General features: G+C 36.6%; 5 protein-coding genes and 1 pseudogene across 6 annotated transcripts; 2 read left to right on the forward strand and 4 right to left on the reverse strand.

Annotated features, from left to right (window-relative positions):
• Window positions 1–19,672: 19,672 nt before the first annotated feature.
• On the reverse strand, window positions 19,673–23,714 carry LOC116252388 (amino acid transporter AVT1J-like). Its single transcript, XM_031626603.2, has 3 exons — window positions 23,577–23,714; window positions 21,219–21,829; window positions 19,673–20,563 (listed from the first exon to the last, which is right to left on the reverse strand). The coding sequence occupies exons 1-3, from the start codon at window positions 23,671–23,673 to the stop codon at window positions 20,048–20,050; spliced, it is 1,224 nt and encodes a 407-aa protein (XP_031482463.1). The 5' UTR covers window positions 23,674–23,714; the 3' UTR covers window positions 19,673–20,047.
• Window positions 23,715–34,770: 11,056 nt separating this feature from the next.
• Window positions 34,771–85,045, reverse strand: LOC116252872 (25S rRNA (cytosine-C(5))-methyltransferase NSUN5). 2 transcript variants are annotated; one of them, XM_031627478.2, is made up of 13 exons: window positions 84,734–85,043; window positions 83,845–83,903; window positions 83,600–83,650; window positions 82,629–82,767; window positions 75,605–75,690; window positions 72,808–72,906; window positions 63,476–63,529; window positions 53,907–54,051; window positions 49,137–49,198; window positions 45,937–46,024; window positions 45,496–45,579; window positions 35,392–35,553; window positions 34,771–35,247 (listed from the first exon to the last, which is right to left on the reverse strand). In XM_031627478.2, the coding sequence occupies exons 1-13, from the start codon at window positions 85,002–85,004 to the stop codon at window positions 34,904–34,906; spliced, it is 1,644 nt and encodes a 547-aa protein (XP_031483338.1). In that variant the 5' UTR covers window positions 85,005–85,043; the 3' UTR covers window positions 34,771–34,903. The 2 variants fall into 2 exon arrangements, with proteins under 2 accessions (XP_031483338.1, XP_031483339.1); XM_031627479.2 differs by lacking the exon at window positions 63,476–63,529 and having other exon boundaries at window positions 84,734–85,045.
• A 3,054-nt stretch (window positions 85,046–88,099) lies between these two features.
• LOC116253167 (zinc finger BED domain-containing protein RICESLEEPER 2-like) lies at window positions 88,100–91,270 on the forward strand. Its single transcript, XM_031627942.1, has 3 exons — window positions 88,100–88,261; window positions 89,963–90,101; window positions 90,639–91,270. The coding sequence occupies exons 1-3, from the start codon at window positions 88,100–88,102 to the stop codon at window positions 91,268–91,270; spliced, it is 933 nt and encodes a 310-aa protein (XP_031483802.1).
• Window positions 91,271–101,726: 10,456 nt separating this feature from the next.
• On the reverse strand, window positions 101,727–102,912 carry LOC116253026 (uncharacterized). The gene has a single exon (XM_031627736.2). It carries the CDS (start codon window positions 102,727–102,729, stop codon window positions 101,995–101,997), a length of 735 nt encoding a protein of 244 aa, XP_031483596.1. The 5' UTR covers window positions 102,730–102,912; the 3' UTR covers window positions 101,727–101,994.
• A 2,575-nt stretch (window positions 102,913–105,487) lies between these two features.
• LOC116253771 (U6 spliceosomal RNA) lies at window positions 105,488–105,626 on the reverse strand (annotated as a pseudogene).
• Window positions 105,627–131,158: 25,532 nt separating this feature from the next.
• LOC116252535 (dynamin-related protein 3A-like) lies at window positions 131,159–144,039 on the forward strand. Its single transcript, XM_031626872.2, has 20 exons — window positions 131,159–132,035; window positions 132,310–132,592; window positions 132,693–132,721; window positions 132,850–132,951; window positions 134,236–134,304; window positions 134,392–134,451; window positions 134,949–135,062; window positions 135,727–135,775; window positions 136,896–137,005; window positions 137,805–137,897; window positions 138,030–138,122; window positions 138,232–138,369; window positions 140,294–140,410; window positions 140,501–140,590; window positions 141,573–141,615; window positions 142,180–142,322; window positions 142,407–142,553; window positions 142,702–142,754; window positions 143,336–143,435; window positions 143,567–144,039. Exons 1-20 carry the CDS (start codon window positions 131,658–131,660, stop codon window positions 143,840–143,842), a joined length of 2,487 nt encoding a protein of 828 aa, XP_031482732.1. The 5' UTR covers window positions 131,159–131,657; the 3' UTR covers window positions 143,843–144,039.
• The last annotated feature ends 140 nt before the right edge of the window (window positions 144,040–144,179 follow it).

Raw genomic sequence — 144,179 nt, forward strand, 5'->3', positions numbered from 1 at the left:
AGGAGCCTGGGACGAGTGGTACCAAGGAGTTGAGCATCCAGTCAGGCATGAGACAGAGACAAATGGAGGACGCCCAACTCACCGAGATGCATGAGGAGAAGACCACCTTGGCTGAGACGGGGTGAAGGGGTTTGCACCCTAGCCGAGCTTTACGACGGACATCCTACCCAAGCAGTGGGCGTTGTTTTGACTTTGTTGACTGACCAGCTCGGTCAGGTTCATTATTTGTATATGTCATTCTTATGTGTATTTTGTTGGTATGTAGTGTACCGGTATGGGTTGGAACCATCCCGGGTCACTCAATTTTATAAGCTTGAGCTCCTGCACATGAACATCATCTATCGAACATGAATGTTATGAGAATCCCCTTTTCATTCTCTCTCTTTCACTCGTGAGGGTTTCTTCTTTCTCTTCTTCTTCTACTTCTTCTTCTTCTTCTTTTTAGTCTTCTTCTCTTCTTCTTTCTGGTGTCCCTTCCCTTGACGCCTTCCACTTCTCGTCCAAACGACATCCACGCAAGCCACAGCTGGAGGAGCTTGCCCTATTGCATACCCCATCCTGCCGCTCATACACCCCTGCTCTGCTCCACACTGCCCCAATCTGGGAAGCAATCTCAGTGGGTAGACACCACTGTCGAATTCCCCACTTCCTGGCGACACTCTGGACAAGATTAGAGGAGGAGCCAATAGTTGACGATCGAGAGAATCACCCCTGCCAAAATCTGGCGCATAGTGACGGTGTTTTCTGCTGAACCCACCAAACCGACGATAGTGAACCCAATCTTCGACTGGAAATTATAGAAAACCCTACCAACGGTGATCTAACTTTCCTTAATCTCTCCTTTACGTTGATTTTGATCTTTCCTAGCCGTTTGAACTGCTTCTACCCGTGCATTCTGCTGAAATCGCGAGGAGGAGCTCGGGCGGCCTTGCTCTGTTTGAGCTGCCTGCGGCTGGTGACAGTTCAGCCCCTTCCCTCTGCATCGAGTGGTACTTAGGTAGCTCTTTTGGATCCCATCTTTTGGGCATCCATTCCTGATCATCCCAGCCAGCTTCAGTCCAAATTTCAGCTCGATTCGAGCTCTGGATGATTTTTGGTGAATTTTTTAAGATTCAGACTCCCCTGTCTTGCGACAGAACCTGAAACTCACCCTGCGCCTATAACAGCTAGGCACCTTCACCAGAGCTTCGACTTTGATAGAAGACTCCTTAGAAGCTCAGATTTGGGGCATCTATTCATAACCATCTGGAGGAGCTGTACCCCGAATTTCAGCTCGTTCGGTGTCCTCATCGAATTTGTTAATTTTTAGAGTGCGGAGTGCTCCTGCGAACGCCTCTGAACCAAGGAGTTCAATTGCGAGGAGGGGAAGGAGAAGCTTGGAGCATTAGCTGCTCTGCAGCGTGCATTCATCAGTGTAAATCGGTGCTTGCCTCACCCCAAACACGTCCACGCTTGGGGTTAACTTGTTCATCCGGTGACGCTTCTCTACTTGAGAGATTTACATATTTTTCTCTCTACTTATTTGATAACTGTCCTGTTTATTGGTGTTGAGGAATCACCAAAGGCGCGTAAGGCGACGAGGTGGAGAAGCTTGGAGCATTAGCTGGCCAGCAGCGCGCGTGCACCGGCGTAAATCCGTGCTTGCCTCACCCCACCGACATCTGCTCCTGGGGTTATCATGATTCTCTTGTGATGCTTCTCCACTTGGGCGATTTATGTCGATTGCTCTTTGCTTTATCGGTGATTGCCCTGTTTATTTATGTTGAGGAATCATTGAAGGCACAATCAGCAACGAGGAGGAGATTGACACCTTCCCTTCACAACAGAAGTGCTGAATGCCGAGGACCTGGGTTTTCTGTCCTCGGTAGAGAGGGCTGGACTTGCTCCAGCCAGGTTCGCCTCGATACCCCCTATAGAACGTGGGGAGGATTTACTGCTTTTAGCCTTTGCCAGACCGGTTTGTGGCTGACGGGGTTCCCTCCCAGCACCTTGGCTGAGGACACGAACCTGAGCTGTGATCCATCCTATTGGTATGGGGGTTGGTTTGCACGACTCCTAGACATGTATGGCATTGTTTGCTGAGTGAGGCTTGAGGGTCAATTTGTACGCTGCGCTTATAAGGCCTGAAACCATCTTGTTGTAGTAGGTTCAGACTTAGTGTAGCTTGGGAAAAAAGCCCTTACTTGTACCACTTCCCTTAGGGATTTTGCTGGGTCTGTTTCCAGCAAGGTAGAGCTCTTTACTCAATACTTCCGAAACATCCTGGAGGAGATCTTGGGAGGTTGGGGCGGCAGTACATGCAGTGACTTCGGCAGCATATTGCAGCGCCTTAAGGACTGTCCTCCCAGGCCCTTTGCTCAGCAGAACGGCTTTATACACATGTCCCCCTTTTTCTTTTATTTGACACATTTTGTTCCTTTTTTTTAGTAATATGACCAGTCGAAAACAAGTAGGCCTTCTGCACAACAGAGGATTTTGTCATCTGCCTTATTTGTCTTGTTTGTTTCTTATTTTTCTTATTATTATTTATATTCACAATATAGTGGTGAGATATATATAAACAAAAAGAGATATTAACGTTTCAAAGTGCATTTAATCTCGATATAGTATATGCATAGAAACAAAACCACAACAAACAAATAAAAAAAACATATATTTTTCTTCTTAAAAAAACACTTTCATTTTATATGAAACAAGGGAGCACAAATGCTCACAGTATAAATGCTTACATGATATCTCAAGATTCTCAGGGATGTAAATCAAAGCTCGATTGGATTCTTGGTATTCAATATGTTTTTCAATCTTTCTTCAAATAAACAGAAAGCAATATTTTTAGTTATGCAATCTATAAGATGAGTGAAACATTTGACTGGAGAATTTGTAATGTAGTATTGAGCAAGACTTTTCAAGCTAATGGTGTCCGCAGATAATTTGTTTACTGTGGTTGATTCTATTTGTTACCTTTTGATACTATAGTTTTATAAGTATATGTTACCTTAATGTGTGAAATTAGTATGCGAAAAAAGGAAAAGTGCAAGCATAAGTTAGATTAAGATTCATCTTCACCTCCTCATATACCCAATATACTATCCAATTGATCAACAATTGATATGGGGAGACTTTCTTCCCTTCCGTTCTCATTTTTAGACATATTTTCACCATAGAAATGAATCATTTTTCAGCTTAACGTGCATTGTCTCACATGTCCATTGCATATAAAAAGTCTACCTCTCAGAGAATGCTGGAAGTGCAAACTTATCATGTAATATACTTATCAACTGTATGTGTATGGGTTACATTATAATACAAAAAAAAGAAAGAATGTGAGTACCTACACACATTCACATAGCATCCTTTTGGTTTTTGTTTAACACATCCTTCCAATGTTAAACAATAGACATAAAGCTGCTATCATGCACTAATGAGCCAATATATCTTGACACTTTGATGACATCTGGATTTATTGGTTGGCCATTGTTATTAGTTTGCCCTAAGATCTTCTAATCTATAGGCAACTTCACAACATCCAAAGGCTTATTTGGGCTTCGTTCAGCCCTTTTTTCTAGCACTAAATGACAAGATTTACAACATATATATATATAATACTTAATAAAATTAACTTTATTCACATGTGAAAGAAGAAGAAACCATTTCTCAAACCAAAAGCCTATAAATGTTTCTAGTTATTTACTATTATGATCATGTCATAAAAAAAAGTCAATCACCTAAATAAATGAAAATCACACAACAATCATATAATTATTTTAATTGCAAAAAATACAATGAGTCATACTTGAGACATTCAAAAAATGAATGTTATGCTAGAAAAAAGGTCTTAACATATGACAACTCAAAGAAAACAAGAATCTACATACAATCAGTCATCAACTTCCTCTCTTATTGTTTGCGTTGTAGTCCCACTCATATTTGATTTAATTCAATCCATGTCACTATTTTCATCAGTTGTACCATTGTCATCACATGGACTATTATCTTAGCTTCTTCAAAAATCATCAACTCATGCCACCACTTCTTCATGCATAAAACAATCTCTTAGTTTTTCCTTTATGACAACTTTTCAATACTTATTTGAAGGGTTTTCAACATAGAAAACTCATTGAACTTTTCATCTTGCATGCATCTATGATTATAATTAACATGTGTAAACAACATCCCTTTTCACACCTTATTGCCCAAAAACATCTATTAATTCATATTTGAACAACACAAAACTGAATTTTCCATGGTAGTACAAAGTAATAATGTCATATAACACCCTAGAAAGCGACATTTCCTCTTCTGGGTCAGATATCTCTTAGCAACAGTAGTAGGGAAATTAATAGAAAAAAATTTCTCTATTATTCAGGTACCATCAATGCACATATTAAGGCTAAAGAAGCGTCAGAGTATATTCTAATTCATTTTCCGCATTTTGACACTAATAGCACTTGTGATCATTGTGCATATACTGTGCTAACTTCTCATCATTGATATTGTTTAATGATGCAAAATCAACATAGAAAACCAATTTTTTCATAGTGTAAATAGCAATATGGTAAAGAAGTGATTATAGTGTCCATACACTCCACAACATAATAAATAGAAGAGAATAGACAGGGATTTTGTGGAAAGTGGTACAAGCGTCTTTCTTCCCTGTGTATTTGAACTTGAACTTTTGCATCACCATTTTAGAATTGTTATTGATCTCAAAATTTAGGTATTGTTCAAAAGAAGCCTGAGTGGAAGTAGCTTAAAGTTTTTTTGTAAAATTTCCAAATAGATCCCTTGAAATTTGATTCTAAACCACCATGCATATTTGTTAGATATGGTGTTGTTAAAAATGATTTTGTTACAAATCATATTTCAAGAAACACATGTTTCAAGGCATGATTTAATGAATAAGAAAAATTCATAGTAATTGAGTAGTGAAGTGGCTTTATAGCTTAAAAGAAGAGATGACTACAAAGGATCTTGACCATATGCTACAAGAATGACTTGTCTTCAATCTTCACTAACGCAAAAAGAGTAACGACAGTGAAGGTTCAATTGTAGTGGCGCTAGCTTAAAAGCATCACGACGAGGCTCATCTTTAACACTATCCCATCCTACATTAAAAATGGCCAAAGACTCTAGATCTTTGCTGATGCTATCCTGCACCATATCACTCATGTACATATGGTTATAGTCCAGACAATGACTGCATGGGGGTTAGGCCCCTATCCTTTTATTCCAACAAAATGGAGTAATATGTATAACAAAAATGGGTCCACATAGGACCTGAACTCATAGTATTACTTCCTATTAATGGATCCCACATGTTGTCATGGTGAATCCATTTCCTATACAATTCATTGGCTGAAATAATCGACAAAAGGTTAGTAGCTCCAACAACAGGCCATCCCTTGCAAATGGTAAGCCTATTAAGAAAGTTGTTGCTCATCAAAATGTTGTTCACGAATCCTATGCCACGTTCAATATTGCTGCGTAGGTGCTGCTTCTAATCTCCATCATTGAACAAAAGGTAAATGTGCCGATGCATTCCATTAGGATCTCTATCTCCCACCGTCCAATGCTTCTCAAAGCAGCAGGCCAAACCAAAACGAAACCATCCAGAGGCGTCTCTAAGGAAATCAACCACTCCTCTTCTGCCACCCTTACTCCATGAATTAATGCTAATTTCTACCCATCTATCACCATATCCGACTCCATTGCTCCATAGAATCTCAGAGCAAAGCCAGTTACAAATTTTAACCAGCTGAGTTCTTTTCCATTGGAAATTCCTCTAGTAATCACTACAGTGGGCCCAAAGCCGTTCCACCAAGTTGACAATTGATAGATCACCTTTATGCTTGATGCAATTACGAGTCTTCCAAATAAACCATATTGCCATATGAAAGCTGTCTTTCCAACATGTGTCAAGCAGTTTGTCTTTAAAGCCATTCTTATGCCACCAGATAAGCCCTTGCATCAGGTTCCGGGGACTCCTATGCCACTGCTTGGCCCTCCCAAAATTTTCAAAAATGGATGTCCATATAAAACGAGCTCCCTTGCAATTGAAAAAGAGGTGCGTCATGTCTTCAATCTCCTACTTGCAGACTAGTTACCTAGAGGCAAGTGACTAACCTTGCTTTTGCACAAACCCATCAGGAGGTAGGAAACCTAAAACACCTAAATAAACAGTCCATGTGGCCCTTGGAAGTCCTCTCCCTTTCTAGAAGAGCATGTTCTCATTGCTCTTGGAGCCTTTTTTTCGAATCCTTTGCCAAAATTCATGCCGATTGAATTCCCCTTGAATGAATTCAAGGAGTTTATAGCATTATGGTCTGTTAGAACTAAGATATTCCTGGCACTTATAATATGTCAATGACTTCTTAATTTCAAAAGTATATAATTATAAGCCTCGTATCAGTATGCCTACTGCATTTTTCTATTAAAAGATGGGGTAACTCTGTTTCCTTTTCTTCTACTGTTATGGCCTGCTTATGATGCTTGCATGTAGATTAATTTAGTCCTGCTTCTCTGTCTACTTTTGATGTTTGATCCACTCTCTTGCCAGTGAAGCCTCAGAAAGAGGATGCAGTATTCTTCATTTCCGTAACTGCTGTAAAAATATCAACATTTTGATGTTGATTTCTGAAATCCATAAGCTCATTTAGTGCATGCCCATCTTAGGACACCTATGCTCCAAGTTTCATGGTTTCCCTTTGGGTTTCCAGCAATTTGATGAAGATTAGTATTTATACAGTAAATGCCTCCATTTCCCATGTTTGTGTGAGAGTGTGCATATATATGGTGAATCTCCATAATTTTTTCTATCTTTATGTCCTCAGTTTCACTTGTGTCTGAACACTGTTTTCTGCCTCGTAAGTTAGTTTTAGTTTTTGAAATTCCATCATGAGTGATCAGCTATGACTGCATAAGGTTTTGCATCTTTAATGCACGTGCAATGGGATGTAACTTCAGTGGTTGTACACCTTGGAAACTTTCAGCTTGGAAGATTGAACCCTCTGTTGCCCTAGTGCCGTGAATCCTACCAATGCCACATGGATCCTGATCATTTTGGCCTTGGTAGTGCTGGTGAGTGAACCTATGACCAGTCTGATTTCATCTTTGTAATTGAATAGTCATGTAGCAAGATCATAGTTTCATTCAAGTCTCGCACATTTCGTTGTAAATAAACAAGGATTTTGGTTGGCAATCTCTATGTGAATGTGAGATATATTTCTGATAAACTGCTAACACATGTTCCAGATCTATTCATTTTACCAAGAATTCAAGTGAATAGTATGCTAGGTATCTTCTAGATCATTATTTATTTCTTCTGCGATGGAAAAGCCTTATATTTCTTCTTTTTCAGGTTTCAAACTACTCGATTGGAGTTTCATGTGCCTTCTGTCATGAGCCTACGCTAGTCAATAATTGGTGGTCAGTTTGAGCACAATTGTTAACAGGCGGGTCATTTCTCAAAGGATCAGGGTTCTCAGGCTTTTACATGTTCATATTTAACTACACCATTTGTATGCATTATGACTGTACCATATGCAGTAGTGGAATTAATTATGGAACTTGAAAGTATGACCTTTCTGTTAATTGATTTTTTTTTGTTGATGTTTCTTCTCAGTTCATTACATTTATTGCAAATTTGTGTATCTTATAGTATGAAGAGCTTTTGGAATTTAAGTATTCATTGCTATTTTCCTATGTAATGTGCTCTTTTTAGATTGAAACCATACCAATTTCTTTTTACCGGTTTTTTTGTCTTTCCAAATTTGGGATGTATGAACGTCCAACATGGCAACACATATTAAAAAATGGAAATAACATTCTTTAGCATGCAATTATTCTGTCACTGAAGGAGAAGGAGCTTTAGTGGTACATAGTAATACGTCAGCGAACACTTTCAAGCAGTTAATTTACTTGGAGATGACAACACTTTCTATGATGCAAAAATGGCCTCATTTCTGGGACTTTCAGTAACACATTATGTGCGTGTTACTGTTCCTCCAAACCATTACTAATGCTCCATTCGCCTCAGTAAAGATAACAATTGAATCACCACATAAGAGCTTCTGTGATGTTTTTCAAATAGTTTCTAATGCAGTTTTGGTGTCCATGATATTTTGTCTTCATTGACGCGTGCACATTTAGTCAGTAATTCTTCAGTTACGCTACTTTCATGGATACATTATATCATGCCGATTGACATGATTCTTTTTCACTTTACTAAAGAGGTCTTTTTTTGCACTAATAGTGCATTTCTGAACCAGATCTCAACATCTATCAAACGTGAATTTTCCTCACGAATTATACAACAACCAATGAATACAATCGACAAGCTCCAATCCAAGATGATTCAAACCCCATAACCAACCCAAGTTCAAACGAGTCATCATATCCAAACCTTCTGGTTGCCATTTCCATTCAATTTCCTCACGACTGACACCACAACTATCAAACTGAATTATTAAGCTTCGATTAGGAAAATCAAGCTCCTTAATCAATCCATGTTCATTTTCCGTTCGTGGACCCATTCCGTTGCCAATCAGCCAATATATGGAACTAAAAATTGAAAAAATTTTCAGCCATCACTTTCATATGAACAAACGCATAAAGGAAAGGCAAGGACATGTTTTAACGTAGTTCGGCTTAAACTCAGCCTGCATGCATCCACGAACTTAACACTTCTCTCGCACTTTCTTTATTGTTCTTTTCAATAATAGAACTAATGTAGGGTAATATCTTCGGAGACATTAATAAGGAAAGGATAGCCATTTTTTCTTCTTTTCAGTTATTTTTTTCCTACTTGAGAAATATTTGCTGATGATTTCTAAATATTTTGCTTATAGAATATTTCAATAGGCACTTGATTTCCTAATTTTGTTTTTATTATATTTTTTCTCAACGCATACCAAAATTGATTTCATCTTAACTAATGATGACCTATGCATATATATTGTGCTGCCTTGGCTTTTCCTACCATTTTGGGCATATATGTTTTGTGTTGTGGAGCTATGAGGCTAACAACATATGCATTACATTTGATGGCAGTGGCGGCACTTGAGGCATCAAAAAGTAGACCCTATACCATAGGAAAATGAGGGGTTGGGTGGGAGCTTCAGCCTTCAGCCGGACGGTGGGACACTCCTGCTCACTCAGAGCATGACAAAAGCTCTAGCTGAAGCTTGTGTTTGTTTCAATTAGATCCAAGTCATGATACAAGAAGTTAAAGCCTCTCTTAACAACAAAAAATTGGGACCTAGAAGTTAAATCCAATTTTTATCTGCTAATTTTGTTTCCTGTCCTAGAATCAACCATGTAAAAGAAAGCTACTTGTTGTCAAAGTTTTGTGCCAAGAGCAGAATTATTTCGCCTAAACACATGATCAAGTGACAAGTTCTAATGTTTAATGCTAGATCAGCCATGAAGATTGGCTGCAAGAATTTAAGAAGAGACTTAATTCAAGATACCAGTTTCGTATGAAGGATCTAGAGTCAATGCAAAATAGCAATAGTCCAAAGTTCTTCCCATTCTCAACCATTTATTAGTTAAATGAATGTGAGAAAAAAACCTCTTGATGTGAAGCTCATAAAATTGCTGACAGTCAAAATGTTATCACAAAAAGAGAATATTGTAGGCCAAGTACAGTCTAGCTATCTTCATTAATTTTGTGTCTGCCGTTTTATAGGAAAATTGAATGGTAACTCTGCATTGATTAGATGGTTGGGTGACTTTAAAACCACCATTCACTATATATATATATATATAGAAAGATCCATTAGTGGACATGGGGCTATATCAATTGAACGATATTAATTGAACGACCACTCTCATTTTTTAGTTTTTTTATTTTTATTTTTTATGTGTGACTATACCAACTTTATGCAGAGAGAGAGAGAGAGAGAGGGCATTGTCCATATCAGGATTAATGAACCTTGCACTCAAAATTTTTGAGATCCTATTGTGCGACTATCCCAACTTTACGTGTTCTAGTTGTCATCGTCAAGCATTAGAACAGTGTGCTGCATGACCTTTTTGAGAGTTTTGAGTTTTTGCCTTGTAATGTGCTACACTGCGTTATCATGCTTTGGGGAAAAGCTGTCTCACAATTCTGGTTGAGAAAAGTTGGCCTCTCATCCCTACGGTTGTCGCATTCACCTCTTTTATAGCCCGATTATCCTTGAGATCTCTACTTCTATAAATGTCGCCACAACTAATCTACTAGGTTTGCACCACCAAACACATCACATACGTTCCCAACGTCTTAAAAGTAGGCTTTTTATATATCAAATCAAACCCTTGAATGATAACTTAATGACTTGGATCCAAAATGTATTATTTCAGTGACATGATGAGATTCATTCAATTGTAATCTCTTAAACTATGAAGAGAAGGTTGGATTCTGCTTTAAAAGAAGCAACACCAGAATGAGATGGTTACGTCCACCAGAACAAGATGGTTACGCGCACCAGAACAAGATGGTTACGTGCACGGGTGTGCAATGTGCGCAGCCCTAGTGTACAACATGTGTTCCCTTGGCCCACTTTCATTGGGCTTTTAGTTCACTCCTAAGAATAGGAGTCATGCACACAGGCCTGTGCATATAACCAACTTGGCACCAAAATTAGTCCTCATATTAGGATAAGATGAGGCATGATAGATTTGTTAAGTATGATACAGTTTCCTGTTGTCTCCTAAATAAGCAGCCCTTACACTGTAAAAGGTGAAATGAATTAAGAATGGGGTTCAGACAATATTTGTAGGAATTTGTCAAATTAAGTCTATGTGTTTATTGCTTAAAGCATAAATATTGTAAGCTCTCATGCAATGTCCACCATTGATTATACAGACATTTCAACGATTCCCTAACAAAAAAAATTATTGATTATTGATCATTCGGATATGTATTGTTTGGACATGTACAAAAGTTCTCAAATTGTTGATTCCTAAAATATTATAGGGTTTTATGTTTTTATGTCTAGATCAAAGCATCATTTTTACGTGAATTTGACATCCATGTGGCATATTCTTCAAAAAAAATAATATGAGAACGAAGCTAGCACACAAATCAGTAATTAATTGATTGTATTAGATGATTAGCAGCATGACAAATCTAACTTAAAAAGTTATTTTGTTGAAACTTTTACAACATTAGATGAACTATATTATATGTCCAAGAATTAAAAAAAATCACGATGATTAATTTATAGGAGTTGAAAAACCAATCGTACGTCTCATCTTTGTGATTAGGTCGTCAAATCTTATCCATTGTAAAGTCGCAAAATCATATTTTTTTTTTATTTCTGTGCTTTTTGACATTTTAGACTCGGATTAGTTTGAATTTATCTAACATGAAGTCTAAAATGTCTAAAATACATGTCTAATGAGCACAAAAAAACCTTCTGTGCACTCATCAGTTGAGATTTATCTAAAATAAAGTTTACAATGTTCCGTTGTATATCTGTTAGTATGAGAGAGGCGAAGCCCCTTTCCCCTGCTCTCTAGGATCCACGATTGATTTGAGACCTATTTAGTTATACAGTACACTCTTCAACTTGAATGTTGCATATGCCACCATTTGTAGTGTAAATGAGTAACACCCACAGAAATCGAACCAAAGATGTGTACGACCAGCTGTACTATACCTCTTGGGGGAAGTCGGATAGTATATCTGTTAACCACAAAAAGTGCAAAATGTTTCATTGCACTCATTGTGCATGTGTATGTCTCTTTATGTTTTAAGGTATTTGGTTAAGGTCTTTTTTATTAATCAAATTGCATAAATACAAGATATGGGATGATTAAAAATAGTGGAACAAGAAACGATGTGATTGTCTAGATTAAATTTTATGACCTGATGAAGCTAAGTCTTTTTAAGTCTTTATAGAGTTGTTTGGCAATAGGAACATTAACAAACTGTTTAATGAATTGCTTTAAAGGTTGGGGCACATTCATGGAATACTATGTTATAGTTTTCAATTAATTTGCACCAATATACAGATTCATCAAACACAGTCTGTGACTGTTCCTGTTACTAAACAACCCCTATAAAATTAAATTGATGTATGTTTATAATTTTGAATATTTGTTTATGAATCCAACAAGTTTGTGGAAATAATACATTCCAAAGGTTCTTATTTGCTAAACAAATTATCCAAATCTCATTAAATTACAAAAACTTGCAGCTCATTAGTAAATCAGCTCTAGTTGTTTATAGACATCGATCACAAGGGGGAAACATCAAATCAGACCAACAAAAAAATAGATATAAGATCATCTGGAAGTCTTGAGTATATATTAATTCACTTTTTGGTGGACAATTTGGTAGACCTGCAATGACATCCTTTACTAGAGTGCCTCATTAAATTATGCTATGCTAACTGCATAAATAAATGTAGAATTTTAGGAAATGTAGGAAGTGAAAACTCATTTACGTATCCGATTATCGTCAAATTTTTGCTATCCTAATTTTAGATTGATTCATAGGTTTCCAATTTGGCCCCTGTAAAAAATTTAAAAAATATAGTTGTCTTCTGAAAGTTTTTAAAATCATTTTTTTTTTGTGATCAAGCTATTGCTAAATTGGGGCCTTGACCCCTTCAAGAAAAAAAAAATTCGTGCCTCCATCCTTGAACTTGACCTTTAGGCTTCAATTGAGGCTAGAACTTTGGATCTGACACATTCTTAGATGGTTCTTCAGAGATAGTTTATGGGCGAACAAGAGGTAACAGTTTTTAACTACATTCAGCATGCGTCGGTGAACAGAATCTATATTGACGCATGAAGCAGAAAAGCCAGTGACAGATTTCACCGACATTTTGTTCTCTCCAATGTCCAGAGGTCCTTTGGCCTTTACCGATGTTTTTCGGCCGTCGTCGATAAAACACTAATTTTTTGTAGTGATAGTTCCATTCTTCTGTGCATAACACGTATCTGTCAATTATGGCATCTCTAACTTTCTTGTATGTCGGTGTGCTCCTTCTCTTTCCATCCCTTTCCAATGGAAAAAGGACATTACAAAGGCCTTTACTATATCAGGGCACTACCTTTATCTAAAGTAGCAATACATCTCTTTCATCTTTAAGTCTGCTTTAGTTCAATCCATGTACCCCCTCATCCTCTTTTCTCTTTGGCTCTTCTTTTCCTGCTTTAAATCTTCTCAGGCATTTTTTCTTCCAGTCATCTGGCTTCGACATGAACCTTTTGTGTCCTCCTATTTTCTTCCTCTTTTTGCCTGCGTCTTCTTCTTGGACTCCTTGTTATGGTAGATGTTGAAGTTGATCACATCTGACCAAAAGATGTGGTGGATCATGGCTATATTTTCTCTTTTCGAAAGAACGGTGCTTTTCTTTTCTATAAAGAAGGTGTTGTATCTCTCGCATGCAATCGAACCAAATAGTGGCATCATTATCAAAAAGAAGGAATCAAGTCTTAATTTTTAAAGAGGCACATGATAGAGCTGCAAGTCCGAAAGAACTGATCAGTTTCACTATCTAAGCTGGTCTATTCATTGTTTGTCTGTTTCGTCCTACTAGATGGTGAGCTGTATCTATAATTGTTCTTTATTCCTTGGTCGATCCTGACAATATTACCTTTTCTTTTCCTGCATATAAATCAAATTCTCGATCGAAAATTTGACCTCCACAAGTTGGATGCCGATACTTTTCCAAAATCTTGAGCACCATAATAATTAGAAGACCATAATAATTAGAAGAGTAAAAGGGCACTGTTTTTAATGTTTACTTAAGGGAACCATCTTCACATAAAACCTCTATCGCCTTACCTTTATGGATCCAAGGTTCTAACTTCCATAGGTGGATTATAGCACATTTTTAACTTGAATGTTGCACACTTGCATTTGTTACCATTTGCAGTCTAGAAGGACAACACATCAAAACAAAACAACAGCCATGAAATTCGAACCTTGAACCCCTGGGATGTGACTACCCTGTTGCACTGCACCCCTTCAGGCAGAGTAAAAGGGAACTTAAGTGGAAGCATATATAAATGCCCAAGCACTTTCTTCTTTAAATTTGAAGGGGCATGTATTGTTGATACTTTCGGTCAAAACGTAGATCCCTGACCACGATACTTTTTCTGTGTCTGCCTCGTGGGCAACTTGCTAGCTGGTTGGAGTAATCATCCTGAATTATGCTGTTTAAAAGTCTGAATCCGATGCTGAATTTTAATGGGTACGCGTTTATACTGAAACATGGTTAACAAAAGTTTTTAATCAGAGGGGCGTGAATGCTCACGATGAGGAAGCATGTCTCTGTCTTTTGAAGATAAAAACCAAGGAAGCACTTCTCCTATTGAGAAACTCATTGCATCTTATTTTATTTTTTCTTTTTGAACTTGGCATGCGGTTGATGCGTTCTTTCTTTTCACTGTTTTTTCTGCTTTACTTTCCCACTTCCTTTCCGATGGTCTGATCTCATCTCACAACAGTATATGACTTTGTAATATGGCATGGCAAATGTCTTGTTTATTTCTTTGTTTGGTCCCAGTTCACATCCTTGTAAACATTTTTATGCTTTTTCATTTTTCCGACCGTTTTGGTTTTCTCACATATTTTGCTTACCAAATTAAACGTTTTATAAATGCAGGTTCGTTTCCTGATCCATTACATTTTCCAACATATGTTTCTGTTCTTTATCTTCATGTCACACTGGTTTTGTACAGAAATGCGTATAATTTGCATCAGTTAATTAATGAACTGAACTCAAGCAAATTACACTATAATATACCTGACCAGCATATTAATCACATGATCTCGTCCGGTCAGAACTTTACTTGCCGTAAGATCATAACTGCTCTATCGGAAGCGTCTTGCCCCACAACAAGAAAGACGAAAAATTAACCAGTTTCAGGAAGAGTAAGGTTGGCAGGTAGGCAGGTTTTGCCGGCACTGATTCCTCGAAGGAAAAAGGAGGAAATCAAAGCAGGCTTTAACGGCGGCCACTGTTGTAGCTGCAGATGTTACTTTTCTACTGCAGCTGCAACTGCTTCTATAGTTTTGACACCTCTGCAACTGCAACTGCTTTGGTTGCTGCTGCTGTGCTGCTAGTGTCGCCAAAGTCTGTCATGTATTCTGCACCACACCTCCACTTTCCGGTGTTAGATTTTTCTGTTGTTTCATGAAGATCATCACCAAGGATTGAAAAGCACCCTAATGTAGAATTCCACAAGAATACAACAAATTGAAGAGAGAAAAAAAAAATCAAAGGGAAGTCTGCACATTTAAAATTTAGTTTAAGGCTTTGTGTATAAACTTATACCAAAAAGAAATTCCTGAAAAATATCAGCCCCATTCTATTCATATGACTTACCCCACAATCATATTCACTAGGGATCACAAACAGCAGCTGACATACATAGGAGTTGGTAGGTGCCACTGCCCGCACCAACACGGCGCAACTAGTAGCTTTTTGTTGTAGAAAATTTAAAAAACAGAAATTAAAATTATACAAATTAAATTAAAATTTTTAAAATTTATATGTATTTTGTTTTCAAATCCTAGGAGAGCCCGTGCTGACCTCCCGTACCAGCCTATCAAAAGTTAAGAATAGAAGAATTAAAACTTACATTATAACTTAAAAGTTCCATGAAACGTCCACATCAGACCTGGACTGACTGGATTTTCTCAAATTCACGTGTTGTGTACTATGGCAACGTCACAGCTTCCAAAGACTAGTGATTTAGAAATAAAATAATATCATATGTTCCATCAGTTACGTGAGTGAGAAAAACAAGAAGTTGACGTTGAATATGTACCACAAATCAAACTGTTTTCGTTCATTAGGTTGTAGCAAAAAACGCCACATTAATTTTACACTGAGAATGATGACACAAGGACATTCTTATAGCTTTAAATTCATGGATGGGCAGATCTGCTTACGATACAGATAAGATCAGTCAAGATTTCCATCACTCATATACGCATTATAACAAAAAAAAAAAAAAAGCAGGCCCTTACTGACGCAAGGAAAGGTAAAGGTCCGCATTCCTGCCTGTTCTAGCCTTGCGGTACAATATTATCTTACCAAATGTCCAAGTTCCCTTGATGAAATATCTTAGGGGGTGTTTAATTCGCTCGGAATCAATGAAATTTTAAAATTATTATTCTCATTGTTTAAAAATTGGAATTGTATTACCAACAAAGAATTTTGATCACAAAATTATAGGCTCCATTTTTTTTCATTTTTGTTTGAGACACAAGGCATGAAGGTTTAAATTTATGACTTCCAGAATTTTAATTTCTTTTTTGTCAAGCAACTCATTTTTAATCTTGGAATCAAAATTTTATGTTATCAAATATAATGAAAAAATGTAATTCTCGAATTCTCGAACCAATTAATCCAGTTTGAGGTGGAATTTTGATTTTAGAATCAAAATTCTGGAACATCAAATGCCCCCATCAAAGAACAGAGTTTGGCACTACAGAGCTTGTTCACATAAGCTACAACAGTATTTAGCAGTTCTAATGTATGCTGCTTTTGGGCCGATGAATATATTTAGGAGACGTTTGGCACTCATAACAGATTGCCGTTGTCCAGTACTGGGTTTGCCCTAAAATTTGGGTTGCATTTATAGAACACTATGTTACAGGGTACGATACTTCTACCTCAATTTTTTGGGACAGTTTCATTGAACAGTAACAATTTGTTGCTGGTAAGAAACAACCTCTTAGTGTCTTTGCCTGAGTTCTTAAAGAAGATCGCATTACTGATTGGATGTTACTAATGAATCATTTATCGCCACTGAACAGTAGTAACAGGAAAGTTTGTGTCTGTGAAGTTTTTTATTGAACTAATTACCTCGGTCATCAATAAGCATTTTTGTTTGACATTTTTAATGTGTCACAGTTGTAATAAAAAATGCAGAGTATCACTAACCTTGAATGATTATTAGTGATATTTTTATATCCCTCATCTTATTAAAAGTAAAATAGCATAATTGAGCAGGGAAATGGAAATTGAGCAGCACCAGTTTGGCCAACGAATAATGTGAAATCATGAACAGAAACATAAGAACAACCCGTTGCCATTGACAATTACAGAGTTCATACTCAGCCTTTGTTACATATACCATTAATGCAACAAAATTACACAACTAATTTTTGTTTGATGCTATTTTAAGTGTACACTACAATAAAACGTCGATAAAAAAGATTACCGATGCATGGAAGTGCATGGATAAAGAATATTACCGACGTAGACGTAAAAATGAAAGTTGATCAAAGTATTATCGACGTTAAGGAAGACATCGGTATAGTTTTCACTGACGTCTGGAATGGTGTCGATAAAAATTTCTACCACAGTCAGCGATCGTCAGTTATAATTATCACCAACACTGGTCGGCTCCTTGTTAAAACCGTGTCAGTAATAGCTCATTTAACTATGTTTCCCACACATCGGTGACGATGTCTATACCAACGCATGCCGTAGAAATGTCGGTGATAATTTTCACCAACATTCCCGTCTTGACGTCCTGACTAAACGTCGATAAAATTATAGCTATCGGCAAAGTACCAATTTTTTGTAGTGTGTATCGCTTCACCAACATGTGTGATATGTGTCTCAAGCTGGGAACCGAATTCAATAACCAGATTCAATTCAGTCTCAGTAAAACGTTTTAAAATTATATTTTGCTCAGAATTATTTGATCACACATCTGAAACTCTCTTTATCAACTCTAGCTCGCTAGTATGTCTTGGGCACTAAGATACCAATCTTTTCAAATTTAGAGCCACATTAAAATCTCATAACAGTATTTTGAGTTTGTATATAATATAAGTGACCAAATTTGATTCGTTTGCACTTTGATTTAATATTGATATGGTATTTCTTACAATGTGTTTGGGTCGGATCTCCACTTAATCAAATTAATTAGCCATTATGTCATGGTCACATAAAAAAGTGATGAATAAATTTGATTCAGATATAGATCTAAATCGAATGAATCTATTGATACCATGAAGAGCTACACAAAGCTTATGTTCAGTGGCAGAGATAGAAATTTTAGTTAAGGGGTCACACGGCCACCAATATATATAAATTAATAAGTAAAAAATGTTGAAGCAACCATATGAAATAAAGAAAAAATTGTGAGGCTTGTGTGAGCAACGCCTCATGCCGGTCCATATGTAACTCTGCTACTGTGTATGTCAATAATAAGTTTACCATCCCGGTTACAGTCCAACTAGGGCCACCGGAAATTACTTATAGCGGCTAGTGGGATCAATACCCATCTTTTGATTAATTTGGTCTGAGTTAAATCGTTGAAAGGAATGAAGAAAGAACATTTTTTTGCTTTTACTAGTTGCTTTCCTTTAAAAAACACAGAAATCTTGTTGGTGGGACAAAGGTTGGAGATTCTTTTGGCACAGCCCATAACGGTGATAGAATAACACCGGTATAGATAATTACAGGCCACTAATTTCAACAAGCAGAAAAGTAACCATGGGCCTTAGCTGAACTGTACGTTTGAGCTCACATAAGCATCACGTGGGTTATGCTTAAAAAGCAATGAAAAGCAGGAGAAAGTTGTGGAGATTCCACATGAAAAGATAAAACAAGAAAGATAGGGCATTTTAAGGGAGAAAAGGTTACGTGCACTGTGCACCACCCCTGTGGCTTGAATGTGATCTCAGGCGCACTTTAAGGGAAAGTGTTATGTACACATGCCTGCACCTTTGTATTATGCACAGGCTTATGCATATAACTACCTTCTATTTTAAGGGTTATCCCCTACACAATCAGCAATGTGGCCCGAAAATGAACTGAAATATTATAATTGAAAGAAGCCATCGATAACTCATCAATGGGCTCATCTGATTTACTGCAAGAAAACTTTGGTTGGAAACAGTGAGGGAGCCACATGTGCTCGTGTGTGGGCAAACCACAAAGTACCTTTATTTTTACGTCCCTGACTTCAAACATTCGATTATTTATATTTATATATTAGTGTCCCTTCAAGCATGAAAGTTTTGCATTAGTGTCAGGCTCCGCCACTGGATGGAAACGGAAACTTGATACCAAACTCTTGGTGTGCAAATTTAATAAACAAAAGTAAAGGTCTGTACGTTAGTGTTCGAGAATTTCCCTTATGTACGCTACAATAATAAGCAAGATAAGGAGGAAACTATTGAGGGCTAGCCGATCTTCAGATCCTATAAAAAAGTCAGTGGGAGTCGTGTAAGAGGCACTTTATATCCATAAAACTTTTGCCAACAATCAGGCGATTAACATTATTATGTAAGATCATGTCAACCGGCTGGGACCGTATTTGTAAGCTCCAAATGTGCTATATATATATGTATATATATATATATATATGGTATACGTATTCCTTCAAGTTAGAAGGAATATCCGACAAATTAAAGGGGCTAGCTTGTTCAACTTTGAAGATTTCAGGTTTAGTTTATTGGAAAGTTTTACTGCTTTTTTGATATATTATTACAAGTTAAGCGACGTTGCTAAGTTCATATTTTATATTGTCCACCTATTGAAACAACAGAATGTTCTGCCTTCACTGATGGTAGGAAAAGGTGAGAGAGAGAAAATATATACAACTAAAAAGTTGCTAATTAGTACGTCCAATAGTGAAGAAATGAGCAAGAAGTGTGGAGAAAAGGCAGTCACCGAGTCCCATAGACAAAAACTTGAGCAGAATAATCAAATCATGACTCAGTTTCACTTTCTTGAACACATACGAGTAGAAGGCGTCCAAATGCATGAGAATCTTGAGCTTTCTTACTACCAAATTGCAGTTCTGTTGTCAATGTAAATGCAACTTCAAACATCACGAGGCCTGTAATTACAGCATACAACTACAGTGCTGCTTTTATCTGAGAACAATATTACATTCAATTTAGAGGCAGCTATGAACTAGCAAGTAACTTGTTCTGCAACATGTAAACATTGCATGGACAAGATTAAGTTGAAAGGGAGATTAATAGTTGTACATAAGAAATATAAACGAACTACTTTGCAAGGAAATTCCACTCCTGTTTGCAGAATTCAGCAGTAATACTGACACCATCACCCAATTACTGAATATGATCAATAATCTTTCGCAAAGATGAGTAGGTGCCGATAATGGCAATGAAGCAGCCCACCAAAACAACCGCCGTGATAATCATGAGCTCGTAGATGGATCTTCTTGATCCTTTGCAGATCTTCAGATAGAAAATGCATGGGAGCAAAACCGACAGTGCCATGCTGAACAGTGACCCGATTAAAGCCATCAGATACCCAAAGAAAGGGAAGGCCAGAGCTACCAAGACAGTGGTTGCCACCAGTATGGTTCTAGCGACGAAGCTGGTAATGTTCTGATTGCAGAAGAGCAGACTTTCTTCCATTGTGAGAGCTATTGGCGTGACAACTAATGCATACTTGGTCAAAGGGTTTATTAGAGTTACATATATTGCAACCTTTGAGCTCATTTTGTCCAGAGGAAGGTTCAGTGTCACCTGAGATCTTACTTGGCTCCCAAACATCAAGTACCCAATTGCTGCCATTGATGCATAATTGACAGCGCAGAGAGAAAAGCAAGCCAGCAGTACCTGAAACATAATGGCATAGTGAGGAAATTTCATGAAAACATATAAATATGCAATTAAGTGCAGAACTGAAGATTTACTAGTTTCTTTTACAAGAATACTTGCATGAGTATTTCTCTCTCTTTGTCCTTGAAAAAATTTCGGGCACCCCATTCATTCTTTACCACTCATTGTCACAAGAAACCCTTTCTTTTTTTTTTAAAAAAAAAGGTGTTAAGAACACTTAAAATAACTAAGCTGAATAAAACGGCAAAAGAACACAAACAAAAAACCGTTTAAAATGCATTCTGTTTGTAGTTTTTCACGTTTTCCCCTTTGTTTTCTCATTTTTAGGTTTTTTTTTTTTACGTTTTTAAATTGAAACTTGCTTGTTTCGATTTTTTTGATGTTGGCTTCAGAGTTTTCATTTATTTTAATATTTCCACTAAATTTTAGGAGTTTTTAATTTTTCATGCTCACCTTATTGTACTTGAGAAAAACCTTGTTGTTTAAAGAGTGAAAAAATATTTGTGACTATGCTACCACTATTTAAATATGGAGTATTGACAGAAAACTTTGGAAAAAATTGCCGTTTAAGACACGAAAACAATATTTATGACTATGCTACCACTATCTAAACATGGAATATTAACAGAAAACTTTAGAGATAGAGGCTTGCCTTGGTGAATTTAGTTCTATCTTTCATGGAAGAACATATGGTGGGGAACATAGAATGGCCACAATAGCAAAATGCATAGACGCTGACAGCAGTGGGCATCCCACTAAGGTCGAAAAGCTTTCCCTTTTGATGAACAAAACCGACGCCATCAACTGTGGCAGCCCAAACAACAGCAGCCAAAATAATAAAGGAGGCAGCAACCCCACCAGCAGAGACGTAAGCAAGCCACTTGAGGTTCTTCAGCCACACAGTGGGAAGAAGCACGAAGGCTGACAGGACAATGAACACTTGGTTCGCTACAAACGTGTGTGCTCCAACCCTGAAACTCATCGTGGGGAAGAGCTTTGCTAACCCATCGCCTTCCAGTATCAGGAACTCCACTGCTACCAAGTACAACTCACAGAAGAGGAGAACGACCACTATGGTTCTTCCCTTGGTGCCAAAAGCAAGGCCGCCGATGTCCTGGTATGTTCTAATACACGGGTCTGCGTCCATGCATCGTTTCAGAAGAATACCAGTGTAGCAACATAAGGCACCTATTATGAATATAAACGTAAAACTGAACCAACCCCCTTCTGAAAGTGCATATGGAATTGATAGTATACCGATTCCTGCAAGAAAAATCAAACAGCTGGTTAGAGATGATCAGTGTATCAGGTTGGTCTGCTCTCGCCAACGTGTCCACTATTTTCTGCATTTTCGAGACCTGTAGATCAGATGGTCTGTCAGCATTAATTGCGGAGCTGGTTACATGGGCACACTTTCTTGTACACAATTTTTTTTTAACTAAATTAGGAAAAGAGAACTTTTTATAAGGATAAAAAAATAAAAGAAATTAAAAATTGCATTTTTATTTAAATAATTTTCAAAGTACCCTAACTCCTACGTTTTTTTCTTTTTAAACTTACGTCTTACATTGCACTGGCGCACGCAACTAACTCTCCATTAATTGATGATAATGTACATGGCGACTTAGACAATTAGCTTGGTTTGTCCTGGCCAACGTGTTCGACTGATTTTTGCAAAAGAGGTCAAACCAGTATCCATGCACTAGTTGTGAAATTTCAACCCATTGATCAGTGGGCCAAGTTAATCAACAAGAGAATGAGCCAAATTAAAAAGGCTTGGCCAGCTAGTAAAGGTTGTGTGTGTGCTGGTTACATATGCAGTAAAAGAAGGGAGATGTTTTTGTAATTTAAAAAAAATGTTTTTTGTAGTTATTTCATTTTTTATTTTTCATTTTTATCTTATCAAAACTTATTTTTTTTTATGAACAAGAAGTACTTTTGTCATTAACCAGCGCACGAAACTTCGTGTACCAATATGATGTATATAACTAGCTTTGTTGGCCTGCATGAGTATCGATCAAGGTGAAAGTGAAAATGATTATGCAGATGTGTCCCACAGAACCTAGTTAAATTTAGTTTTTTGTTGCATGCGAAAATGAAGCTGTAGGAAGTGGAGCATACCATCTGAAGGCAGTAAATGAAGAAAGGGCTTTCGATTTATCAATGATGATGGGAAAGGAAGGGCGTTTATGGAGGTATATTTCTTTGTCCGAAGCCTTAGATCAAATCACAGTCCGCTAACAAGAGCAAAGTTTTTAATCGGTGGCCGAGATACATGGCAGCTGTTGTGGGCTACTGCCCACATCTTCCCATTAAGAATTTCATTAGAAGATTTAAAATTGCAATGTTATAACTCAAAAATTACATGGGGTGCCTAAACCGAACCTGGGCTGGTGAGTCAAGTTCCCCTCTGCTAGAAAATCTTGGCTGCGTCACAGATTTTAATGTACATAAACCCTAAACCCATGTGAGTAAGTAAAACATGTGATTCATGTGATACTAGGCCCTTCAGTACTTCTATGACGAGACTTGAAAGCTAACCAATCTCTTTTGCGATGAGAGAGAGAGAGAGAGATGGAAAAGTTCAACTCACACTCCACACGAGTAAAATTTTGAAAGTGGTGAAACAAAATGTCCGTGTGATTCAAAAGACATGATACGTCTCTCTAAAAAGAAAGCTAAGAGCGGAGCTAAAAAATTCTGGCTAAGAAGTAGTAGCTATAAAACTTTAAATTTTTAAGAGCATCAATATGTGGAGAAAAATTGCCTTAAAATATCAATATGAAAATAAACACTTTTTGTGGATTTGGGTGGACAGTTGCCCACCCATGCCCACACCTGCCTTCCCTCTGCTTGCCGTATGCCCTCAAATGGTCTAGAGGTCGCTTATGAATAACCTTCGATCTTAAAAGAGAGAGATAGATAGACTCAAATAAAGATAAAGTGTGTGTGTGTGTGTGAGAGAGAGAGAGAGAGAGAGAGAGAGAGAGAGAGAGAGAGAGAGTTGAACCTGACAATGCATTGAATCCATGAAAACATGTTTTGAGGAAGGAGGTGCCAGTTTTAGAATGGCAAGCCTCTGGACAGGCATGGCTCTCAACGTCCATCCTGCTAAAGCTTTGGTTCAGATCTCATGCATGCAATCACCAATAAATATACGCTCAAAAACGACTTGGTAATCAGTGCATGTCGATCAAAGGTGCACTACATGGAAGAATTTGCTTTTGGAATCTCGCTTCCGTGACGCAAGCGTACTCCTTAATACTCCAATTTGGAATTTGTGGCCGGGTATAGGCAAATGAGCCTCAATTCAAGAATTCACAGGTAGTCTTCTAATCGATCCATGATGAAGTGCGTGGGTCAAAGTTCAAAGCGTCCAATCAATCATCTCGTGGGATCTTCTAGAAAGGATTATCAATCTCCATGCACCATGTACGTCAATTAGCTTTTTGCAAAAGTGAAAGCTCAAAATGATCAAAAGGAATCTTGATCTTGTAACTTGAATAACTTTCTTCTATTGGAGGAGCCATTCTGAATTTTATGATATAGAAAGAAAGAAAATAGAAGTTTCATGTGTGTTGGTCCCATTGAAGATAACTCTCAAAATAGCTGACAAAGAAATCTGGCATCATTACTCTGGGATGCCTCTTAGATAGGCTACGAGCTAGATCTTTCATTGCAAGTGAAGTCTTAGTGATCCGAGAAAGAGATGTACCGCCACTACAATAGTCGTGAACTCTAGTGACAGGTCGGTGGTGAAAACCTTGGCCATATTGTCCAAGGTTTGGTTGGCTGAAGGTATATGCCTTTAGGAGCTGTTTGCCAATGAGAAAAAACACAAACTGTTTTATGAATCTGCCTAAAAAATTTGAGCAGTTGAGCAGATTCATGAAACATTATACTACGATATTTTATGAATCTGCCCCAAACTTTGAGGTACATTCATACAATAACTTGTTACTATTCTCATTGTCAATCAACCACTTAAAAGATTGTTTGGCAGCAAGAACATTTTGTCAATGTTTCATGAATCTGCTTCAAAGATTGAGGTAGATTCGTAGAGCACTAAAATAATTGTTCTCTGAATTTACGTTAACCTTTATGTCAGTTTTATGAAATGCTTAAAAGTTTTTCTGCTAGCGAATGACACCATAGGGATAAGACAGGATATTGAAGAATTTTTCTCATGATTGAAATTTGTAGAGAAAACAAGAACCCTGTACACTAGTGGACACTGAGAAATTGGCACTGGGGTTTGATGTTACTGAAACCAACCTATGGGTTTTTTCTAAGTTACATCCTTGTGGAGGAGCCGCTATAGTCCAAGGCTTCCACTGCATGCCTGAGCACTACAAGAAGAACCATATCTAGTGGTGCCACCTACATATCACTAAATGTTTTCAGTGACTAAAAGCATGTGTCACAGGCTTCATCATTAAAATACCGGTGAAAGTGTGTTCAAAATATGTGTGTCAGTGAACTATAATCTGGTATGCTACTGATAATTATCAGTGATAAAACAGCTTATGTCACCGGAACATTATTAGCGATGAAGGCCAACTGCCACAAACATTATTTGCAACGCATGGTTTCTGTCGTGAACTAATAACGGGGACCTAAATGTAGCTAGTCATCAGTGACGAAAAGGTGTGTTGTTGATAGCATTACACCAAAGAAGGATTATACATCATTATGTGACAGCCAAGATTTTTTAATTTAATTTGTTAAGTGTAGCTAGATTAGAATTATGATTAGGAAGCCGCTCTTGTAGCACTACTTTCCCACATTAAGACTGAAATAGCATCAAACTTTTTTTTAGGAAGGAGATAATGTAAGATCCTTGAGGAGGTTGGCACAATGGATGGGCAAGGGCTGATAGGTGGCCAATATTCATTTCAATCTCTTGTGACATCAACTCTCCGTGCTCCAAAAGGGTGGTGTCACCAATATGCAAGTTGAAGTATAGTAGGTGCATCACTCTGAAGCACCGAAAGCAGCTCTAGACCCTGAGGGGATTGGGGGTGGCGGAGAGGGAAAAGGCTTCAGCCTTCACTCAGATGGTGGGATTAGCCCTCCCACTCACTTGAAGGAGCCAACCTAAGGCCTACTAAATTTCTGACACCACAAATCACAATCTTCACCTATCAATGGTGGATCTACATGCTTAGCACTTAGGTTGTCCAAATCGTGTATGCAATAGGGATTTTCCACATTTTCCTTAGGTCAATTCAGATCCAATTTTTCCCTTGTACACTTGAAGACTTGTTGTCGCCTACCATGCATGACTTAATTGACCTAGAGTTTGGATACTATGTTCAAATTTGAAAAAAAATGTTCAACAAATTACAAGCAATAAAACATCCAAAAGTAAAGTATTGACAATTTGTCACCTACCATGTATATTTCTTCTGATCAATGCCATAATAACTGTAAGGACTATAGTAAGAAGGTTGCAAAAATTCACATGATTAATAGACAACGATGCAGAAAGGTTCAACTCATTCATGGTCGAGCAATGCTAATTAATATAGGATTTTTGGCAGACAATATTGGCATACTAAGAAATATTCATTCATAATTCTTTTCCTTTATGTTGATGATGTGTTTATTATTAAGACAAAATATGATTAAAATATCAATGAAGCATGTCTCCAATGTCTTATGATATGAAAACCTAGGACTAGCTAGCCAACGAACTTTTGAGAATGAAATTATGTATTTTGTTGAGATAGTGAAGTTAAAAGGCTTTCATTATTATGGCTGAGGTATCTTGAGAAAGTATGACTAGCAAAGTATATATAAAAGATAGATTGATCCATTCAGTTTGAGTTTTTTTTTTTTTATTGTAGGAAATGAAATGTTAGTTTCATTGGTTAGTTCTACAATTATTCATGGAAGCTGCTTTCTCGTGGCCATATCAAAAGAGGGTAGCTTCTTCTATTATCAAAAGGATAAAGAAAATATTATTTTATGCCAAGACAAAGTGATTCTTAAGTTTGAAGGCTCGAGATGGCACCTTGTGTTCATTTCCATATAGTAAATTTATTTATCATGACTCTTTGGTTTTTCCTCCTTTAATTTCTTAAGAAAGGGTCTTCGGCATAAATTAGGTGTTCTTTCTTTTGTTTGTTCTCTTTTATTATTTATATATCCATTCTGTTGTATGTGATGAAATCATGATGTGATCGTAGTAGTGGTTACTTGTGAATTGTTTCTCTGAGTGTTTTTATATGCGCATGCTTAGTATTAGTCAAACACTTCTAAGTGATTCATATGAAAGGGACATCTTATGGACTTTTTAGATCCTCTCTAATAAGATAGGCTATTGATTAAAATATAATGCTATAGAATTTAAATTAAACTGGAATAAAAATTCCTCATTAATTTATGTTTCTACCATAGGGCTTACTTTCGCTTTCAAACTTCTTTTCAATTATATCCCCAATGGAAATAACTCTCTTAAAGCAAGCGCTGATATTAAAGTAGCTCAATTGATAATACGAACATGATGGGTAGTAGTTACGAAATTGAAATAAGGGAATCAGAGAAACCATTATGTTGTAATCATTATATAGATTTAGAAGTTGAAGGCCCATCCTAGGTGCATGGAAGACAAGAAGAGAAAACTAAACCCACGCAATATTTATCTAGTTACTATTGGAAGGGCTAAATTCATGGTAAAGAGGGATCCTTCTACGACATTTTGTTGACAATCACTCCAATTTTACATGTGAAGTCCCTTGTATTGGCAACTATAATTGCTCCTTTCGTTTGTGCTCAAGTTTATCATGTTGTTATAGCACTATCTTTTCCTAATCCCATTCCTTTTTATAAATATAACAAGTGTGGGACCCTTCAGTATTTCATTAATATTGTTTTTACAGAAGTCTTTTCCTTAATATATTTTCTCTTTCATTATTTTAGGAACTTTTGTCAGACAAAGTGAACTTTAATGATATAGTGCAAGCATGCATTCATGGTTGAATTTGCCTGACGCAGACGTGCATACATACATTAAGGCTGTGTGTTAGAAGATGTTATTTTCTCAACAATTCATTAATTGGTCATCTATGCATTCATGGTTCAAAGCTTCATGCATGTAAACGTAGGCATACATGTCCTCTGAATGTCCCATTTTGGCCATGAGCCCTCAATATTCATTAGAAATGGCAATAGATTAGGGTTGTTGCTTTAATAGGATTTCCTTCTCACATAAAGTTGATAAGTTAAAAATGGTCCGTCTTCTTTCTTCGATACATTAAAATATCACATCACAATTTTTTGCCTATTTTGTGGGAATTCTTATCTATATTATTAGAACCTCTTCATATCTTTGGAAACTTATAAAGATTTATACAAGTTCTCTTGTATATTAAAAATTTTAGAAAAATGTATACATGAGATCACTACTGCAAAAAGTGTTCATCATCGCTACTGCAAAAACTGTTCATCATTAGTTGTCAAATGAATAAAACCATTCCCATGTCATGCCCATATATAAACTGGAGAGAGAGAGAGAGAGAGAGAGAGAGAGAGAGAGAGAGAGAGAGAGAGAGAGAGAGAATTAAGTTGTAAGCTCATTTTGAACGAAGTTACCTTTAAAGGGTGGAGCTAGAGAGCTCTAGATAAAAGGCACTAGTTATAAAATTTTAAATTTTTAAAAAGAACCAATACATAAATGAGAAAAATTACTCTGAAGTATCAGCATGAAAATAAACTTTTTTTGTTGGTCTGTTTGGGTTCGTGCCCACACAGTGGCCACCTGCCTCTGCCCCTGCCTTTACTTGATCATGGTTCTTGTTCCATGTTCAATACTAATGCAAAACTTCTTTAAGTTGTTGATCCACATGCTAAAAGTTGTGGTTCTCATTTAGTAATTTCAAATGTCATTTCAGGGCATAAGACACTTTTCAAAAAGAGTAGCTGGCTTGCACCCTAAAGCATAACTAAAGCTTTGCTGTGAAATTCATGTCTTCCTAGGAAATTGTGAAGGTGACTCGATTTCCAACACCTAGCTAGTTGTAGAGCATCATATTGGTGACATACATGTGGATAATTAACTTTTGGTAGTTGAGAAATTGGGACCCTAGCTCATTACCTTTATAGGGGTCAGGCTTATAATTTTTGTCGGAGCCCACTATATATGACCATTGCTTTGTCCTATACTTGAATTGCATGCACCATCCTTTTTGGATGATTGAGCTTCACATTATGACATAATAAGAACCAAATTAAACATATTAAAACACACAAATTTAACGTGGTTCTGTTCAAACTCAACTTACATTTATAATTAATGTGAAAGTCAATGTATTTTCCATGCGTCGGTGAAGGTAAATGTTTAACGACATTGTTTTCCAGACATTTGTAAAAAGCAACCAATGGCGTGTTTTCCATGCGTTGGTGAATCCATGTTTTTTTGTAGCGATACTTTTGATTGAGCTGGGGTATTTCATCGTACTATCTAGAGAAAAGCCAAATCTTCCCAACCCCCTTGTCCCCTTAGGATACAAGGCTTCCTTTCGATACCATTGGATGCCACCTCCTTCACGCTTGAACTTTTGTGTCAGTGACCCCTCGTTTACATGACAAGAAAGTTAACACCCCAAATATTTGAAACAAGAACTGACTGCCTAATAGTCTCCACTTCAATTTTGCACCAACCCCTGGAGAACCTAAGGTAGGTACTCTCTTTTCACGAGCTTCTTTAGTTTCCTTTCACATTTATTTAAACAATCGATAGGTTACTAGCAGGTAACTATATTCAATAACCTTAACTTGTTTGAAATGGTTGAAGTCGACGATCTTTCTTGTTGGTGAGTAAAACATAAAGAGCACTAGCAGGTAACTACTTCATTTAATAGCTTGAATGTGAACACTTTGTTAAGCGTGGAATTATGGAGATATGTCGTCGCATTGTTCACTCCAAGAACCAATTTGCCCCCTTGCATACTTTTTTCTCCTAGGAAAACTTAATGAATGCATAGCTTCCTAGTATGTTGAAGTGCCAAAAGAGAATGCATGATTGGTTCCTCAGAGATGATATAGCAAAAACAAGTCTTTCTGTGGCATTGGTTAATGGTATTGTTCTATGTGAAGTTGCACGAACGAGCATCCAAAAACTTGTCTCCATATTAAAAATCGTTGTTATTTGAATAAAATTGATGCTTTTCAATAGTTTGTCTTTAGTAAAAGAGACCATTTATGTCTTTTAAACCGATCCTAACTCCTAAGCCTCGACGCATGTAGAAGCGGTAGCGGAGCTACATGGAAGCTGGTACCGGCCCTCATAAAATTTTGTTGGGATTGACACAGGCCTGGTCACATTCAACGCCCACACCAAACTTGGCCCGGTGACTCCAGTGCCTTCCACCTAAAAAATCCTAGCTCTGCCAGTACTAGCAGGAAACACCTTATACAATAAATTGTTCCTAGTTAGTGCACCTCTTTTATACAAGATAGAGGTCACTTCTCAAACCTCTTATTCTACATTAGCTATTTTTCACTTGTTGCAAACAGCAAGAAAGTATCAAAGATGGGAATAAGATGGTTGATTTTCACCAAGTGGAGTAGCTTTGTCAAGCAAATTAATTCGAGAAAAGAGACTAACTATGTTGCTAATAAGGATGTCAATATATCCGGTTTGGATTGGATATCCGACCAAAAAAATCTAAAAAATCAGCATATGTAAAAAAATTGATATATGATTAAAAAATGAATTGGATTTATATTTAAAAATGACAGCTGACCAGATCATTTGAATTTGATACATAAATATCTGATCGGATTTGAATTCGGGTCAAAATTAGTTTAAATAAATATAATATATCCAATGCCCTTATATTTTGACAGTTGGTGAAATTCAATTTAAAATTCAGATTCACATTCGGATGTGAATACAAAATAAGATTCGAATTGTGAAATCGGATTTTGGATTTGGATTCAAATATACTTTTTTTCGTTCTTATTCAAATCGGAATATGTGAATATCCAAAAAAAAAAATGGATATGATTAGTTAAGAGTATGTTCGATTAGAATTTGATCCATTGACACCGCTATTTGCTAATCTCTACAAGGCTGTTTGGTGCTGATTGAGATGGTAGGAGTGTTCTCCTTAGACAAGTGATCCAGAATGTGGCTAATTTTAAGAATCTAAAGTCATTTACCCTTAGTTGACGAAGCATATGGTGAAGTGCATCTGATTTCTTTCCGCCTAGATTGAAAGGATCTTTGGGGGTCCTTTCACCATGTTTGTGGTCCGATTTGCTTTCGGCAGGACATAACTTTCTACCATATTCAACTAAGTGCATATAATTGCTTTATTAGACTCAGAGTCAAATTTAAATTCCAATACATGTGGTACAAGGCCAAATCCAAATTTTTACATGCATTTGGATGTAGGCATCCTGGATTTGTAGAAAGGTATACCAAATTTTAAGTTGATTAACAGTCCATTCTAAATTCGTTGTTCCGATCCAACTAATAGGACTCTTTTGAATTGAACAACAAATACATCCGAATCATTTGCATCCTCGGAAATGGCTTTGAAGTGAGTTGTGTTGGGATCTCAAACTTCATATGAGCAAACGTTACATGCAATTGCTCTACACCAAAGCATCCACTGTAAGGAACTTCTTTATGGCCCTTCACTGATCTTAGAACGGACCTCTCTCAGATAAATAGATAGGTAAAGATCAATCCACTCACTGTTCATAACTCGAGAACTGTAATCCTCTCCTTGTTCACCAACGGGTTTCAAAGGTGCATTATTAGTAGTGTCTCTTAGGCACTTCAAAAATAAAATTTTTGGTGAACATCTGGAGCAATGATATGATCAACTTCTTGTAAGTTGATGTAGCAGCCATGAAGAGTCTTGGGTTTTATTATTGGTAGAAAAGTTTAAGTCATTGAGTTGAATGTATCTAAGTAGACACAAGTTCGTATGAACATGAATGAGATTTAAGTTATTCATTTGATTGCTTATAGTTAATCTAATGTGTTGAACTTATTGTTATATTTATATTGAATGAATTAAATGATTGAAAACATAAGTTCGTATGAATACAAATGAGATTTAAGTTATTCATTTGATCCATTATAGTTAATCAAATGAGTTGGACTTGTTATTACATATATATTGAATGAAATCACAAGTTCATATGAATATGAATGAGATTTAAGTAATTCATTTGATTCATTATAGTTAATCAAATGAGTTTGACTTGTTGTTACATTGATATTAAATTATTTAAGGGATTAAAATCATAAGTTTATATGAATGTGATAGGATTTAAGCAAACTATATTGTTCAAAATTGTTACAAGGATCCTAAACTACATTTCAAAATTTTATAGGGGTTGAAAATTTTTACAAGAATATTATGAAGAGACCGAAACCCCTCCTTCTTTCCCCTTGCTTTTGGGTTGCTTGAAAACCTGAGCGGAGAGCAGACACGCCTACCGTCTGCACTGGAGGTGAGTAGCACCCACATGAATCAAATTGATAACCAGCCCCTCAATGCTCCACTAATCTGACAGACTACGATATGCCCCTTGGAGTTTCAAAATCCCAAAAGAGAGATCGATGGGCCGATAATGATGAGAAACCAAGATTCACTTTAATAATTTTTAATTGTTATTGTATATGCAAAGTTGGTTAGCTATATAGCTCCTCACTATGTTATGCCAATAGAAACATATGTGGTAATGATATTTAGTCCTTGATGCCATGAACCATTCAAGGCGAATGATCAATGCAAGTCGCTTACCAATTTAAAAGATGCCAGTCCCTTTCAATCATACAAAACACATGCCTGTAATTAACAATCCGTCCTATCTATTGTCCTTTGAGGAAGGTCTAAGCTTCCTCAATAAAGTAGGAAATAGGAGTGGCCTCATTAAAGTAACCCTTCCTGCCATGGGTACAAGCTCGCACACCATTTTGGCTGAAAATTATTGTTGTCACCATAATTATTGTCACCAGAAGCACCACACAATTGATTGCTGCTATAAAGAGTCATTTGGTAGCAGGGACACTATGTGTTCAAAAATTGGGCAAATTCATGGAATACTAGAACTAGAATTACATGAATCTGATTCAGTCTTTGTGTCCCTACTACCAAATGACCCCTCAATGATAATTGTATACCAAACCATTGCATGGTCGCCTTGACTAGCTAAGACCACATGCACCCTCTAACTTAGATATCAAGATAATATCTGCATAACTAGTCTGTCTAGAAATGTACTTTGTTGGCGAAAGAATAACTATGGGAAATGGTGCCATCTCTAACAATGTCCCAAGTTTGAAAAAGAGAACTTGGAAATCCATGACTCCAAGTAAACTAACTCATTTTCACCGGGCTTATATTTATCTGTTTAAGCTTCTTCGCAATGGGATGCAGCACCTAAGTTGAAGAGTGTACTATTGCCCTTGCTGACGCCAACACAACTCAGGACCCCGAAAACAGGAAGAATTGGAGTGCCATCAGTCCTCTTTTCCAGATGGTAGGTTGTTAACCTCTCATTCAGCCAGAAGCTTCTTTGCATAGCCTCATAATTTTGCTGACTTTTGGATGCTTACTCCCTTCAAGCTCCCCCTCCAAAAGTGCTGGTGGTTGGAAAGACAACAGATATCAGCAAGCCTATTGAATCTCTCGTCTTTTGCCACATGATTAGAGTCGGTGATGGAGGATTGGATGTTCGATGTTTATGGTGTTTTCCCCTTCCCGTTGGAGCCAACCAGGAAGGTTAAGCGCCAAAGTTTGCTAAACATAAGGTAATAGAGAATCTTTAGATGTGACGGAGGTCTCAATGTTCCAAAGCCATCTTTTCCCATGTCCCACATTCAGTTTCTGCAATTGTGACAGTTTATCAATTGAGTTTTGGAACATCCCTTTGCACCAACTCTAGCTTTGCAAGTAGGGCATCTTGGTCCGAGCTCATCCAGACAGCACACGAACTCATCCCAAATTTCACAGCACCAACACAATAGACGAGAAAACAATACCCACACAATTTTTATCAAGTTTGCTTTCACGTTGATTTATTAACATATTCTTTCTTGTACTATCAGCTATCAACGTTAACGTGTTTTTCTTATTAAATCTTGTTACCTATTACGAAAAGTGAAAGGGTGTCTTGGTTAGTTCTTATCACGAACATTCCGTTACAATCGTTTTCCAAGAATCAAGAACAAAGGAGGAACAATACTTGCTAATTTCACAATTTGGTATCGCTTGGAGCATGTATAACCTTACTTATTTGTAGTGTTTCTTTGCGCTCATCCACGCTTGCACATGGAAATCTCTAAGCCTGCAAATGTTAATGTCAGTCGTTGTTCTAGAAATCCTGCAATCTTTTAGGTTGTGTTTGATTGCCACAGATCTCAGATTGATGCAAATTCGAAATCCATGGTTTTCAAATCCAACACAACGCCCCCTCCCCCACCACACACACACACAAACATACCTTTCCCGATTTGAATTCCACATTTTTTACATTAAAGTGTGGATTTGAAATCCACGATGGGGGTAGAAGCTGAAATCGACAGTTTGCTACAACTATAGATTTCACCTATCAAAGATTTGAGACTGATATGAGATCAAGGAAAATCAAACGCACCCTTAGGCTTTTTTCAACAATCCTGGAATATAAAAAATAAGGCACAACTACTGTAAATGGAAAACTGCTTTGCTATGCCCAAACAAATATTTCAGAATTGTGTTTGTATGTAGTAGTGGTTAGACCTGGGGGCCGCACCAGTCCACCGGTGGGTACCTAGTACCCAGCCCAAAAAACTCTGCTAAGGTCAACCCGACGGGGACCCAAGCCCAAAAAACTCGGCTAAGGTCAACCCGACGGGGACCCAATCTGACTCGATAACTTTTAAATAATTTTTTTATTATTAATAATATATATTTTATTATTAAAAATATATTTGTATTAAAAATTATTTTATATTTTAAAAAATAATTTTTTATTATAACCAGACTGAGCCTAGCCAGGCCCAGGTTTCAGATATCGGACCCAACCGGGCCCAGGTTTCGGATATCAGACCCGAGCCCAGGCTCCAGTGTCGGACATCGGGTCAACCCAAACCCGGTTCTAACCAGGCGATGCCCAAGTCTAGCAGTGGTAACTATGGTCCGGCATACCCATCATATTCACATAAAATAGCTTCTTATGGAGCCAATGAGAATCTCTCTTCAACAAACTGCAGGATCCACCATGTTTCATGTTTAGATTAATATTATGTGTCAGAAACTGCAAAATTTGGCATCAACACCATATCCACATAGAATTTTAAGTTCACATACCTCATCTCCGTTCAATGATTTAGCAACTACAATGCATTTCACAGTGTTGTTTCCTCTTTAATTTTTTACGTTTGGTCATACATAAAAAGTACATAGCTCGAGGCACCTTGACATATGTATACATCCGGAAATTTTTTTTTGCCGTTGAATGTTTTATCTTTTCAGGAAGATTTCTAAACCCTGATTGCCTATTTGTTAAATTCAACACCTTGCTCTCACGCGCTTCTGAAATACAATCGACAGATGAAGTGTATTTCTCACATTTCAGCTCCTCCTGCTTATTCTGAGAATGCTTTCGAACAAATAATGCTATGAAAAATCCTTCCATGCCATCAGCTGGGTCTATCCTTAATAAATGCTCCGCTGAAACACAAAGGTCAAGAAATGCAGTCACAAAGCGACAAAGAGTTCACCAGCAACAACAATAATTACCACCATAAAAAACTGGACGACCATGTAAGTACACTCAAAACAACATAGAGTAGTAGCAGCAGTAGCAACACTCACCACCACCGAAAACAGGAAGACCACGGCGAGGCCACTGAGGGAAGGGTGCCTCCAAGTGAAAATTGAGGGACTCAGCAATTGGGAGAATTGTCTTGATAACATCTTCATTTTCCTCCTGATGGATGGAGCATGTACTATAGACCACCCTCTCAACAGAAGGAACTGAAAGAAGTGCAAAGTGGAAAAATGTCACTTCACCTATGGATATTTTCTAACATCATTCAGATTAGAAGACAACTATGCAGAAAAGGGTCATTTGTTAAGCATGACAGCCAAAAAAAAGTACATAGACAAATCCATCAAGAACGCACCATGTGAAAGTAAATTATAAGTTTGGGGGACAGCAAGCCCACAAAAACTTGAAAAGTAGTTAAAATTAGATTTTGATGATAAGAGCATGAAATAAGAAGAAACATGTCAGGAGAAAATCACAGAAAGAGGAAAAGTGAGAACACATAGCAGCTATCACGCAAATTCCCATGATCAGCAAGACATGGACATGGGCCTACGATGAACTAGCATGAGCCAGACATAAGAAGGTTATCCATTTCGCATATGCGACAATGGAAAAAGAATTACTCATTGAGCACATGCCCTAGGCTTAAGCCTGCCCTGCGAACATGCCAAGTACAAATTACCTAATGAACTTGAAAAGGTTTGATTAGGCTATTTTAAGCTTTAATTAAGTATACATGCTAATGTTCCCCCATCAAATATATTATCCCTTAATTAGGTTTAGATGCTCTAACAACCACCACCACCAGTGGACTCACAGTGACCACCTCAAACTTTACCTATTGCTAGTGCTGCTTACTTAGTTGTAGCATTTGGCATTTCTATCAGATCTCTTCTACACATTCAATGAAAATAAACTCGAGAACATGTGATTTTAGGTGCACCATTTTGAGTAGACAAACTACCCTATGAAAAGGTGTTCAATTTTGCAATATTAGGTGCATTTGGATCCTTCTCCAAAGGTTTTTGTGCTTATCTTTTTTCATCCCTGTGATTCATACTCATGCTTAATGGATTATTTTTGTCCTTAAAGGCCTTTGAGTTACTGTTTCCTATTGCCTGTATCATGGTCACAATATTAAGAAGAAATTTACTTGCATAGATCTTGTTTAGACGGTATAATATTTATCATGCTTATACGGTTGACCAACCTGCCATATTTAATGAGTATATTTTGCAATAGACACCATGATTAAACACAGAGCTACCTACTAACAAACCTCTAGTTGTTTCTTGGCAATATTTGTAACTCAGCTTCTTGTCCCTGTTACCAAGTTGCCATCCTTTTGGACATGTAAATATTACATGTTACATTACTCATGCTTGATGCTTCATGTCACAACTCACAACAATTGCCACTCTATTGAATCACATTAGAAAGCTTGCCTACAATTCTTTGCACTCTAAGCTAATGCTGTGGACAATATACTGCATTGATCACTAGATGACGCAAATCTTAGTCTCCAGACACTTTCAGCAGGCTAAAATCCTTGAAATATTTGACAAGCAATATTCGCAATTCTTTAATTTTAAAAAGGCAAGAAAACAATAGAAATAAATACAGTATATAACACAAACACAAATATAGCTGCAGTTAGGATATTTACATATTCAACACAGATTATCGTAATTTAACTTGAGCAAAATAATGTGCTTCACTTATTCAGTAAATTCCTTCTTATTGTAGCCTATTTCAAAGAGCATGAACTGTTGCTTCATATAGCAAAATATTAACTTCCAAAAAATGAAACCACTATCATGTTTATGAAGGAGAAAGGAATGTTTTATAGATAAAGTATTTAATGGAAACTAAAAATAAGTTTCAAAACAAATTTCTAAGCTCACGTTCACACTTCCTGCACATTTAGAATTTAATAGTACTAAACTGGCAGGACAATCATAAGCACCAAACAAGACATTAAGTATATTTAATTTCAAATTCAAGGGTCACATGCCTTCATACTTGCAGTAGATGAACTATTCTTTCAATAAGGAAACACTTTGTGGATGTTATCCTTCAATATAATTTGACAAATCCAATCCTAGAGCATGAATCAACATTTAAAGATGCATTTTCTAAATACAAGACACAACACACATGTTTTTCAGGAAATTAAAGAAGAAAAAAAAGAGATAAACCAAAGTTATTTGAAATTTTTTAGTAGCATTTTCATAAATATTCCACAACTTTTCTCAAGTCATTTGTACTTTGTACCAAGTCGCCAAATTATGCACCCCTCAGACTAGTAAGCAAGAGCTCACCTCCACTCAGTGCTATCAAAATCGGAGTGAATCAGTCAGAATCGGCCAAGTCGAATCAAATCGCCCCTCTTCTAATTTGATTCAATAGCTGATTCAAGGTTCGCCCAAATAACTGAAATCGGGTGAGAATCAAGTGACCCAAATTTCAATGTGAATCACCCAATTTTGCATCTGTGCTTTGATTGTGCCATTAATGTGCAACCTTGTTCCGCATAAATGAGGTAACATCATTACAGCAGCACCAGATTTCAGAATAGAGTTTTATTTTAAGAGTGAGGCCCATAAATTTCTTTCAAATTTAAAAAAGTGCATCAAGTTTTACCTTGATTTTGTTTTTTTCTTGTTTTCTTTTGCAAATAAACTAATTTATTCCAAAATTCTCAATCAGTTATAACTTACAACTTAGGAAGCTTATCCGAAGGGCACGGCATTTCCATCCTTTCACACATCACTAACCCCTAATTTGTCTGTAAATTTGGCATAGTGTTATCAGATTATTTATGTTTTCTTACATTTTATAATTTTTTGTTTTCTTAAACATTATTTTTAGTTTTTTTTATTTTTAGTTTTAATTAATTTTTTAACTTTAAAACACTTTTTTCTTCAACCTGATTCATAAAAGATTCTGATTCCAATTCAATTCATCGATTCGTTGAACCATTTAGCTTTCTGCTTCAAATTGAGAAACTGATTTTGATAACATTCCTTCCACTGGTTAGTCAGCTTCAGGATTTAAACAAGGCTAAGAGTTCAATACCAACATGTCTCTTGGCATAATCTAGTGGGAGCCTGCCAAAACTTTGTTTGCCTCTCTCTCTCTTCACATACACACACACAAAGGTGCAACAAGTTGTTAAGACAAATGTTGGGCCTGTCTCCAACGGCTAGAATTCTAGGTCATACTTGTAATTTTCCATTTTCTTTTATGTATTTTTCTATTTCTTTTACACCTTTTTTATTATTTAAGAGGGGAACTAGCTGTTGGGCCTGTCTCCAACGGCTAGAATTCTAGCCGTTGGAAATGGCCCAACAGCCATTTCCCCTCCTCCTCTCTTCTTCCCTTGTATTATAAATAAGGGACTGTTGTCCCCTATTAGGTCATGGCTTGTTAAGCCACATCTTGTAGTATTGTTGAAGATCAATATACGTTTTGTTTATCCTCTTGTTAGAGGACTCTTGTGCATTGCCTTGTTGAGTTAGTGGGACATTCAAGAGTGATATTCTTGAAGTATTTGCCTAGTTTGGGCCTAATTTACATGGTATCAGAGCCTCGTCTTTGGCTCGTTGTCTTGCTGCCGTTCAAGATTGAAGGTTCAGTTTTTACTCTTACGTTGGAGTTGTGAAGCACTCCAAGTGTTTAAGATATTGCTTGCTGCAGTTTTACACAAGAAGAAGAGTGTTTTTGTTGGCCTCTTTTTGGTGATCTCTTGACAGAATTTAGCTCCCTTGGTGGTGAACTCGTGGCTGTTGGAAGGGTGGCTGGTTTCTATTATTGCTGAGCTTTTATCCTTGCCGTGGACTTCTTTTCACGTGGCTGCCATCTTCTTCATAACTTGTGAGTGGATTTACCTTGTTGATTGTGCTCATGGATGACAAAGTCTCTTCTCTTCCATTTCCCAAACTCTCATAAACAAATTACATACAATGGGCTAGAACTATGGAACACTTTATTCGTAGTAAAAGCCTTTGGGGACTAGTTGATGGGACAAAACTTGAACCACAACTAGTCCTTACGAAAGTTATTGATGGAAGGGCTATGGAATTGGATGGAACCGAAAAAAAAAAGGTAGTGGCTGAATACAACAAGAAATGGGAAGAATGGAGTGTTGGTCATCATAAAATTATTACTTGGATCTTGACTTGTGTTGACAATGCTATTAGTGGGCAAATCTCTAAATTAAATTCTGCCCTAGAAGCTTGGGAATATCTAAAGAAAACTCATACCATGAGAGATATTGCTTATATGCATCATGTTCAACTCAAAATTCACAATCTTCAACAAGAAGATAGATCCATTAAAGATTATGTGGCTGAAATGGATCAATTGTATGATGAATTAAGTATTTTTGAACCACATTGGACACAAGATCTTATTCTTAGAGAAAAGCAAATACAACATGACAAGTTTTACAAGTTTATCATAGGTCTTAGACCTGAATTTGATGGTGTTAAAACCGCTTTACTTCATCGTTCTAAAACACCATCTATGAATGAAGCTATTGCGGAGCTTCAAATGGAGGAAAATTGTCTTTGTCTTGATAAAGAGAAAGTCAACAATGTGCTTGCCACATCTAGGCCGGGGGCCCATTTGAGACCTTATAGACCTCCTCACTTCAATCGTACAAATGAAGGAGCAAGAAGAAAAGTTATTTGCTATCATTGTCAAGAAGAATGACATACCAAGCCAAGATGTCCAAAACTTAGAACTTTTGACAAAAGAAGCAATGTTGCGGCTCCAATTCAAGAAGAAAGAAAAGAAGCAAGCTCATTCCAACTTGATCAACTCATAAGTGCTCTTCAACCTTTTCTAAAGGGAGGAGGCACACCTTCAACTTTGGGAGCTACCGTGGCATCTACTTCTTCAAGTAAGTATTCTTGGATTATTGATTCGGGTGCATCTTTTCATATGACTCCTTGTGGATCCCTTCTCACCGAATGCACTAAAAATGATTCCTATTCCTTTGTGAAAACGGCGGATGGTACTTCTCTTGAAATTGATTTTATTAGAAATCTTGACCTAGATTTTGGATCCAAAACTTTAAAAGTACCTCAAGTAAGACACATTCCTAAATTAAGCTTAAATTTATTGTCTGTTTCTCAAATAGCTGATCTTGGTTTTGATATACTCTTCTCACAATCCAAATGTTTGATACAGGACCGAGTATCCAAGAAGACGATTGAGGAAGGTTTTAGAACAAAAGATCTCTACTACATAGACTTTTTGGACCTTTCAAGACCATCTTGCAATATCTCCAAAGAATGTGACATTCAAACTTGGCATCAAAGACTTGGACACTCCAATATAGAAAAAATGTCTCATCTTCCCTTCATGGAGAATTTTTGTCAAAAGAACTTTTATTGTAATGATTGTATTAAGGCTAAAATGAAAGTCTTACCTTTTGATAATAGAAACTTTATTGCCCAAAAATCTTTTGATTTTAGTGCATTCGGATGTGTGGGGACCCGCTCCTATTATGTCGAAAGGAGGATTATTGTACTATGTGATCTTTATTGATGATTATTCTAGGCATACTTGGGTTTACTTTCTCAAACACAAATCGGAGGTATTCACAAACTTTAAGAATTTCTACAACATGATCTATACCCAATTTGGCTCAAATATCAAAGTCTTTAGAAGTGATTCGAGAGGAGAATTTATGTCAAATGAATTTCAACAATTTCTAAAAGAAAAAGGCATTGTTCATCAAAGATCTTGTCCTAACACTCCACAACAAAACGGAGTGGCCGAGCGTAAACATAGGCACATTATTGAAACTACTAGAGCCCTTCTTTTATCTAAAAATGTTCCCAAAAACTTTTGGGCTGAGACTGTTTTGACTTCAACCTATTTAATTAATAGAATGCCTACCAAACTTTTGAAACATATTTCTCATTTTAAAAAACTTCACCATGTTAAACCTAATTACAATAGACTTAAAGTCTTTGGTTGCAAATGTTTTGTGTTAAGTGACAAAGACAATAAGCTTTCTTCCAAAGCCATTTCTTGTGTTTTTATTGGGTATTTCGAAACTCAAAAGGGTTATAGATGTTATGATATTGAAAGAGATAAAGTTTATGTTTATAGAAATGTGATCTTTTCAAAAAATGAAGATGGTTTCAAAGATGAAGCCAAGAAACTAGAAGATTATACTTTTCTTTGGACTAATGATATTGATGATGATGAACCCGATAAAGTTGTAGAAGTGCCAGTTGAAGAAGTCAACAATGATAATTCTACTCATTTGATTCCTCCAAAAGAAATCTTAGTTTATAGAAGAATAGATCCCCAAAATCAAGAAACTAATCAATCTCTTCCTAGGAGATCCCAAAGGCACATTAGACCTCCTCAAGGATTTATCTTTTATGAGTCTTTTTCCCCAAAATTTCGAGTTTGTCTTATGGCACATCATTCTTTTTATGAGTCATCTTCTTACCTTGAAGCTAAGGAAGATCCCAATTGGATTGAAGCCATGAATCTTGAACTTAAAGCTCTTGAAAGCAATGAGACTTGGAAGATTGTGCCTCTACCAATGGGGAAAAAGACTATTGGTTGTAGATGGATCTATAAAATCAAAACTAGAAGTGATGGAACCTTAGAAAGACATAAGGCCAGACTTGTTGCCAAGGGATATGCTCAAGAATATGGGATGGATTATGAAGAAACCTTTGCTCCTGTTGCTCGCATGACTTCTGTTAGAACTCTTATTGCCATTGCTTCTGTTAAACATTGGATTATTTTTCAAATGGATGTTAAAAATGCTTTCTTAAATGGTCACCTGCAGGAAGAAGTTTTCATGACTGCTCCCCCTGGTTTTGATCTACCTCAAAACAAAGTTTTACATCTTAAGAAAGCCCTTTATGGTTTAAAACAAGCTACCAAGCCTGGTTTGACAAGTTTAGTAGTGTCATGCAATGTTATCCGTATCGTACGATACGGACGCGTATCGTACGATACGTATCGTATAGGTCAAGAAAACCTATACGATACGTGATTGAAACACGATACGGGAGAAAACACATATTTCTTTATTTTTTAAAAGTTTAAACACTCCTCCCCCTCTCTCTTCTTGTATTTAAAGACTCCAATAGACGTAGGAGGGAGAAATTTTGCCCATTTTCATCAAAAATAATCAAGGATTCATCAATTTGGAAGATATTATCATTGAATCAGGAAAAATGATAACTATATGTTTTGAACTTATAAAATTGTGATGTAATTTAAGTCCTAAAACTCCAAGTCCTAAGACTCTAAGTCCTAAGATTCTATAAAATTTTCAAGTTTAAAATCGTGATGGATGCTTATATGTTATTCTTGAAAATTTGATTTCTTATTTTTGAATGTATCATTAATACACATGAATGTTCCTTATGTATGATGATCTTTTTTATATTTGAATACATTTTTCTTAATTTCTGATTTTTTGTTCTTTTTTTTCAGATTTTTAATGATTTTTCTCTATTTTTTATGATTTTTAAATATTTTTTAAAATTAAAAAATTAATTTTACGATATGCTACGCTACGTTTGCGATACGTTACGATACGGCGTATAGGTCGGCCCGACCGATACGCGATACGCTACACCTTTTATAACATTGGTGTCATGTTTAATCAAGGTTTTCAATCTTGCTATTCTGATACTGCCATGTTTGTAAAAACCACCTCCGTAGGTGTAATTGTTTTATTATTGTATGTTGATGATATGATTATTACTGGGAGTGATGATGAAAGGAATATAGAGGTAAAACATTTTCTTAACAAATGCTTTCAGATGACTGATTTGGGAAGACTAACTTATTTTCTTGGAATTAAAGTTGCTTATAGCAAACATGGTTATCTTCTTTCTCGAATGAAGTTTGTCAGTGAATTAGTTGACAGAACAGGTATCTCAGATGACAAAGTTGTGGATACTCCAGAAGCACGGAGAGTAAAAATGAAAATTGATGATGGAGAGATATTGGAGAATCCCACTCCTTTTCGGCAAATAGTTGGCGCTCTCTCTTATCTCTCCATCACCAGACCTGACATTGCTCATGTCGTGCATGTGATAAGCCAATTTCAACAAAGACCCACCTCAGTGCACATGGGAGCGGCAATGCAAATTGTCCGTTATGTGAAAAACACTATCAACAAAGGACTATTTCTGTCTTCCTCTTCTATATTAGAATTAGTTGCTTATACAGATGCTAATTGGGGTGGAGATCAAAACAATAAGCACTCCACCACTGGTTTTTGTGTGTTTTTAGGTGATTCCTTAATCTCCTGGCGATGCAAGAAACAAAATAAGGTGTCACTATCATCAACAGAAGCTGAGTATCGTGCGATGGCAACTACAACAATGGAGATAGTATGGCTCAAAAGCTTATTGAAGGATATGAAAATTCATATCACGAATCCTATCAAGCTTTGTTGCGACAACAAAAGTGCAATCTATATTGCTAGCAATCACACATTTCATGAAAGAACAAAGCATATAGAGATGGACTGTCATTATATTCGTGAAGAGTTCCTTCAGAAAAACATAAATCTCTCCTATGTTCCCTCTGAATATCAACTAGGAGATTTCTTTACCAAGGCTCTTGCTGCTGCCAGGTTTCAATTTCTCCTTGGCAAACTTTCGATTATCACACCGTAAGTTTGAGGGGGATGTTAGAATGTATGTATTCCTATATATATATATATATATATATATATATATATATTAGTGTGCTAATATATGTCTTACATATATAGATATGTGTATATTTTAGGGTACCTAGGTCATACTTGTAATTTTTCATTTTCTTTTATGTATTTTTCTATTTCTTTTACACCTTTTTTATTATTTAAGAGGGGAACTAGCTGTTGGGCCTGTCTCCAACGGCTAGAATTCTAGCCGTTGGAAATGGCCCAACAGCCATTTCCCCTCCTCCTCTCTTCTTTCCTTGTATTATAAATAAGGGACTGTTGTCCCCTATTAGGTCATGGCTTGTTAAGCCACATCTTGTAGTATTGTTGAAGATCAATATACGTTTTGTTTATCCTCTTGTTAGAGGACTCTTGTGTATTGCCTTGTTGAGTTAGTGGGAGATTCAAGAGTGATATTCTTGAAGTATTTGCATAGTTTGGGCCTGATTTACACTTTACAGCATCCCTTTGTGTTCTGTCTTTCCTCCTTTTCACGGTGTTGAAAAATGGCAGCAACAGCAAAATCTTTTACGGTATCAAAGCCAGGTTAACAGATGGAGTTTTTCTAAAAGGTACTTCCAAGGCAATCTGCCATAGTGGGCAAAACGGGCAATTCAACTCTAGAAGTGCCCAATTAAACTCAGATCATCCTCGGACTAGGTCACAGTTCAAGGTTTGACCCATATACACTTGGCTATTTCCTTAGTATCAAATCCGAAAGATCCATCAAGGGACGGTAAAATTTTCTCCACTATGAGTGCAACTTACATGGAGCGGGCCTCCACGTGTAGTACACACATACATACACACATGTTAGAATTATATGCAAGTATACTACGTATTTAGTCATAAGTATATGTATACACATGTATATATGTAGTTATGAATAAATACATAATATATATAGGTTTATTTTGTACACATTCTATAACCTTCTTTTTCTTTATTTCAATGTTTTGCTGCAATCTTGTGCAGCAGGGAGGTAGTCGCTGGCTGAACCCAATGGCTAGTGATATAGTCAATGAAGCTTATCTAGCATCCAATGACTGACTGCACCGGATATGTTGTGTCAGAGCAGTACCAGCACCAGTGTGGACATGGGTGCGGCAGCTGTTTATGATACACACGCACACACACACACATTTGAACTCATGCTATGGAGAGGAGATGAGAAATGATAAGAATGACACTGAAAGCACAAGAACAATTAAAAGCATGAACAAGATGTCACAAGCACATCCTTTGAGGAACAACATCGATGCACCAAATATGGCACATATAGACCTCTAATGCAGTAGCACAATCTTTCAAGTACAGTTTAATCTGAAGGAAGTAAGAAAAACTGGCAGCAGTTGCAGCTCTAGAATTATGAAATCAATTAAGAAAAGGTCCAGCACTCATATTTGCAACCAAAAGAAGAACAAAGTGGCTTAAGACATACAGGACAAAGCATGGGCTAAGGCCTTCTTCTGGAATGCAGAAAGCTTTCGAGCACGTTCAGCATCTAGACCATTGTGAAAATGACCTGAAATGTTGTGAAGTGGAACTAATCAGAAACAAAGGAATGGAATACAGCTCAAAAAACTCAATAAACTACTTGACGTTACCTGGGTTACAGACAAAGTGACAAACAGATAAGATATTCAAGCAGGTTAGCAACAAGTACAGTAGCCCATATCTATCTCACGTTTTTATTTATAAAATTGATAAGAACAAACAAAAGTCTCTGGGGCATTAGAAATATGGATTCATTGGCACATATAAACAAACACATGGCACAAGAAGTTTTTGCATGGTATTACATTAAAGCAATTTTCATAAAGGATAACTAGAGCAACTAAGATGTCGGATTGAATCATTATGATTTCAGAACATTAACAACCTGTGTCATATGATGGAAGCAGATAATCTAAGCGATTGGTGGAGGTTCCAGACCCAGAGCATGAAGGGTCCAAAAGAATAGCCCGGACCTGCATAATCATATTTCAGAAAAAAAAAAATACAGAACATTGAGCATCTATCGCATTTAAACAGCCTAGAAATTACAAAAAAAAAAAAAAAAAACTGAAATTAGGTCTATCCTGGTTTTGTGAATTTTTTGTACACCTCAATCTTCCTTTGATGCATGAACAACTTATGCATGAGGTTTGGACTTGCTCGACATCACTTAACCAAAAAAAGTGACCATTTAACATTAGATGCTATTTAACTGATTCCAGAAAAGTCAAAGAAAATGTGCATATTAGCATTTTCCACCAACTTTTCACTAACAAATTCATCTTGTTTCTGCAACAAAATTTTCAGGAAGGTCTTCACCTCAGGGGACTGACTTACACTTGATACAGAGTAGCGGTAAAGGGGGATCCCTTTCCCCTCCTCTGTGACCCTACTCCCATACCCGGTCTCCAGCAAGTCAGTCCCATAGCTGTTATATATACAATCATCACATTGGGAAGACATAGTTTAAATGAAAGGCAAGGAAAACTTTAAAATGAATCAAAACGGAAAAAATAACCTAAAAAGTACATAAAGTTTTTAGTGGAAGGTAAATAAAAATGCAAGACCCTTGGCTAGGTGCTTTGCAAGTATTACTGATTAATTTTTGAGATCAGATAACATATTCCACATTTTCACAATGGGAAACCAGCCAATGGTTCACAAACTGAGGACAACACATGTACAATGCCAACCCATTTATAGAAAATAATATGGTCCAATTATAATCAAAACATAGTTAGCCTTTGTAAAAGTGCAGAATGTTAGAGTGATGCAATGGCATGAAGTACTTTCTAGTTAGACTGCTTTTTACAATTAAATTTCTAATCAGGCATCTAAAGGAAGCAGTCTTGGAAAATAAAATTTTTAAAAATGTTAAGTCATGTAAATACCTGAGATATTGAGTCATGCAATTTTCACCTGCCATTGTCAATTGGTTTTCGGATTTACACTAAAACCTAACAGTTTATTCTTTTAAAAGTTTCTACTTTTGATATTTTTTAATAGATTCAAAAAGGAGACATTGTCTCATCTATATGCATAATTGACAAAATTCGAACTAATCTGATTAGTTAGTTGAGTCCGTTACCAAGCAACCTTTGTTACCAACCAGCAACCAGTTGGTCAGACTAGTCAACTAGTTAGCTAACAAAATCTTACCTACACACACACACACACATATATATATATATATATTGTTTTTCATGTAAATATATGTATTATTTATAGTCAATCAACTTGGCCTGAGATGGACCGACTAGTCCTTTTAAGGTCTTGAACAGCCTGTGTGTGGCTTCCAATTTTAACAACCTATTACATATGTATTATGACATTATCTTAAGTGGAGAACAAAGATAAAAATATAACAGAAACACCAGCTTAGGTGATAATACACGTACATGAGTTCCAAGGATAAATCTATGATAATTAATAACTTAGGATAGCCACATGCAAAATGGTCCAGTGCCAAACAACCTAGGCACCACTCTAACAATCTGATGCGCTCTATAAGTAACAGTAATAGAGTAAATCAAGAGGGAAGGAGAAGAAGCAGAACTAAGGCATAAGGTGCAGCATAATTTATGTAGGAGGGCCAGTCATTAGAAGTAACTAAATTTCATTTACTATAGTTAGAATCATTGCAATAAATATCGTTCTCGGGAAAATATTGGCAAGGTTTTACTCGAATATTTTTTGGTAAAGTAGTTTTCTTGAGAAAACCTCAGCAAATTTTAAAAAAATTAATAATAATCATAAAAATTAGAGAAAAATAAAATAAATGAGAAACTAATAAGAAAACACTAAAACCTTCTTAAAAAAATTCAACATACTCTTAAAAATTTTTCTAATCACAACGATGCCCACAAACTCAGTGTAAGAAAAAATACATGAAAAAAAATGCAAAAATCATAAAAAAAATGTGAGATTTTGGTTTTGACTAGATTTTCAAAATACCATGACTTTTCCCCTTTTCTATTTTATCTGTTTTTCTCGAAAATATCACGATATTTTCAAAAATCCTGTGATATCTGTAACAGTGGTTAGAATCTTTGGAGTCAAAAACCTAGGCAGCAGGCACCTCCTAGTTTGCTAGACTCTTAAGATGCAAGTCTAGTGTCTTCAACTGTTGGGACCTTAGCTGATATCTCTGTGGGAAGAAGCATTTCTATTTCTTGTTTTAATGTTTTCATGTCTAGAAGACTAATACATATGGAGTCTTCAATTGGTTCAATGCTACGGTTTTTTTTTTTTTCTTGATTTTGGCCCTTTAAACTAATTACATATAGCTACTAAGCAACCTTGTTGCACCTTGCATTAACTAGTTCTTTGAAGTCTTCCTTACCTAGGCATCAGCTAGCAGTGCCATAACCAGGGGGCCAGGTGGGGCCAAGGAACTCTCTGTCCCACCAACTGTAGATCTGGTCCCACTTCCACTCACCAGCACTTTTCCTTTTATATTAACATTAGATAGTTAGTCATGTACTTTTCTCTTTGGTTACCAGAGCTAGATAACTTATTCACAGTTATATAGGAGATGAAGTTCTTTAATGTTAGCTTCTTAACATTGTTATTTATGGGCTTTTGCTTATAAACGCAGGATTTGACAGAGCTTAGTTTCCCTTAAATGGCTAAATCAATATATAACAGGATGTTTGAAATCATTGCAATATATTATTTATATATATACAGATATATATGTGTGTATATATATATATATATATATATATATATATATATATACATATATATATATATATATATATATATATATATATATATATATATATATATATATATATATATATATATATATATATATAGAGAGAGAGAGAGAGAGAGAGAGAGACACCAAAACAAATGCTGTGGCATGTCAAGGAACTTGATGAGAGGAGAAAGGTTAGTTGCAATTGTTAAGACTTAAGAGAATGGAAAACTTACCGAGAAATGGTTCTTGAAAAGAAGTTTAAGAACACCTTTAGAAAATCAAGAGAATACAATATATAGCATTATAACTATAAAGCTATGCTACATTAGTTGAAGAAAGAAAATAATTAAAATTCAAGCATATGCTATGCTATGTCATACCTTTGAATACAAGGGACTTTTGCTATTAATCTTTAGAAAGTCAACATGAGAAACTTCAACATCTGAAAACTATGTTAAGATAAACGTGTAATCTACACAGTGAGAATTATAAAGTTCATAACTTCAAACTAAACAAAAATATGATGCCCTAGGAAATAAGATTAGTCAAAGAAGGAAGTCTCAGAACACTGTAGCAAAATTTGCAATACCTGAGAAACACTCTTGAAGAGAAGGTGACCTGGCTACACTAGCTTAATCAGCTGTACCTACGGCTGCTTCCCCAACAATGTAAAACTCCAAGCTGAAGGCCCCTTGAACCCAGGAAGCTTGATGTGAACAAGGTGTAGATTCGATGATGTTTGAACTTTCAAAATATAGAGCTAAATCAATCCCACACAGGTGATTACCCAGAACTTGACAGAAGACAAAATCCGCCTTGGAAGCGTTTCCAGCAACCATAAGAACAACCCAGTAGCAGGCAGGAGCAGCAGAAGCACTGAGATTTGCTTGTTCAGGGATGTGTCAAAGTATACCTAATTACCTATGAAAGTTGACCACAAGGGTCAGGTACCAATGTTGAATTCTATTGTTCTAGAATCACAGACAGCTTTTAGCTAATGGTTATGAAAAGAACATTTCTTTCCATAGATCGAAAGATGCTGTAGACTCGCCCACCGCTACTTTCTGGAGCTGTTCCAAAACGTTCTCTCCACTGCCCAACCTCTCTAAATGAGGAGGGGACTCTTTGCCCATAGGATCACAAGCAAGGGTGCAAGCAACTAGTGAAACCTGAGGTCTCAATTTATTCATCTCAGTCTCCTCTTTGTCAGCTCTTTCCTAACTATTTTCATAATACGTTGATCTAAACCCTCTGATCGAGTAGTAAACACAAAGGGAAAGGATTTCATGTCAATGGGAAACATGGAGCACCCAACAACGAACCTTCATAGACCAAGAACTACAAGATCACCCCACAATAAACATAAATTGTGTAGCGCTTTGGAGGCAGATTGATTTTGAGGTTAACCTCTCAACAAGAGTATTGGAGATATTCATCTATAAAATGCATAAGTGTTATTAAAAATTTAAAATGCATGTTCCATTTCCCATTAAGTTAAATAGCAATACTAAATTGGCATTTTATCTACGTTTGTTTCCTTTTCCATTTAAACACTCATGATAACCAGCCTCACAAGCGAATAAGTCCCTGTTTGGAGTCAACTATCTGAATCAGTAAAAAGAGAGCACACTATTTTACATTGTATGTCACACAGATTTCATAGGTCCGAAACCAATACAATGAACATTCAGAACCAGCTTCAGGGTGTGAATTCCTCTTCAAAGTAAGCCATTTTGATTATTGTGAAAGGCGCATATTACAGAATTTCTTGTGTTATACATAAGACTTTTACAGGTTCAAGACCTATAGTATGCATAGTCAGAACCAGCTTTGGGGTTGAGCACCTATCTGATACTGAGAATCATACAGTAGTGTATAATATATATATATATATATATATATATATATATATATATATATATATATAGTTGCTTTACATGATAAGATGTTTCAGAAGTGTATCTCTCTAGGTGTTTGTTTTGTTAAGTTACGTAACCCACTGTCTAGCAACCTCTGTCACATATCTTGATGGCGTGTTGGGTCACTTTTTGTGTTTTCCATATTTCATCACTATTGTCCAAGAGAGAAAGAAAGGGAGAAGATCAAAAGTTGCCGAGATTGGATATTTGATATCCACTATTTGCTAAAGTGTGTTTAGAGCATTGTCACGAATATCATTCTCGAGGTTTTGTCAGCAAGATTTTTCTCAAGTGTTAACTATTAAGCAAGAAGTTTATTTTTCTTAGGAAAATCTCGAGAATTCAAAAAACATATACATATATTAAAACAGTTTGAGTTATCTTCTATTGTTACAAACCATTGATCATAATAGTTAATAAAATATCAAAATAAATATTAAAAATTAATAAAAATTCTGAAAAAAATGTGAAAAGAGTCAAAAGACATGATGCGTACAATTTTATCCGAATTACCAATTTTTCCCAATTCTCTTTTAAAATTATTTTTTCTTTTCTTGCCATTTCTTTTAAAAAAAATGTCAATATTTGTCGCAAGGGCTGAGAGAAAATCATTGGCCCCTAAATGTCATAACCTCACTAGATAACCAAACCTATGATGGATGTATGTTGATGCATTTTAGAGGATCTCTCTCTCTCTCTCTCACAATACACACACACACACACACACACATATATATATATATATATATATATATATATATATATATATATATAATCGAGAGATTGTGCCACATAATAAGGATGAAGAAAGAAAAACCATATATTATGTACCATGTACAGAAAGTGCAGATTTGTGTACTATTTGATTTCATGTTGTAAGGCCAGTAATTTCAGGAAGATATTGTTCCTCTCTAGAGTGTTCCTTCAGAGAGTGTTTGGCAAGACAACACATCATTCCAAGAACACCCTGTTCTTGAAAACGGGTGATGCTTACCAATCGCTGGACATAAATTGTAGAGGACAGCATGTACTTGTGTCCTCAGAGAACGGAAAAAAGTGTTCTAAGCTGGAACAGGATTCACATACACCCTTCAGCAAAAATGCATGCCCTTGTCCAGGAGGACTATTTGGCTTACATACTCATGTGCCTTTGCTCTTTCAGGTATGGACCAACTCAGGGCCCAATTCATATTTAGCTGCTAGTTGGAGAAGACCCACTAACCATGATCTATTCCTGAGTTCAGTGTTTTGCAGAAAGGACTCAATGATATAAATCTCCTCCCACTAATTGCATCACATCATATACAGCAACAAGGCAATAATACCTCAAAAGAGATGCCTATACAATATCAAAACAAACATAAAATAGAAAAAGCTGCAGGGACATGTGAAGGTCCCCCTCTGGAGGCTAGTCCTTCCATTGATCCCAATCACTCTACATGAAGGCAAAATTGGTAGACTTGCAGTTGTAGATCATTCGACCTGTCAAGAACTTATTATTTCTTACATGTTAAGTGGTTATACAGCAAAGAAAGACAAAACTCACTCTTCATCATCTATTAATTTCAGAAAGATGGTTTTTTAACTTGAATCTATTGAGCCATATCATATGATGAGTATACTAGGTCAAAGTTTTTTTTTCCCTTTTATTTGTATAGAAATTCAGTTGTTGCTCACTTATGTATATTGATTTATTTTTTGCAATATGGCTATGTAGTTGTGTTTATTATGTGCTGCCATTGAGTGTGGATTGTGTATGAAGATCGGGTCCAATGACTATTATTACGGGTGGTTACAAAAAAGCTATAGTGGTGAAAGCAACAACCAGTATAGACTCACTCGCCAACATCTACACTTGTGAATAAACCACTAATATAAATTCTAGCGACGATGTTGACTGCATAACTGATGCCAGTGGCTGAAAAATCACCAATATAGTCTTATATTTGTTACTTTATATTATAGTCATAGAAAACACGTTTTTTCGAAAAAAACACGTTATAAATGCGTTTTTTTCGAAAAGAACACGTTTTAAATGCGTTTTTTCAGTTTTTTAAAGTCAAACAGTTTTTTTTTATTTGTTGCAAATCTACTTATCTTTTGATGTTTGTGTTATTAGTTTCTCACTTATTTTATTTTTCCCCCATTTTTAGTTTTTTAAAATTTTTAAAAATTTACCGTATTTTTCCCTTTTTTCTCTTTTTTTAAGTTCGCCGTATTATACCCAAGAAAAACCTCGCTGTTTAAAACTCCAAGACGTTATTTGTGACTATGCTTTTGTGCATGTTTCATTTGGTGTTTTAATTTATTGTACCTAGATCGGACATTATATATATATATATATATATATAGAGAGAGAGAGAGAGAGAGAATTAACGCTAGTTATTTAAACAAATGGTGAACAAGACAAGTTCAAAAATTTGTCCTTATAAGCAAACGCTGGACAAAATTACAACTTGTCCATATGGACAAGGACTCTTTGTTCTTAGGACACTTGTCCTTCGGACAGTTGTCCTTGTAACCAAACAGTATCTTAGCTTTTGCATGCCTTTTATGACTTTCGCCATGTGCTTTATAAATTGACTTCGTGTATTTGCTATGTGCCATCTTATTTTAAGTTTTATTTCCTCACTGGCAGATTGTCAGAGAACGACAAAAAGAAAAACTTGGCCAAATAGAAGAAACCAGCAACATCAATTTGTGTGCCGCTGAGAGGTTAAATTACAGGTTCTCGAATGGATCCCCAATAACATAATATCATGTCAAAAGAAGCGGACAAATGTAGATCATATTATGCTGAAAACTCCTCATTTCATGGTATAGATATAATACGCAAATCCTATCGGTAATGATTCTGAACCATATTGGTGATTGCTGTGTTGAAAATATTTATCCACTATAGCGAACCTTGCAACATATTCTATGCAACAAAAAGAATCATGGAATCTTCTCAATTTCTAAATAAGAATCAGTTACATATCATTCAGGAAGCATTACATCCTAAAGTTTCAAACTCATAATATAGCATGAACTTAACAGGTCAGAATTCTTGAGGGTCTTGAAGGTGCACATGAAGTGCTAAACAGACCTATGCAAGATTAAGTTCACCAGGCTACAAAGTAGGTCTAAGCAACAAAACATGAATGAAGGGAAAGAAATTCTCATTCTCAAACCATAAAATGATAAGAAAAAGCATAGTCAGATTAGGAATTTATCACTCTTCAAGGATACTAGGGGCTCCTGAACGTTTCACCGTCTCTTCTAGGAGCTTCACCCTTTCCTTGTTCAGTTCACATGCTACAATTCTTCCTGTCCCTCTCATAAGTGCCGCCATCTGAACAGCTTTGTTACCAGGTGCTGAACAAGCATCCAGGACCTTAAAGAAGACACATAATTGCTGTCAAATGAAGCAACTATAACTAACAAGAGTTGTAATATGCTACCTGAAGACCAAGAAAATGTGAAGATTAATCCACAAAATTGGTAACTACAAAATTTCAATTGAGAGAGTATTTGTAAAACATGGAAGAAATATTCTCACCAAAAAATCACTGACCAAAATCTATCATGGGTCCTCATTCTTATCACTATTACTAAGCATCGGATATAACTTTGGCAGTTCTATTGGACAAACCAACATAACAAAAACATGTGCATATTGTGCATTAGAGATAAAAGGCAATCAGACACAAGTATTTCTCTATTCTTTGAAATTAGCATCTACGACTTGCTTATTCTTAAAACTGAAAATTACTTCAAAGATGCTGATTAAAAAGTAAAAGTTTGTTTATCTAAAAATTTTGCCACTTATCAATAGATACATTATTTACATCATTGTCACAAATATCGTTCTTAAGAAAATATCACCAAGGTTTTTCTCGGGCATCTTTCGGCAAAATTGTTCTTGGGAAAATCTTGACAACTTTTAAAAAATATAAAAAAACATTAAAATTTCCAAAAATTATAAAATATTACAATCTCAGGAAAAGATATCATAAAATCGCAGAATTTTAAAAATCTTGCAATTTTTTCCTATTTTTTCATTTTGTTTTATTTGCTTGTAAATATCGCAAGATTCATGAAAATCTCACGATATCTATGACACTGATTTGCATTCACTCATGAGATCATTAAAATCATACTACCTATGAAGATGGTGTGCTTGCTTTTTTCTTGACACTCATTTCTTGCTGAAGGGATTCTAACATTTCAAGGGTAGACTCGTCAAATTCTAAAAGCGCTGTCAATTTAATGTTGTAGAAACAGTGAAAGCGAGAGAACAAAGAATAACACAGATGTAACGTGGAAAACCCCTCAACGAGAGGGAAAAAACCACGGGTGAGGACTGGTGCCCACTAGCAGCCAGGCACTCTCTCTCTTTTGATTTTCATTCACTCACCGAAATTAGGGCTTACACAGGTTAAGTAGGGCCATAACAGTAACACACTGGATCGGGTTCAGATCCAAACCCGAATAGGTGACCCAAATACAACATATGTCAACACTTCCCCTCAAGTTGGGCATACATATCAGACGTGCCCAACTTGGATACATTTCTCTCAAACTGAGTCACAGGTAAGGATTTAGTCAGAACATCAACAATTTGGTCTTCAGATTTCACATATGGTAGAATCAACTCTCTGGCATCAATTCTCTCCCGAATGAAGTGACGGTCAATCTCGACATGCTTTGTTCGGTCATGTAACACAGGGTTGTTGGCCAGATTGATTGCGGACTTGTTATCACAGTACATCTTCATAGGTCCTTCCGTCTCTATCCCAATATCAGTCAGTAATACTTTCAGCCACAGTAATTCTGACACTCCAGTAGCAACAGCCCTATATTCAGCCTCTGCACTTGAGCGGGAACAAACATTTTGTCTCTTGCTCCTCCAAACAACAAGATTTCCCCCCAAGTAGACGCACTACCCTAAAGTAGATCTTCTAGTATCAACACAGTCTGCCCAGTCTGCATCTGAATACCCTTCAATCTCAATCAGCCCTTGTTTCACATATAGAAGCCTTTTGCTAGGATTCCTCTTCAAGTAAAACAAGATTCTATCGACAGCCTTCAAGTGAGTATCTGTAGGCGCGTGCATGAACTGACTCATCACATTTACAGCAAAGGTGATATCAGGTCTAGTCAGAGTGAGATAGATCAATCTTCAAACCAGGCGTTGATACCTCCCCTTAGCTTCTTCACAGAGAGGTTCTCCATCTTTAGTACTGAGTTTGTGTGTCCCACATCCAGAGGAGTAGAAGCCGGTCTATGCCCTAGTTTTCTTGTCTCCTTCAGTAAATCCAGGGCATACTTCCTTTGATTTAGCACAAAGGTCGTACCTAATCTAGTAATTTCAATACCAAAGAAAATATCTTCGTTTGCCAAGGTCCTTGAGATCAAATTCAGCAGCTAGTAAACCCTTTAATATTGTTACCTCATCTTCATCATCACCTGTAACAATCATATCATCAACATAGACTAACAAGTGAGTAACCTTACCCTTCTTCCTCTTTACAAACAGAGTATGATCTCTGTTTCTTTGATTGTAGCCATGTTGTCTCATTACAAGTCTAAGACGTTCAAACCATGCTCGGGAAGACTGCTTGAGCTCATACAAAGCCTTCTTCAGTTTACAACATTTTCCCAGTTTCTCATATCCTGAGGGCATACACATATACACTTCTTCTTCAAGATTTTCATTGAGAAAGCATTCTTAACGTCAAGTTGGCACATCTTCCACTCCTTCAACACTGCTAAAGAAATAATAACTATAACAGTTTTCATCTTCACAACAGGAGCAAACGTCTCCAAGTAGTCAATCCCATATTTCTGACTAAACCCCTTGACAACCAGGCGAGCTTTGTACCTCTCAACATTCCCATCTTATTTGTACTTAATGGTATAGACCCACTTGGATCCAACCAGATGAGCCGCTTCAGGGATCTCTACCACTTTCCATGTCTGGTTTCTGCTCAAGGCTTCCATCTCTTCTTGCATAGCATGAGTCCACTTGGGATCACTCTGAGCCTCTGTAACAGTCCCGGGGATCATAGCCAAAGAAAGCGATGATACAAAACATTTGTAATTTGTACTCAGTCTAGAATATGACACAAAGTTATCAATAGGATGTTGGGTACAGGACTGATACCCTTTCTCAGGGCAATGGGAAGCTCCTCATTTTCAGTTTCTGTCTGAATGTCTTCCTCAACAGGTTTCTTCTGAGCACAACTTGGGTCATCCAGGAAAGAAGTATGATTGGGATTAAGAGTAGAATTCTCACCATCAGTCACCTTATCTGTACGAACTCTTCGCCTATAGTACACCTGCCCAAACAAGCGATTACATTTCTCTTCTGTCCCATTGAAACACCTTTCATTCCTCTCATGTTCAAGCACCTCAACAACCGGTGGACTTTCTTCCCGCTTGTACTCCAAGAAATCTGTAAATTAAATTTCCTGACTCGGAGAATACTCTTCCCCTGACATAGACTTCTCCCCCTGAAGAGGATTCTCACCGAAATAAGAGACATGTTCCAAGAATGTGACATCCTTGGTAACGTGAACACGACCAGTGGTAGGATCCACATAGGTACGGGTACGGGTGCGAGTATGGGTATTGATCATTTTCAAAAAACTTGGGTGCGGGGGTACGCCGTATATATATATAAACAATAAAAAATACTTAAAAAATATGTATCAAACTAAAGAATATACATCAACATAAACAAATAAATAACATAGAAAATATATATCAATGATTCTTGCAACAATGTGTTTAAGAAACCTATGAAAAGCTTTAGACATATGGACAACCAAGCAGCCCCCTAGTCAAATATGAACATCAATCGAATTTTTACATGCAAAGAATAAAATAAAAAGTAAGGTGGAAAAAATTAAATCAAAGTAAAATTAAGCACTTTGGATCTATAGGTACCCAAGTGTCAAAGTACTCATTTTGGGTACGGGTACGGGTACGGGTACGGCGACACAGGTACGTGGACCTTACTGAAGTACCCATGTGACTTAGTTTATACCCTTTTTGAGTAGGAGGATACCCAACAAATATTCCCTTGATTGACATTGGATCAAGTTTTTTAACATTAGGGTTGTGATCATGAATGAAGCAAACACACCCAAAGACACGAGGGGGGATGTGAAATGGTTGACGATTCCCTGGAAACATAGAGTAGGGAGTCTGCCCATTTAACACACGACTAGGCATACGGTTAATCAGTATGCACTAGTAAGAACAACATCTCCCCAATAATGTTTTGGAAGATTCCTTTGAAACAAGAGGGCTCTGGTGACATTAAGCAGTTGACGATTTTTCCTCTCAGCGACCCCATATTGAGGAGGGGTATAGCTGCAAGATGTCTCATGAACAATCCCCCTTTTTCGAAGGAAATCCTCAATAGCTTGACACACACACTCACGAGCATTATCAGACTGAAAGGTCTTAACAGAACCACCATATTGGTTCTCCACAAGAAGAACGAATGTCTCTATGACATGAGGCTCTTCACTACGATCTTTCAACAGGTAAACAAAGGTATTTCTTGAGTAATCATCTATAAATGTTATAAAATACTGAAAACCACAACAGGTATGAATTCCTAAAGGCCTCCACACATCAGAATGGATCAAGGAAAAAACTTCATTAGCACGACTGTTGGAAACAGGGTATGAAGCCCTAACATGTTTTAGCAAACTGACAAACATCACAAGATATCATAGATATGTCCAAACTAGAACATAACTCAGGAAATAACTGTTTCAAAACTCCAAAAGGGAGATGTTCAAGGCATTCATGCCAATACAAAAATAACTGAAGACAATCTTCTCCGTTCTTCTCGGTTCTACTAACTGCTGTCATAAGAGCATTGGCCACACGGATGGGAAATCGATATAAGCCTTCAGACACCAAACCAATCTCAATCCTCTTCCCTGTCACCAAGTCCTGCAAAACACAACGATTTGCGGAGAATACGAGTTCACAATTCAACTCCTTAGTAATCTTGCTGACAGATAAAAGATTCAAGGGAAGATGAGGAACATGTAAGGCACCATGCACTAAAAATTTGTTTAACAAACAAATACTCCCTTTTCCTGCCACAGAGGTAAAGGAACCATCGGCAAGAGAAACACGTTCCTTTCCAAAAGATAGCTTATACTCATGAAAGAGCTTAAGATTGCCAGTCATGTGATGGGTGGCACCACTGTCAACTATCCATTCGTCCATACAAGAATTACCTTTTTCACCAGAAATGGCCAGAGCATGGTTAACTTTCACATCATCTGACATTTCGGCCTGACCAACATCAAGCTGACTTAAATAAGCACGAAGCTCACGAATCTGTTCAACAGAGATAGAGGCTTTCCCTCCACTAGAGTTGGTAGCATCAGAAATAAATTTCTTTCCACTGAAAGGTTTCCCTCGACTATTCTTCTTTTCTGGATGGAGGTCCCAACAAAAATCCACTATATGACCAGTCTTTTTGCAGTGAGTGAACTTGCGAGGAGGTCAGGCAGCTCCTACAGGGCCACAGCTAACAAAGGCAGACCTCTCATTATACGAGATGTGATCCCCTTTTTTCCCAGTAATAACAAGGCGTCGTTGCTCTTCAGCCTCTACACGGAAGTAAACCTTCAATACTAGGTAGTCTGTCAGAATTAAGGATTTGACCCCTTATACCTTCAAAGTCATCATTCAACCCTACTAAAAATAGGAACACCCTATTCTCCCATTCTTTGGCTAAATAACGCACTTGATCTTGAAGACAATCCCAAGTGTCATCAGAGTAGTAGTCAAGTTCCTCCCACTTAGATTTCAAAGCAGCAGAGAAATCTGCTACAGAGTTTTCACCTTGCCGTAGAGAATAGACATCTTTCATCAACTGATACACCCGAACAACTTTCTTCTTTTGGCCATACATCTGCTCAAGTATAACCCACATATCCCTCGCAGTCCTTTTGCGAAGGGTTGAATCTCGGGGGACACAGAGTTGACAATCCAAGTCTTAACTTGGTTGTCCTCAAGAAACCATGTGTCCCAGGCAACACTCGTCTCAGCCGATTCAATCTTCCTCCCATTTATATAAGCAATTCGGCCATGAGTTGCGATCCCCATGGTGATAGCAGCGAACCATTGAAAGTAGTTTTCTTTGGTCAGACGAATAGTAGTAACTTGAACTGGAATATTTTCAGTTCTAGAGGCACCAACATCAGTCTGGTCCATATTCACCATAGAAGAAGAAGAATATGCCATAAACGGAATTCAGCACTGTAGCAAGAAACCAAGTATGCTTCAAACAAACAGCAGCAGAACAGGAGCGGAGCAGCAGTGGAGCAGGAAACAGCGGCAGATGGACAGTAAAGCGGCGGCGGAGCCGGGAGCAGCGGCTGAGCAGGGAGCAGCGGCTGAAGCAGGGAGCAGCTGCAGTCGTGGCTCAGGCAATGACAGAAAAAACAGGGAGAGGACAGTGGCAGAATGGGCCTCGAGCGGCAGCCGAGACTCAGGCGTCTCACTGTTCGAATTTGGAAGCTCGAGCAGGGAACGGCAGACAGAGCCCAGGCGACAGCAGCTCAGGTGCAGGCGGACGGGCACCACTGGCAGAGGGAGGCGACCAGCTGACACTGGCTACGCTGGGCGGAGGACAAAAGCAGGACGATGGCACCCCCACGCACGGCAGGAAAGGGCGACTAGTAGGCCACGGCAGCAGAGCAGAAGCGTCGGAGCTCCATGGCAGCTTCTCAATCGTTGAATGAAGGAGCGCAGAACCACGGCGACCCTTGGGCGACGCACACAACAGCGGACTCCGTCGGGCAGTGAAGACAAAAACCACGAATGACGATGGTGGATCTGGGCAGACCTCGCCGGAAGTCACGACAAAGTAAAGACAGCGTCGAGCGAGCGTGGAGAGCTTCGAGCGACAGCATCGGGCGAGAGTGGAGAGCGAGAGGCGATGCAGGGATAGATGCCAGAACTTCACGGCAACGGCAGAAAGGAGGCAACGGAAAATCCCCCATTCAAACAATGTCCACGGATTTTCTGTCCAAACTGAACAGTAATTTCAGAACCAGTCAGCTCTAATGCCATGTAGAAACAGTGAAAGCGAGAGAACAAAGAATAACACAGATGTAACGTGGAAAACCCCTCAACAAGAGGGAAAAAACCACAGGTGAGGAGAAATGGTGCCCACTAGCAGCCAGGCACTCTCTCTCTTTTGATTTTCATTCACTCACCGAAATTAGGGTTTACATAGGTTAAGTAGGGCCATAACAGTAACACACTGGATCGGGTTCAGATCCAAACCCGGATAGGTGACCCAAATACAACATATGTCAATAGATGTCACTAAATATCTAAAAACAAACAAAGTCAAAAATCTCATAAAATATTTAATTTAAAGCATCCTCAAAGCATGTGTGTGTGTGTGTGTGTGTGGATGTGTGACATAGAAACACCTGAAAGGCAGCACCACCATGCCTACACGCTGGACAAAGATGTGGGCGTGGGAGATTGCTTGACACAGCGTACTAATATTTTGCATTCTTTTTTGTCTATGTTGGTATTTTTTTATTGGAAATATATATATTATGAATATGAACAATGAATGCATATGTTTGCTTGCCTCATATCTTACACTTAGTACATACCTACAAAACACACATATATAAATCATTAAAACCACAATGACAAATGACATTTGGAAAAAAAAATGTTGTGAATGAAATACCTTAGAAAATAAAAATTTTTGTTTTTTGGGAAAATATCAAAACATGTTTCACTGATCGAAGTGAATTAGAAGCTTCTTAATCAGAAAATGAGGAAGCAGGCTCCACAGGATAAGAGCTCACTGTATAAGCTTAGAGTCCTAATAGATATACTAGATTTTCCTAACATGCTGGATAAACTACTACATCTTGATCATGCTCACTGGAATGAAGTGATTCCACTTGCAAAAAGGTTGCTGAAAGAAGAGGCTCACATAACAGAAACCTGATGTGCAATATTTTTTAGCAAACAATGCCCAAAAGTCATCATTCTTCAAGGATTAAAACGAGGCCCAGAAGAACCAAAAAAGGTGCAATACTCAAGAGAAACCTACATTAAAAAAAGGTTTAAAATTTACACCCCTTATATACAATCGGACTAACCATTGCCTAGTTGCCATTCGTTAGCTTTGGGCAGCATGACAACAGAGTGACGAGCTCAAATGGAAGATAATAAAATTACAAGATGAAAAAGTGTGTGCATGCACATATGTGTGTTTATACTTTATATACATGATATATATATATATATATATATATATATATATATATATATATATATATACACACACCCCTCAAACTAACAGTGCCACAACAAACTAGTGTCACAAAAAACGTGTTAATTTTCAAAAAAAAAACGCGAAAAAAATGTGTGACAATGAAACGCTGTAAAAAAACGTGTTTTTTCAAAAAAACAAAAAATACAAAAAAACACGAGAAAAAAACAATAAAATGCATTTTTTCGCATTTTTTTAAAGTGCGACTTTTTTGGGGCAGTGGCATGAATTGTAATTTTCAAAAAATTTTAAATGGTAAATTTGGAAAAACCCAACAAAACGTAAATTTAAAACACTTAGTCGACAAAAGGATAAAACAAGTCGACAAAAGTTTTAGGGTTTATGGGTTTTGAAATTGGCAAACTCAAAACCGACCAGATTTCTGACTTCCAGCGAGTTTTCAGACCTGCAAACTCACTTGCAACACCTTCAACATCGAGTGGCGACACAACAATCCTATATTCCTCTTCTGTCACCAGCGGAACCACCCTGAGCGACTTCCGGCAAGAAGCACAGCAATCCACTTCCAGAGAGCGACACGGCAGTCAACTTCCGGCGGCAACACAGCATTCCACCTCTGGCAGCGACACAGCAGTTCCCTGGGCGACTTTGGTTCCTTTGATTTTTTTATGTAGACATGTTTTGCTTTGGTTTTTCTTTTGTTTATCAATTGATTTGTTAATAGTTAGTATTTTTAGTACTTACTAACTTAATAGGTTCTGTTTATTTTTTATTTTTTACTATATTTCTGTTCCTGATTTTTTAGTTCGATTCTGCATAAGGAGTTAATATTTTGTGCATATATATACAGACGTGTGTATCTTTGGTTTTTTATTTTCAGTTTATCAATCAGTTTGTTAATATTTAATATTTAATAGTTAAATGCTTAATATGTCTGCTTATTTCTGATTCTTATAATGATCTGATTCACTGATTCTCATTTATTATATTTTCCCTAATTTCTGGGATTTTTTAAATTTTTTGAAATTTACCATTTTTCCCATTTTTCAGGCTCGCCGTATTATGCCCGAGTAAACTTCGCCGTCTAAAACTCCAAAACGTTATTTGTGACTATGCAACAAGCAGTCCATCATAGCAAAGACTAAATTCGGGGCTTGAAGGAGGTTTTAAAAAAACAGAAAAAAGGGGTGCAACACAGAATTCAAAAGAAACATAAGATAAAACCCACTATCTTCTTCAAGTATTTCTCACAAACATAATGCAACCCAGCCACTTTCAGTCAACATGCTTCCAAGCACCACACGAAGGTGGTTGAAAGGAGCTTAGGGCAATACTGAGTAGGCCAAAAGAAAAAGTCATACAAATGGATCTACAGAAAATATAGTGCATTATGCACTTGGTAGGATAAAACGAAAAAATTATACATGAAATGCAACAAAAGTTCAAACAGATAAAATGGTATATTCGAAAAACAATAGTTGCATATCACTTAATTTGGTCATATACTAACCTCCCATCCAGGCTGAGGACCAAGAGCAACTGCAGGCATACAACTAGCCTTACCCTATGAATTCAAAAACCACAGAAGTAAATGAAAGTAAATAAGAAACTGAACTTTCATACCATTCCAAATAATCATAAGTTGCATGATAACGTAACCATGGCAAATTGGCATATATCATTATTACTGTTACTGTCTCAGATAAAGAAGGATGGCTGGTTATGTGGAGGTTAAATTAATGGGGTAGTGAGATTATTATGTAATAGGATTATTATAATTACATTTATAAGAATTATTATTATTATTATTGATGTTATTATTATTGTAATGTCTGATGCTCTCCTGTGGTCGGGCAGCTGGATTACGATCTAGACCTGGACCCGCGTGAAGAATGGCCCGACGGCATGAGCTCTCCCGCCTTCTTGTTGCTTTCAGGTGTAACGAAGAAGAAGAAGAAGAACTTGAGGAGGCGGAAGAAGAAGAACAGTGAAGGAGGAATCGACAAAGCCTGGGAAGGGGAAGGAGAAGCTTAGTGGAAGAGGCAGGGAAGGCGCTGCAGAGAGGTGTTCTCTCTCTCTCTCCCCCAAATGCTCTCCCCCTCTCTGTCCCGTGTTCTCCCTCATCCTCTGCTCTCTCCCGTCAGTTTTCTCTCATCCGCCCTCACTGCTCTCTCTGATCAGCCAACCCTTTCAATGTCATTTCTTTGCCCTATCTCCCTTTCACTCCCTCGCTCCCAATCTCCCTCCCATGAACTCTATTTCTCTATGCACGCCCCTCACTCTTGAAGTCTCTCTACTCTCCCTCATGCACACACTCCCTCTATCAGGCGCGTTGTCACTCTCCCTTGTTGTCTCCCTCACGATCCCCTCGTATGTGCCTTCTCACCTGCATGCATCCTCACTGCTCACTCACTCTCTCACAGACCCTCAATGCTCAACCGACCACCTGCTATTACCCTTGTGTTCCATCTTTTTCCGTGTCTCACTTTCATTCCCTATTGGTGTCATTTGGGTTGGATTGCAGATTGAGGAAGACATTTTTTCCCCTTTTTCCAGAGATAGAGGGTGTTGGAGGCAGTGACAACGGACTGTCGTCAGCAGTTGGTGGCTGGCTGTGCGTTTGGGGTGGCTGCCAGGGATGCCTACAGCAGTTAGAACTTAGAACTCTATAAGAGGCATGAGTATGGCTAAACAAGCTTATTTTTGCTGGATTTTGCCCTAAAAGTATTGATAATTATCTTGTTGGCATCATGAATTTATATTTGAAGCATTTAGGGAGCATAGTCGAGATCTCATTGCATTAGGGAAGATTTGTGACTGCCCTAGAGGGACATTAGCTGCCTAGATTAGGTGTCTAATTAATCAATGATGCGTGTAGCGTTGCATTTGGGAAGATTCATGCTTAAAGTTCCCAATCGTGCGACCCCAAAGTCGTTGGGGGCTAACAAGTGAAAGATGTGAATTGAGGTCTATAATAATCTGAAAGTGTATTTGCAATCGAAGGATTGAGGAATATTATGCTCAATTAAGATTGGGGGAAAGCTCGTGCAAACGTGTGGAAAGTGAGTAAAGGCACTCCATGGAAAAACTTGAAGAAGGTTCTGCAGGCTGATTTAACCTATCGCTACTCGAGTCGACAACCTACGACTCGATGATTTCATTTCTTACTTAAATAAATTTTACAGCGAGATGGATAGAAAACTTATTGCTTTGAGTTTTTGCAAGTAGACCAGGCACATCGAGCATACCTTGAGCGACAGAATCCAAAGCTCGAGGTGATTTTGGTTTTTGGTGGAGGCATGCAACAAGTATGACGGCATTCCAAGCAAATGTCTGTCTGAGGCCAAACATGGATGGAATGTGTATTTCCCACTTGTGGGTTTTCAGGATCGTTGGATCCAACGAATGTGTTTTGTTTGAATAATGTATGATACAACGTGCTTCTTGACATATGAATGTATGTGTGAGATTGATTGATTGTTTTTCAAATATTACGTGATAGTATATGCATGCTAAAAGTTATAACTGCTTAAGACAGCTTAGGCAAGGTATCGCGTCGAGTACCTCATCGACCTCGATCATGCATTAGTGAGCATCATAGCATTATATTTGCTTAGGACAGCTACAAGCCAATCACAGATTGAGATTACTCTTTGTGGTTCAGCTAAGTTTTCATATGAAGCAATTGTTATGATTTAATTGTTGTGATCATTATGAAATTTTTGTCTGCATTGCCGTTGGACAATGATTTGATTGAATGGACTTAACAAGTATGAGTACCCATAGAGTGTGGTTTGGCTAACCAAGAGTATTGATTAAATCATTTATGAAGTTAGAGGATGTTGCTATCGTGAGTGAGTACTCTGATGTGTTTCCTAAAGAGCTATCGAGTTTGCCTCCAACACGAAAAGTGGAATTCAAGATAGAGTTATTACCAGGGACAGCTCCTATTTCTAAGACATCATACCATATCGCACCGGCAGAGTTAGAAGAACTGAAGAAGCAATTGTAGAATCTCTTAGATAAGGGCTTCATTCGACCCAGTGTGTCACCTTGGGGAACACCCATGTTGTTTGTTAAGAAGAATGATAGAACTATGCGCTTGTGTGTAGATTATCGTATGTTGAATCAAGTCACGATCAAGAATAAGTATTTGCTTCCTAAAGTTGAAGACTTGTTTGATCAGCTCAAGAATGCGAAGGTATTCTCCAAAATTTATTTGAGGACAGGTCATCATCAACTCTTGATACGAGAGGAAAATGTTTTTAAGACTGCCTTTCGAACTAGATATGGGCACTTTGAATTCAGGGTCATGCCTTTTGGATTGACCAATGCTCCCGCAAGGTTTATGGACCTTATGAATTGGGTCTTCCAAGATTACTTGGATCGGTTTGTTATTGTTTTTGTAGATGATATATTGGTGCACTCAGATAGTGAGGCAGAGCACAGAGATCACTTAAGGAGTGTCTTGGGTATTTTGCGCAAGCATAAGTTATATATCAAGGCAGTCTGTGACGGGAACAGAGCAACAATGACTACCTTGATATGATATCCTGTATTGGAGGAACTTATCTTGAAGCAAAAGGAAGATCCTGATTTTGCTAAAAATATGAAAGAAAGTAAGAAGACAAATTCTTTTTTGTATCATGATGAAGATGGTTCACTATGGTTTCGATAAAGATTGTGGGTCCCTAGAGATGATGGGGTGAAGCGTCAGTTGCTTGATGAAGCTCACAAATCCAAATTTTCGATACACCCTGGCAGTACAAAGATATTTCAAGATATGAAACGAAATTATTGGTGGCTTGGAATGAAGCATGAAATTGCAGAATATGTGGCAAAATGCTTAGCTTGCCAGCAGGTCAAAGGAGAGCATCAAAGGTCAGGAGGTTTGTTGTAGATAATAGATATTCCAGTGTGGAAATGGCGTTTACTTCACACCAGGAGACAACATGATGCCATATGGGTGATTGTTGATCGACTTACGAAGTCTGCTCATTTTCTACCAATCAGAATCAGTCAGTCATTGGAAAGTCTTGCAGAGTTATATTTTGGCAAGATTGTGAGATTGCATTGAGTGCCAAAGTCTATTATCGCGGATCAAGATCCATGTTTTACCTCTAGGTTTTGGGAGCAATTGCGAAAGGCATTGGATACGAAGCTTAAGATGAGCACAGCGTTCCACCCCCAAACTGATGGACAACCTGAGAGGACCATCCAAACCTTAGAGGACATGTTGTGTGCATGTGTCTTAAACTGGAAGGAGAATGAGATAAATATGTGAAATTGGCAGAGTTCGCTTATAATAACAGTTACCACTCTAGTATCGGGATGGCACCTTTTGAGGTCCTGTATGAAAGGCCATGTAGATCGCCAGGTTGTTGGAACGAATTGGGTGATGGCAAAATCGAAAACTCCTTGATATTGCAGCATTACACCGATCAAGTACAATTGATAAGGAAAAGGTTATTGACAGCTCAGAGTAGACAGAAGAGTTATGCCGATGTTCCACGCAGAAAGTTGGCTTTTGATGTTGGTGATCATGTGTTCTTAAGAATTTCACCTACTAAAGGTGTTTTTCGATTGGCATTAAAGGAAATTTGAGCTCGAGGTTCATTGGACCCTTTGAGATATTAGAAAAGGTCGGAGATGTGGCATACAGATGGATACTACCACCTAATTTGAGTCATGTTCATGACATTTTCCATGTTTCCATGCTTCGAAAATATATACCGAATCCTACACATGTGATTGACTTTCAAGGTAAGGTATTCAAGTGCAAGATGATTTGACAATGCAAGAAAAGCCTATTAGAATTGTGGATCAAAGAGAGCAAGTACTTCGCACTAAGAGAATTCCTCTAGTAAGAGTGAAATAGCAACACCATAGGTTGAAGGAGAGCAGATGGAAACTCGAGGCCGATATGCGAAAGAAGTATCCACACCTATTCTTGCATTGAAGTATGATCTAAATTTCAAAGACGAAATTTTTTATCTAAATTTCAAAGACGGATTTTTATTTAAGGAGGGTAGGATGTAACGTTTTTCGTTTTGGGCAGGTCGAACTGGATCGAGTCCAGACCTGGACCCGATCTCCACGTGCAAAGAGGAAACCCGACGCGGCTTCTTCATCCTTGTCTTCCTCTTCGTCTACTTCTTCGTCGCTCTCTCATCTCGCGGGTGTGAAGTAGAATGCACTGAAAAACAGAGGCGGAGGTGAAGGGTGGCGACGAAGGTGAACGGCAGAAGCGGTGTCGTGTAGGTAAGCCCGTTGGTCTCTCTCTCTCTCTCTCTCTTCTTTCTTCTTCTTCCCCATTTCGTTGTTCTCTATCGTTTCCCCCTCTGTCCCGAGCGTTCACTGGTCATTCCCTCTCTCTCCCGCAAACTCTCATTCCCTCGGTCGTTTTTCCTCACATCCTCAATGCTCATTTCCCCTCTCTCGCACTCTGTCCCTTCTGCGTCACCCTCTCGTTCCTCTCTGCCCGCACTTTCCCTCTACCGCCAGCTTCTTTCACTCGCAACCTCTTCTCATTCTCACTATCACTCTCGTTATTCCTCTGCATTCTCCCCCAACTGAGCACTCACTCTCTCAACACTCTCCCTCTCGCCTGTCTCTTTTTCCCCATGCTCGATTGTTGGCTCTCCCTAACCGTGCATGAGTGTCCCTCAACCGAACCTCATTCTCATAGCCGAATGCCTTCTTCTAACAGGAAACCCCTCTTTTTATCTATCTTTCACTAAACCTCACCCTATTCATTGTTGTTTGGTCGGTTTGCAGCTTGGGGAAGCATCTTTCCCGTCATACCAGGGAACTGAAGGCATTGGTGGCGACGGCATTTGTGATTTTAGCCGTTTGGAGATCAACCGAGCATTTGAGGTCGCTGTCGAGAGCATTACAGCAGTTTGGGCTCTAAGAGTGGGGTAAGCGAGGTTTAATCGAGCCTAAATTGTCCAATATTTTCTGCTAGTGCATGTATAATTATTATTTGAGTATGCTAAACTCAAGATTGGATGATTTAGAATGCATGTTAGCGACGTTGCTATTTTGGGGAAAGTCTAGGACTATTTTGGAGGGACGATCATCCATGTCTATAATTATCTTTCTAGCATGATGGGTTAATATTCGAAGCGATTAAGAAGCATAGTAGAGATTTGATGCGGTTGAAAAGGTTTAGAACCGCTGTTGCAAACATGTAGCGCATGATATTGTCGATGTGCGTATTGCGTTGTTAGTTTGGAAAGAGTACGTAAGTTGAGTGTAATTATTGGAAAGACGCCTCAACTAAGAAAGCAAATGAGAAACATATCAGTGATTGATTCAATCGAAAGCTCAGAGCTTAAGTTGTGGTCACAACCACAAAGAGTTGGGAAGAGATCTATTGGAGGGCTTTATAGGCCGATACACCCTTCGGCACCCATTTAAGGCGATGACCTACGTCTCAATGATTCTATTTCATACTTGTATAAATAGTAAAACCAAGCGAGTAGAGAACTTATCACTTGACTATGTTTGCAGGTATATCGGGCACGTCGAGTAGACCTTGAGCAACAAGATTTGAACTCGAGGCATTTTGAGTAATTTTGGCGACGCGCGACAGGTATGGCAGCATTCCAGGCCAATCCCTGCCTAGGGCCGACTTTAGAATGGTACCCTTCAGGATCGTTGGATCCTATGTTTGTGTTATGATTGAATGAATGTATGCATGTGATTGAATTGTTATGAAATTGATTTTGTTTTAAAAAAAAAAATTACTACGCAACTGCATGTGCATGCTAGCAACGATAACTGCTTAGGACAGATGAGGTGAGGTATCGAGTCGAGTATCTCATCAACCCTGATTGTGCATTAGAAAGCATCATAAAATGATAATTGCATAAGACAGCTATGAGTCAATCACGGATCGAGACTACTCTCTGTGGTTCGGCTAAGTTTTAAAAGATGTGATTGATGTGTTTGATTGTTGTGAATGTTGTAATATGTTTCGTATGCATTGCCGTGGGCATGACGCAAATGAATGAATTTGAAGGGTAGATGCACCCGTAAAGTTATGACGGCTAGTAAGAATGTTGACTATATGTGTTGTCCTCGTGTGGAGGCATTTGGAGGCATGAGTGCACTTGTGAAGTACACCAACCTCATGTGCTAGCCGGTCATTTTGTGAATGTGCTATCATAATGATAAGTAAGAAAGATTAAGAGACGTGAAGCCAGTGGGTTGTGGCAATGTGTTTGGGAGATGTCTCGCCTTCGCCACTGATCTCGCCTGCTCAAAGCACAAGAGGTGCAAGGCCCTAAGATATCGTTGTGTGATGTGCTTAGAGCATTGGGCTCCCGCCTTCCCAACCTGAGTGTCCTAGGAAAGGCTGAGCAACTCTCCTTGGAATTCACACATCCATCGGGAGTGTTCTACCGTTGCAGCGTGAACAGATCCGTATCGTTTCGGGTCACCACGGGGGTTCTCCCTACTGTAGGTCGTCTGTGGTGTGCACGTGCTTGTGTTTGCACTCACAGGAACTGTCAATTCACTAAAGCTAATGTAAATGTAAAGAATGTGAATGAAAGCTTGCACCCACAAGAACTGTCAATTCACTAAAGCTAATGTAAATGTAAAGAATGTGAATGAAGTGTATGTGAAAAAAATGAATATGCATGAAGTGAATGTGGTTACTGAGTGTGTAATTGTGGCCAATGAGTGGTCTCTACATGTCGTGGTATATGTGAGGGGCTTCCAAGACAAGTCATGTGATTGCATGCTCCTATCTCAACATGATAGTGTTTTGTTATTGTATTTATTATATCCCAGATTCGAGCCCTTATCGGGTTAGGGATTTATCTGGTTTGTTGCCATATTGCGAAGGCTAAACCTTCTGTTGTTTTCCTTTTTCAGATTTTGACGGACCCGAGGCAGCAAGTTGATCAGATGGCTCAACTCACATCCTACTGGGGAGGTTTTGGGTCTATTGTAGTGTCGTCGCGTCATGTGTAAGTCTCTTTGATGTCTTGTTTTGTTAGGCATCAATGTTATGGTTTTGGAGCATTTTTGTCATATGTGTTATTAAGAAATGTGAAGTGATTTTGTATGAACAGAATTTATTATATAATGGAAAGTTTGCCCCATTGTCATTGACTTGCATAGCTTATTTCCTTTTGAATCGTTGTGTCGTCGCACCTCAATGTTTTATGTTTTAACAAAAAAAAAAAGTTATTTGAGGGTCAAAGTATTGGGGTGTGACGTCTCTAGTAGGCAGATATTAATCACCTGAGCAAATCATTAATGAGGGAAAGAAGTTCACACATTCTCTTCTCGTTCATTGGTCAATTTCATCAAATATTTGCTGCACAGATGGAATTGGACGAAGCTAGTTTTAATCTTGGCAAAAATATCAAAAATATAACATCTTGACAATAATGTCAAGAACTCAGTGCAAGAGATCATGTATTTTTACTCACAATCAGCTTCAAAAGAAGCACCAAACAAATAGGGAATAAGATACTAACTGATAGGAGAAATAGATAACATAAGGAAGAAAGAAGAGAGGAGAGAGGTAACTGTTGGAGAGAAGACTAGCCATTGGATTTCCAATAGCTACAAGCCGTGCAAAAAGAAAAAATATTTACAAATGAATAAATATACAAAGGAAAGATAAGAAAAAGAAATAATCATATACATATATAAATGGTGACTCCACATTTAAGTGGACACTATGAGACATCGAATCTGAACCATCCAATTAGATCAGATGGTCCACATTTATTCCCTCCGATCCTTTATTTATAATATCCCCTCTCTTTCTCCGTCTCACTGCCAGCAGCTCCCCACTTCCCTCTACCCACGATGGGTGCCTCCACCCAATGTGGGTGGAGGGAAGGAGCCATTGGGGCTCTACTGTCCCCTCCAGCCACGATGATGGAGGGCACGCCGGTGGGCCCGCCGGGGCTCCACTGGACCAGCGATGGGATGGGGGAAGCCGGTGGAGTACCAACTGGTGGTCGGTGGTGGTCGGAGAGAAGCAACAAAGAACAAAAAGAAGGTTTAAAAATCACGACCATCTAGTTGGATGGTTCTGATTTGATGTATGATTTTGAACAGTGACTCCAAAGTCACCATTCAGTCTCTCTCTCTCTCTCTCTCTCTCTCTCTCTCTCTCTATATATATATATATATATATATATATATATATATATATAGAAAGTGGTAAAAACCAAATACCTAGGTTAGGGATAAAAACGGGACCCTTTGATTTTGATTTTTAAAATGGTTTTTTTTTTGCAATCTAACCTCTTATTGATATAATCTTAAAATGGCTTGATCCAAAACATATACTAAGTTGATCATTTGTTAGACTTTAATGGTGTTTTTATAATAAGAAAAAATGCCCCATGACATGATAATAGAAAATTCAACATTTTTCATTAAAACAACTTGAATCAAAGCAAGTTTTATATCAAAATAGTCCTTATAAACATATTAAGATGTTTATATTTTATTTAAAATAGATTTTAAATCAAAATCAAAGGATCTGATTTTTGTTTTTACCACATTCTCTCTCTCTCTCTTTTTTTATATATATATATATATATATATCTTAACAGCTATAACTGGCAACTTCAGTGCTGACACTAGCTAATCACTTCAGCAAAGTCTGGGTGTCATACTGTCGATTTTCCATGACATGACAAAGTTTGACCATACAATGCCTCAGAGTCAGATAGAAGCATTTGAAGCAAATTATTTAGCCAAAAACTTGTATAAAAAGGTCCGGAGTGTAACATGACAAAAACCCGAAATCTGAGAGAGTAAGAAGGGAAAACAAACAACTAAAAAAAAGTGTATTCAATTTACTTGCAAGAAGATGCTTCCACTAGTCACCAATGGATGATTGTGCAGATCTACTCCTGATGGAAGGGCCAATAGATCTGGAACCAAGACATCCTTAATCACCTAAGCAGAAACCAAGAAAAAACTTCAACATCAGGAAACTCTTTGCACATAAAATAGAAAAATGTAACCAAATTAGCAAAAAACAATGTAAAAAGTGGCCCCATGAAATAGCATTCACATGATCGTTCAGTCATGCAAGTTATTCAAGCAAGTTAAGCAATATTGCATGTAATTGATAAAACAGAGATAAACCTACTGGCCAAAAGGTTCATCTGTTTGAATAAAATAAAAAGTCAGTGCTGCATGAGTCAAATTATGCTTAGTTTGAGTATCATTTATCAGTTGACCAAGCATGACATCCTTTTTGTGCAGATGTAAATTAGAGACAAACTTCAAAAAGGCATAGAGTTCTACAAAAGATCTCAACAAAAATCAAGATCAAACACTCGAGACACTTAAGAAGAAAGACAAAATGTGCATACAGCACAGAAAGTATCAACTATCAACCAATAAAAATCTAAATTTAAATAAAATAAAAAGAAGATAAAAAAACTCAAAGTGGAGCTAAACATAAGCAGCGGAAGCTGTTTATCCCAAGTATCAATTAGCCATCAGGACTTGAAGCGGGCGCAAAAGATCAACTGTATGGAATTTTTACTCTTGTATTTATTACCATACCGAGGATCCACCAAAACTGAGTGGATGGTTAGGAACACTAAGGGTACACAAAAGATTAGTAATGGAGATAATGTAATGAGAGAAAGAGAGAAATTTGGGCTATTTTGCCGTTTGAAAATAGTCAAATAAAAAATAAATAAAAAAGAAAAATACTCAAAAAAAAAAGAAATACAAAAACACATATTTGGCTATGAGACCAATCTAAGAATGGAAGTTATATACGTTCAATGTTCTAAAAGGTGTATCATATCGTGTATTGGTATATGCTGTTCATAACATATCATAATGTAATTTTAAAATAATTCATAACAAATAAAATATCAAGAAAATAGAGAAAAAATCATGACAAATGGGTTCTATATAGAAAGCTGATCACACATAATGAACATTTATGATACATCATTCATAATCCATAACATGTTAACAACATATTAAGAAGTTATAAAGTGTTTTATATCACATCACAACATATAATTTTTCTCTGCCAAATGAGAATTGAAAATATATTTGCGATTAATATCATGAATCCATGATTATCATCAATAATATGTATCAATCTCCCACACACAAATCTTTCTCCAAACCGGCTGTGTTCTCTCTCAAATCAACAATCTATCACTCCAATCAGCTACTTTTCTCAAAAAAACGCAATAACTGCCCCTCCCAAAGCTCTAGAAGTGTTTGGAATTAGGGAAAGCAATGAGTTGTAAAGTGAAAAATGAAACAAAAAGGCATGAGGCTCTTTCAAAACGCCCTAGCTTTGTATCGTTAGATACGGGTAAGATACGGTCGATAGACTATCAATATACTTTTCACTTAAGAAAAGTGTGTCAGTGGTGTATCATATAGGTTTCTTTGACCGGTACGGAACCGTATTGTGTGATGCGGATAACACTGCATACATTAAGTCTTACATGTTGCTCTATCAACCACCAACTCATCTCCAAGAGCATCCCAATACTTGATGGCCCAAATTTATGTTCAGGTAGCTTTCTTGACAGCAATCTCAGAAGAGAATGTTCATATATTAAGGTAGTGTTTGGATGACATATTGAAATGATTTTTCAAAAAACTTGGTTTTGTAAAACGATTCTTTTAATGAGTTTTGAAGAATATCTTTTTCACGTTTTGGGTGAGCAGGCAAAAACTGGTTTTAGATTAACAACCTGAGGCCAGTAGCTTTTTTCACTCTCTTATGAAAACAGTGTTTTCAGAAACCCATTTTTCTGAAAACTCTGCTTTGAAGCCATCCAAACAAGCCAAAAAAAAAACACATTTTAAATGCAAAGCAGCATTTTTGCCTCCAAAACACCTTTTTGGGTGTGTATCCAAACACGCCCTAAGTCTTCTCCTGCTGCACATGTCATTTGTTCCTTTTGATGGAGCAAGTACAAGAAAAGGTACACCAACTTCTCTCACACCATGAAGATGATATCAAACATTTGTCCTAGCAACCAAGAAGCAAGCTTTTGTGGACAATAAGTACTACTACAATTACTTGCCCACCCTGCAATGGGATCTATGGTAATTATCTGCTTGAACTTCCCATCATCTAAAATCTCTAAGTTTAGTAGAAAACATGTCATATTCACTTACAGTTGTTTGCCTTTCAATTGGATTTTTAAACTTCTCAAAGTAGTTGTCCTTTTATATAAATTTTCCCCTACCTACATGTGAGGGCTCTTGTCTGTGCCTAGCCTAGAGGTCTTTCATGTAGCCCCTGTACAATACAATAATGACGATGAACACTATGAGCTATGCAATGAAGTGGAGTTTTACTTTTGATCCACCTATCAGTTAAACACCTCAAGCACTACATTATAAAAAGTCTGACTTATGCACCTTCAGGTCCTAGAGTATCGGAGCACAAGAAAGAACTTGATATCTTTCACAGTTTGACTTGAAAGTATAGAAGCTAAAATATTAGTCCTTTAGCTTCAAAACATCTAGTTTGTAATATGTTTAATACACTTCAAATTCTGATGTCCAACAGCATCAACTCAATTAAATAAGACCATGCATGCAGTTCATGATAGATGCTACAGTATGGCACTTGGAGATGAAAATGTGACATTACTACCTTATATTCTTTCTCAAGCTCACTAACAGCTGCATCTACATCCATTTTCAGTGTATTAACACGAACAAATCGAAGGTTTGGAAAATCTGAAACAATAAAGACAAATCATTTATTTGAACTGGTAGGCAAACTTATTAACATAGAAGAGTTAAAAAAAAAAAAAACAAACACTAGAATTGCTATTACTGGCATGATGAGAAGCCTAAAAGACAACTAGAAAATAAAGAAGATTAGATACTTTTAGAGGCATCTACATCCTAAAAAAAGTCGGCCTTATTTCTAGAATTCTATAGGCATGTAGGAATATGTCTCCATGTAGTTTTTGTCACCACCCATGCAAGCACAAAATTATCCATATCAGTAGCTCAGACAAAAATCTGATGCATCATTTCCTATTTACCTAGATCTCTAACATCCAAAATAAAGTTAAAAGAACCAATTTCTTTAATCCTACTAATACCAGGTGACGTTAAATTTTGATTATCACTTCGCACCCAGAGCACCACCGTATATGAAGCTTCCAATAGAAGACAGTGAAACAACAAAAACATGACAGGAATAACAGAAAAAAATTACTTCGGAGCAAAAAGGGCGAAAGCGGCTTTCAGTCAGGTTGTACAAGAAACCGCACCAATACAATAACAATATGTGATAGTTGTTTTAACAAGTAGCAAGTCAGGAAGCTGAAATGAAATTTCTACAGATGCATAGGTCGAGAACCTGACATATGCTGCAAAGTTTTATCTAGTGTACGCCACTCCATGCATTAGAAAGAGACCAAAAAAAATGAAAGCTACTAGTTAGATACGTTAGTATCAGAACTTTTTTTTGCTAAATAATATTAAAAAAATATCTATTCAGAAAGATGACAAAAGGATGAGAGAGATTGTTTTCTTTGAAGGCCCCAATGTGGGACACAGCCTTAAAGGCAGGTTTGTTCATGCAAGTTGTCAAGGAGATTTTACAGAAAATTCACTCCCAACTGGTTTTTGTGATAACGGTAACCCATCTCAATCAAAAGAAAGAGATAAACTACCCTTAGGAGTCCTTGACACATTCTCAGTAGACGTTCATGTCAGAACAAAAATGGATCCACCTCCTATTACTGATGGTCCTATTACTGATGAAATTAGCTAGTCACCCTTCAGTGAGAAAGTCAAAAAGAATTCAGCATCCTACTCAATGATGGGCCCATTATGATAAAGCAAAAACAAGAAGAATTCATCACTATTCGTCAAGCCATGGAGTCTTGAAAGCAGATAGAGGCAGCATGAGCACCAAACATGTGAAGTTTTCCCAAAACCAAAAGGAAAAATATTGTAGGTTCAAAATGGGTATTCAAAGTAAAAAATAAATTTGATAAGACCACAACCACATCCTTAGTGCTCTTTTATCTTGTGTGCCAATATCACCTGCCCTGGATTTACATTCTAAGCTTTTCCAGTATGAGATAAGTCTAAAGCAGCTTTTGACTGATGACAATGAACTCTCAAATGCATAGCATGTACTTGTAACGCTCGGCGTTTTGGGCAGAGCGGGTCGGGTCAGGGTCCAGACCCGGACCCTAGCCCCACGCGCGAGGAGCCCGACACCGTCTCTCCTCCCTTGCTTTCTCTTCTCCCCCGTTTTCCTCGTATCGTCTCTTCCTTACCCACGACCGGAACTCAGGGAAGAAGAAGGCGGCGACGGTGACGACGGCGGCGCTTGAGGTGAACCCTGTCGTCCCCTGCCTCTTCCTCTCTTCTCTCCTCTTCTTCTTCCCGTTTTCTTTTCCCTCCTCCCTCTCCCACTGTCTGTCGTCTCCCCTCTCAACCGAATGACTCTCTCTGGCCGTCTCCCTCTTTTCTCTCGTGCCCTCTTCTTCACACGATCCCTCTCCTCACTCACTCTCACTCCCCCACCTGCTCTCTCTCTTCTCTCACCCCCACCGCCGTTTTCCCCTTTTTGGTCTGAACCCCTCCTCTCTCTGTCTCCCCTTTTCTGTCAGCGCCTCTCCCAGCCCACACGGTCCCTTCGTGAGCACTCTCTCCCTATTTTCTATCCGATTTTCCCTTTTTCCCCAACTGAACACTCGTTTTCACTAATTTTATCGCTGTTGATCGATTTTCAGCTTGGGGGAAGTGTTCATTTTCCTCATTGCAGCGACTAGGGGTGTTGGTGGTGGAGGCTGGGCACGATTTTTGTTGGTTGGGGATCGATTGGACGCTTGAGGTGGCTGTCGAAGGCGTTGCAGCAGTTTGGACTTTTGATTTGGGGTGAGCTAGACCTAATCAAGCTCAAATTATTGAATGTTATCTTTAAAAGCATGTATAATTATTGTTTGAGCATGCTAGAGCTTAGAATTGATTATTTGGAACACATGTTAGTGATTTTGTTTTTGGGGAAAAGCTTAGGACTATGTTGGAAAGCGAAGACTCATACATTTGATGATTATTTAAGCATGATGGATTAATTTTCGAAGCATTAGGGAAGCATGGTAGAGATTGTGAGGTTGTGGGGAAGATTTAGAACAGTCTTAGGGTGCATGTAACACATGCTTTTGTGAACGGGTGTGTCATGAAGTTAATTGGGGAAATATACGTATTTGGATGTGACTTTGGGGTTGATGTCTTAATTAAAGAACGTTATTGAGGAAGGTGTTAGTGATGAATTGATTGATGGTTGTGGGTTTTGATATTTTGTGCCAACGTCAAGTTGTAAGGAGGAGGCCTAATGGAGAGCTTGTTGGTCGACACTACCCATCGACCCCCTCTTGAGGCGATGACACGTGCCTCAATGATTCTGTTTGTATTTGTTTGAATTGTTTAGGTATCTAGTAGGAATCTTACCTTTGGTTTATGTTTGCAGGTACACCGGGCACGTCCCGTCAACCTTGAGTTCAAAGCTCGAGGAGTTTTGAAGAATTTGGTGAGCGCGCCACAGGTATGGCGACATTCCAGGCAAATCCATGTCTGGGCAAATGTGTGACTTTGTGCTCCTAGGATCACGGGATCCTAGGATTGAGATGTGAATTGATTGATTGTTTCGTGAATGAGTATATGTATGCTTTGATATATAACATGAACTGTTTTGAAAGGCTATTATTAGTTTGTTTTGAAAATGACGCATTTACATGTGCATGCTAGAATTGATAACTGTTTAGGACAGATGAGGCGGGGTATCGAGTCGAGTGTCTCCTCGACCCAAATTGTGCATTAGAAAGCATCATAGAATGATAACTGCATAGGACAGCTACGAGCCAACCGCAGATCGAGACTACTCTCTGTGGTTTGGCTAAGTCTTCAAAAGATGTGATTGATGAGATGATCGTTATGAATGTGTATGTTGTTGCATATACATTGCCATGGGCAATGATGCAAATGGATGATTTGGAGGGTAGTTGTACCCGTATAGTATGACGGCTAGCAATGACTGTTACTGTATGTATAGACCTCATGTGGAGGTAATTGGAGGTATGGGTGCACTCGTAAAGTGTACTAACCTCATGTGCTAGCCAGTCATCTTGTGAATGTGTAACTATAATGATAAGAATGAATGAATAAGAGATGAGAGGCCAGTGGGATGTGGCTATGTGTTTGGGAGTTGTCCCGCTTTTGCCACTGGTCTCGCCTGTTCGAAGAGCAGGCGGTGCAAGGCCCCAGGGTTCTGTTGTGTGATGTGCTTGGAGCGTAGGCTCCCGCCTTCCCAACCTGGGTGTCCTAGGGAAGGCTGAGTGTCTCTCCTTGGAACTCACACATCCATGGATGAGTGCTCTACCGCTGCAGCGGATGGATGGATCTATACTGTTCTGGGCCACCACGGGGGTTGTCTCTCGGCTGTAGGCCGCCCGCGGTGTGCACGTGCCTGTATTTGCACCCACAGGAACTGTTAATACACTGAAGTTAATGAAAATGTGATGTATATGATAGAATGCATGTGACTGATGTGTATGTGAATGATCTGAATGCAAGTGTTATGTTTAAGCATGCTTCGTATGTGATTGACATTGTGTTAGTGTGGCCATCAAGTGGCCTTTACGTGTCGTATTCTGACACGACATGATGATAGATGGGTTGATATTTGTTCTCTTATTTGAGCCTTACTTGAGAAGGTTTGGCATTTTCCTGGCTTGTTGTCATACTACGAAGGCTGAGCCTTCAGTTGTTTTCTTTTTCAGGTTTTGGCGGACCCCGGGCAGCAGGTTGAGCAGATGGCTTCACTCACGTCCTACTGGGGAGGTTTTGGGTTTTGTTTGTATAGTGTCGGCGCGTCTTGCTTCGTTTGTATTGATGTCTTATTTTGTTAGGCATCAATGTTAGGATTTTGGGGCATTTTTGTCATGTATAGGGATGTGATTTTGTATGAAATGACATTGTTCTATAAATGAAAGTTCGCCCCATTGTTTTGAATTGTTTGGCTCATTTCTTTTGAACTGTTGTGTAGTCACACCTCGATGTTTGATGTTTAGAAAAAAAAATGGTTGTGTGTCAAAAGGTCGGGGTGTGACAGTACTAGTCATTGAAACAAATTGTGCTCATGCACATACATGAAATTTCTTTCATGGCCATGGAGAACAGGGTAGATTTGGACAAGTGGCAGGGCTTCTTACCTAGTCCCAATATGCTGCCCAATGCTAATCTGAAAAATCATGGAACTATTCCACTTGCTTTTTGTGTAATCAAGGAAGGCACATTAAAGCTGACTGTTAGTTCAAGCCTTCAAATAAAGGAAAGGTTACCACACCAAAGGTCAAAAAAGAAAGTTAATCAGGCAAAATCAACAATCATGTTCAATAATTTCTCAGCACTTTCACAAATGAGCATAAAGCAAAATGACCAATATGTTTGGTACATAGATTCTGAGGTAGCAACTCCTGTTACAAGAGATGCACGTAAGCTTTGTCTCCCTGTATTCTAAGAAAGGTACTATTGTCACAAGATATGGTATACACCATTCTACTTTTTACACTGGAAATGCCACTATTCTGTTGTCTAATTCCTTTATGACATTGTATAATGTGCTTCTTACTCTTAATCTTAAAGGAGTATCATCTTTGAATCTAATCTTATTATAATATACATTCTCTCATTGAATTTACTCCTATATGTGTTAAGGACCTTTGAACAGGGGAGACATTTGCATGAGGGAAGCTCCTGGAGGATATGTACAATTGTACATATTCAAGGAAGAGTCTTCAGCCTGTATTTGTTCAGCTTCATTTCATGTTCCTGTCACGAAATCATCACCATAAATTATAGTCTCCTCCATTTCCGATGAATGTTTTCAAAATGTCGAAGTATAATAAGCCAAAATTTTTGGCATGCGCATCTTGGTCCTTGTAGTTGTCCCTTATTGAAAGATTTGTTTGACAATTTGATTCCATTGTCAGGTGTAAGTCTAAAGTTTCATCATAAAAATTGTTCTAATTGTCCGTATGTAAGAATCATATCTTACATATGAAAGCAGTGAAAAAAAAATTCTCATATACTTGAGAGGGACAGTTGGGGATGGTCTTCATTGTAAGAGAAATTAGCATAGAAGCCCACATGATATCATCACTTACATTGACGCAGACTAGGCAGGAGATCCAAATGAAGGACATCAATTTTGGGTTATTGTATATTTGTGAATAAAAATCTTATATCCTGGAACAATAGAAAGTAGAAGGCTGTTGCAAGGTTGGGTACAGAAGTCAGATATAGGACTGTGGATGTTATGAGCACTATTGCAAGAGTTGCTGAAGATGTGGAGAGCAAAGGAAAACAAGTTCAGGATAAACATAAAATAATTTAGAGGAATCTAAACATGAAGCAAGGATGTGCAAGTGAACAAATAAGAAAAACTCTAGAGAAATATGACCAGAGCAATTTGAAATAGATGAGAAAACCTTCTAGTCTTGGCAGAGATGAATCTGCTTGGACATAACTTTTGGAAAAGAATGCAGCTTCACAAACCTGACTCGTTTATCATATCAGAATTTAAAACTATATATTTCACCACAGGATACATCAGAAAGATGAGGAAAGAATGAGTAAGATGTGTTCTTCATAGCTCTAACATGGAGCACAGAGCTACATTTTGTTGAAATTATATTAGGGTAAAGCTACACATGAGAAACAAATGCAATAATACCCCAGGCATAGAACATATTTTACTGAAGTAACATATATTGAGAGCCAAACCCAGAACGTCATGTCTTAACAATCATCTCATGATTCATTAGAAAAATCACATACAGCCGTTAGCTGTTAGTGCAAGAATCCCTGTCACTATATGAATATGTGTGTATCTATGTTCGTGTGGGCATTGTGTGTGCATGTACACATTACATTGGTGGTCTCCCTTGAAAATGACCTTCTTTGCATATCAAAGGAGAATGTCCATAGGGTTGTTGAAACAGAATCGTAGTTTTTCCTTTTCCACTGTTCTCTCAAACAAAAGAGTGGTCGTGGTTTGGAAAATGAGGACAACTTAAAAGTTCCCAAAATGTGGTATTGCCCTATCATTTTCAGAAAACTACCTACTGGGAAAAAAAAATTCTCATATGCATCCTCACTCTATAGGTTATATTCAGATTCAGTCCTTGCTTGGATCCAATGAGAAATTCATCTGCAAAATGCACACCTATTTTCCACTTGACCAGAACAAGCACTTCCAACTAAATATTGGTAGAAGGTCTTTTTTTCTTTTAATAAAGTAACATAAATGCCCCCAAAAACAAGAAAAAGAAAGTAGCTCACTGAAATAATACAAAAACAATGGTGAATAACACAGATTCATTTTGCTGAGAATGTGCCAACACAACATGGATGCTGGTAGATAGTATGCCACTACTCAGGATGTTCAGCATTAGCTGCGCAAAGGTAGATGCTTGCCTGATTTCCAAAACTCACCAAATGTACAGCTAACCTTTTTATGGCTTACTATTTACAAGAGAAAAAAAAAATGCAATGCTAATTAAAACAAGGAGTCACATAGATGGCAGTTTTTGCATTAGGGTTCAAAGAAGCAAAGCTAACAGGCTAGAAAAGTTTGAAATCAGTACCTGGATTTTTATGAACTGGAATTAACAAATCTTTATAGCATTTCACATTTTCCTGCTTGCAAATTTGTGCCAAAGCTGACAGTAGAACATCTTTCTTTGAAAGGACCGAATATTCTGCGACTCCTATTGAAGTCATAGCCTGCAAGAACCAATACAACTAAAAGCTCAGGTGACTTCTTACATTTTATAATGGCAAAAGAATCAAGAATATAAATTTTCTAGCAGCAGAAGATTAATTGATAGTTAGAGAACGCTAAAATTCTGAGAAAATAAACAGACTCTTCCAGCAAAAAGTATAGCCTCCTACTTCCACACTGGAACACAAAAATTTGCATGTCAAATTCAAGCAAAACAAATTCAAACTTGGACATGACTGCATGAAAATTATCAAAATGAAGGTTGACAACATACTGCACTTTCAATATAAAGACAAATTATTATTGAAGATAAACTAATTAATTCTTCTAAACTGTGTCAGTGGTGGTATAGCTAGAGAAACACAATACAGCTATGATGGAACATCAACCCCAATTAGTAATACTGCTATGAAAACAATCTGTAAAATTTCTATTGTATATTACAAAAAAATAAAAATAAAAAGAATCTTGTTTCTTAGAATTACAATAGAAATCAATTTTATGGCAAGCAATATTGACACAAACGATGATTATATTGAGAGTTATGTTTCCCCTTTTTAAATCATACGAGTAATTTTAGGTTGTTTGAGGATTTTAATTTTAGAAATTAGAATTAGAGAGTAATAGTTGGCAACTAGGAAATGTAATTAGAGAGAATGGAATTAGAGAATGGAATTAGAATTACAACTAGTTTCCTCCAAACACTTGTTGCTTCAACAATTGAAATGTTGTATCCTAGTTATATTAAGATATCTGCCCTCAGAGAGATCCTATTCCCAACATTACTGAAATTTAAACATGTTCCAACCGCATGACTGCTGGAAAGAATATCACCTGTCCAAAGAGAATATCATAGGCAATTATGTAGACAAGTTCCTCTTGCCGCTGGCAAAAAGTGAAAGTCAAAAATTAGTGACAGCACTCAAATAATCAAATCCAATGGCCTGCTTGCACATAACAACTTCAAAGCAAGGAAAAAGTTTTTAAGACAACTTGATTGAAGAAAGCACGAATAAGAAAACTCATGGCGCACTTCCTAGCATATTCTGGACAGCAACCAACTCTAAAAGCACTTATACCTTCAATTTTCCTGTCAAAATATCAGTAGCTGCCACAATTTTCTTTATGAGGGGAAGATCTGCACAAGAGGGTCACAAGAAAATCAGCACATTGTATACTCATGGACATCATGAAGAAAAAGAGAGACAGAGTGGATATAATGAAACACACAATTGGCGACCACTGTTCGCAAATGCAATTAGGCACCTTCTGCATTGTTGTTGCACTGAATGGCCCTCCTGATGCCTTTTTATATTAGATGTAGACCGGATTATGTGAAATGCGCGCTGAAGTTCCCCAAATTTCAATTTGCACATTTGCACGACTTCGTGATAACCACCACGATCCAACATTACTAAAAAATCTATATACAAGGTTTTGTCTCAATGCACTCTCCCGAAAACATGGAACCTAACTTGGAATGTCCCTTTCAATGTTGCATGCTTGAATTGCTTGGCCGTCTTTCTCCTTGCCTTGAATGGCCTAAAACTTCGCCATTCTTCGGCCCCACGATAGAGCAGCGCCAGTATAATGAGTTTCTACTTCACCTCTCAAAAAGTGAAGGAAATTACAGGATGTGACATAAAAAGTGTTCAGGTTCGTTCAAAAGCAATTCTAAAGGTAGCCATCATGTGACATCTCCATCCAGAATTGGACAATGCATCAAACCATGTATTTTACTATTCTGTGGACTTCAGAAATATGCAGGTGCACTGGGTCTCTGAACCTACGTCTTCCTATGCGATAATCAGTCGTGCATTAGGAAAAGCTTCCCCCACTTTCACCTTAAAACAATCAGCATTCGCTGAAAAATCGAACTTCTAATCCCCTTGAACTTGAAAAGCTTAGATTTCACCGCCGCTTCCCTAAGAAGAAGAGTGTGACAGAGAGGAAGAGTCTAGGGCATACGTTTGAGGGTCTGGCAGACGAGGGCGAAGGTGGCCTTCTTGTTGCGGACGGAAGGGCTGTAAACAAGGGTCTTGATGGAGGCGACAGCCTTCCTCTGGGCGTCCCCTCGGAGAACGCACCGCAGCACCCTAGCCGCCTCCCTTCGAGCGAAATAAGAAGAGCGCTCCTGCCCCTTTGCGTCCTGAATCCTCTTCACTCCGCTGCTCCCGCTCCCTCTTCTTCTTCTTCTTCTTCCATCTTCCGCTTCCATTCTCTCTCCCTCTCGGCGCATGTAACGTAAATCTGTCGTCGAATATACAGTTTAACCGATATCTTCTCATTTCCACGGACCGTCGATATTTCCGGCGCCGTTAAAGTCGCAAAACCCATTTAAGTTAATTTGCTTTCCGAAGTGACCGTCTACCGGAAGTACGAGATCCGTAATGGCATTCTTCTGATTTTTGTTATATTTTACGTTATTTAAATTCTTGTGCGGATCGCAATGGTTGGAAAATGTTCAAAGTATATTTATCGTGTTAAAGAGGTTAATTAGTTGCCGTCAAGTCCAAAGGTAAGAATGGTTCCATGTGCTTGCATCTAGGGATGTCAACGGATCGGATTCGGATCGGATATGGTTAGTAATTTGACATCCTATTGAGAAATCGGATCGGATTCGGATTTAAGATCCGATCGGATACGGATTCGGATTCGGTTTTAAGTAAATATCCGATCGGATATTGAACCATCTTAACAAGTATATCCGAATCCGAATTACAGCTTGATATCCGAATCCGAACCGTGATATATCGGACATCCCGTTTTGAAGTAGAGACCTGTGAATGGTTAGCCAAAAGGTCTAACCAAGCGCACCAACTTAAAGTTATGATGTAAATATAATATAAACTTTATATGAAGGTATAATCTGATTAATAGCTGATTGTTTTTATGAAGTTGCATATAATGATATAAACTATTTATACCATTTAACTTAAACAATTTAAAACTATATCATATAAAAATAATAAAATAATAATTAATATTATATTTAATTAAACGTTTTTCTGTAAACAAGCAAACTATTATAGTTAAGACATCAACTAAATAGGATATCTTAAATAATGTATTTATTTAATTATTAATAATAATAATAAAAACTTCTATAAGGAAATTTCAATAAAATTAGTAGTTTAAAAAATATGAAAATTAATCACAAATAGATATGTTTAATATGAAAAAAGTCTTGAACACATAAAAAAGTTTTAATTTATGAAATTAAAAATTATTTATTCAATTAATCAAGTAAATCATTTTGTATAATCATATAATATGTCCAAAAGTCTTATCATATATAACACATAATTCACAAATTTGAAAACAAAAGCCTTTAACTATTAAGAAAACAACACATTGTTCGATTTAATAAACTATCTTACATATCATTGGAGTAATTATAAAATTTTATGTAAAGAATAATTATAGTAATAAAGGTAAGAGGATTAATAAATTATTTTATATTATTAAACACTCTTTTTACGGGTGTAACACAAATTATTTTAATTAACTCAATAAAATGAGAAAAAAGAGAAGTTAAATAATATTTTTTAATGATAAATAATATGGGTGTCACGATTTAATAATTGACAATAAGTGATCAACTGATGATCATGAAATAATAGTTTACTCAATTTAAAATATGTTATTCGTTTCAAATAAACCAATTAATGTTCAATGTTCACAATTTTGATAACGAAAGTAGGAAAGCTTCTTCATCGTGTATTTTAGCAGGAAATCTTAAATAATATATTTAATTAATTAAAAATAATAAAAAAAACTTCAATCAAAAAATTCAAAAAAATGAGAATTTTTAAAATATGAAAAAGACATTTTTTAAAGCTATAAATTTTAATAGACTATTATGTCAAATTGGTTTCAAGTATAGCTATATTATATATTTAAGAAAGTAAAGGTGTCAAGAAAAACTATTGGCATGTATGTCACTTATGAAAAAAAAAGTTGATAGCAAACAAACTGCTAAACTGCTAAAGTCATAAAATAAAAAAAGTTGATAGAAAATCTTAAACGCATTATGATATTCATTTTAGTTGAAAGCTTCTCCACTTGCATAATCGCAAATAAATATATTTAATATAAAAAATCTGCTATACTCATAAAAAAATTATTTATCAAATAAATTCTTATCCAAAAGTCGTAGGTGTTTGATATATAATACATAATTCACAAATTCGAAAACAAAAACTTTAACTAGTAGCAAAATAACAAATTGTTCGATTTAATAAATTATCTGATATATCAAATAATAGCTTTTTTATATACTATATACTTAGAAGTTGTTATGTTGTCAGAGTCAAACTATAGTTTTAAAATTTAAAATGAAGCCAAAACATAATTTTTAAAAATTTTTTTAGCAGTGAGTCACCTGAACTCTTTTATTTTAATGTCGCACCCGCGTCGCATCAAGTCGGGTGCGCACCGAACATGGGTGCGGCTCCGACTTACACCCGAGTCCAGTTAGAATGTCATATTATTAAATTACTTATATAATATATGTTCTCAAGTTTTCAACTTTCTTTAGGTTGGACGAAATTAAAAAACCATAGTTTTTTAAATTACTTATATTACAATTTTCAACTATCTATAGGTTGGACGAAATTAAAAAACCATAGTTTTTCCTTGAAGTTCAATTTAAGTTGATCAAATTTAAAATGAAAATGAAGCTTCCCGCCCATTTTGTTTGCTTGTAAAAGCAATCGTTTTTATTGGTTGTTAAATGAACGTTATTGAAGATGATTGGTGGGTGCCGTTTCTTCTTTCCTACGGCTCAAAGGAAAAACAAAAAAGGAAACAAGAAAAGGAAACAAAAAAAAGAAAAGAATTGCTTGACGTTCTTGACGTTCTTCCTTCCCTGCACCGTTCCTCCCTGCACCAAAGATTCGAAGAATAACCCTTGCCATTCTTCTCCTCTTTTCTTCTCCCTCTCGCTCTCTCACGCTGCGTTCAGGGTCAAAACAAAAAAAGTTTGAGGTGAGTCAGGTGACTTGGTCGGCTTTCCTTCCCTCGGTGGCATTGTAGAAGCTGGTGAGGGAAACGTTGGCTTTCAGGGGCAGGGAGGCGAACGCGCGGCGTAGGTTGTGGTCGAAGTTGCTGTCCACAGTGTAATCGGTGCAGTACCAAAAGGGAGGAGACTCGACCTTTTCGTCCTGAAAGTGCTCGCCCTTATCATCCCCAACTCACTAAGGTAATGCTGCTCTCCCCTAAAGCTTTTTCTTGCCTCTGGTTTTGATGTGTTTGCTTGTGGCATTCTTTCTTCTAGTCGAGATGTTTGTTTAAAGTCGGAAGATGATGCACTTTGGTTTTATTTGATTACAAATGAACGACGTATTTGTTGTAACTGCACTGATTGATATGTATAGCAAATGTGGATGCTTGGACAATGCATACCAAGTGTCTGAGAAGATGCCGCAGAGGGATGTGGTTGCTTGGAACTCCATGGCTGGTGATGTTCTACCACTCGCTGGCGCTGATGATGAAGTAACATGTTTATTATCTTGTCAACAACGTTGAGAAGTTGAGATGACTGTCATGCTAGAAATATGAAAGTCTTATCTCTGTTTCGTAGGTCTTCTTGTCCTGCATTTGCTTTTCTTAGCTCATTTAACCTCTTGGCTGAATCCTGCTAATGTAAAGAGATCTGTTTGAGAAAAGTTGATATTGCTGGTAAAAAAAACCATATATACGATTAATACAGAATAATGTATCAGATTTGGTTCCCACTCTCTCTCTCTCTCGCCCCTCTCCCCCACCCCCACCCTCCGGAAGACATGAAAGAATAATGCCAAGAAGCTGGACATTTCTGGTTTGTGGGTTTTGTTCCTTTTCATGAATATATGATCTCATTTTCTTGAAAGACGCACGTTCAGTATAATGATTTTCATTTTCCCCGCCGATTACATCTCTCCTCTCCACCTCAATTTTTTTGTGATCCTCTGATACCCTTTTTTCCCTAAAATATCTTCATCGCATAATCTGCCTTTTTTGGTCATTCGTTATGTAGTCAATTTTCTGCTGTACTGCCAACAAAAGATTATTCACTATGATTTGAACCCTGGAAATGTTCTTTTTGATGAGGTCGGTATTGAAAAGTGACTGATTTTGGTCTAAGGTAGTGGATGATGATGTGGGATCCCAATGGATGGAACTTAGATCCCAATGGATGCAAACTTGCTTATGAGTTATGAGCCTGCATTATATCGTCTCAAATGAATTTATACCACATAGCTTTTCAAAATAGTTTAGTAACCGATGATAGATATAAAGTTAATAATACACGACAGTGAGGGCCTCTGAGTTGGAGCAGCAGAAAAGGGAGAGAGGAGAAGGGGACCATTGGTGCTGGCGTGCTTCCTTCCATTCACACTTTCATCTCATATGAAAGGGGAAAAGAGAAACAGAGGGAGGAAGAAAGAAATGGCGATGCAGAAACCCACGGGGATGGTGGCGTATCACATGCCAAAGCTGCTTCAGCCTCTCTCCAACCCACGGTCCTTCTCCTCTCTCTCTCTTTCTCTCTTCTTTTCTTTTTATTAATCTGTTGAACAGAGTGTGGTGGAGTGGTGATGGATTCTTACACACGGAGACTTTGGACCACGTGTATTTACCACATAGGTTGTGTTCATAGGGACGCGTTTCATTTATGCCTTGATAATTCCACACTTGTTTGCAGTGAAAACTAGTGAAAGGCGAGATGGAGCTAATTGAAAAGTGACTGATTTTGGTCTCAGCAAGGTAGTGGATGATGACGTGGGATCCCAATGGATGGAACTTACTTCCCAATTCCCAAGGAGCTAAATGATGTTTTATCATCGTTAGAAGTAAAGTGCAATCATATATGCAGTTTCCATAGTTCCACATTTTCTCCTATCTGCCATAGCAGGAGTCACTTATGCAGCATCTTCAGTTTCCAACTTAAATACTGACTTATATGACCGAGGGTTTATGAAAGGAAAACTTGCTGTTTATGAAATATGCAAAATATGACATGTCACTTTCTATTTTTATGCATGTGCCTGCTTTTGGTTGGCTGCACTTGTTGATATGGTTTTGTAGTTTCAAATAGTTGTTTTGGCATTTGCTTTTCTCTAGTACTTCTGTATCGTTTTGTGCCTCCTCCTTTTTCTTCCCATTTTTTGCTTTCGAATGGTTTAGTTAAAGTTTTCTATTTTTTATATGCAGATTATGGATTCTACAACATCAGGTGCCAATGCTTCTAGTTCCGTCTCTGCTAACAATATAGAAGTTGACATATCTACGAAAACCAAGTCACTAAGATCAGCGGTATGGAAAGAGTTCAGCAGGACAATAAACGAATCAGGTATTCAACGTGCTATTTGTCAACACTGTAAAGTATCTATGGATTGCAATAGTAAGATGGGCACCTCACGTTTGAAGAATCATTTAAAATCATGTCCTAAAAGGCCTAACTTAGAATCATGTCAACAACGTCTGGTTTTTTATGAAAAGGATGAAAAATGTACTGTTGGTACTTTCAAGTTTGATTCAGATAAAAGTCGACAAGATTTAGCCAATATGATTATTCTTCATGAATATCCATTTTGTATAGTTGGTCATTCTGGATTTCAGAAATTTGTTAAAGGATTACAACCACAGTTTAAGTTATTGTCACGTAACACTATTAGATCAGATTGCATACATATTTATGAAGATGAAATGACAAAATTACGTATTATTTTGGAGAAGACTAATGGGAGGATTAGTCTTACATCTGACATGTAGACTTCGTCTTGTCAAAAACGTGGTTATTTATGTTTGACTGCACATTATATTGATAATAGTTGGGAAATAAAAAAGAAAGTTCTCAACTTTGTTATGGTTGAAACACCTCATACAGGAGAAAGACTTGCATCAGTCATCAAAGATTGTTTACTAAAATGGAATATTGATCGCAAGTTATTTTCAATTACATTAGATAATTGTTCAACAAATGATATCATGGTTACAAAATTGATAGAGTGGCTTCTTGAAAAGGATGCACTTGTCTGTAATGGAAAATTTTTTCAAGTTAGATGTGCTGCTCATATTCTTAATTTGGTTGTGCAAGATGGTGTCAAAGAAATAAGTGATGTGATTGACAAGATCAGAGAAAGCATAAAATATATTAAGGCATCTCCAGCTCGCTGTGAAATTTTTGATCGAGCAGTGCGTCATGTCAAAGTTACTTGTGAAAAAAAGTTGTGCCTTGATGTTCCAACTAGATGGAACTCAACATTTCTTATGCTTGATGTAGCTTTACAATATAAAGAAGCTTTTGGTCGTTTTGAAGAACTTGATCGTCACTATCATTTCAGACCGACAAAGGATGAGTGGAAGAAGGCTACTATTATTCATAACAGTTTGAAGGTATTTTATGATGCTACTAATGTCATTTCTGCAGTCAAGTGTCCAACTTCCAATATCTTCTTTAAAGAGTTTTGTGAGATAAAGTTGGAAATTGAAAAAATGTGTTCAAGTTCAGATATTTGACTTTCAAATATGACAATGAGGATGAAAACAAAGTTTGACAAGTATTGGGATATATGCAATTTAATTTTAGCAGTTGCAGTGGTATTTGATCCTCATTATAAGATGAAAATAATTGAGTTTTATTATAGGCAATTTTATAAAGATGAAGCATATGAACTTGTTTCTGCAATTAAGAATTATCTTTGTGATCTTTATGATGAATATAAAGCTACTTATGCATTGAAGACACTTTCTGCTGGTACTGGTTACATTGTTGATGTTGAGAAGGATAATGAAGCATCTACTTTGACTTCTTTGATTGAGGTTTCTTTTAATAAGAAGCCTACAACAAGTGCATTAGATGACTTTCTTGAAGAATCATCACAAAGCCAACATAGAAAATCAGATTTGGAGTTGTATTTGGAAGAGCCCCTTTACCCAAAAAACAATCCAATTGACATTTTGACTTGGTGGAAAGTCAATGCACCTAAATACCCTGTGTTATCTAGAATGGTATGTGATATTTTGGCTCTTCCTATATCAACTGTTGCATCAGAGTCAACATTTAGTACAGGTGGACGTATTCTTGATTTATACAGAAGTAGATTAGGTTGCAAGACCGTGGAGGCTTTGATTTGTGCACAAGATTGGTTGCGAGATAAGGCTGAAGGTAATTTACTTATTATTAATGTTTTTAAATATATTTTTGTGTTGCTTATTTTATTCTTTTGTTAGATGATTCCGATTTGCCTACACCTTTACCTGAAGAGGAAGCACCATTTGCATCTGCATACATTGAAACTGAATCGTAAATTAGAGGTATATATTATTTTGTATTTATTTGTTTTCATTAAATCAATTAAAACCTAGAGTTATGTGTCAAGTGAGTCTAAGATGTTTATTTAATTAAAGTTTTCATTTGCATAATGCAGGTTAATTTGATATCATTATCTTCAGGACCTTAATATATCCAAACAGAAAGGTCATATCCTTTGTGGCAAATGAAGGCATTGAAAGAAAAATTTTGTAAGCTTGGACTATATGATGATTTTTTTTTATTATTATTGAAGATGTGAAGGATGGCTCGTCTAGTCTCTTGTTGCATCAACAAACAACAAAGTACAATTTTTAGAAATTTATATCAGAGAAGGTGGACTTTTGTTTCATATCATAGTTTTGTTTTGAGAATTAAGGTTTTTGTGCCTTTCTCACCAATTACTTTCATTTGTATGTTATAACAGTTCAAGTGTATATATTGAAAGCTTCAGACTGTATAGTTTTTTGCAGATGCCTAGATATTTAATGGAAACTTATTAGGCAGTCTGGCTCGTCGCCCTTTATGCTTTGGGCATTTTTTTGTTTTTTGTTTTGTTTTTAAAAGAACATTGGTAATTAACGTCCATGGAGGCACTTGGTAAAAAAATACATGATATTTTGCTAAGCAGGCAGAATGTGCAGCTATTGTAGTGATAATGTTTTAGATATTGCCTTGTGGGCCCTTTCTTGAGCTGTGAGAAACAAGAAGTGGTGGAATGAATTTTTTTAGCAATTTAAAAGTTAGTTTTGGATGTCAAATATGAAAGTCTTTATATCAGAATGAGATCTTTAAATATAAAATTTGGATTCAGATTGAAATCGGATAATGAAATAAAAAGTCGGATTCGGATTGAAATCGGATAATGAAATAAAAAGTCGGATTCGGATTGAAATCGGATAATGAAATAAAAAGTCAGATTCGGATTGAAATCGGATAGTGAAATAAAAAATCGGATTCGGATTGAAATCGGATATTGAAATAAAAAGTCGGATTCGGATTTTAATCGGATTTTGGATTTTAAAGTCGGATTCGGATTCGGAACCAGATTTTGATTTAAAAGTCGGATTCGGATCGGATTCGGATATGGTTTTAAAAATCGGATTCGGATATTTTTAAGATTTTATTTTATCCGAATTCGAATCCGAATTCGAATCCGAAAATATGTATATCCGAAAAGTCGGATATGATAAAGAGTATATCCGATCCGAATCCGATCCGTTGACATCCCTACTTGCATCCTCAAGCATTAACTTGACCTGTTTAGTTAGAAAATTATTATATTTTAATAGCATATATTTTTGAATTATATGTTTTAAAAAGGCCATTCTGTTGTTTAAAAGGTGTTATGCAATTCCGTTTAGCATTTGATTATCATATTTAGAAATAACATTCATCCTAGAACGAAGACATCGTGTTGTTGGAGCTTGTGTTTTTTTTTTAAATAAAATGTTTTGTTTGAGGGGCACGACCAAAGAATTTTTTTTTTTTTTCTTAGGAGCCACCATATTTAAAATCTTTATATGCATCGAACTATAATTTTTAAAACTTTTTGTAGCGGCTAAATTATGATTTTGAAAATTACGACCACTAATTTAAAAAAAAAACGAAAGAGCGGCTCTTACCTTGTTCTTTTTAGTAAATGACCTCATAGATTGTCATAACTAAATTGCTCAATAAAGATGCCTTCACTCGAAGGAAAGGCATTGGAGTGACTCGGTGGAAAATTGGCGAAGTCCTTTAACCAAAGTCTGTTGCTTATAAGTGAATGCGAATGGATTTCGCTTCACATAGCTGGTCAAGAAAATGACCTGAGGTAGGGATGGATTGGATATACCTTTAATGATATCTTTTTTTTCCGATGCTAACATATTTACATTCGAATTTGGAGTCGAATACTAATAAAAAAAAGTCATATTGAATCCGAATCTGAAATCCGATTTTACAAATCAAATCCGATCAGAATCTATTTTTTATATTCACATCTGAATCTGGATCCAGATTTTGCCAATTTTCAAAACGTAGTAGCATTTATCTCAATCCGATTCAAATCTGCATTTTCTAGTGTAATATTTATGTATATCTGAATCCAAATCCAATCAAATGCCATTTATTAAACCGATCTGATTTCTTAATAAGATATTAATTTTTTTTCTATATCTGATTCTTTCGGATTGGTATGGTCAAATATCTGATTCAAATCGAATATATTGACATCCCTACCTATAGATCCCTACGAGGGATTTGAACGAGATTAGGGCTGCCGGCCTAAGTGGTGATTGCCGGCGTCGTCAAAATTGGTAGGAGTCGGCACACTTACGTCGTTTAACCCCATCTTCTTCAAGTTGCAACGCTAACCACTTGAGGTCTGAGTTGGGGTTTACCTGTGCATTGCAAAGTCAGATGAAATTGCTTGCGTTTAGCAAGATTTCCAGAAAATGTGAAAGTTCAAAAACAGCCATGAGTCGTCTATTACAACTTGATCGACTTCTACTTCCTCTTCGTTTCGTATAAGCGGGAGGTCAACAGCCCAGCGCACCAAAACCCCACCTTCCCAATCAGTTCCACTTGCCTCCGAGACCCCAAGCTGCGTTTGAGTACTCTATGTGGGTGGCAGCTTCCTTTAGCTTCACAGAGCGCTCCTACCTTTTTGTGGCTTAGGAGAATAGCACTTATGAGAATCAAAGTTGGAATGTGTCATCTACATGACCCCCATCTCGACTATTTCCCCCCACTACCAATCAAAAGTCTTCTGCATGTTTTGCTACTAGTTCTATCTTACCTTCTCTTTGCCCATTTTTTTTTCTTGTTCTCGCAATCATTTGGAGCCACAGATAGATTGTCTGCCATCAACATTCTTCCTTACAAGACTGCATATCACACTAGGTGTTGCAAGAGACATCCAATGCCTTTACAATGAGGCAAATCCTCCAAGATTTCATCAAGATTGTGAAGCTGATAATATATCGTTGGATCTAAAGTTTGTTGCAGAGTTGCCGATTTAGGTGACTAGGAGGTGTATTTCATCCGAGCACCCAAGAAAAGAGTCAAGCCCCACCCAACCCCTTGTTCCCATAAGGTACAGGACCTACATTGGTGTTTTGCAGTGCTGCCTTCGTCGTGCTTCAACTTAAACATCATAGTTGATAATTTGGACTCTCAAGGCGACTTCCTATTCCTGAAATAGCGGGTAGTGAACCAGATTGTATGGCTACTGTAGTCAGAGATACTCATGTAGGAAAGGTCTACAAGATTTTTGTTTTCTTTTTAAATATGTTACATATTCATACTTTGTACTTGTTTGTTTGTGTTTTATACATTCTATACATTGTAATCTTGTAACCAAGCCACCCCCAGCCAGGCCCCCTCCCCCACTTTCTTGCTTTTAAGAGGGTTACTTTCATTAGCGTAGCCAAAAAACTTTGGTGGGGGTATTTATTCAATACCTTTAATTTCTTTGGGACATTTATATGTACAATACAACAATCAAATATATGAAAACATTAACATATATATTAAACTAATTTTGTGAGGTCGGTGTGGGCAACTGCCCACACCAACTACCATGTCACTGGTTACCTTGATCCTGAGTACTTCTTTACTAGTAAATTGAGAGACAAAAGTGATATATACAGCCTTGGAGTTGCGTTTCTTGAAGTATTTTCATGCATGCATCCCATTGTAATTGCTTCTAAATAGGACAAAAAAAAGTGTTGGTTTTAATTGACATCACATAGCATGTAGGGACTTGGATGTGAAGGTTAGTTACTCTGAGAGGACTTGAGGCTGAAGCTCAAGTCTCTATTGTGGTGGGAAAATTAGCAGCGACATCTCGGATCACACCCCTTTAACAATAACGTCATGCAACGAATTTCACATGGGTTTTAATAAAATGTTGAAGAGATAAAACATATCCAAATAAATTGCTCTCTTTAAAGGGTCTATTGTCTGTATAAATGTGTAAATTGCTCTACTTTGTGTGTTGTAGAGCATCTTTAGAGGAAATTGTGCCTTATGTTTGTATAGATTTGAGTGATGATGCTCCATAACTTCCTTTTATAAGATTTGCTTTGTATACTTTGCCTATATGTCCATGACATTGTTAATTTGTGTTTCTGCAGAATCTTTGCTTCTATTATTCATATTTTCCTGGTTGCCCTCCCCAAATGATGGTGTTGTTTCCTAGCAGCTCAAGTTATATAATACTTATTAATTATGCTCATAATCTTCTGGTTGCACAAATTTCGTAATCTACATTCAATTTGCCTTTTGTTTATCATTCTTTTGTTTATTAATGCTTTGTTAGGTCATAAAGATAAATGTATAAGCAATGCTATTTTTGTAGACAATGCAATATAGGTAAACATCTATAGCCAAACTTGTTGTAATGCTTATACTCTTATTCAAGCAGTGTGATTCTCTTGCCCTCACCCGAAAGAAAAATGCATGCGCATACTTTAACATAACGAAGTGCAAGTATCAATAAATTAATTAAAAAAAAAAACTTTAACGGAAAACAAGCATTAAAATCACAATTAAACATTTCTAACTATCCAATGGTTAACAAACTCAAGATGCATGTACATATGATATATCTAAAAGTAAAAGTCCAAAAGTAAAGAGCCCAATGCTCTAAAAATCAAAATGAGTCGATAACTATTCCTAAACTTAAACCTAATAAGCTTCAACATTTCATTTGTACTGTGCAGTGGGTTGACCTAATAGTTGGGGGTGGAGTTGAGCCAACTCAACTGAGTCAACAAGTTGACTTGGTGAGTTTTAAAACAAGGTGTGCAACTTATTCTCAGCATCAAGACATTTTGCGGACTACCTTTCTAAGTTGGACTGTCTCGCATGGATTGAAGCTCAAGTAATTTGCCGTTTTCCAAAGATAAACTTCCTTTCTTTGTGTAGGTCATTAACTTGGGGGTTTGATGGTACATATATCTGACACAGAGGCTTGCATTTGGTTTTTTTATGACTTGTTTTCATCTGGCATTTGGGTAAGCCTGGCATTGGGCCGGCCCCGCCCGATAACGAGTTGGGTGCAGGCCGACTCGACATCCAAAAATCAGGCCCAGGCCTGGCCCGACATAGAAAACCTTAGCCTGAGCGTGGTTGGGGCCCGATTAAATTTAAAAGTATTTTTAATAAAAAATAATATATAAATATAATTAATTATAATAAAATATGATATATATATATATATATAAACTTTGAAAATAAATTATCGAGCCCGAATCGGGTCCACCCAGGCCGGCCTGATAACGAGTCCGGCTGGCCCGGGTCCCTTTTTCCTAGGCCCAGTGCCCAGCCTTATATATGGGCATGTAAAAATGTGCAACAAGGGCGAACCTTTTAGCAGAAGATCTGCACCTTAAACGATATTGTAAACATAGTTGGGTGTAGTAGAATCGCTTCATTTTCGAGTAGATGATCGAAGCAGGTTGTTTGTTATGTCATGATAGTGAAACAGCTTAATCACTTGGTGGCACATGGCACAACTTATCACATGCCATCAGGTGATTGAGCGAACGTGGTTATATGCGCCATACTAGTGCACAAATTTTTGTGTGTCAGTATGGTTAATGACTAAAATACCCTTAATTCACATTGGAAAAAAACTTTTTGTAAAGACAAAAATAAAATGAAAAAAAAGTAAAAAACACTATAGAAGGCATTTCTTCTTAACAAATTACCAAAATATCCTTCCTTCATTTTACTACCCATGCCACACAACTTTCTCTCATGATTGAGTCCTTTGCAATGTATGTGCCCCTGTACACTATTATAACATGTCTAAGGTCAATGGTGGCCTTCCATGTGCAAAGAAATTGGCTCTACATTTATGTGACCTCTATGTCTATCTCTGTGTTTTCGTGTCTCAACAATCCATATAGATACTAAGAGATAATGTTTCTACATTGATGAATATTTCTACAACAAAAGTCTCATAGAAATCTTTTAGCACTCCTGTATGTGTTCATGAACGATCTCATATTCCATCGCCTTCAGTGGCCGCCCTGTTGCGATTGGCTAAAGAATGAATTAGTCACTTTGACAGAGATGTTACGTTTTCTTTTCAATAACATTCTAGCATGAGCTTCAACAACATCATTAAAGCAAAGGCTGTTGTGACCCTAAAGGGTGGAGCCACATGGTGAGTTGCTCACACCAGTTTCTTAAAAAAAAATTTATTTTTAAATAATATCTTTAAACATTTGTATATATATATATATGTATATATATAAGTGCCCCACCAAATATGAGTATTTTTAAATGAGTGCCTCTCCAGCGAGCTTCTAGACTTCTTCTCTGCACCTTTCGTTGTGTGTCAAGAGAGTCTTAGCTGAAGAACAAGTGAGACACTTCATTTGAAAAAGGCAGTGATGTTATGGTTACTATGTTCCGTTAGGCAGGAGATCCGCCGAATTTTCATTTGTGCAGAGATCGGGTCGGGTCTGCACGAGCCGGTCTTAGACCCGACTCGGGCATTAGATAGCCCTACATCGAATTCTTCAGCCCCCTTCGGGCTTTAATTGTTGGGTGATCTTGTTCCCCTGGGGCTTGACTAATCTGGACCAGACCCGTTGGACCTTCTTTTTGGATCCAACTTGACCCGGTTACCCTTAGGATATGTACAAAGCCTCAATTGGCAACTCAAATATTTTAGTATTCTAGTTTAACAAGATAACTATCGGAAACCTGTCTTCATTGGCAAGAAATGCTAGCACCGATGTCACGTTTGAAACGGCTGCCTGAAATTCAATCATTCAATCAAATTCTGTAGGGGTTGAAAAATCAGGAGTCAAGTTGTTTTGGGACATAAAATTCAAAATTGTACATCAGACTTTGACAATTTCTCTCAAATTAACCGGCTACAAAGATTCTTTCTCTCTCTTGATCTATATATATATATATATATATATATATATATATATATATATATATATATATATATATATATATATATATATATATATACACTAAAAGTGACTTCAAGCTTTAGGTGACATCACGGGATATCAAACCAGAATCATCCATGGTTCTGATTTTTTCCTCCATTTCTAAAGGAGGGGGGTCGCCGCCATGGAGAGGAGGGGTGAAGAATCTCCCCTTTCCCCTGCTGCATGGCAGTACAAGGAAAGGGGAATTCCTCTCCGAATCAAACGGCTGATGGGAAGGGGAGGAGGAACCCATCCCGTCCCCCAACCCGGCGGTGGTGCACATGCAGATAGCGTTCCTCCTCAGCTTAGCCATGCTAGGTGCAAATGTGCGCCTTACAGGCAACCATAACTGGAACAGAGTCAAGGTAGGGTCTACATTGGTCTTAGCTTCACCTTAATTTTTTTTTAAATTACATATAAATTAAAAAAATCATTTATTTTATATAAAATTTTTGAAAAATAATATTTTGACTGTAGTTAAAATTTAAAAACTTTATTTTGGTCTTAAGAAATTTTTTTAACTCCGCTGCTAGAAGCAACAAAAAAAAAAAGAATGACAATGCCGTTCAATCAAAATGATGGACAACCTTAATGTCCATAGATATATAAAAGTTGTAGACTCTAGATTATTTTTCTTCCTTTTTTTACTTCGTACGCTAAAAGCTGTCAAAAAATGCATTCTATGATTAAAAGTGATGGTCAAACAACTGTTTACAGTTTTTAACAATAAAACAATCATATGGCCATAATAGTAGCGGCTGATTTAATGTTTTTACACACATATATATATATTAAAAAAGAAATTGCTGGATTAGGATGCAAGAAATCTGGAGCTTGCCCTGACTTATGTTAGGTTTCTTGAAAAGAAAGATTTAAAAAAAAAAAAAAGTGGAAGGTTCGATGGAGATCTCATGTCCTGCGTACCGTGGGTTGCTTGGGCAACAAGAAAAAGAGGAACCGCTTGTCCAAATTGGGGTGAGGAGATGATAACTCACGGGCAGAGGAGGGCCCCTTGAAAGTTCCTGAAGAGATGATGGCATGATGTTCCCTTAAAATATATTATTTTGTAAACTGACCTCATATTTCCTAAAACAGCGCACATAAGTGGTTCGGTCCGTTCGGTCAAGATGTCACAACAAAACAAAATTAAAAGAAAAAGGACGCTCTTTGATAAAAGAAAGCCAGTACCACCCTTATCTCTTTCTATCTATAGCCCTTTTTAAATAAAAATTATAAGAATGAGACTCTTTTTCCTTTTAGTCTCAAAGGGTGTGGCACAACTGGGCTGGGCCTGCAGCGCATATAAAAAGGTTGATGGGCTGGTTCCGATGGTCACACTCTCTTGAGCTATATTGGTCCCCAAGCAAGTGTTGAATCCTAGTGGGCTTCATAAACTCCCAACTTACAGTTAATATATATATATATATATATATATATATATATATATATATATATATATATATATGCTTTTTCCTTTTTAACAAAAAGAAAAAGAAATGCCAATGTATTGAAACCGTTTGATTTCTCATCCCAATCAGATCTGTTTAATGCAATCCAGCAGGAAAAAAGAGGATCTAAATCCTAGTGAGACTTGGACTCCTTAAGATCCAAAGTTGAGCCTAAAAGCTTGGGGGCGGGCTCATTACATGTAAAACGCAGGCTTATCCATTGGATCTGGATTTTATTTTTAAAAGATCCAATATCAAGCTCGAGTCGAAATTCCAATCCAACTGCGTCAGATCTAAAAAAAACGGTGAGTCCGTACAGTCGAAACCGTTTTATAGTCAGTCGTAGCGGCCCCGGCAATTCGGCAGCCACACGTTGTAAAACGAGCATAAGAAATGTCGTCTCATACTCGCAGATCTTGTTACTGGAGATTTCTTTTGGCACGAGGGCTTCTTATTACTGATTTTGAAATCATATTTTTCTTAGGAGAATGTATATTTAACCTAAAATGCCTAAACACTAAAAAGTCTACCAAATACTAAACTTTTTAAAATCAAATTATTGCTAAAATAACAAGATCAGGATCATTGAAATGCCCTTGCACCATAGGGTGAGCAGTTAACAGCCATGCGAAAAGTCTAGTTGCTGTCAACACATGATTCATTATTTAAGGGGTAGTTTGGCAATCATAACAGTTTGTAACTCTTTCATTTGTTCTGAATTTGATTTCAAACTCATCTTGGCGTCATTAGTTTCGGGTGAGCAAGGGGTATTAATCACACCGCCCGAAAAAGGCCCGAAGGCCCCCCCATTCCCCCTGCCTCCGGGGTCCTGAGCTGCGTCGGTGTCAGCGATAGCAACGGTGCACCCTTCAGCTTAGATGCCGCGTCCTACCGCTTTAAGACACATGAACATAACGCCCACGGGAATCGAACTAGAGACCTGTCTTAGTACAAGCTCCTAACTCAACCAGCTACGCTATGCCCCTTGATTTCAAACTCATCTTCGCGTCATTAGTTATAGTGTAAGAATTAAACTCTTTTGGAGTATTTCTTAGAAAAACTGATGAAATTTGAAGTATCATAGATTTAAGGAGTGAAGTGCAGCTTGTCTGATTCAGTCATCGATGGTCGGTTTGACTCTTATCAGCTTCATTTGCATAAATGCTACTCTGGTTATAAAACTTTAGGGGTTCCCTAATTTTTTTTGTCTTCAATCATGAACCCGACATGTAGTTTGTGAAAAACAGTTTCAAGAATGGAAAAGCTCATAAACAATGTACTTCCTGTTTGTTTGATGCAAATATATACAGTTTATTTCATTCAACGATCGGTTTACAATCGTCCAAGAACAAACCAAAATTACTCTACAAGAGGAAAGAATTCAGAGAGAGAAAAAAAGGGGAGAAAAAGAAGAGCGAAAGGGATGAACATCGAAGCATCAAGAAGAACTCGATTTGTTAGTCCATCACTTCAAATCCGCCATTTCTGAATTGCGCGATCCTCCACCAACCGGCAACCACCACTCTTTCTTGGGGCTCATGAAACCTGATATCTCCTCCCTCTCTTCTTCCTGACGCGTCTCACCGTCTTTGCTTTGCTACCAGCGACGTCCAATTCCCTGAAGACGGCTCCGAGGTACCACCAGAAAACGGTGAAAAGCACCGCAAGGGTCTTCCCGGAGATTATCAAACACAAGAGCAGCAACACCACCAAAGTCAGAGGCTCGCTATTCGCCACATTTAGCCCGTAGCAAGCGCAAGCTATGATCCTCTTCCGATCCAACAACGATCCGTTCTCTGATCTCGCTTTCTCCTCGCTCCCTCCCTTCTTCTGTTGAGAAGGAAGCGAGGAGACGGAAGAGTGAGGCGGAGGAGAAGCGATCGCCAACTTGGCGGGAGGCTTGGGAGTCACGGCGCCGGCGGAAGGCTTATGGTTCTGTTGGCGACGGCAGTGTTTGGGATCCAATTGCTTTTCTTGTGGCTTGCTCTGCTTGATTATGACAGGCACCCAGCCGATGGAGTTGGAGTAGGCGAACCGGACGGTGACGTCGTCGGCCGGAGGGTCGCCAAGCTGAGCCATGATCTTCTGCCGGCGGGCCTGGAGCTCCTCCGAGAGAACGGCGAAGCGGTCGAGGCCTCTGGCGGAGAAGGGGTTGCGGTCCTTCTTTCTCTTCATTGGCAGCTTCTCTTTGGGGGGCGAGGGACAGGTGCCGCTTGCTAGTACCTCTTCCTCGTCCCCGTCCACAGCAGAGACTCTCACGCAGGAGAACATGGAGAACAGAACACAGAGAGCGAGGGAGGAAGGAAGGAAGATGAGTCGAAGAAGAAATGGGGGGAGAGGAAGAAATTTTATTGGCCTTCAAAACCTTCTCTTCTTTGACGCGTTCGCCATGGAATGGATGAAGGAGGAGTCAGCCTCTCTCTCTCTCTCTCTCTCTCTCGTGGTAGCTTCTTCAACCGCGGATCTTGGTATTGAAATAAACGTTTTACTTGAATGAATTTAAACCCCGTCTCCATTTTTTAATTTATTCGCAAGTTACCCATGAATTGGAGCATTATTTCTGATCAGTGAACCTATTTTTTTATATTTGCACTTTGAAGATCAGATTCCTTTTTTTGTTACTTTAACCGCATTTTTGTCATAACACTCAAGTCGCCTTTTCTTGTATAGAGCGATGACGTTGAATTCATATTCTGAAAATGGCAGAAAAGGACATGCATTTATTACTTTTGACTCAATTAACTTCTTTTTGTTATGTTATTTGAAGCTTTTAAAATTGCTATATTTTGCCATGTTGAAATATCTAATAGGAAGAGATTTGACATTCAATTTGTTTCAATGATTTAGGTGAATGAAACTAAAAATACGATTAAGTTTGTTTAAAAATGCAAAACAGTTTAAAATTTAAAAATTTCACGAGGTCAAATGAAGCCAAAATATATTTTGTGAAATTGTTAAAAAGGTCAAATAAAAAAATTGTGTAAGTTATTACATGAAAAACCTTTAATTTATTTTTTTAAATTAAGGTTGTGCCATGGCCCTTGCCAGACCCCCTTGCCTTTGTCCTTGCGACGACGACACTTGTTCATGAAGACTTGGATCGCCTTAGCGGTTTATCTGAACTCACAACATGTTTGCAAAATTGGAGTCTTTTACGTGTTTGCTTTCATACAAGGGAAGAGACAATGAAATTATTAGTGTATTTTTATAATTTTACTATCACTCTTTCAGATTTAATTGTTGATTTTATTGTTTGTATCTTAGTTTTTTCGTAGAAAATATAATTTTTAAAATGTCTGTCTAATTAGCGAATTATTGTGGTTCTGGTTTAGAGATTTTTTTCAAAAACTGAATGACAACTGTACGCATTTAAGGCATGGCATAAACTTTAGGGCATGCTGGGCAGACAGCAAGAAAGGTTTGTTGCCTGTTTAAAATTTCCCCAAAATTTTGAGTTTTTTCACCTTTAGCCAAAAAAAAAAAAGAGGTTCAGTTCATTGTGAAAACTTCTCACCTTATCGTGTTTGAAACATGTAGACAGAATGTCTGTGACATCTTGCCCAAGGTGCCCTTTTATAGTTGCAGCTTACGCGCACTTAAAAATTTGACCACGAATATTTAAAAACATAAAATTAACTCTTTCTCACATAGCCCTAATGGTTTTTCCCCCAGAATGAGAAATTTAAAATAAATAGAAATTCATTTTCCCTCAAATTAGAGACAAGTTATCAAGCTGAAACTTATCCCTTCCTTGGCCTTTTTACTAAAATCTAGTATCTAGCTGAAACTTGCCTTAGATAACTATTCCTTGCAATCAACCTTACCTTAAGTTGGTGGCATCTTTTTTTTTTATGGTAGGTGCCAAAACCGAATCAGTAAAAACAAGAAGAAAATGAAAAGAATGTCAGACAATCAGGATGATCAAATAATTTTTTTTCCTTCCAAAAATATAAAAATTAGAGAAGGAAGGCAAAATTTCATTGGTGCATGAACGCAAGAGCCCGAAGGTGAGCATGCTTTCATGAAAACCACAAAAGTGAGCCATGTATTTGTAAATTATTATTATTATTTAATACATGAAGTGGCGGAGGCTAAGACCATTTAACCGGCGAATTAAACATGCTTTGAGGAGGGGTCATGGAAGCATCACTTATTTGGGAAGCCTTCCCTTTTCATGTGCCGGGGAGTTCGTGCAATATCAAAGTATCTGTATCATGTTTCTACACATTAGAATATATATATATATATATATATATATATATATATATATAGAAAGAGAGAGAATAAAAAAGGAAAAGAGAAAAGTTGGTAAAAACCAGACCACTTGAATAAAAAACAAAAAAGCACATCTATTGAAATTAATTATTAATATATTTTTAAAATATCTAATATTTATAAGTGATTTGATCAGAAATATATATATTAAGTTAGTTGTTTTTTTACTTAAAACAATATATATATATATATATATATATATATATATATATATATATTTATTGTTGTATGCTGGATGGATAAATTTAAAGATCATAGCTGAAAAGAGTATACATCCTCGCTTAATCTAACATAAATTGTTGCTATATAACATAAACTCTGGCTAACGGTCAAGTCAAACTCATTCAAGTCACAGAAAAGATGTCAGAGTGGGGCCGAGTCAATGTGCATTCGTTGAAAAGTTAAAGGTTGAGCCGCACATGCTCTTGTGGTTAAAGCGGCGAATTAAGAAAACTAACCAACGTGGCATTGACCGAGAGGTCCCTATGACACCAGGCTTCCCATCGCGTTCATCAAACTCGGTATTAGTTTCTTAAGCTAATTGGGTTCCCAAACAAACAACTAGCTGGGGCCGCAAAATTTGAACCCAGAGAGGCATGACTTGACTCGGTTCAGGCTCAGCTATCTCCAACAGGTTCAATACCACTAACGAGTCAATCTGCTCGGCTTGAATATGTGTGTATTGGATGTAGGAATGTCAATGGTTTAGATTCGAGTGCCTTTATCGAGTTTGACTTGATTAGCGTTACAAATGAACACAAAAGTAGGCTTTTCAAATGTACGTGTCATTCTTGTGCAGCGCCATGCTAATCTTATCAAATGTCATTCATGTGCATGGAAGGTGTTAATCTTCTCTGTATCGTTCCAATATTATCGGATGTCTTTGATAAGTTTTTCTTGATAATTAAATCGTCATGTGCCTTTATATGTCATTTCATCATGTGGTTCCTCAAGATCATAATGGTGCACGTTAGTACTTTACATTTCCTTGTGTTCCTAAAGTACCTATACTCATGTTGTGAAAACAATAGTTAAAGGCCACATTGTTTACTTAGAGTGACATGATTTATTAAAAAAAAAAAGTTTTAGATTATGCTCGTTGCACAGGGAACATGAACCCTGAAGTCTTAAATATTCACATTTCTACTAGAAAATTATGATCTAAAAGCCCGTGCTATGCTAGAAGATGACAAAAAAATATACATATAAATCATATATACGCCTGTGTGAGCAATTGGTAGATCTCTTACCACTACCTACAGGTCAGCCACAAAAAACCAGACCCCTTAATAAAAAGGAAACACGTATTAAGTTAATCATTTTTTAATTTAATAATGTTTTTATAAGAGTAAGAAAAATCTCTTATAAAATACATAATTTTGATGTGAAAAAATTAATATTTTTCACAAAAACACCTTTTTTATGTCATATTTTACAGTTTTTATTAAATTGGTCTTTCTAAACACATTAAAATCTTCATGCTATTTTTAATTTATTTTTTTAAGAAAATTTAAGGGTTCTGGTCTTTGTCCTTATGGTAAAAACTTCACACCTAAGTCGGCAATAAAAACCAGACAATTTGATTTTTATGTTTAAAGTGTATTTTTTTTTTGCAATCTAACGTAATTGATATGATCTTAAGAATGGGTTGATGCAAAACATATACTAAATTGATCATTTCTTAGCTAGACTTTAATGGTGTTTTTATAATAAGAAAAAATGAACAACCTCCATGACATGATAATAAAAAAAAATCAACATTTTTCATTAAAACAACTTGAATAAGGCATGTTTTATACCAAAATAGTCTTTATAAATATATTTATATTATATGTTTTTGAACAAAAAATCAATGGGCCTGGTTTTTATCCCTTACTTTAAGTGTCTGGCTTTTACAATATATATAAGGGAACCGTATGAGTGCTCAAATTTAATGTTTTTTCTATCTCAGTCTGAATTGTCCGCTGATTTGAACCGTTCGACAAGTGAACTTTTAGCTTTCCTTTTATACATTTTAAGAATTTTCGATTTTAATGATTTTAATACATTTTTCTTTTTATTCAATTTAAAAAAAAGAAAATTGACCTATTGGGTTTCTCCTTTTCTTCCCGAGTCTTTCCCACGTATGCACTATCAAACCTGAAAAGATTAAGTAGCAATATACATGAACAGATACCGATTTATAGGAAGTGAAACAGAAGCAGGGATGCGAGTATTAAAAACGCATGAAGCAGGCATTCTAGATTTGTTTGCAAAATTAATTGCTAAAAAGAGGAATTACACAAGTCGAAATAGAAGATGCAAAACGAAAGCAACTAAATAATAACAAAAAAAAACGATTAAAATGATAATTATCTCCGCAATTCAGTGGCGGAGACACATGTGGGTTGGTGTTGACCAACCGAAGCAATCAAGAAGAGGAAGGAGCTCGGCTGGTCACTGGATCTTTTTTTTGAAGCCCTAGTCATCACAGATCACTAAACATGTCACTTGGCCCTCCTCTCTTGAATAGGAAAGATACAGTGTGCTCCTCATCACTAATAATGAAGCCACAACCTAGAACAACCCTGTAAATGATGACCAAAATAGATCCAGTGACCATCTGTCCCCAAACAACAAAGTCTAAACCTACTTGTTGGTTTGCAGGAAAATTTTAAACACAAGTGGCTTTGGTTGGAATCCCACTTGAAAGTGCTTTGAAGTAGATGATTAAGTGTGGGCAAATTACATAGCTGTAAGTCATACATGATTGTTTATATAACTATATTTGTAAGTCTTTTTTTTTTTTGTTACAATGTGTGATTATGGATGTTATTGCAGAAATATCCATCTAAGCGAAAAATCAAAAAAGCTAAACAATAGAAATATTATGAAGATCTGGCTGACATATATGGAGATTCGAGTGCCATAGCAAGAATAAGCATACAACATCTAGCTTGTTTGATAATGGTGCTGATGAACAAGTATGCACTGACTCTCAGCCATGGGTGTTTACTGAAAGTAGCTAATCGTTCACATAGATGTCAAATGGTGAAAGTCCCAACCATCACCAACTCGATCCCTTTCAAATGAGAAAAAATGAAAAAAAAAAAACCTTGATGAAGATGTTCACATGATGTTAAATATCATGTTAGATAATGTCAAGGGCCTGTTTGAAGGCGGTTCTAGAACTAGTCAGTTTAATGATTGTGCATCCATACTTCGTGAGATGTGTGAAGTAGATAAGATAGATGACCGATTGCTAGAATTTGCATATGATGTGTTGGCTGACAAGAAATGACCAGTTGTCTTCCTCAACCTTGATCCTCAAGCAAGAGTTTCTTAGTTGCTTCGTAAAATTAGAACACTTTAGGTATTTCTCTACTTTAGTTGCTTACAACATCATATGCTAATGCTTGCGCATTATATGTTGATCCATTACTGTGCATAGAATCCTACTCTAGTTGTATGCTAATCTTTGCTTTTCCTTGTTTTGTATGTTAATCCTTGCTTTACTGCATGTTGACTATTGCTTACGAATATTATTCTACTTTAGTTGCTTTATTGTCTTTTATGCTTATGATTAACCTTTATATGCAGTCTTGCGTTCATGGCATCCGAAGAGTAAATTGAGGAAATGTGGGCTGAACTCATCCCATTAATAACATACTTGATCATTAGGTTTTTAATTAAGAAACAAAAACTAATTGTTCACACATACAGAAATGCTGGTTCTATTTTCTCCATAACTTGGTAAAGGGTCATCCTAGGAATTGCTTGAATTTACTACAAATGGATCAAAACAGATATGTGAAATTATGTGACACACTAAGATGTGAGAATCTATTGCAAGATGCTTGTGACATTTCATGACATTAAAGTTGAGGAATAAGTAGCATATTTCTCTTAACAATTAGCGAGTGCAATCATGCATGTCAAAATACATTTGAACATTCTGGACAAACGATAAGTAAGTATTTCAATCTTATTTTGATTGGTACATTTGATGGCTAAACAATGACATCCCAAGTAAAATCCACCATGACAAGCATTTTGATCCATTTGTTAAGGTAATTCACGCCAATGCTATCGTCTATAATTTCACCTTCACTCATATTCTATATGCATCTAATTATAGTATGTGAACAACAGACTGCGTAGGAGCTATTGATAGCACTCATGTACCTATGTGGGTGCCATCGACACTTCAAGGAAGGTACCACAATAGAAAATAAGTACTATCACATTTCATGGTCGTAGTGGTGTTTGAAATAGGATTCTACTATATGTTAGCGTGATGGGAAGGGAGTGCATCTGATTCAAGAGTATTATACAATGCACTTAATCATGAAACTAGCTCTTTTATTATACCACAAGGTAAGGCAATGATACGATGGAGTGTTATCGCTTTATGAAATGTAACTATGAGTCATTATGTGATTTAGGTAAATATTATCTTACTGATGGAAGTTATCCAAACATATGTGGTCTCTTGACACCGTATTGAGGTTCTCGTTATCATATGTTTGAATATAATACACCTGCAACATGGCTAGTCAGTACAACAAAGGAATTATATAATCATTCATATTCTCAACTCCGAATAACAACGGAACGAGTATTTGACATGTTGAAAAGAAGGTTTCTTATACTGAAATCACAAGTATCATATTCACTTTTTAGACATGTGATAATTGTGTTGGCTATTTCTATAAGAATTTATTGACAATGATGCAACTTCGTATGAAACAAGTAATAATGCAACATTTGTGAATAAATTTGAAGTCTCAACACAAACTTCTCAACTGGGAAGCAACAATTCATTGTGCTCAACTATAATTGCACAAATGTTTTCAGACTTTTAAATTAGTAAGTTAGTGTTTCATATCTACATAAGTATATTTGGTTGACCACATACTAACTTTGGTTTACATTGTTTTTCAATTACAGGGAATCGAGGATGAAACCCCACAAGTGTTATCTTGTATTTGAAGGTAGGAAACAACGTGTATTCGATAGCGCCATCAGCCATTAGTCTATCGGTACAAGGGTGTAGTTTTTAGGTCATTTACCAATATAAAACAGCAAAGTTGCATCTATATAAATACTTAAAAAAGGGATTGACATGGTGTCAAATTGTGTTCATCTTCTTCTTATTTGTTTTTGTATGTTGGTTCTTTGTGTGACAAACTCTGGATCGTTCATTTTTGCTTTGTGACAGATGTATTTCTTTTTTGCTCTATGACAGATGTATGTTAGCATACTTTTATATGGTGGTCAGAACTTTTATTAGAATGTTGAAGAAGAACTATCTCTGAGCGATATTTTGGTTGTGCAAATTGACTATTAATTTGTTCTAAGATATGATATGATTGTACTTTTTGACTACTAAACTGTTTTAAGGCATGATGTGGCTGTGGTTTTTGACTATTAAATTGTTCTAAGACATGATGTTGTTGTGCTTTTCGACTATTATATTATTTGATCTAATGTTTTAAGTAGGTATATGTTTTACAACGACATTTGTTTATAATTAGTTGGTACTTTAGTTCCACGCATAAACAAACATGGAACTAAAAGTACCTAGACTATAGTTCCATCCCATCAAACAACAAGGGATATATGGAATGTGGAACAAAAATTCCACATTCCAAGAACCTGGCACTAAATACTACACTTTTTACTCGGATATATAGTTCTATCAATTCAAACGGGCCTTGAAGTGTATCGTTCAAAACAAACAATGACATTTTCACTTTGAGAAAGAAAAAGATCACTATATATATATATATATATATATATATATATATATATATATATATATATATATATTAAAAAGATATTTCAGAATCACAAGAAAATGAATCCAACAGAATAACCACATGCAGGCACTTTAAGGAATGTGGGGTATATGGGGAACTATAGTTCCATCCCATCAAACAACATCTGGCATATGGAATGGGGAACAAAAATTCCACATTCCAAGAACCTGACACTAAATACCCAGCACTTTCTACCCAGATATATAGTTCTATCAATTCAAATGGGCCCTGAAGTGCATCGTTCAAAACAAACAATGACACTGTTCATTCTGAGAAAGAAAAAGGATCACTAGTAAGAAAGGCTAAGCTGTCTAAATGGAATATATATATATATATATATATATATAGTTAAGTGAAAAAGGATCTTCCAAATAGCAAGAAAATGATTCCGACAGAATAACCACATGCAAGCACTTTAAGATAAAATCTGATACACGGAAAAGCTTACCAACTAGAGAAGTAGAGCATATGCTTAAACCATGATAACCTAAACATAAAAGCATTAGTTTGCTTAGACAATTATCTCCCATATGAAGTAAATGCTTAAGGGGGGCGAACTATGGTTCCAAACTATTAACAAGGATAGAAATATAAATTTTTAAATTTTTATATAAGACTAAATAAATTATTTTGCATGACCCCTCTTGGCTCCGCCCCTGATGTAGTCATTGTAGGGGCGGAGCAATCGCCCACGAACTAAAATTGTGGAATTGATGAATTAAAACCACCATGACATCTATCATCAAGGGAGATGAAAAAACTTTTAAAACTGTTGAATCTTAATTCCACCAATTACCGTAAAATCACAATTCTAGAATTTTGATTTAAGAATAAGCCTATAAATTTTGGAATCAAAATTTTTTATTTGATAAAGCAATTCCAATGTCATTAAAAATGACAGTTTTAACTATAAATTCTACAATTCCAGCCCCATCAAGCACACTTTATACTTAAATACTGCTAATCAAGTGAATTGAGGACTATTCCTCTATTCCATTTATGTACTTTGTTCGAGTAAGTATGATGCAGGAAGTGACCCTACGGTGACATACATATAGAAATATGGAATTATAGTTATTCAAATTCTCAAGAATTTTATAAGCTCATGCACTCGTGTATTGAATGCAATCACCTGTGGCTCCATCATGCAACCACTTAATTATACTCCAACATGAATGCTTCCACAAGCCCACATATAGAAATTAGTTGACAAAGCTTTCATTTCAAATTTATTCACTTGCAATTCAACTTCATTCACCTTGTACGTGTTCCAACTGAAAAGCACATTGACATTATTTTAGCCAATTTATTTCTATTATTTAAATTACAAGTTAGTAAAATAAATTTATGTAACTCAACAGTTAATCCTGCCCTTTCACTAACCAATACTTTAAGAAAAATATTTCATTCATTTTGTTGAAGGAAAAATGAAATGAATAACTTTGAAACTATTTTGAACAACTTAATAAAGAAAAGCAGTGAATCTGTTATCGATGGTAAAATGATACTTATTTGGCAAACAAATCAAATAGTCATCTAGGCTAATGTGAATTGAGAGCAATTGACTAAAATATTTTTTATTTTACTTTAACAGCTAAAAATCAATTTAAATTCATTAAGTTATAACTGGTTGAGTATTCCATGTTCAACAAATCTGACGTCAATAAACAGGAGCATTTATTATCACCAGCAATCAAGACTGGCCAAAGCCTAGCTCGCTGAACTGGCTGCTGGGCAGCTTTAATTTAGAATCTATATATATATAAAGTTGGTAAAAACCATACCACTTGGGTAAGAGACAAAAACCAGACCTACTGAAACTAATTGTTATTATTTTTCAAATATAACCTTACTAAGCGAGTTTTTTTATTTAAATAATGTTTTTTAATAGTGAAAAAGTGAATGGCTTTTATTACATCAAAATTTTGGCAGTATAAAGACAAACTTTTTTACAAAACTAACTTGAATGAAAGCATGATTTAGCGTTTATAAATATATTAGAAGGTTCACATTTTGTTTAAAATACCTTTCAACATAAATTTTTTTTCTAACACAAAATTTTGTTTCAGGAAACATGGCCTCTTCTAGTCAAACCCACATTGTCCAAATAGACCCAGACCTAGGCTTACCTATTTCCTCCCCGGACTCCAATCTTACATTCTTAACCTTGCCTGGCATGACTCTTCACCAAAAAGACCATATTTTAGTAGATAATCTCTGACATAATAGAAAAAACCCAACCTTCTCTAAAGTCCTCAGTATCATGGCAACCTACCTTAGCATCAAGAATGCAGTCCATTGAATACTATCCTTATACATTTTTACCTGTCAAAATCCAGATTTACAATCAAATTTACTAAATATTTTACTGTGTTGTATACTGTTGAATAGTTCAGTTTTATCAGGTATATCATAAGAGTCGTCTATAGTATTATCATTAAGTCACCTATAGTCTATGACCATTCTGGATTTTCCACGGACTTGTTCACTATGTTTATTGACAATAAAGACATGACTTCTATGAGGGCTTATGCTTCTCCTTATGACTCCTAGTTTCAATAACTCATTTATAAGTGTCTTAAAATCTTTGATATTTTCGTTTGTGGCGTTTATCTTTTTGTTGTAAATAGTAAATTCTCGGTCTTTTATCTGGAGTATGCATTCTATTTTATTACGATCACAATGTTTTGTAGGTATTTCTCCTATGATTTCATCATTTTCTAATATTTTGAGTAAATCATCTATTTCTGTACAGCTTGTTTCTAATTTATCATAGATTTTTTATATATTTATAAGGTTATAATCGGGGTCTATTTCTAATTCTTCTAGGTCATCTTTTTCTTCTGAGTAAGTTAGATCTACTTTTTCTTTGCAGGCTCTTGGAATTTTACATTTACAACCTTTATTTTTATATGATTTCCATTCTGGTACCCAAGGAACTTGGTTGTTAAGAAAGGAAAGGTCTGTTCTAGTTATGACACATCCAGCCATATTTTCTAGAAATAAATTTAATCCTATAATGCATTTTATACTATCATGTAATTGCATATGTCTAATGAATGTCTTAGGCCCTGGTTGGTAGGCAGTATGTTCCTCTTCAGAGATTCTAAAAGTTATTTTATATTTGCATATCTCTTCATCATATTTATGTAAGGATCCGTCCATTTGTTCTGCCCAAAGTTGTAAGGCAGAGTCTAAGCTTCTATGATACTCTGGTGGGACTAATGCCTTGTCTAACACTGAAACACTACACCCGGTGTCTATTAAGGCATCTATTTCTAATTTTCATTTTTCTATTTTGAATATAGCCAGGATCTACTATATAAGCACCACCCCGGCGTCTGTACTCATCATCCTCTCACCCATCCACCACCAAGTACTTGCTTCTAAGTGCTTGAGTCCATCTCCCTTCCTCACTCCCCTTCCTTTTCTTCTTCTCCACTCCTCTGCCTCCCATGCTATTGTAAAAGTGAACAGCGTAAGAGTATTAAATATTAGGCTGTAGGGTCATGAACAAAACATGTTATAGCAGGTTCTTCCTTATAAATCAAACAGAAAAGGGAGTCGGATTTAAGCACAAAAGTGCCGGTTCACTTTTACAACAGCATGAGAGGCAGAGGAGTGGAGAAGAAGAAAAGGAAGGGGAGTGATGAAGGGAGGTAGACTCAAGCACTTAGAAGCAAGTACTCAGTGGTGGATGGGTGAGAGGATGATGAGTACAGACGCCGAAGTTGTGCTTATATAAGCACCGGACTTCAAAACAAATTACAAATTGGAAAAGAAATAGGATTCCTTCCCGAACAAGCTAAACACTAGCAAACAAAAGCAGTTACAATCGAAGGAACTCGAAAGTGGACAGCTGTCATGTGCTGGATGACGTGGCAGCCGATCGTGTCCAAAAAACCAAAAAGTGCTATAGTACACTACAGTGTCCATCGCAGTGCTACAGTGATTGCTACAGTAACTGCCTTTACTTTTTTCTCAATGAGAAGCCGCGTGTCTTGCTACTTTTACTTTTTTGACGCGTGTGAGATTCCTTCTTCTTTATTTTCTTTGTCCTCATGCAATGTTGCTTTATATTACATAAAGAAAGTTGGCAAGTACAACAATCTTCTAGAGGCTCCTCGAGATGACTTGCCTCAGGATGTGACCCAGTGCTTATCCTGTGGGGTGCGTCACATGGTAAATTTTTATTCTAAAAATTTACAAACATAAAACCCATATTTATCCTAGAGGTTTTTTTTTCAGGGTAGATTTTGAAGCGATAATCTACAACGCAAATCCTGTTTTTAACTTGGGGGATTTTCCCAAAGAGAAATTCATTATGTTTCTTCTCAAACGGATGATGCTTAAGTTTTACATGGAAAGCACTATACCCATGGGAAGTTTAACCATAACTTGCAAGGGCCAAGTTTTATAGATCTTGACAAACGTTAGGTTGTAGGGTTAGGGACTCAGCAGCTTCGTCCCTACTTCTTTCAGTTGTTTTCTATTTCTTCTATAATCTCTTTTTCGTATTGTTCATTATTATCCCATCCTTCTTCATCACCAACATTCCACTCATCTTCACTGTTGTCTCTGTGAATGACTGCTCCAACATTTTGATCATCACATGTCCATTCTACAGGATTACTGTCGCGGATTTGGCAGAAATTTACAGAGGCCTGGGTTTATCTGTAGATACTTTGGAAAGGAATATAAAATTTCTCAGTAAGCCAACTATCTGCTAGGAAGATTTGTGTATTTCTATCTTCAGCTACCATACAAGTAGTTCTTATCCACCGGGCATGTTGGTCTACAGCAATTGTATAAGCTCTCCAACACTTCAGTTATGAATATACATCTTCTTTAATTAAAAGAGTTCTAAAAGTTTCTTTAGAATTCAGGTTTGTAGGGGAAATAGTGAAGTGTATATATTGATTGTGATCTCCTATTTTGCTTCACAAAGATATTCATACGAAGGAGGAATAGATTCAATGTCTAAGTTAACGTAGCCATAAGACTTTATATCTTCAAGTTTGAACATCCTTCTTAACGTATATGCCATTCGCCAATGAAAATGAAGATGTTTTACCTGCTCTTCTTTACTAACCAAGATTCTTTTTAAAAATCATTGTTCCAGAAGAGTTTTGGGGGAAAGTTTTATTCCCTCGATCTCTTGGTCTTGCCACTTTCTAAGGTTAAGGGTGGTTTGTATAATTAAAAATCATTGTTCACATTCACAGAAAGAATTTTCTTCATGGTGGTTGTGTCTGTGTTTCAGCAGGGGAATTCCAAACCAGGCTTTCTCTTTTTTGAATTTCACGCCATTGTCCTTAATATATTATGCATGTTAACTTGTTCTTTTCTTTTTGCATTCATCACCAAATGATAGATCTGTTCCTTGACTAATGGAATATTTGGGGGAACTGCCTCCCTTTTTTCTCCTAATTTTCTGATTTCTTCTTCAACATGTTCCCTGAGGATTCTGTCTTCTGATTCTAGAGCCCGTATTTGTTCATTTAACTCTTATTTTTTCTTTTTTTTTTCGCCAACTTATTTCTGCTTGAGCTGCTTTTAGGCTTCTTCCTAGGGTAAGATAAGCATCCAAGCTTTGAGGTCGGAGGGGTATATGATCCGTGGAGAGTTCTGGTAGAGTTTTGGACTGAAATTGTCTGTTCTTTAAGTTTAGATGGCTGACTAATAAAGAAATGATTTTTTGGGTATGAGAGATTTCTTTTGTTTTGCTAGAGGTTGTCTAGAAGAACAAGATATTCTAGATCAAGGATGATGCTTGGAGAGGTTCGAAAGACCAAATTTGAATGAGGTGGGAAGATTGGTATTCATAGGTCTGGGTCAAAGGGCAACTGGTTTGTAGAGGTCATCTTATCCTGCAATAAGAAAAATATCAAGTGAAACAATGCATTCTATCTTGTCTACCATGAGTAATATGTATGTGCAGATACCTTAAATGATGTTACATAAAATCGAGAGAAGAATGAGATGAAGATGCTCGAACTCTTACTTGTTTCATGGCCGCAGCTGACTGCTGCATACTTAAAACAATGTCTAAAAGATTATCACTAACTTTCCTTATTTCGGTGGAGAAAGCAGGGACAAGGTCATGTAATTTTACTCTGGATTGGTCAAGATAACTTATAATTTTATTGAGTCTTCTTATCTCTGATTCATAAACATCAATGTCTCTATTCATCTTTTAAAAGTCTACTTAGCATGTCGGCTAGACGATTGTTTTCTCCTTTTATGTGTTCAAATGTCACTTTATAATTTTGGTTTATAAGGGTGTTTTTAAAGGATATCCATCTTTTCTGGCTTATTCTTTTAGAATTTTTATTTTCATAGAATTTTACAATCGCATCACAATCGGTCCTAACTATTATTTCTTTTTTATTTAGCAAAAATAAGCAAAAACTATTGAGCTCATATACTACTGCAAGAATTTCCCAATCTATACTATTAGAGAGTCTCTTTTCCTTGTATTAGCCGTTGCTATATCTGCAAACGACTTCTGTCGCTTTGGAAGCATACTTGTTGGGTTTTCTTTTTAACACTTCTCCCCACACGTTAATATATCCATCAGTTTTAATTATTAAGAACTCTGAGTCTAGGGGTAGATACATTTCTGGTAAGTGTTTTATTGCTTCCTTAACTTTTTCTATTTGTTTCATATCTTCTATATTAAAGGTCTTAACCCCAGTTTGGCCGAGTTTACTATATAATGGGCCAACCATCTTCCTTAGGTCTTTAATAAATGGTCTAGCATAGTTTACTAATCCTAAAAACCGTTGAAGGCTTTTAATGTCATATATCTCAAATTCTGAAGCTTTTGTTGCTATATGTGGTTGTAGCTTGACTTTCCCTTCACCAATTTCTACACCTAAATATTCTATGTGTTTTTTGAAAAACTGTGCCTTTTTGCTACTAATTATAATTCTATTTCGTAAAAATTCTCCTAATACTATCTTTAAGTGGCCTATATGTTCTGGTTGAGTTTTACTATGAATGAGGATGTCATTTATATAAATACAAACAAATCCTCTATATTGGCTAAATATCATATCCATTTTTCGTTGGAATATAGCAGGAGCATTTTTTAAACCAAAAGATATGACTAACCATTCAAATCTTCCTAAATGACAAGTAAATGCAGTCCATTGAATACTATCCTTACGCATTTTTATCAGCCAAAATCTAGATTTTTAGTCAAATTTACAAAATATTTTACTGTGTTGTATACTATTGATTAATTTAGTTTTATCAGGTATATCATAAGAGTCGTCTATAGTGTTATCATTAAGTCGTCTATAGTCTATGACCATTCTGGATTTTTCATGGACTTGTTCACTATGCTTATTGACAATAAAGGCAGGACTTCTATGAGAGCTTATGCTTCTCCTTTTGACTCCTAGTTTCAACAACTCATTTATATGTGTCTCAAAATCTTAGATATTTTCGTTTGTGGCGTTTATCTTTTTGTTAGAGATAGTAAATCCTGGGTCTTTTATATGGAGTATGCATTCTATTTTATTACGATCCCAATGTTTCGTAGGTATTTCTCCTATGATTTCATCATTTTCTAATATTCTGAGTAAATCATTTATTTTTGTACAGCCTGTTTCTAATTTATTATAGATTTTTTGTATATTTATAAGGTTATAATTAGGGTATATTTCTAATTCTTCTAGGTCATCTTCTTCTTCTGAGTAAGTTAGATCTACTTTTTCTTTGCAGGCTCTTGGAATTTTACATTTACATCCTTTATTTTCATATGATTTCCATTCTGGTACCCAATGAACTTGGTTGTTAAGAAAAGAAAGGTCTGTTCCAGTTATGACACATCCAGCCATATTTTCTAGAATGAAATTTAATCCTATAATACATTTTGTACTATCATGTAATTGCATATGTCTAATGAATGTCTTAGGCCCTGGTTGGTAGGCAGTATGTTCCTCTTCAGAGATTCTAAAAGCTATTTTATATTTGCGTATCTCTTCATCATATTTATGTAAGGATCCATCCATTTGTTCTCCCCAAAGTTGTAAGGCAGGGTCTAAGCTTCTATGATACTTTGGTGGGACTAATGCCTTGTCTAACACCAAAACACTACATTCGGTGTCTATTATGGCATCTATTTCTAATTTCTATTTTTCTATTTTGAATATACAAGGAATTCTGATAGTTGTTCTTCTTTGTTCCTTATGGTCTATCTTCATATTGGGAAAGGTTATGGTAGTTAGTGTCCTTTCACCTTTTTCTTAAAATTATGCTTTTACCTTTGTTGTTGGTATTCGGTATCTCGTAATTCATTGGATCAAGTCTAACTATCTTGTCTTCTAAGGATCCTATCTTTAGTTCAGCTGCAGCTAAAGTTCTTTCTATATCATCTATTTTATTTTCTACTATAAGGATTCTTTTTTCTATAGTATCGTCTTCTCGTCCTACCATTTTTTTCTAGAATAAATTAATTGATACGGTCTTTCTTCCAAACAGAATTACATGATTCGGTCATACAAATCTTGCATTGGAATCTAAGTTCTATACTAGGATACCCATTACAGAAGATGCATGAGTGGTCACTACTTCCTGATCTATGCTTCCATTCATGTTCATGTTTATATTCTATTTTTGCTAAAGTTCTCGAAATATAATCCATGTTTAGCGTTATATTATTTGCTTAATTTCATTTTTTAATTTTATGATTTCAATATAGTTTTGATTAGGATTTTGAGGGTATTTTAAGGTTTGTTATTGTAAGACTTCAATATTATCTTTATATTCCTGGAGGCTTCCAATTTTGCTTATGATGGTGGCTAATTGGTCTTTCAAGTATCTTTGGTTTTCTAATATTTCTTTAAGAATATTTTTTCTAAGTTTATCAAATATGGGTTGCCAAACGGTCTAATTCTTTATATTGTAGGATTCTAGGTTTTGTGTTAAAGAAATGTGTAGATCGGTTATACCATTTAGTTGTTGAGACATGGAACTAGTGTCTTCATTATGAAGTAAATGTTTTCCACTTTGGAAATAACAAGTATGACTGAATTGATTGTTTTTTATAGTGCTCTTAGTTTTTTGGTATAATTCTAAGTTTAGATATTCTAGTCGATTCATATGATAGCGTAATGGTACGCCAAACTTTCAAGGTTCATACCATTCATTGTATAAATACTCTTCATGGTCTGAGTAGTCTGAGTAACTATCGTCTAATTGATAATGTGCATAATATTCTAACATACGCCATTGTTCCCCTATCTTATTACTAAACACTAATCGTTTTAATTTTTTATAAATTTCTTAACAATTATAAATTTTTTGAGATATTTTATAACTTTGCATCTAGCTATTTTTTTTACCTGTTTATCATAAATTTTTTTGTTTGTTTGAATTATCATATTATATCTGTAAGTAGGGTCTTATGTTTTGGGTATATCACAGGATTTAGATATCCTAGTCTATGCATATAATAATATGAAAGGGAATTCAGTAAACTAATTAAACTACAAAGAGAATAAAGTAATCTAATAAAACTTCTACAAATTTTGGCTAGTATAAGAGTATTAAATATTTTTGGATTTTTAAACAAACGCAATTTTCTGAAATCAAAGGGTACGGTTTTTCGAAATTAGAAGGTTCTTGAGTCTACTAGGTACTCATCTCTTTTTATACCGCAGTCCTATGTATCATTCATACAACTTCAGATTCTGTTTACGAGTCTTTTGTTTTAGGTTGGAAAAATTCCTTTCACTTGAACAAGTTTCTATGAACAGATAACACATCTATTATAAAAAAGAACAAACTAGAACATGGTAAACTTATGGTATGATTCCTCCGATTTTGAAAACTTTTTAGATTCTTCTTTCATAGAACACCATGTGTGACACCATGTCATCCCATTCAGACCTCACCGTTCGTGTACTTTTTTCCCCTAAACGTCCTCCTTGCCTCAACGGGTACTCCTTTCCCACAATAGCCTATTGGTCTTAGAGGATTTACATAGTGGCTCATCCAGAGAATCAAGAACTCAAAAACACGAGAATCATATCATGAACAAATCATGTTATAGCAGGTTCTTTCTTATAAATCATGGTTCCTATGCATAGATCTTTGCTAGGGCCAGAACTTCCAACATAAAACATGAATATTAATAACAATATCTTATGCAGGCATATGCAAAGATACATTCTTCTAGGGAAGAGACTTTCTCATTCGGCTTATAAGCGAAACGCTAAAGAAAACTTTAAACACACATAAAAACTTTCATTAAAAGCAGAACATACTTACAACACCAAGAGTGTACTACTATGCTCTGATACCAAACAGAAAAGAGAGTTAGATTTAAGCACAAAAGCATTGGTTCGCTTTTACAACAACATGAGAGGCAGAGGAGTGGAGAAGAAGAAAAGGAAGGGGAGTGAGGAAGGGAGATTGACTCAAGAACTTAAAAGCAAGTACTCAATGGTGGATGGGTGAGAGGATGATGAGTACAGACGCCAGGGTGGTGCTTATATAGGCACCAGATTTCAAAACAAATTACAAATTGGAAAAGGAATATGATTCCTTCCCGAACAAGCTAAATACTAGCAAACAAAAGCAGTTACAATCGAAGGAACTCGAAGGTGGACAGCTGTCGTGTGCTGATGGATGACGTGGCAATCAATCGTGTCCAAAAAGCCAAAAATTACTATAGTACGCTACAGTGTCCGCCACAGTGCTACAATGTCCACTGGAGTGCTACAGTACGCTATAGTGTCCGCAGCAGTACTACAATGTCCACTGGAGTGCTACAGTATGCTACAGTGTCCGCAGCAGTGCTATAGTGACTGCTATAGTAACTGCTACAGTAATCACCTTTGCTTTTTTCTCAATGAGAAGCTGCGTGTCTTGCTACTTTTACTTTTTTGATGCATATGAGATTCCTTCGTCTTTATTTCCTTTGTTCTCACGCAATGTTGTTTTATATTACATAAAGAAAGTTGGCAACTACAACAATCTTATAAAGGCTCCTCGAGATTATTTGCCTCAGGATGTGACCCAGTGCTTATCCTGTGGGGTGCATCACAGGGTAAAACCCATATTTATCCTAGAGAGTTTTTTCTAGGGTAGATTTTGAAGAGATAATCTACAATGCAAATCATATTTTTAACTTGGCAAATTTTCCCAAAGAGAAGTTTATCATGTTTCTTCTCAAACAGATGATGCTTAAGTTTTACATGGAAAGCACTATACCCATGGGAAGTTTAATCATAACTTGCAAGGGACAAGTTTTACCGATCTTGACAAACATTAGGCTGCAGGGTTAAGGACTCAGCAGCTTTGTCCCTACTTCTTTCAAAGAATGTCTACTGCCATGTTGGATCAGTATCTTCTTCGCTATCTGAATGTCAATCAAAATGGAGAACTATTGCAGCACCATCATTACCATTGTCTCCGAATTTATGAACTTGCCATCCTATATTCATTTGGGCAAAATGTTCTCGTAAGCCTGGATTAATATAAATATGGTTTTGGAAAGGTACAACCATATTTACATGTTCAGAATCAGAGATGTATATTCTGGTGTTTCTATCTTCTAAGATGAGGTTGTTTGAGTGATGTCATTTTTTCAACTGTTGGGACATCTTGAATTCTCTCCATCTTGTAAGTTCATCATACCATTCATCTATACTTGCTTATGGTATGTCTACAAGAGGTAGAGGGGTTTGTAGAGGGGTGGTAAAAGAGTATGTCCGAATGATTATTTCATGTTTTGCATCACAAGGATAGTCATATGTTGAAGGAATTGTATTAATGTCTAGGTTAACAAATCCTTTTGTGACCCAGTTATTTCTGAAAATTTGTTCTACTATATGAGCCAGACACCAATTGAACCGTAGCATATGAGTCTGCTCTACTGCCGTTACGATTATCATTTTTATATATCTTTGTTCCATTAATTTCTGTAAGGAAATCTGCACATCAAATACCTCCATATTTGTCCATTTCTTCAGATTAATGCTTTGCCAGGATGATCCCAAATCCTTTATAACATTTACAAAAAGAGTTATTAGTATGCCTTCCTTGCTGAAATTTGACTAAGCAGAATTTTAATCCTTTCTTTCGTAGTTCAGGGTTTCTGGCAAGAAATCTTAATATTTCATGAATATGTCCTTATTCTCTCTTTTGCCTCTGGAGTACTATTTTGTAAACTTGTTCTTTTGCTACATCTATTTCTGGAGGAAAACTTTCTCTTTTTTCTTCCCACTCCTTTTTCATTTCTTTTTCCCACTACTCTTTCAGTAATTCTACTTCGGGTGTTGACTACAGTCATATCTTCTAATTTCTTTTTACAGAGAGTTAGCTTTTTATTAGTATCTTCTAACTGTTGGGCTAAGTCCAGAAAAAAAGGGTTTTGGGTAGGTTCGGGAAAGAGCTTGAGTTGATTTTGTGAGATTTGGTTTTGTGTATTCTTGATGCTAAGGTAGGTTGCCATGATATTGAGGACTTTAGAGAAGAATGGATTTTTTCTATTGTGTCATAGATTATCTAGTAAAATATGGTCTTTTTGGTCAAGAGTCATGCCAGACAAGGTGAAGAATGTAAGATTGGAGTCCGGAGAAAAAATAGGCAAGCCTAGGTCTGGGCCTATTTGGATAATATGGGTTTGGCTAGAAGAGGTCATGTTTTCTGAAACAAAATTTTGTGTTAGAAAAAAAAATATATGATGCTCAAAAATCTACCAAATATTATTAGTCATTATTCATGTTATCCAACATATATTGCAGGTTGGTTAAAGTGGAAATTTTGTCTTGGAATTCTTTACCATATTTCCTATTTGATTCGAGTATATTATGACTCATGCGGCTATCACTACAAGGTTCTTCATCAGAGGAATTATGATAATGAAATGATCCGTCTATAGAGACAATACTATAGATTCTTTCAGTGTCGCTAATATATTCATCTAAAGCTAATACATATTCATTTACACAGTCAACAAGGATTGAGGCCTTATTGTAAAACTTTTTTCGTTTTGAACAATCCCTAGCTAAATGTTCAGCCACAAGTGAAGCATGTTAATTTGTTTTTTTATCTTTTGCCTTATAAGTTTTTTGGTGTCTAGGTTCTTTATCATATCTTTGTGATGTATAAATTTGTTTGCAAAAACTATATTCTCCTTTTAATTGCTTGGAAATGGTTAGTTTAGTACATTTCTTTACTAGCTCTTCAATAATGAATTGGATTCTTATGCTAATGTTATCTAGTTGAGGTATTGTTTTTTTTCTTTGTATTTTTTATGAATCTCAGAGCCCCAATGGATCTGGTAACTTAAGAAATAGGCTCTCTCCTATTTCCTTATTATAAAAACATCCTGCTAAGAAACTATAATAAAAGAAATCCTGCAAGAAAGGTTTTATATAATGCCAATCTTTAATTTGGAGTTGTTCTAATTTTCTAATCGAATCTTGCTGCTGTTTATCAAACCCTATATTTGGTTGGTATCATAACAAAAGTAATTGTATTTTGTTAGTGAAGTTATAAATGTTCTTTCCTAATAAAATTTCCTTTTGTAAGTCTTGGGGATGTTCTCTTTTGTAGGCTTCCCAAGATGCTCTAGTAGTTTCTCCTAAAATTTTTTCTGCCCAAGTATACATTTCTTCTATTGTCCACATTTCTTGATTCATTTTGTCTCATTTCCTAGCAACTCGTTGGGACCACATATCTATTACTGAGGGTAATAATTGAGGATCATGGGCACTTATGTTCAAGATTCTTCCTTTATTTAATAGATCTTTCCTGTCTAAGGTTTCTAAAGACATCCTTTTGCCCTTAGGTTTATAGGTATCTCGCTCTTTATATTCTACATAAGGTCTTCTGGGAGGTTGTCCATGTGAATAGAATACTACGGGTGAAGTTGATGGGTGTTGAGTTTGTGGTTGATCTTGTGGTGGTCTTTTAGTAGTAATCAAAGAGGATTCTGGAGCATCTATTTCCACAAGATTTTTTGAGATTTCATAGGTTTCTATATGTAATTATCTTCTAGCCTATTTATCCTAATATTTCCTTAGGGATCTATATATAGGTTATCTTCTTCTTGAATTTTGCCTTCTTCGACTAATTTTATTTCTAGTCTAAGGATGTCTTCTTCTGATAAGTCAAATCCCTTAGGAAGTAAAATACAATTATGTGTTAAGGCTTCCATCAGTCTTCTATTTGGCTATGAAATTCTTCAGATTCATTTTCTACATTAGGTTGTTTTTCCTTATAGTCTAGAAATCTCACAGTATAACTACCATTGGGGTTTTAAAACATTAAGCTTTCTTCAGGATCAATATTCCAGTCCAATCCTTCTAATTCTTTAGGATCAATAGCCATAGGCTTAATCATTCTTATACATTTACTCGTCATAGATTCAATGATGGCTTTTGTATCGATTTTATACTTTGTAATACTACTGTTTGTTACTTTTCCCAAAAATCCTATATTTATAAGTAAATTTGCTTTTCATGTAAATGTTTCATATCCTTTAGTTTGAATTCCTATGACAATATGTTCTAGATCTCTTATGCTTAGTAAGAAATCAGGTGCACAATAGAATATTCCCTTGTTATTAGACATGTCAATTTCCATACTTGCTATAATGGCTTTTCTAGCATCATTTGCCCATCTCTTGTCTAGTAAAGTAATTAAAACTTTTGTTCCTAGATTTCTTCTAGCTAAACCCTTAATTCCTATGATTATTAGTCCAAGATGAATAAATCTATTATGGTTTCGTAATAATTGTTTAATACTATCTCGACTAACGATGTCAATGTTTTGGTGTTCAGTAGTTACACAAACTTCTTCTTCTCTACTTATCATAACTAATTGTGGGTTTATACTCCAAAACCCTGTCCTATATAAAGTCCTAGGGTTTAACAAAGAGAGTTGATGATTGTTGTAAATTTCTAAATCCCTGTTTACATCTATTATTTCTTCCAATGTTCTAGGGGTAGGACCCTAGGTTCTGATCATTCTAGTTAATATATTTTCATCTATTCGCCTTATTTCATTGGTATCACTGAGATTTCTACTGAGACTAGAAAAGAAACGTCTTACGACCATTATCTTCTGAAAAAAGCTATACTTTTAGGAATAGGGGCAGAGGTAAGTTTGAACCCTCCATTTCCTATGTTTAGGTTGTCTAGCCTTCTTGTTAGTTCTTCTAAGTTTGCTTCCTGTGGTTTAGGTTTTTTGCCTATAGTTCGTTCAAGTTGGCTAATTCTTTGACTTAATTTTGTTATCATAATAATTATCATGTTTAGTTGTCGTACTATTATTTTATCAGAACTACTAGGTGGATCATATGTGCTAAGTCCTTCTGTATCTGGATAGTAGGTTCTTGTTTCTTTCAGACTTTGTATGTAGATGTCTTCTTTATCACTCATAGAATAAGTATAGTAGAAAAAGATATGTCTGTAAAGTTTGCTAGTTTTTAGGGTCTTATGTTTGGGGAATATCTCAGGATTTAGACATCATAGTCTATGCATATAATAATGTGAAAGAGAATTCAATAAACTAATTAAACTACAAAGAGAATAAAGTAAACTAACAAAACTACTACTAATTTTGGCTAATATAAGAGTATTAAATATTTTTGGATTCTTAAACAAACGTCCCAAAATCAAAGGGTACGGTTTTTCGAAATCAAAAGGTTCTTGAGCAGAATAGGTACTCAACTCTTTTTATCTCGCAGTCCTATGTATCATTCATACAACTTCACATTCTGTTTACGAGTCTTTTGTTTTAGGCTGGAAAAATTCCTTTCACAGGAACAGGTTTCTACGAACAGATAATACATCTATTATAAAAAGGAAGAAACTTGAACATGATAATCTTATGGTATGATTCCCCTGATTTTGAAAAATTTTTAGATTCTCGTTTTATAGAACACCATGTGTGACACCATGTCATCCCATTCAGACCTCACCGTTCGTGTACTTTTTTCTCTTAAACCGCCTCCTTGCCTCGGCAGATACTTTTTTTCCACAATAGCCTATTAGTCTTAGAAGATTTACATAGTGGTTCGTCCAGAGAATCAAGAACTCAGAAACACGGGAATCATATCATGAACAAAACATGTTATAGCAGGTTCTTCCTTATACATGGTTCCTACGCATAGATCTTGGATAGGGCCAGAACCTACAACATAAAATACAAAGATTCATAACAACAGTTTATGCAGACATATGTAAAGATACACGCTTTCGGGGAAGAGACTTTCCCGTTCGGCTTATAAGCGAAACAGTAAAAAAAACTTTAAACACACATAAAAACTATGATTAAAAGCATAACATATTTACAACACCATGAGCGTTACGTTCTATACCAAACAGAAAAGGCAGCCGAATTTAAGCACAAAAGCGCCGGTTCGCTTTTACAACAACATGGGAGGCTGAGGAGTGGAGAAGAAGGAAAGGAAGGGGAGTGAGGAAGGGAGATAGACTCAAGCACTTATAAGCAAGTACTCGGTGGTGGATATATATATATATATATATAAAGTTGGTAAAAACCATGCCACTTAGGTAAGAGACAAAAACCAAACCTATTGAAATTAATTTGTTATTATTTTTTAAATATAACCTTATAGATATGATATTTAGAGTGATTTGATGAGAAGCATATATTAAGCTAGTTTTTTTATTTAAATAATGTTTTTTAATAGTGAAAAAGTGAACAGCTTTTTTTACATCAAAATTTTGGCAGTATAAAGATAAACTTTTTCACAAAAACTAACTTGAATTAAAGCATGATTTATAATGAATTAGCGTTTATAAATATATTAAAAGGTTCACATTTTGTTTAAAACACCTTTATATATATATATATATATATATATATATATATATATATATATATATTATATATATATATATATATTATATATTATATATATATATATATATATATATATATATATATATATATATATATATATATAGTATTCATATATACATTAGAAGGTTCACATTTAGTTTAAAACACCTTGTAACACGAATTTAATAGGTCTAGTTTTTTATTCCTTATTCAAGTAGTGTGGTATCTATCAGTTTCTTGCATATATATATATATATATATATATATATATATATAAAGAGAGAGAGAGAGAGAGAGAGAGAGAGAAAGAGAGAGAGAATATTATAAGGACACCGACAAATACAGGGTGCAATTTTTTGAAGACTGCGATATGTAAAATCATGAAATATTGTGGCATTCCCTAGACAAGCTATGAGCTTATGATGAACGAAACTAGACAGTTCGTAATAGACAAACTCGCGTGTTTTTTTGATGGCAAGATTGACTCGGTGTGAAACTATGAGATAAATATTAAGTCAACCATTTTTGAGTTTAAATGTGTCTTTCAGTATTGAAAAGCCAACGGGCCTTGTACCACTAGAATTATTGAATCAAATAAAACATGTTGTCAACAAAAGATAACAACTCGCGTAAATGGAATCGTATCTTAGTTAAAAATTTGTTTAAATTTGGACGGCGTCATGTATGCACAACGCATGAGTTCCTTGGTAAATTTTAATTGGAAATCCTCTTGATCCAATACTCATCAGGTGATCCAATACTCATCAGCCTTCACGATCTAAAGACAAGATAAGAGATTCTATGTTGGGAGAGCAGGAAGAGTATTTCATCTTTCTGTCTAACAAGAAAGCCGAAACCTCTACTCCTCCTCCTAAGGGTGGAGCTAGGATTTTTTTCAGGAGATGGCCAAACGGTCCGCGGGTTGGGCCAAGAGGAGCGACAGGTCGGGTCAAAGAGGAGCAGGTCGGGCCAAACTAAAAAAAAAATTAATTTTTTCAATATAAAAGATTTTTTTTCCTGCGCTCACCAGAGCCATGACCCTGGCTGGCCCCCCACTCCCTCCGCCCTTGCCTCCTCCCAAGAGGTGCCATTAATCTTTAACTTGTATATCAGTATCAGCATACAAAGTTGATGAGTCGGGAGCTCGAAATAGAGACTGATTGTTTATGAGCCCTTGTCTCATCTCTTGTGCCAACCCCTGTAACATTTTTCTATATATATTCTCTTTTGTTGGATAAGAGAAACAATAACTATCACAAGAAAAACATGACGAATAGATGCATAGACGTGATGGTGCCAAAAACCAAAACAATATATTCAACAAAAAAAAGAGAGAAGGAAATACACCCATTGCGAGCTATGGCTACTACCCTGGCTTTTTAACCCAAAGATAAAAAAAGTGAACAAGGAAACCAACTAAGTCCAAGATGCATCTGCACCAATATGTGGTCTGTAGTTATAACAAAGATATTGCTTTCTTCTAAGACACAGTGTTCCATGAATATGATCTAAAGATTAGGCATGTTGATCAGAACATAATGCAAGGAAGGTTCCTGTTCATCCAATGTTCCTATTACCAAACCCCCATTACAGGTTCTATACAGACTAACACAAGAGGATTAGGGGAAAAAAGAGAGTAAAAACTTAGCTTTTGAATCTTAAAAGATTTTTGGTGTAATAACTTAGGCTAAGGGTCAAGGTGGTAATTCTTCTTGCATCTCCACTGTCATAAGGCCGCAACATAGAGGTGCATCAAAGGAAAGAGAGGGATGGAGTTTCTCTCGCTTTTGACATAGTAGACTTCTTTTTTTTTTTTTTGAGTGAGGGAGTGGTTAATCCCACTACTCGAGAGAAGGTCAAAGTGGTTACTCCCACTACTCAAGTGAAGGTCGAAGCCACCCCCTTTCTTTCATCTCCCTAAGGTTCAGGGCTACTTTGGTGCCTCGAGGTAAGCTATACAAACTATTTGTATAATAGTGTCACTCATTTTGTAGCATGCATGGTTGATGTCATGGGAGATCGAAGCGAAGACTGGTCACCTACCAGTCCCTCGTTGCACCAACCTGCCTTGGGGATATCAGACCTTCCTTTTTAGTTTCAAGCTAACTTTATTTGAGAATAATTTTATTGATTCACTTGTCATTTGAAAATTTTTCAAATGTTATATAGAAATAGGTTAACAGTTAATGTGCACAGTTTTGTAACCTTTTCCTGTTTTTTAAAAAAACTTTTTGACAAAAGTTTTACTGCTTTTCATATAAAAATAGTAGGAAGCATTGGACGGTCTCACCATTCTAAGACTTGAACCTAAGAGCCGAACCGCGCTGAGCATCCCTTTACCGTTGCTGATATAACATTGTTTTTCTATATGAATTTTAATACATCAAATTGGTCATCATTTTCTAAATCAACATTTAAACATAAGAATAAATACTTCTTGTTCTCATAGTCATGAACGAAAGATGTTTATAATAACACTAACGCCCAATAGTAAGTACAATTCCACCGAAAATAGTTTATAAACCACTTTACTTAATTAAAAGAAAAATATTTGTACGTGTTCTAATAAATCGTAACGTATATTTTAAGAAGAATGACAAAAAATCACGATCGAGTGCAAGAAAAATACATGAAAGCTGTCGAGATGGTGGAATCGCATGAAGATAGTTGTTGGGAGATTATAGCTTCTTGTTGGGAGATAGCAATTATATCTGTTAATTTCAAAATAAAGACAAAATATTCGTAATTTCTGGGTTAAATTAAAAATGAAAAAATTGAATTTTTTTTTTAATCTGTGAATATCACATTTTTCACTAGATCTAACATACATGGCATTGACAAATTGTATTACTTTTAAATAGTCTTAAGTCTTAACGTCTTATTATACTTACTTTCAGTTATATTTTAAAATGTTAATTGGAAAATTTTCCTAAAGCTCCTTCACCGTAGAAGCAAATTTCTATTTTATCTACTCTAAAATGTAGCATATTTTTTCTCAATAATGGAAATGAAAATACAAGTTTTTTTCTGGAAGGTTTAAGCCTCAACGGAAAAATTTTAAGTGTCATCAAATCAACGGCAAAGTCTCTCCACTCCAATGTATTTTATTTAGGTTAAGAATAAAAACAAAAATACACAAATACTGTATACAGTAATTATATTCGTTCTACAGTCAATAATAATTTTTCCTTACTTTTACTAAGGGCAAAACGATAATTTGCTAAGAAAGTGAGTTTAATTTGCTATTTATGTACCACCGACGATATTAAATGCATGAAAATGTTCAAAATATTTAGTCCTTAAGGGGAATTTGGTTCTTAAAAAGCATGTATACCCAAAATTTTTATGATTTTTACCCAAGATAAAAAAGTAAAAATTAGCTTGGAGGGCAATCAATAAAAAAGACAGCAAAGTAACTTAAGTAACAAGATAAGTTGTAACAAAATATTAAAAAAGGATAAACTTCATAAGTCAATGGGCAACAGCAATCTTGATAAACTTCTAAATCAGTCTTTTATATATCGGATTACGAATCGGGCCATATCAGCGGAGATGAAATTTAAATTAATTGATTTTTTTCTTTAAAATCAGAAAATGTCACATCCACAAGGTGCCAATATAATTATGTATTCAATATTTGTTTCATTCGGTTAACATAATTATTTTCTCGGCAAATAACAGTTTTTAACGGGAAAAAATGGTTGAAAAAAAACGGGTCCTTTAATACAAACTTGTATAATCGTCGAACATTCAAATGACATTTGAAATTGCGAATAAAGGAAAGGGAGTGAGAATGAGACTCCCCACTTCCCATCTTATTATTACGATTTTCTACCGCCTCACATTCAAAAAACCGGAGCAACAGTGAAGCCAAGATTCGGGTTTCTCCCTCTCTGTCTCTGATTGAGAGTCTGTTCGTCGATTGCTCCTTCCCTTTCTTGATTATCTCTCCTTTCCTTGTTCGATCGCTCATCGATCATCGAGAAATCATCAAGAGAGAGAAAGAAAGACGCAGACACGCGCTGAAAGACAGGAAGTCGTAGACAGAGGAAGTTGCTATTTGTTTATACACTGTTTGGTAGTTTCCAAAATTGATTCTTGAATCTTGATCTTTCGTTTCCTCTCTGAATCACCGCCTCTCCTTCTCTCCCTCCCGGAAGCCCCCTTTATCTCCCTCTCTCTGAGGTTCCTAAACCCTTGAGAGAGAGAGAGAGGAAGAAAGGCTTGTTCGTTCTGTTGGTGGCTAACCCTAGGCTCATTTGATTGGCGGCGATTCCTTCATTGAGATCGATGGCAGAGGGACCGAAGACAGCGGGGGAAGAGCAGCAGCCCGCTGCATCTTCGCCTTACTCGCTGGGCCACTCTGTCATACCCATCGTCAATAGGTTGCAGGACATCTTTGCCCAGTTGGGAAGTGCCTCCACCATCGACCTTCCACAGGTGGCCGTCGTCGGCAGCCAAAGCAGCGGGAAGTCGAGCGTCCTTGAGGCGCTTGTGGGCAGGGATTTCCTCCCACGGGGCTCCGACATTTGCACTCGACGGCCCCTTGTTCTGCAGCTCGTTCACCTGCCTCGCCGTCCTGACACAGAGGTCTGCGAGTGGGGGGAGTTTTTGCACCTTCCAGGAAAGCGATTCGCCGATTTCTCGGCGATCAGACGCGAAATTCAGGTTTTTTTTTTGATTTCCTCAAGACTATTGGCGTTTCGGTCTCGGCCATTCATCTCATTATATTCGTAGTTATTGCCTGCCTTTATTACGTCGCTCACTGGTACAAGAACCTCGATTCGAATCCGTTATCGTCTGTTTAAAAGTGGTCCATCGATTAATGGAAAGTTTCTTGGATTTGTTTACCTTATGTCCTATGGAGTCATGATTTGGTTGGAAAAACCTGTAGTCTCTACTAGAAGATAGTGCCAATTATGCGAGTTGATCATTGATACAGGCGGAGACTGAGAAAGAAGCTGGATCAAATAAGGGAGTCTCTGACAAACAGATTCGCCTAAAAGTGTTCTCCCCCAATGTCTTGAACATTACGCTGGTGGACCTGCCCGGGATAACGAAGGTCCCAGTGGGTGATCAACCAACTGATATCGAGGCGAGGATTCGGACTATGATACTTTCGTATATTAAGCACGAGACCTGCATTATCTTGGCAGTCACGCCAGCCAATTCAGACTTAGCCAACTCGGATGCACTTCAGATGGCAAGAATTGCAGATCCTGATGGTACTACTCACTGCTTTCATTCAGCCTGCATTTGTTGTCCTCATTGTTTGCCAACAGCATGATGATTGTGGTCATTTTTAATGGAAATCTGTATTTGCAGGGTCCCGTACAATTGGCGTAATCACAAAGGTTTGGATCTTTCATATATGGAAAAGGGGCACACATTATCAGTCTTCGTGGCATTTATAGTTTCTTTGGTTGAGTAATTTTCTGTATCTCTGTGTTCAAAACAATAATGTCTTGCCTTTTGGTTTCAGTTGGATATCATGGACAGAGGTACGGATGCATGCAACTTTTTGCTTGGGAATGTCGTTCCCCTTCGGCTTGGTTATATTGGTGTTGTAAATCGAAGTCAGGAGGTAACTTATGTACTATTATCAGTTATGAGCATGCCTATCTTATGTGTGATAACTTACTTATTTCAAAATGATTGGTTGTAAATACAATGGGTTAAATTCTATGAAGTTTATGATAAACTGAGATATCTGATGATGGAAAAATGCACTTCTTTTTATCTTCGCCAGTCTACTACTAATACATGTACTTGTGCTACGTTTTGGATAACTGTGTGCCAAACTATCTTTGTTGCGTAACGATGCAACGGAAATTTCTTATTTATTGTCTTCAGGAGAAAGAGAAGCCAATCACATGCAAATCATGTGGTTAGGCTAGACGAAGAAGGAAATGAGGATGTGGAAGAAGGGAAGGTGCAGGGAAAGGGTGGGGGAGGATAGTTGGCTATACAGACACACACACACGCGCGCACACGCACACACACATACACACTTACACACAGAGAGGGGAGAGACTTCCCTATTTTAAAACTAAAAAAGGTTCTAAAAGTTGCATTTATGTTCCTGTGCCTATAACCTATGCTGAGTAGGCCGTTGACTCATGCATCCATCTATCCATGGTTATAACTACCTTCATACAACATATACCAGTATATGTGTGCCCTCAAGCATATGCACTCCCAATACTGTCAATGTGCAAAGTGGTATTACCAAACTAACAATATTAGCATAGCTTTCCAAGGTTGTCTTTGATTTTAAACTTTTTAGAAATTGTGTTTTCTAATATTTTCTATGTTCAACGTTTTTCCAGAAAAACCACTTAGCTTTTATCTTTTTGCCACAATCACTTTCTGTTGCGTATTTACATAGTGATATATGTGAATGTTGGGAATACCATTGAAAAGACATGGACATATTTTCCATTTGCTTTAATCTGTTATTTGACATTGCAATTGAACTTGGTTTTTTTGATGTTGTCAATTGTAGTTTCTAAGAAATTTTCATTCAAGAGTTTGCACCATGTTCCATTTCCATTATAGTTGTATGAGCCTGACCTGGTTTTTGAGGACTGCAGTATTGCCCCAATCTTATTTGTAAAAATTTTAGCTTTTTTTTACCCCTAGGAAAACCATATCTTAGCTTCTAAGGAAAAGCTTGCAATGAAATTGCTGAGAGCAATGTTTGTAGCTATGCAGTAATCTAATTGCAGAAAGACTGCAAAAGTAGAAGAGAAGAAAAGAAGATGGCTTTCGTAGTTTGATTTAATGTAGATGCTTCTAAAATCTAAACGCTGTTTGTATTCCAATAAGTGCAGTTGAATAAGGGCATGTGGTATTTGGTTCTTGATAGGATATCACACATAATAAGAGCATTGCTGAAGCCCTTGCCTTTGAGGAGAACTTCTTCCGTAATCGTGCGGTATGTTTTGCTGCAAGTGTTTCTGTTATACTGATATGCTTTGCAGTCTTTTCTACTACAGTTTATCTAATTTATCATTTCTATCAGGTGTATCACAACTTATCTGACCGTTGTGGCGTTCCCCAATTAGCAAAGAGGTTGAATCAGGTACAGATTACTTTGTGCTCATGCCCTTTTCAATTCCATTGTGTATTTTAGCAGTCAGTTATTTATTTTGTTGCATAATTTGTGATTCATCAACCATCAATAAAATTTGTGACTACTTTGGATATTTTGTGCAGACTTGTCATCTTGTCTATTCAATGTTTTGTACTCCTTTAGTTTTGTGCACTTCAACTTTTCATCTTTTTTCAGCCATAAACTTGAATATATTTTAAGTTGCTGTAAAATAATCAAGTAATCAACTAATGTTGCTTTTTTGTGCTTTTGTTTAGTCTTGTGCACTTCAACTGTTCATCTTTTTTCAGCCATAAACTTGAATATATTTTAAGTTGCTGTAAAATAATCAAGTAATCAACTAATGTTGCTTTTTTGTGCTTTTGTTTAGTCTTGTGCACTTCAACTTCTCATCCTTTTTCAGTCATAAACTTGAATATATTTTAGGTTGCTGTAAAATAATAAACTAATGTTGCTTTGATGTCCAGATACTGGTGCAACATATTAAGGCTGTTCTTCCAGGTCTGAAGGCTCGGCTGAATACTCAAATGGTTTCTGTTGTAAAAGAACTAAGCACTTATGGGGAAATAACAGAGAGTAAAGTATGTATCATGGTTTTTATTTCTTACATGCTTTTGTTTTTTGACACTATGGCCTGCACATCTGTAGGAATCACATCATGGTCACCTGTGACATTGATATTTTGAGAATGTTGCAACAATATTGCCAACTTCAAGCTTCCGATTGATAATTAAAATAAACTCAGCACATTGTGAAAAATGTGTATATTGTAACAATGTTTTGATACTTATCCAAGATTTTTTTAAAAATTCTTTTTTACATTTTTTTTGGTTTTTACTCTATATTTTCTATTTTTAGACTATTTTATATTTTAAAAATATTTTTGTTGATTTTTTTATTATTTTCTTCGAAAATATGGACACACATATACTTTCTTTCCTTTTATCCAAACATTTTATCCTTTCCCTATTTCTTGAAAATTTGAGGTTTTCACAAAATATTCCAGAAAGACAATTATTTTTGAGACAAAATTTCTTAGAATGCCATTAGTCAGAAACTGGCGTAAGGAATTGGTGACTGTGGCTCACGTATACTCTTTTTTTTTTTTTTTTGCTTTTTTAAAAACGTCTTTGTTATTGTCTGTGACAATTGTTTCATGTTTGGAAAGAGGATTTCCTACTTAACAATGGTAGACTATGATCAAGAGTTTGCTGCTTAATGCTGATATATTGTTTCATCTCATAGGCTGGTCAAGGGGCTCTTTTGTTGAACATTCTAACAAAGTACTGTGAAGGTAAAATCTGGAATGATCTAGATTGTTGCTTCAATACTTTACATTAGGACTCTTTGTTCTTTTTATGTCAATTTCATGCATGGACATGGACACAGTCGGTCTGGAATTTTTGTGTGTTTTTTATGCTTCATAATTCTTACTATAGCTGGTTCAATTTTTTTAAGGATTGCAACTTATTTTAAAAATGTCAAGTAAAAAAGCTAACTTTTGTGTTTGTAATTTTTGCTGTAAGTGTTTTCTTCCTGTCTGTGGGTCATGAACGTTGAATTTTTTAGTGCCTTATACTTGGGAATGACATATATTTTTTATTCTGAAACTTGTATATATGTTGTTTTAAGTTTTTAACATAAGAGAACGTTTATGTAAAAAGCAAATGTCTGTCGTTTTTATATTAATCGGAACCCTAAACTTTGCAAATTTAAAAAATAAAACATAAAAGTGAACACTTATAAGGTATCTGCAGACTTGTCAAAAGTAGTCAATTGATCCCAAGAATTATCTTTACCTTGTTGGACTTGGACACTAGCTGATGTTATTTTTCCTTCACTTAGTAATGATAATTGCAGTAGTCTAATAAACAAGGCCTATTGCTGCACAAGCTACTGAATGGCAGATGAAGAATGTAGTTCATTTTTGGCCCGCCTGGCATCTATGGGCTGTGGTAGGTTGTCAGTATCTTCTTGCAGAAGGAACTAATGTACGTCTGCTTGCTGATTATCTTCTTAACAACAGTTAATGTTGCAAAAGGAATTGTATTGGTAAGAAATGGATGCTTGAGAATGTCAAGGTAAACATGGCATCGAATGTTAGAAGTTAGAACATACTCCCTTTGATCTTTCGGGAATCCAATATATCTTCAGTTATTCCATTTGAGAATAAAAGAACAAAATAAGAGCGAGATAAAAATATTGTGTTCTTGGGACCTTAAGGTTTGAGCATATTGTATTGAGAAATTTGTGGTCCCAAAAGTATTGGGAGCCCATTAATGACTTTTGAATAATGGTCGCATCATGTCCTTGATATTGCTTGTCAGATTATCATATAACATGGTAGGCAAAAATGTTGCTTTTTTTTTTCTTTCAATGTGTCATTGCTTCTCTTCTCACAAATGTACTTGCAGCTTTTTCGTCGTTGGTGGAGGGAAAAAATGAAGAGATGTCAACTGCTGAACTGTCAGGAGGAGCAAGGATTCATTACATTTTTCAGTCAATCTTCGTTAAAAGTTTGGAGGTTTATATTTTTCTTCTTTTGGGATGCTGTTGCACAAGTTAACTTTTTTAAATTTAATTTGCTATGCTATGGAATGCATTTGTCTGTTTGATTATAAGTTTATAACATAGGAATGTAGCAGTAGTGCCTTAACCCTGTTTTTCACCTTGCTGATAGTTGCTGGTTAACGTGACTTAAAATTAGGTTGAGCTCTCAGTCTTATGAATTGCCATCCAATCTGCAGTTTGTTTCATTTTAATATGCAAAATGGTTATTGAGCAGGACACAAGGTATTGGGTCTAGGTATATAAACACTATCTTCCATAAAAAGACTGGTGGTTATGGGGCTATTCACGGTTCATTTTCATGTATGAGATGTACAAACTAATCCCCTCAAAGAATGGACCTTTTGAGAGTTAATCATGTCTTGATCCCATTTTGCCATGGCTTAATCCAATAATAACCAGCTATACCATCCTGGTGAATCCTGATTGAAACTATAGTTTACACTTTGGTTCAAGGATTCACCGCCATATGGCTGACTGGCAATTACTAGCGATTCCGGCTTCATGCAGGCAAGTTGCAGCCCGCAAAATCTGAACCGAGGACGGGTATCCAAAAGGATTAATATATAAGATAGTAATTATTCAAAATATTTATAGGCAGTCCACCGATCCATTCTTTAGAATTCTGGCATCTATGGAAACTATTCCCAAGTCATCCTTGTGCTTAAGATGTTAGAATTACTTTCACAATTTTGGATATTCACTTGTTATTATATAACAAGGAAACAACTGGACATTGTTGAATTGTTTTCCAGGAAGTTGATCCCTGTGAAGATCTAACAGACGAAGACATCCGTACTGCTATTCAGAATGCAACAGGCCCCAAAAATGCTTTGTTTGTACCGGAGGTAAATGCTATTTTCTTGCAAGGTTACCTTTTTATTTGCTTATTCATGAGAATTCATGGGTAATTTGATCTTCAAATTCTTACCTTCTAAGTTCAGCTAATTCTTGGTAGTATGTTCTCTAAACAAATGTAGGTTCCTTTTGAAGTTTTGGTTAAACGGCAGATTGCACGCCTTCTGGATCCAAGTTTACAATGCGCAAGATTTATTTATGATGAACTAATCAAGGTTTTGTTGTGCCTGTTTGTTTTCATGTAAATTTGGAGGTACTGCCATAAAATATTATCTGCTGTATAGGCAGGAAGTTTTATTTTCAAGTGGCTTGCATCTTTTGCAGATGAGTCATCGTTGTCATGCTGTTGAACTTAAAAGGTTTCCTGTTTTGAGGCGACGTATGGAGGAAGTGATTGGAAAGTTTTTGCGGGAGGGTCTAAAACCAGCTGAGACGATGATTGGACACATAATTGAAATGGAGGTAGGTTAGCAGAATATTTTGAATATGTGAAACTTTTACATTTCTCTTCCTGTCTGAGGAATTTTTACAAGAAAAAAGAAACCTCTGACCTTTGTTGTCTTTCTGTACTTACATGTAGCCCCTATATTTAATTAATGTTTGCTTCGAGTTTATTGAAGCTGCTAAACTTGTGAATTTGAATTGTATGAGACAATGATCTATCCAATTGCACATCCGTAGTTGATAATTTATTCTAGATTGACTTTTGAAGCTTCAACTGATAGAAACTTGACCTGCCATCCTGCCATTCTGATTTCTTTTGGCAAAGTAAATCTACAATTTTACCTTTAGTGTATTGTATTAATGTGATACTGTCCTCTTTAGTAAGGAAGTTTCTTATACATGTGTTTTTATATATATGTTTGTGTGATTTGTGTCTCAGCGAGAGAGAGAGAGAGAGAGAGAGAGAGAGAGTTTTCTCTTAGACTGTAGTAAATGGTTTGGAACAGAAAGCTTTACCTCTTTATTCATCTGAATCTTAATCCATATTCACCCAAAATATTTCCAAGTTAAAAAAATTTACATGTTTTATGTTTAGTTTATCTGAAAACATTTTTCTAGCATGGGCATCAAAATCTCCAAAAATTCTAATGTCTCAAGATTATTGGCATTTGGATCTTTACATACTTGGAAATATTTCCGAAATATTACTAACGGATAATATTATATATAAACAACAATACTGCCACAGGAGGAGGGTCAATCACTAATTTTATGCAGTGGGTACTTTTGAAGTTTGTGGTTTTGACTTGTGAGGCAGCAAAACATAGAATTCAATATACAGTATTTATCTAGTTTAAGGAGGAAACATAACTACTTTTGGTATGTTCCATACAGTTAAGGCTGGGCACCGGGCCAGGCCGGGCCTCTGGCGGGTACCCGGTACCCAGTCCGACTCGGGCCCGGGAAAAGGGGCACCGGGCTGGCCTGATTCCTTATCGGACTGGCCCGGGTGGGTCGATAATGTTTTTTTTATAAATATTTTAATTAATATATATATATATATATATATATATATATATATATTAATATAATATTTTATTATGATTAATGACATTTATATATTATTTTATATTAATATATATATATATATATTTAATTTAATCGGACCGGGCCGGCCGTTGCCCAGACTTACATACAGTATATCTGTAGTTACAAATCCCCTTTCCTGACTTTCACTTGATCACATATGCACTTCCCTTTGCTGCCTCGTTTGTGAAGAGGAGAAACTGCTTTCAAGGAGTAGCGTATAGTATTTTTTGAGGTTTCAATTTAGAAGGGAGAATAACTGTTTTGGCCCTTTTGGCTTTCACTTAGACATTGCATGAGTACAACCATATTACCGCATGGTGTACTCAATATTGCTTTTGTTATTTAGCCATCAATTTGGAGCTAATGACACAGGTGTTTCAAATGATCTGTTTGATTACTTAAATGTTTAATCACATTCAGTACATTTTGTGAGCTTCACAGTAAGTTTCTAAGTTTTATGGATGGACATGAGGACGGTATATAGACTGCGCGGATATGTGGTATGTTATGACAAAGTAACTAAGTCATGCTAAAGGTGACTGAAAGTTTGGGAGGTTAGATTTGTGTAGCAAGAAGTATAGCACCTTGCATGGTCCTATTGAGTTATAAATAATTTCTTGTGTAGATACAATCTCCAAAGATGGTAAAAATTCACTCAGAAATCAGTGTAATACTTTTTATCTTGTTGTCATGAATGCCATTGTATAGTTGAATGAGATATGAATCAACAATATCTTCTCTCTCTCTCTCTCTCACTCACTCACACACACACACACACAGACAGACATATTTTCATGCATATGCACATATAGAAGCTGTATCTAACAATTAGTTCTGAACGTCCTATTTGCAGATGGATTACATAAATACTTCACATCATAATTTTATTGGGGGAAGCAAAGCAGTGGAAGTTGCAGTACAACAGCAGAGAGCATCGAGGCCATCTACTGTCCCTGTTGTAAAAACAAGGGTCCGCTTTAAACTGGAATTCTTGTGCATATTTCTTCTTAGGTCCTGGGAATGACTATGACTGGTTCTGAGACATATAATACACATGCAGGAAGGTACTGATTCTGAAAGATCAGAGAAGAGTCAGAAATCTCGGGCCATTCTGGCGAGATCTGTTGCAAATGGAGTTATTCAAGAGCAGGTGAGTGCTCTCATGTTCTATGAACTTTTTGCTTCTTGGGTTCCATTTGATTGGTGCCCCTCCTAAGGTTAAGCTTTGATTGCATAGTGCAATAACTACAATTTAGTTCTCAAAAAAGGATGGTGTAGCAAAGGACGGAAGAAGATGCCTATTTATACTCACTGTCTTTGTTTGTCACTTGATTCAGTCGAATTAAGATGTCTTGTTGCTCAAGGTGACAAATTTACGGTGACATCTTAAGTGTGCGGCAAAGCTTGTTTAGGTTGTTTTCCAAGACTAAGTCTCTAACTGCATTCATGGAATCAGAATATCCACAAAATTACAAATATAGGAATAAGACAAGTCTTGATTTTTTGATGTATGGATTGGATTTTGTGAGGAACAAAGTTAAGCCCATTGATTTTAAACTTTGTGAAAGTTGATATACTATCAAAATTCGCGTTCTGTTTGAATTGTTACATTCTTGTACATATATTATCTGCAGTTGGATTTGTGAAAAACTACACTCAGATTGCTGCAGACTCGATGGCCAGAGGCAAAGATAAAATGTGACATCACAATCTGAGTGTGTATACATACCCACAAACACATCAGTCAAAACACAAAAACACTGTATACACACACACACACACACATATGTATATGACACACAAACACATACATATATCTATGTATGTACTATCTGTTTTCTTTACCTATGTGTTTGGGTGCATGGCATGGACGCATCTCTATTGGCTTTCTGCCAAGTATCCTCATGTTACGGACTCCTATTTCTCTCATTCAGTCACCTACAGCTTTGAGGGCTATGGCCTCTGGTTCTACCTCAGTTGTTCCTTAGTAATTGCTGCTTTAATGTTTTAAAGCTCCGCTACGATCATGACCTTGTCCTAACTGTTCCTTGTTAAACTGGTCCATTGAGTGTTAGATCTTCAGCATGAATTAACTGTATCTTTTTTGTTTTTTTGCTTTACCTTCATTGCAGGGAATTCGTCCGGTGGCAAACAATGAGAAGCCTGTTTCTAGTGGTAATGTTCCTACATTCTGGAGCCACCTTTTTGCATGAGAATTATAGGTTTTAAATGGTCATTATGAGAGATCATTATGAGAGATAAGCCTATTGAGATAAACTATATCATTAATTTAGCATAGTTATTCTTCATTGTCTGAAAAATGAGGATTTATGGACTATTATGTAAATGCTGTATTTCGTATTCTATTATTCTCGCACTCACTATTTTACTAGCATACAAGTAAAATATCACTGCTGAGTTTCATCTTCTACCATGCTGACACTAGTTGACTATTTCGCGAATAAGATACGTGGTTGCAATTCAAATTAGAGCTTGGTACACCTGGAAAAGGGCAGTGAAGACCTTCAAGTTGAAGGAGGTTAAGGGGTCGTTTGGGAATACAAACAGTAACTAACTGTCCCATGAATCTGCCTCAAAGATTGGGGCAGATTCGTTTGAAGCAGATTCATGGGACAGTGTGTTGCCAAACGGCCCCTAAGGGTTGGATAGGGCCTACTTAATATCAACTTTGTAACCTTAGATAGAAAATCTCAGTACTAGCCTTATTTGTGTCTGCAGCTTCTTCAAGTTCAACATGGGGCATTTCGTCGATATTTGGAGGTGGTGAGCACAGAACAACGACAAAGGAAAGCTCTATGAATAAGCCATATCATGAAGCTGCTAGTGTGGAAAATATGATATCTATGATCCAATTGAAAGAGGTAGTGAAGAGTACCTAATACATACCGATTTGCTCTCATTAGGTTATGAATACGTGTGATTATAGTTTGTTAATCTGTTTGCAGCCACCAGCAGTTTTAAGGCCTTCAGAGGCAGAGACTGAGCATGAATCCATTGAGATAGCTGTCACAAAGTTGCTATTGAAATCTTACTATGATATTGTTAGAAAGAACATTCAAGATGTGGTTCCGAAAGCCATCATGCACTTTCTGGTAAGAGCTTGTTTGATACCATTCTGATCCCATGCATAACTCCCTTTTTTCATTTTCTAAATGGGCAAATGCAGTGCACTTTAACCAAGTGATTTAGGCATGTTCTATGGCAAATTTCATAAAGAATGTGATCTCTGTTCTCTCATAGGTTAACCATGCAAAGAGGGACCTGCACAGTGTTCTTATACAGAAGTTGTACAGGTAAATGTGCTGATTTTTTATCTCATGCTCCTTCGTTTTGGTCCCTTGGCAGAAGCTGTTGGTATGCATTTGGTGAAATGATTTTCTTCGATCTTTGCAATTTTATAATGTCTACACCAGTTCTTTAAAAAAGCTGTATTAAAACATTGAAGAGCCACAGCATATATGTATTATAGCAATGACTTAATGTTAGAATAACTGCGAATTGTAGAAATAGAAAACGTGGCATCCATTAGAAAGATAAAAATTAACGCACTGACACAGAAAGCTAGATGACAGTGTGCACTAATAAAATATACTCGAGAATGTTTAAACTTTAACATGTTTCATAGTACATTAGACTTGTATTGCATCATATAATGTTGACTTTAGTTGCGAAAAGTTGAGAGCATTGCACTTGATATTTTACATCTTATTACACAACCAGGGCACACAGAATATGCATGCATGTATAAAGTGAGGAACCATTTGAGTAGACTGAAACACATTTATGTGCGGAAGTTGTAAAAGAATGGGACACTGATAGCTCATCATTGTTGGAAAGTCACTCTCCATATTAAGAATGTTCTTTGTGGAATCAGAGAAAATCTATTTGAAGAAATGCTACAAGAGCGTGAAGAGGTGGCAACAAAAAGAAAGCAATGTCGGGAGTTGCTCCATGTTTTGCAACAAGCTGTCTGGGTGAGTAGGCTTTGTTTTACTTGCTCCGGTTCTGTTTTTTATGGATCTACACGTGTATACATTGGTTAGATACTTATTCAGCTAACTGGAACTGTTTTTTCAACTTTCCTCATTTACGTTTTGATTTTCAGACGTTGGATGAATTGCCACTCGATGCTGAAATGGCTTCTAAAGGTCCAACCTCTGGCGTGGATGCAACTACTGGATTGCCCAGGATACAGGGGCTTCCCTCCTTCTATTCATTATCAAATGGTGATGCAAGTTCCTCGTACTCTTCATCACCGAAGAATCCAAGATCCCGCAAGTCGTCTCACTCTGGGGAGCAGCCATCACCATTCAACTCTGCAAATGGTGTGGGCTACCAGTATACAGGCATTGGAGCTGGTTATCCGACAATTGAAGCATAAGCAGGTCTGGGTTGACCTCTAAAGTTATTGTTTTTCGCATTGATACTTGTTTCGGCTAGCAAGTATATATTGCAGGCAATTTGTGGATCGTTAGTTGCTTTGCGGTTCTTTTTGGCAGAATGTAGAAAAATTGCATATTCTTTGATAAGTAAAGTTGTCATATATCTTTCGGATCAAGAATCTGAGTTATTTTCGGATGTGCTAGATTCTCTATTGTAAATAAAAAATTTTAGAAACGTAGCACACGTTGGTGGTACTCTGTAGAGGCCATTGGTTGAGTCGTATGGCTGCATAAAAATTTATTATTGCGTTAAAAATTAGTGCATTTTCGCTGCTG

The sequence above is a fragment of the Nymphaea colorata genome, chromosome 4, assembly GCF_008831285.2.
Source record: "Nymphaea colorata isolate Beijing-Zhang1983 chromosome 4, ASM883128v2, whole genome shotgun sequence".
Taxonomy (NCBI): Eukaryota; Viridiplantae; Streptophyta; class Magnoliopsida; order Nymphaeales; family Nymphaeaceae; genus Nymphaea; species Nymphaea colorata.

What these genes read in the sequence shown, in the direction of transcription:
- LOC116252872 (XM_031627478.2), bottom strand. Translation starts at nt 85,004, where the DNA reads ATGCGCCGAGAGGGAGAGAGAATGGAAGCGGAAGATGGAAGAAGAAGA. An exon ending in TTTTGACAGGAAAATTGAAG is followed by an intron (nt 83,651 to 83,844) that starts GTATAAGTGCTT and finishes ACTTTTTGCCAG; the next exon opens with CGGCAAGAGGAACTTGTCTA. An exon ending in TCCAGTTCATAAAAATCCAG is followed by an intron (nt 75,691 to 82,628) that starts GTACTGATTTCA and finishes TTATTGTTTCAG; the next exon opens with ATTTTCCAAACCTTCGATTT.
- LOC116252388 (XM_031626603.2), bottom strand. Translation starts at nt 23,673, where the DNA reads ATGGACGTTGAGAGCCATGCCTGTCCAGAGGCTTGCCATTCTAAAACT. An exon ending in TGGATTCAATGCATTGTCAG is followed by an intron (nt 21,830 to 23,576) that starts GTTCAACTCTCT and finishes TTTTTCTTGCAG; the next exon opens with GAATCGGTATACTATCAATT. An exon ending in ATAGAACTAAATTCACCAAG is followed by an intron (nt 20,564 to 21,218) that starts GCAAGCCTCTAT and finishes ATTATGTTTCAG; the next exon opens with GTACTGCTGGCTTGCTTTTC.
- LOC116252535 (XM_031626872.2), top strand. Translation starts at nt 131,658, where the DNA reads ATGGCAGAGGGACCGAAGACAGCGGGGGAAGAGCAGCAGCCCGCTGCA. An exon ending in CGATCAGACGCGAAATTCAG is followed by an intron (nt 132,036 to 132,309) that starts GTTTTTTTTTTG and finishes TCATTGATACAG; the next exon opens with GCGGAGACTGAGAAAGAAGC. An exon ending in GACACATAATTGAAATGGAG is followed by an intron (nt 138,370 to 140,293) that starts GTAGGTTAGCAG and finishes TCCTATTTGCAG; the next exon opens with ATGGATTACATAAATACTTC.
- LOC116253026 (XM_031627736.2), bottom strand. Translation starts at nt 102,729, where the DNA reads ATGTTCTCCTGCGTGAGAGTCTCTGCTGTGGACGGGGACGAGGAAGAG.
- LOC116253167 (XM_031627942.1), top strand. Translation starts at nt 88,100, where the DNA reads ATGAACGACGTATTTGTTGTAACTGCACTGATTGATATGTATAGCAAA. An exon ending in TCGCTGGCGCTGATGATGAA is followed by an intron (nt 88,262 to 89,962) that starts GTAACATGTTTA and finishes TTTTATATGCAG; the next exon opens with ATTATGGATTCTACAACATC. An exon ending in CAGGACAATAAACGAATCAG is followed by an intron (nt 90,102 to 90,638) that starts GTATTCAACGTG and finishes CACCTCATACAG; the next exon opens with GAGAAAGACTTGCATCAGTC.